The sequence below is a fragment of the Bos indicus x Bos taurus genome, chromosome 9 (genome assembly GCF_003369695.1).
Source record: "Bos indicus x Bos taurus breed Angus x Brahman F1 hybrid chromosome 9, Bos_hybrid_MaternalHap_v2.0, whole genome shotgun sequence".
In the NCBI taxonomy this organism is placed as follows: domain Eukaryota; kingdom Metazoa; phylum Chordata; class Mammalia; order Artiodactyla; family Bovidae; genus Bos; species Bos indicus x Bos taurus.
Genome location: NC_040084.1, coordinates 19,765,606 through 19,909,784, shown reverse-complemented (window position 1 = coordinate 19,909,784; position 144,179 = coordinate 19,765,606). Strand labels below are relative to the sequence as shown.

Sequence of the window (144,179 nt, the reverse complement as noted above, 5' to 3'; positions counted from 1 at the left end):
TTAGAACAAATTAAGAAATAAAACACACTCAGTCCAGTTGAGTTCAGTGGCTCAGTCGTGTGCGACTCTTTGCGACCCCATGGACCACAACACGCCAGGCCTCCCCGTCCATCACCAACTCCCAGAGTCTACTCAAACCCATGTCCATTGAGTCAGTGATGCCATCCCACCATCTCATCCTCTGTTGGTCCCTTCTCTTCCCTCCTTCAATCTTTCCCAATATCAGGGTCTTTTCCAATGAGTCGGCTCTTCACATCAGGTGGCCAAAGTATTGGAGTTTCAGTTTCAACATCAGTAAAACACATTAGAGAGAGACAAATGGTAACCAAGGGAAGGATGTACTTACTGATAATGCTGAGTTTGAAAATATAATCTGAACCCATGGCCACATGAATATGCTAACACTCTCCCTCCCAACACACAATTAAATTCAATTAAAGTCAAGGCTGAACTTCACCACCACAGTCCCACATCTCCTGCCCCGAACCCACAGCAGAGGAAAAATAAAAGAGAGAATGTGAGACTGAGCCACACAAGTTCATCTGTTCCTCAACCTACACAGAGGTAGGTGTATAAACCTAGTGGAAGTGCCGATATGTGAAGAGGAAGGAATAAGAAAGTCTCTCATGCTCCAATGGGGAGTTAATCCTCTCACTCTATCTCCAGCCACGTCTTGTTTCCTATCTCTTGATCACTGGCCTCGTTCAGGGTCCTTTCACCCTCATTAAGAAAATATTATCATCTCTAAATTGGTTTTCCCATCTCTGGCCTTCCCACTATCTTATCCATTCCAAGCATCACTCCCAGATTAGTCTTCCAAATCAGGCCATGATCATAGGGTAGCTACACAAAACCTGAGATGGAGGTCAGGAAACATGGACTTTAATCCTTGTTCTCTTACGAATGAGATATATGACCCTGTGCATGTCACTTAATCTTCTTGGGTGTGGAGCCATCTTCTCCACAGTGTGGCAAGGTTAGATTATCTCTTCCTACTGCATAATATTCATTCAAAGTTCAAAATGTTCAGTAAATTTGTCTAGATACTAGCTAATTAGCCCATTAGCATGGTATATATGGCTCTATACAATTCACTAATCATTTCCAGACTTTGTTCCTAGTTTTTTTTATATTTATTTATTCATCTTTTCATTACTATATTTAAATTTTTATTTTTATTTTAAAATTTATTTTTTAATTGGAGGAAAATTGCTTTACAATGTTGTGGTTGGTTTCTGCCATACAAAAGCACAAATCAGTCATAATTAGATACATAATTTATTTATTTACACTGGCCACATAATGCAAAGAGCCAACTTACTAAAAAAGACCCTGATGCTGGGAAAGACTGAGGGCAAGAGGAGAAGGGGGTGACAGAGGATGAGATGGTTGGATGACATCATCAAGTGTGAGCAAACTCCAGGAGATAGTAAAGGGCAGGGAAGCCTGGCTTGCTATAGCCCATGGGGTTGCAAAGAGTCAGACAATGACCTAGCAACTGAACAACATTTATTAGGCTGTGCCAGGTTTTCATTCCAACATGTGGGATCTAATTCCCTGACCAGGGATGAAACCCAGGCTCCCTGGATTGGGAGCACTGAATCTTGGCCACAGGGCCACCAGGAAATTCCCTATTCCCATACTTCTTAAGGGGCATGTATTTTCTAGCAAAATGTATCTCTAAAACATGTAATATTTTATTATTCTGTGCTGTTCCTTTATCTGCAAATCCCACTCAGCTTCTCCAGAGACTATATGATCTAGAAGATCCAGTGCTTCTTTCCCAAGCCTCTTTGTAAGCAGAAGGGCTTCCCCAATCTTCAGATCTAGGTTGGAGCTATGTTTGTCATATATCCACCTGTACCAGAGAAATGCACAGCCCCCTGAATGGCCACACCCCTCTCCCCCACTCTCTTTCCAGGTAGATGGAGCTTTGTAACTAGTTCTAGAACATGGACTGATATGTAAAAGGGCTAAATCCTATTTCTGGACCAACTGACCGTCCAGTCTTCTCTTTCTCAGCTATGGCAATCTGACAAAGATGTTTAGATGTCTGTTTCACAAGACCTTGTGACATGAGTGAGAAGGAGGATGATTGGATTAAGCAAGTGGGATTTGTTACCACAGCTTGTTCTAACTCACTGCCTGAAAGCTGTGGTCACATGGTCTCCTGCTATCTCCTCAGTTGTACACAGAGGTATCTAGAGCACTGTTGGGGTACCAATATCTATCATACACTTTTGCTTTTAATTAATCAGTATAATAATCTATGAAAATAATAATAGTTATTATAATACTGTGGGCTTCCCTAGTGGCACAGTGGTGAAGAATTCGTGTGCAATGCAGAAGATACAGGAGATACATACAGGTCCAATCCCTGGGTCAGAAACATCCCCTGAAGGAGAAAATGGCAACCCAATCCAGTATTCTTGCCTGGAAAATTCCATAGACAGAAGATTCTGGTGGGCTACAGTCCATGGGGTCGAAAAGAGTCAGACAGGATTGAAGCAACTGAGCATGCATGCATTGTAATACTATACTCAGTTCAGTTGGTCATTTGTGTCCAACTCTTTGCAACCCTATGGACTGCAGCTTGCCAGGCTTCCCTGTCCATCACCAACTCCCAGAGCTTGCTAAAACTCATGTCCATCGAGTCGGTGATGCCATCCAACCATCTCATCCTCTGTCATCCCCTTCTCCGCCTGCCTTCAATCTTTCCCAGCATCAGGGTCTTTTCCAATGAGTCAACTCTTCTCATGAGGTGGCCAAAGTACTGGAGCTTCAGCTTTAGTATCATTCCTTCCAAAGAAATCCCAGGGCTGATCTCCTTCAGAATGGACTGGTTGGATCTCCTTGCAGTCCAAGGGACTTTCAAGAGTCTTCTCCAACACCACAGTTCAAAAGCATCAGTTCTTCGGTGCTCAGCTTTCTTATGTTATCGTGTAAATTATGTATTGTATTGTACTACATACTGTCAATGTTAATACCTTGTTTAACATAAATATAAATGTTTCTTATATTTTACATTGTTTTTACCTGAAAATCAGCTTTTCATTTAATGCTTTAAAGATAGAATTGAATTTCTGCTCTAAGCAATATGGCAGAGACTCAAGCAGAGAGTGAGTACCAGTGTTTTAGAAATTGCACTCTTTTTCCTTATTTTTTGGATTTTATGACATTTTTTGCCACTTCCTAAAAATACAATGACTTTAAAACCAAGAGACTCAGATATGACTAAAACAAAGCCTCAGAGAGGTTAGGTGACCTACCTAAGCTCACACAGGTGCAGCAAGGTGCCACATGGTTTGAGTATAAAACAGCCTCCACGACTTGCCTGGTGGTCCAGTGGTTGAGACTCATTGCTTCCAATACAGGGGCACGGGTTCAATCCCTGGTCAGGGAACTAAGCTCCCACATCCACATACTGTGGCCAAAAAATGTTTTAATTTTCAAAAATTAAATACAATTAAAAAATAAGACAGCCTCCAAAGGAATCTGGGGAAGCTTGAAAATGATGTTTTTTGTTCTCCTTCTGTACACATCTTCAAGGATTATCCCTTTTCATTTTCTTTCAAACTGTTATTACAAAAAATTTAAAGAACACAATGAAAAGTAGAGCTAATGGCCCAATGAGGTTCCATTTATCCATGACCCAGATCCAAACAAATATCAAAATTTTGCCCACTTGCCTCATTTATTTCTAATTTTTAAAAATATTCATATTTTCTTACATAACCATGGTGCTACTGTCACACAACAACTTTTTAAATTCTTACAGTGATTTTTTTTTAAATTAAAATCAAGGGAAAAATTAATTTTGCTGAGGACAGTCTTTTGAAACACAACACAGTACTCGACTGTGAAATCTTGAGATGCCCTCAGATTCAGCAAAGGACAAAGAACAACTGTGGGCTGTCTCTGACAGTCTCCAGGGCTTGCAGGTGGCATCATCAGGTGACAGTGGACACAGGACAGTCAGCCTATGTTCTCCGTCCAAACGTAAACGCCCACTCCCAGGATGAAAGGTTATCTCTTCTCCTCTCCACCAAAAGCCACTTCCCTTAGCCATTTGGCAGGAGGCTTTTTGTTCCAAAGATGCCCTTAAGGTAAGTGAGGCTTGAATGGGAGAAGGTGTGTAGGAAGGGGGTGTGTTCCAAGGGGCTGCTGAGATTCAAGGGAAGATAGTCAACAAACCTAGGTACGGAGGAGCTGTGTTGGTGTCACTTACTGTTAATAAGTGTTTGATGTTGTAAGTGTCTGTTGAGATAGGGTGTGTGTTTGTGTATATGTATTGCTCTAAATTTTGATTTGTGTGGAAACTGACTCAGAAAATAGAATGGGGTGATCAGAAAGACTTTTGTCAGCCAATTAAAATTCTGAAGGTGGAGGACCTTGTTTGGTATCCATTACAAATGTCCTGGAGATGAATTCCCCAGGTCAGTAGGTGCCCAATATACTACTAGAGATCAGTGCAAAAATAACTCCAGAAAGAATGAAGAGACGCAGGCAAAGCAAAAACAACACCCAGCTGTGGATGTGACTGGTGCTGGAAGTAAAGTCCAATGCAGTAAAGAGCAATATTGCATAGGAACCTGGAATGTTAGATCCATGAATCAAAGTAAGTTAGAAGTGGTCAAACAGGAGATGGCAAGAGTGAATGTCAATAGTTTAGGAAGCAGTTAAGTAAAATGGACTGGAATGGGTGAATTTAATTCAGATGACCATTATATCTACTACTTTGGGCAAGAATCCCTTAGAAGCAATGGAGTAGCCATCATAGTCAACAAAAGAGTCTGAAATGCAGTACTTGGATGCAATCTCAAAACCGAAAGAATGATCTATGTTCGTTTCCAAGGCAAACCATTCAATATCACAGTAATCCAAGTCTATGCCCTGACCAGTAATGCTGAAGAAGCTGAAGTTGAATGGTTCTATGAAGACCTACAAGACCTTCTAGAACTAACACCCCCCAAAAATGTCATTTTCATTATAGGGGACTGGAATGCAAAAGTAGGAAGTCAAGAGATACCTGGAGTAGCAAATTTGGCCTTGGAGTACAAAACGAAGCAGGTCAAAAGCTAACAGAATTTTGCCAAGAGAATGCACTGGTCATAGCAAACACCCTCTTCCAATAACACAAGAGACAACTCTACACATGGACATCACCAGGTGGCCAATACCAAAATTGGCCTGGTTATATTCTTTGCAGGCAAAGATGGAGACTCTCTTTCTATACAGTCAGCAAAAACAAGACCGGGAGCTGACTGTGGCTTAGATCATGAAAGCCTTATTGCCAAATTCAGACTTAGATTGAAGAAACTAGGGAAAACTACCAGAACATTCAGGTATGACATAAATTAAATCAGTTACAATTATACACTGGAACTGACAAATAGATTCAAGGGATTCATTCTGATAGACAGAGTGCCCAAAGAACTATGGATGGAGGTTTGTGACATTGTACGGGAGGCAGGGATCAAGGCCATCCCCAAGAAAAAGAAATGCAAAAAGGCAAAGTGGTTGTCTGGGGAGGCCTTACAAATAGCTGAGAAAAGAAGAGAAGCGAAAAGCAAAGGAGAAAAGGAAAGATATAAGCATCTGAATGCAGAGTTCCAAAGAATAGCAAGAAGAGATAAGAAAGCCTTCCTCAGTGATCAATGCAAAAAAATAGAGGAAGGCAATAGAATGGGAAAGACTGGAGATCTCTTCAAGAAAATTAGAGATACCAAGGGAACATTTCATGCAAAGATGGGCACAATAAAGGACAGAAATGGTATGGACCTAATAAAAGAGGAAGATATTAAGAAGAGGTGGCAAGAATACATAGAAAAACTATACAAAAAAGATCTTCATGATCCAGATAACCACAATGGTGTGATCACTCACATAGAGCCAGATGTCCTGGAATGTGAAATAAAGTGGGCTTTAGGAAACATCACTACGAACAAAGCTAGTGGAAGTGATGGAATTCCAGTTGAGCTATTTCAAATCCTGAAAGATGATGCTGTGAAAGTGCTGCACTCAATATGGCAGCAATTTTGGAAAACTCAGCAGTGGCCACAGGACTGGAAAAGGTCAGTTTTCATTCCAATCCCAAAGAAAGGCAATGCCAAAGAATGCTCAAACTACCACACAATTGCACTCATCTCAGATGCTAGCAAAGTAATGCTCAAAATTCTTCAAGCCAGGCTTTAACAGTATGTGATCTGTGAAATTTCAGATGTTCAAGCTGGATTTAGAAAAGGCAGAGGAACCAGAGATCGAATTGCCAACATCTATTGGATCACTGAAAAAGCAAGAGAGTTCCAGGTAAACATCTACTTCTTTATTGACTACGCCAAAGCCTTAGACTGTGTGGATCACAACAAACTGTGGAAAATTGTTAAAGAGATGGGAATACCAGATCACCTGACCTGCCTCCTGAGAAATCTGTATGCAGGTCAAGAAGCAAAAGTTAGAACTGGACATGGGACAACAGACAGGTTCCAAATTGGGAAAGGAGTACATCAAGGCTGTATATTGTCACCCTGTTTATTAGGGTACATCATGTGAAATGCCAGGTTGGATGAAGCACAAGCTAGAATCAAGACTGTCTGGAGAAATATCAATAACCTCAAATACACAGATGACACCACCCTTATGGCATAAATCGAAGAAGAACTAAAGAGCCTCTTGATGAAAGTGAAAGAGGAGAGTGAAAAAGTTGGCTTAAAACTCAACATTCAGAAAACTAAGATCATGGCATCTGGGCCCATCACTTCATGGCAAATAGATGGGAAAACAATGGAAACAGTGAGAGACTTTATTTTGGGGGGCTCTAAAATCACTGCAGATGGTGACTGCAGCCATGAAATTAAAAGACGTTTCCTCATTTCAAGGAAAGCTATAATCAACCTAGACAGCATATTCAAAAGCAGAGACATTACTTTGCCAACAAATGTCCATCTAGTCAAAGCTATGAGTTTTCTAGTAGTTAGGTATGGATGTGAGAGTTGGACTATAAAGGAAGCTGAGTGCCAAAGAATTGGTGCTTTTTAACTGTGGTGTTGGAGAAGACTCTTGAGAGTCCCTTGGACTGCAAGGAGATTCAACCAGTCTGTTTTAAAGAGTTACTCCTGAAGATTCATTGGAAGGACTGATGTTGAAGCTGAAACTCCAATACTTTGGCCACCTGATGTGAAGAACTGACTCACTACAAAAGACCCTATTGCTGAGAAAGTTTGAAGGTGGGAGGAGAAGGGGATGACAGAAGATGAGATGGTTGGATGGCATCACTGACTAAATGGACTTGAGTTTGAGTAAACTCTGGGAGTTGGTGGTAAACAGGGAAGCCTGGTGTGCTGCAGTTGATGGGGTGGCAAAGAGTCAGACACAACTGAACAACTGAACTGAACTGAACAAATCTCCTAGCATGTGACCTATAACCTTTGATAAAAATAAACAAAAATAGAAAAAAATAGAGAGGGACATCCCTGCTCTTCCAGAGGTTAAGACTCTGCTTCCAGTGTTTGATTCCTGGTGTGGGAACTAGGATCCAGCATGCTGCGTGGCCACAATAAAGCAAAAAAGAAACAAACGAAAAGGAGCTAAAGATGAAAGAGCTATGATTTACAAGCCGTGTAGCCCTGGGCAAGTCCTTGATCCCTCAGCTTTGTTTTCCTGAGCTGTACATGAGGAGAGAAGCCTCCTCTCATTGGTGTCAGCATGGCAAAGACTTGAGAAAATGTATCCAAGGGGGACCTGCTAGAAGCCATCCTATAAAGATGAGGTCAGTTTGGGTGGAATGCACTTCGCCCGGTTCCCAGCATATCCCTGTGATCCAGTTTGGGAGAGGGCTGACTCTGGTTTACTTCTCCTCTTGTCTATGGCCTGTCATAACATTTCAGGAGGGCAGAAGTTTAGGCCTGGGTCACCCAGAAAGCACAATCAAGAGATGGGAGCAGGGGACCTCAGGCTGGGGGCCTCATCTTCACAGGCTGAGTGTTTCTCTGACCTCAGTGTCCAAGATGGCCCAAGAGCCTGGCCCTGAGACATCAGTGGCAAAAATCTCAAGGGCAAACTGAAAGTGAAAAGCTGTGAGACAAGCACCTGCAGGTCACCCTATTTCTAGAAAAAAATAAATATTTCATTATTTGTCAATTTATGTGAGATTAGAAATCATTGAAGCTGTTGGCTTAATATGGTTAAATCATTGAACTGTTTTGTTCCCAGAAAGAATCTGTGATGGCTTCACAAGGCTTGGGATAGGGAAGAAAGAAAATTGGAATGAATCCCTTTTTGCTATCTGTAGGGAGAGATGAGCTCCAGTACTCTTGCCTGGAAAATCCCATGGATGGAGGAGCTTGGTAGGCTGCAGTCCATGGGGTCGCTAAGAGTCGGACACGACTGAGCGACTTCACTTTCACTTTTCACTTTCATGCATTGGAGAAGGAAATGGCAACCCACTCCAGTGTTCTTGCCTGGAGAATCCCAGGGGTGGAGGAGCCTGGTAGGCTGCAGTCCATGGGGTCGCTAAGGGTCGGACACGACTGAGTGACATCACTTTCACTTTTCACTTTTATGCATTGGAGAAGGAAATGGCAATCCACTCCAGTGTTCTTGCCTGGAGAATCCCACGGACAGGGAAGCCTGGTGGGCTGCTGTCTATAGGGTCACACAGAGGCGGACACAACTGACGTGACTCAGCAGTAGCAGCAGCAGGGAGAGATGAGAGAGGAGCCCAGTCGTGTATAGCGAGGTACACAGGGAAAGGGGTGCCCTCCAAGCTGAAGACATTCCCTACCCCTGAACCTCTAGTCCCTGAGCTGGGCAAAGCCTGAGGTCTGTCCCAACAGCACCTCTTTGGGCCTTACAGAGACACCATGGGGCAGGCTGGGAATTTCATGGCAACAAAGTCAAGCACAGTAATAGTAACAACAATAATAAAGAAGATTGGGACTTCCCTGGTAGTCCAGGGGTTAAGAATCCGCCTGCCAATGTAGGGGACACAGGTTCAGTCTCTGGTCTGTGAAGATCCCACACGCGATGGAGCAACTACACTACTGGAAAAACCATAGCTTTGACAATATGGTCTTTTATCGGCAAAGCGATGTCTCTGCTTTTTAATATGCTGTCTAGGTTTGTCATAGCTTTTCTTCCAAGGAACAAGCATCTTTTTTTTTTTTTTTTCAAGCATCTTTTAATTACATGACTGCAGTCACCATCCGCAGTGATTTTGGAGCCCCAAAAAATAAAACCTGCCAGTTTCCACTTGTTCCCCATCTATTTGCCATTTAGTGATGGGACTGGATGCCCTGATCTGTTTTTTGAATGCTGAGTTTTAAAGTCAGCTTTTTCACTCTCCTCTTTAACCCTCTCCAAGAGGGTATTCAGTTCCTCTTCACTTTCTACCAAGATGTGCTCATGGGTAATTGCTCTCCCCTTTGCACCATTTCCACTTCTGGAAGGTGTCATAGGGATGCCCTACTTTTGGACAGTGGGGGCGAACTGTGTTACCACTTCACCTACTTAACCTAGATTCTATGCCAGAGGTTGGCAAATAAATGTGTTCTGAAAAGGGTCAGATAGTAACTATTCTCTGTTGTGCAGGCCAGATGGTTTCTATTAGAGCTATCAACCTGGGCAAAAGTAGCCATAGACAAGACATAAACAAGTGGGTGTGGCTGTATTCTAGTATAACTTTATAGAAAGGCAGCACCTGATTAGATTGATGGGTTATAGCTTGCTCATTCTGAACCAATGGGTCTCAACGTGGTCCCCAGACCATCAGCATGTATATCATGGGAAAAAACCGACATGCAAGTTTGGGGACCCTTTCCTAGACTTAGGAATCAGAAACTAAGGAAGCACCAATCTGTACCTTAGCAAGCCCTCCCACAGGGTTTATGATGTGTGCTAAAATTCTAGGACACTGATCTAGACAATGTACTCATCTTTGTCTTTTAAGACCTCAACACTTTTGAAGAATATAAGCCTATCATTTTGTAGGAAATCCTTCCATTTGGGTTTGATCAGTGCTTGTTCATGATTAAATTCAGGTTATACATTTTTGTGGGCAAGGACTTCACGGAAATGATATTGTGTCCTCCTCAAGGGAGAAGGCAATAGCACCCCACTCCAGTACTCCTGCCTGGAAAATCCCATGGACAGAGGCACCTGGTAGGCTGCAGTCCATGGGTCGCTACGAGTCGGACACGACTGAAGCAACTTAGCAGTGGTTGCAAATGAAACAGACCTAGATTTTTTTTCTATCTTGACATCTTTGGAATTAAACAATGTATGTGTTCTCCAAAACAAATAACAGAATGACTCAGAAGTTGGTGAAACTTGTATTCAGTAAAGAGAGACTGTGTTCTGTCCCTCTTCGTGACATTCCTCAGGGAAGAATTTCCAGCCAAAGTCTGCAGGTAGTAGGTGTAATACATACCTCAGGTACACAGTGATGCAACATGTTATTCCAGTTGCTTTTGATTGCTCCAGAAAGCTCAGACGGCCCCTCAAACACCTATTTCTGAATGGTTTGGGATATGATAGGGATTACAGGTCAGAAATCATGAATAACAAAGTGCAGCACTAAGAGGAAGGATTACACACCGAACTTTTTTTTATCACTCAGGTCATTGGAATGTTGGCAATAACACTGATTTAGTTACGCAGTTACTGTGTATCTACTGAGTACTTCCTGGGTTCAAGACCCTGAGCTAGGTAGGTCCTAGTGGGACACCAGGTTATATGACACACCTCATAAGGATCATGCCTATGGATGAAATAACTATTTTTATTAAAGAGAAAATGTGATGAAAAGGCTAAATAATGAAATACACACAGACAAATAGGAAATTGCTAAGGCAATTAAGAGGTGCCTCTCTAATCCCGTGAGCAAAAAATTCTTTAGAAATTTTTCAGGGAATAGCTCAAGCTACTAAGGATAAAATTACATTTTAAAATCAATTATTAATGACACACAGTATGATTTCATTTATGTTGTTTTTATCTAGTCACTAAGTCATGTCCAACTCTTTGCAACCCCATGGACTGTAGCTTGCCAGGATTCTCAGTCCATGGGATTTCCCAGGCAAGAATACTGGAGTGGGTTGCCATTTCCTTCTCCAGGGGGTCTTCCCCACCCAGGTTTTGAGCCCATGTCTCCTGCGTCTCCTGCATTGGCAGGCAGATTCTTTACCACTGTACCACCTGGGGAGCCCGATTCTATTTATATGAAGTTCTAAAATCAGCAAGATTATTAATAAGATAAAAAATCAAGAGATAGTGAGGGTATAGTAGTATCTACTGCTGTGTAACAAAGGACCCTAAATTTATCAGCGCAGAATAACAGACATTTATTATCAAACAGTTTCTATGGGTCAGAAATTTGAGAGTGCCATAGCCCAATGGTTCTCAGTCAGGGTCCCTCATGAGGCTGAAATTGGGACATTGACCAGGCATGCGGCCATCTGAAGCTTTGAGCAAGGTTGGCTGATTCACCTTCCCGATGGCTCACTCACATACACGGCAGCTGGCAGAAAGCTTCTCATCCCACTGACCATGGGCAGCAGGCCTTGGTCCCTTACCAATGGATCTTTCCATAGGTCTACTGGAGTGTCCTCACATCTTGGCAGTGGGCTTCTCCTGGAGCAGGCCATCCAAAAGAAAACAAGATGATATTTTCAACGTCTTTAAAAATATACTCATCATTTCCACAGTATCCTACAGTTACCTGAGATATCTTAACTCAGTGTGGGAGGAAACTGTGCGGGCGGATGGTAGAAGTCTCTGTGGCCCATCGTACAGGCTGGCTACCATAACGTGTTGGGGATTGATTAAGAAGGAACCTTCTGGTGAAATGGAAATGTTCTACAGTATGATAAATATGTGGGTTACACATGCATATACATTTGTCAAACTGTACAGCTAATATTTGTACATTTCAATCAAGGGTTTCCCAGGTGTCCAAGTGGTGAAGAATTTGCCAGCCAAGCAGGAGACTTGAGTTCAATCCCTGGATTAGAAAGATCCTCTTCTGGAGAAGGGAATGGAAACCCACTTCAGTATTCCTGCCTGGAGAATCCCATGGACACACAGGACTGGCAGGCTACAGTCCAGGGGATCTCAAAACAGTCAGACGTGAGTTAGCAACTAAACAACAACAACAATACACATTTTACATAAAACAAACTCTAATAATAATAATCAATAAGGGGTGGGGAGTCCTCATCTGTATGGAGGTGATACAGATGATAATAGAATGACTCAAATGTTGATAATTTTTTTGAAGTTGGATGGATTAGTACAGGTGACGTTTCTAGACCAAGACAGTATACATTATACTTTATAAAATTACAGTTCTAAAGGTCATTTAGAAAGAATCAGGGAGTTAAGAAATGCCACATATAGGTTATTTACACAAGGATGCATCTCATTTCAATTCATGGAAATGTTTTAAAGTGGGTCACACACATCTCTGCCTTATGAAGTTGTATATGTGAGTCATGTGTGTGGATTGAGGGGTTTCTCATTGAGTCAGGGTCATCATCATGCCTGGTTATTATTGGACTCTCCTGTGCATAAAGCTTTCCCGGACTAAAGTCAGCTGAGTGATAGTTTAGATTGACTGACTTAACAGAATTTCAAGCCTCTTCTCTTAGAAATGACTTTGTAAATCTGAAACAACACCCTCAATTTCCCAATGGGACTTAACTCTTTCTGCAAAAGCAACATTCACAAATGATCCCAGGGTACTTTGCTTTTGTGAAATCTGTTTTCTTTTTATTGCACTGTTTTTGCCTCTTCTCTTCCTGTTAAGCCACAAGTTCTCATGGAGTCAGCTCTAGAGCAAGCCTGTCTTCTAATGCTGCTCCTACTCCACTGAGAACAAAGGGACCAGAGTGCAGTTCTCCCCAGAGAGGTTCTCCCCAGTGCACCTCCATGTCTGAGAGCGGAGCACACACCGGAGACAAAAGGCCTGGGTTCAAATGCAGCCTCTGCCGTCATTTACACAGTGCTTCACCTTGTCTATGTTGCTTAACTTCTCTATGCCTCGTTTTCTTTTTTTTTAATTGGAGTATAATCGCTTTACAATGTTGTGCTATTTAATAGTACCAAATATTAAGCTATCATTTAATAGTTTCTACTAAATAGAAATTATTTAAGTTTCTACTGTACAACGAAGTGAATCAGCGATGTGTATACATATATACCCACCCACTTGGACTTCCCTCTCACCCCACCTCCCATCTCATCCATCTAGGTCAGCACAGAGCACCACACTAGCTCCCTGAACTTTATACCAAGTTCCCACTAGCTGTGTATTTAACATATGGTAGTTGCCTGGAAAATCCATGGACGGAGGAGCCTGGTAGGCTGCAGTCCGTGGGGTCGCTAAGAGTCGGACACGACTGAGTGACTTCACTTTTTTCACTTTCATGCATTGGAGAAGGAAATGGCAACCCACTCCAGTGTTCTTGCCTGGAGAATCCCAGGGATGGGGAAGCCTGGTAGGCTGCCATCTGTGGGGTCGCACAGAGTCGGACACAACTGAAGTGACTTAGCAGCAGCAGCAGCAGCAGCAGCAGCAGCAGTGTATATATGTCAGCCTGAATAATGGCCTTAATAACAGGACCTCAAAGGATTGTTGTCAGAATTCAATGAGCTAATACTTGTAAAATCTTCAAGACAATGTCCAGCATTACAGATACATGTGCTTAAAATTAATTCTGAGGAATCTCTGCCCTGCTGCTTCAAGTGGTGAACAAAGGGTCATGCTATAAAAATAAAAATTCACAGAGAGCACACACAAATAGAATTTACTGATTTAATCACAAGAAGCCACCAGGTTAACCTGTTACATACAGAAGATTATCAAGCTGCATAATCATATACCATTTTTGACTATAACTGGAAGCAACTCATGTAATTAAGATTAAAATTCCTTCAAGTACTGAACCTATTTTAGAGGTTTGCTCATTTAATTTCAATTATTTTCTGATAGCCCTTGTCATCATCTTCATTACGAACCTACATTTCAAACGCCAAGCCACCAGTACCCCAATAGCTAGAATTCACAAGCTCTTGATCCTTACCCAATCTTCCCTTAATTTTATTCCCCTGAACCCACTTCCACATCACTATCTGGTCAGTCTCTTTGGTTGTACTCTCTTAAGGATTCTGGAATATTTGTCCTGTACTTCTGCCTCTGCCTGAGAAATATCAGTTCTGAAAACAGGAGGGCAAGGAAGCAACTATAGCTCTAACAGAACACGCAGACAACACTAGGAACAAGAAAAGCCTTTGCCTACGTAAGAGACTCCTCGATTCTAGACCTTCAAGAGTAAATCAACATGTGTGCATTTAACTTCGTCTTGTTGCTTAAAAAATTAGGGGTCTTGGTGTCTCATGCTTTGTTTTCTTTTCTTTGGTTTGTTTTTGTTTTTAGCATTCACATGAAAAGTTATACTTTTGTTTCAAAACAATTCTTTAAAACTCTCATTGATTCTATCTCTTAAAGTAAGAGTGGCCTATTTTGGCCCATAATTAACCAACAAAGGCAGGTCAAACGCACAGTAAGCAGGAATCACTGCAGACAGTGACTGCAGCCAGGAAATTAAGACATTTGCTCCTTGGAAGAAAAGTTATGACAAACCTAGACACCGTCTTAAAAAACAGAGATATCACTTTGCTGACAAAGGTCCATATGGTCAAGGCTATGGTTTTCCATAGTCATGGACAGATGTGAGAGGTGGACCATAAAGAAGTTTGACAGCCAAAGAATTGATGCATTCAAACTGTGATGCTGGAGAAGACTCTTGAGAGTCCCTTGGACTGCAAGATCAAGCTAGTCAATCCTTAAGGAAACCAACCCTGAATATTCATTGGAAGGACTGATGCTGAAGCTCCAATCCTTTGGCCAACTGATGTAAAGAGCTGACTCATTGGAAAAGACCCTGAAGATGGGAAAGATTGAAGGCAGGAGGAGAAGGGGGCAACAGAGGATGAGATGGTTGGATGGCTTCAATGACTTGATGGACACGAGTTTGAGCAAACTCCAGGAGATAGTGAAGGACAGGGAAGCTTGGTGTGCAGACATCTGTGGGGTCACAGAGTTGGATACAACTGAACGACTGAACAACAACAACCAGCAGAAACGGGAATGTCCCCATTAAATAAATGAAAGGGAGGAGCCATGGAAAACAAGATGTGCATGCCTATCTGCCCTGATGATTCTGTAGTGCTACTACAGGGGCATGGCTACCCTCACTAAATGACCTGCCACACGCATCCTAATTCCCTGAAAGGTCTTTAAGAATTGAGACTAAAAAGTCAATGCCAAAACCTGGGAGAATGAACATGCTATTAGGAATGACTTTGGAGATATCAATGATGGTCTCAGACCTTTACATGCAGCGAGAGCCTCAGACTCTGGAAAGGATAAGCAAGCTTAGAGTAACTTGGCACTGAAAAAACTAAACTGAAAGCAAAGGCTCCAGGGAGAGATACACTTCCTGGCATTTCCCCAGGACTTGGCTCGTCTGGATGCTAAGGTCCGACCAAGCTATTGAGCAAGGGACCTCAACCGGCCAGGCTTGCTCAGGTCTGAACCATCAACCAGCACTGAGATGTCTCCCAGGCTGTGACGCTTCTAGTGACACAGCCAGGGAGGTCTTTGACAAACCACGACCTCTGGCCACCCTAATGATACTTCATGCCCAGTGTGGTTCCAAGGGAGGTCATGTGAGCCAAAAATCAGATTTCAGAGGAAGGGTCTGAGAGCACTTTTCATGATGCAAAGGCATGATTCATGGGTGTTCATTGTAGCTAATGGGAACTCCCCGCTATGACTTCTTCCTGGTCCCCAGCATGAGTGGCGAGAAAGCAACAGGTCTGTTGCAGGAAGAAGGACCCCTTTCCAGGACCAGAGGGGGGTTCTTGTCTAACACTTGGAGATGAATTGTCCAAGGAGACACACATGTTGACAAAGCAAGAGATGTTTTGGGAAGGGGCACCTGGGCAGAGAATAGCAGGGTAAGGGAACCCAGGAGAATTGCTCTGCCAAGAGGCTCGCAGTCTCGGGTTTTATGATGATGGGATTCGTTTCTGGGTTGTCTTTGGCCAATCATTCTGGCTCAGGGTCCTTCCTGGTATTGCTTACATTGCTCAGCCAAGATGGATGCAACAAGGATTCTGGGAGGTGGTGGGACACGTGATGTCTTCTTTTTGACCTTTCCCGAATTCTTCTGGTTAGTTCTGCATTCCTTATCAGGACCTCCTGTCTTGAAATAACTGACAAAAATGGTTACTATGGTTCCTGATCAGGATGTGCAGATTCAGTCCGTGTGTTTTGCCTAACAGGTCCACAACCTTTAAAATTAACACTTTAATCTTCAGTGACAGACAACTCTTCCCAAAGTGCACAAATATTAAGTAAACCGGTTGTAATGAAAGCAGTTTCTGTCAAGTTTTTTAATGCTGTGATTCAGTGATTTGAGAATTACAGAATGGATTTGAGAATTACAGAATGAATGTTGAATTCTTAAAAATGCTGTGCTGTGCTCAGACACTCAGTTGTGTCCAACTCTTTGCAATGCCATGGACTATAGACCATCAGACTCCTCTGTCCATGGATTCTCCAGGCAAGAATACTGGAGTGGGGTGCCATTTCCTCCTCCAGGGGATCTTCCTGACCCAGAGATCGAGTCCATGTCTCTTACAACTACTGTACTGGCAGATGGATTCTTTACTACTAGGGCCACTTGGGAAGCCCCTTTTTATAAATAATCTAGTTCTGTTTCTAATTGTGCTTAACATTTACTTGTGGCCCAACACATGTTGAGTTTTTCTTTCCCTGGGTTTTCCATAGTAAAATGACGAGCTACTGTCCACAAGAATAAAATTTTTATTATGGGGTCATATTTACTCCAGTGAGTGCAATGATTTAAGGATCTGGTTGTCAGGCCGTACTAGCTTGAATTACTTACTAATACATGGCCTTGGGTAAATCTTATGACTCCCTTCCCCCATCTACTAAGTGGTCAAATAATAGTTCTTACCTCCGTGAATTGTTGTGATGATTCACTGAGATTGTTTAGAATGAAGTGAAGCAAAAGTCACTCAGTTGTGTCCAACTTTTGCGACCCCCTGGACTATACATACAGTCCATGGAATTCTCCAGGCCAGAATACTGGAGTGGGTAACCTTTCCCTTCTCCAGGGGATCTTCCCAACCCAGGGAGTGAACCCAGGTCTCCCACACTGCAGGCAGATTCTTTACCAGCTGAGCCACAAGGGAAGTCCAAGAATACTGGAGTGGGTAGCCTATCCCTTCTCCAGCGGATCTTCCTGACCCAGGAATCGAACTGGGGTCTCCTCCATTGCAGGTGGATTCTTTACCAACTAAGCTATCAGGGAAGCCCTTTATTTAGAATAGTACCTGGCATAAATTACGTTACTACTAGTATTTTCTATATTGATTGTGCGTGCTTAGTTAATTTGAACTTTCTATGTGACATATATTTGCAAAACAGTTGATGAGGAACATGAGCCAGGGATTTAAAACATTAGACTTGGGGAGATAAATTTTATTGCACACAACTAACTAGTAATGTTTTCAGTAGTTTGATGTGTGACCAGCCTCAGATAGTCAGTGTATTGATGGGATCTAGCACAGACCCCCAGGTAGTACAGCACATTGAGATTCAGAGTAACTGGACCCAAGGCATTGGTCAGCCTTAGCTTACCACTCAAGCAGTGTAGTTGCGTCCGAGGATCTAGAGGGGAAGAACAGACTGACCAAAGAAACCTGATACCCTCTCCTGCAGTCCCCTTGGAAGTACAGTGTAAAGTGTTGCTTTCAGGATTTTGACCTTTAAAGAGTCATTCAAGTGACCTCACTTTCAAATGTAGCTATTTCTGAGAAGTAGTTATATACAGATTCTTAGTTTATTTTGGTCTTCTGTGTTCCTAATTCCCACAAATAGCAGCCCCACACTGCAAAAGCCAGAAAGCTACTATTGCCCTTGTTTGTCACCTTCCCCAATTAAAGTGACCAAATCTGCCTGCAGTGCAGGAGACCCTGGTTCGATCCCTGGGTTGGGAAGATCCCCTGGAGAAGGGAAAGGCTACCTACTCCAGTATTCTGACCTAGAGAATTCCAGGGACTGTATAGACTATGGGATCGCAAAGAGTTGGACACGACTGAGCGACTTTCACTTTATTGCTTTCAAAGAAAATATTTTATTTGGATGTGCAGGGTGTTAGTTGAGGTACATGAGACCTTTAATCTTTGCAGCATGTGAGATCTTCAATTGGGGCATGCAGACTCTTAGTTGGGGCATACGGGATCTAGTTCCCTGAGCAGGGATCGAACCCAGGTCCCCCTGCATTGGGAGAAGTGTCTTAGGCCCTGGACCACCAGGGAAGTCCCCCGTATTATTGCTTTTACCTCGTATTTACTGAATGCCTCTTCTTTCCACCCTAATCCACTGCCATAGTTGCAGCGCTCACTGTCTCACTGATGACTGCCATAGCCTTTAGCAATTATCTTATTTGCTTATGTTCCCACTACTCCATTTTTCTCAAAGAATGAGAAAAACATTTTAAAGTACAGGTAGAGACAGAACTGTGTCTCAGTCCTGCTTTAAAACTTTTAAGTGGTTCCCAGCAGGTGGCAGGAAAAGAAGTAACTCTTTCCTGTGGTCTACAGGTTCCTCACATTTGTCCCTTACTCCCCACTCCAGCTCCTGCTATGCCCCTACCAGCTTTTAGGGATAGAAACTCTGGGAGTTGGTGATGGACAGGGAGGCCTGGTGTGCTGCAGTCCATGGGGTCTCAAAGAGTCGGATACAACTGAGTGACTAAACTGAACTGAACTGATTGTCTTATTTACTTTATGTCCCCAGCCCTAGATTCAATAAATATCTGCAGAAGGGAGGAATGCCTGCATGCATAACAACAAGCACAAACTTAAAAAGCAAAAAAAAAAATGTTTTCAGCTCTAGGTTTTCTGTGAATGGTTCAAATTTGCTTTCAGACTGTAAAAGTGAAACTTCAAATTTCAGCTAGAAACTCAATTTGAACACAGAAACCGACTGTAGAAACCGTATTTAAAATATGTAAGTACATATACATAGGGCTTCCCAGGTAGTTCAGTGGTAAAGAATCTGCCTGCCAATGTAGGAGACTAGGGTTCAATCCTTGGGTCGGGAAGATCCCCTGGAGGAAGAAATGGCAACCCACCCCAGCATTCTTGCCTGGAAAATCCCATGGACAGAGGAGCCTGGCGGACTACAGTCCATGAGGTCATAAAGAGTCGGACATGATTGAGCATGCACGCATGCACATATATATGTGTTTATGTGTGTATATACTAATATATATGTATACACACCAGAGAAGGCAATGGCACCCCACTCCAGTACTCTTGCCTGGAAAATCCCATGGACGGAGGAGCCTGGTAGGCTTTCAGTCCATGGGGTCGCTAAGAGTCGGACACGACTGAGCGACTTCACTTTCACTTTTCACTTTCATGCATTGGAGAAGGAAATGGCAGCCCACTCCAGTGTTCTTGCCTGGAGAATCCCAGGGATGGGGGAGCCTGGTGGGCTGCCGTCTATGGGGTCACACAGAGTCAGACACGACTGAAGTGACTTAGCATAGCATAGCATGTATACACACAGAGATGTTTTTCATAGACTGTAAATATTCTTATTTCCTAAAAACCTACACATTTCTTAGCATGATAAACATATTGATATTTACATTTTTTTGCCAGATTAAAAAAATGAGATTTCAAAAAATTAAATCATGATAATTAAAAATTAACTTTTAAAGCAGGCATCTAGGCTTTTAAGATTAGCTTCATCATTAGGAAAATAGAGGGTAAAGAGGACCACAGTAAGACCACAAAGAAAGGCAAGGAGTTGCTGTGACTGGAGCCCAAGAATCAGGCCAAAGGAGTGCACACCTGACCATTTGCAGCTGTGACCTGGTAGAGTGTCTGGCTGCATGTTGCAGCTGCATGTGGCAACTCATTGGACACCATTTCAGCCACCTGTAAATCACATCATCAAGTACATTAACTGAGTACCTCCTATATAACAAGTGCTATGCTAGGTCAGAAGAAGGCGTGAAGGACATAAAACACGTCTTGACTGAAGGAGCTCAAAATCTAGCAGGAGAGACAAAGGTATGAATTAGCTACTAATTATGGCAGCATATTCAAAATGCTGACCCCAGGAAGAAGCTTCTGCCTGAGTGATGAGACCTGAGGAGCCTAAACCAGTTTCTCAAGGGAAGTGACATGAACTGGGCCTTGAAGGGAGATCCATCATAGGACCCAATGTGCGTACTGGCAAGGGAGATGGTGAATCCATGGCAATGTAGGTGCCAGATGGAACGTCAGGGGAAGGGATGGAAAGGAAGCTGGACAGGTTGGCTGAGGTCAGTGATCGGTGTGAAGGGCAATCTAAATAATAAATGGAAGGGACTTCCTTGGCAGTCCAGTGGTTAAGACGTCACCTTCTAATGCAGAGGGTGCGGGCTTAATCCCTGGTCAGGAGGCTAAGATCTCACATGCCTTGCAGCCCAAAAATCAAGACATAAAACAAACAATAGAGTAACAAATTTGACAAAGACTGTAAAAATGATCCACATCAAAAGCCTACAAGAGTTGTAAACCCAGCATACCAGTCTGATGCTCTAAAACCAGACCACTCCAGAGAGGGGGATTCCATGGAGGACTGTTCCTTATCCATGAAGCAACAGGGACTACTGAGCCAGGGTCATTTTGATTTGTTAAGTTTCAAAATCTACATCATGGTCTTAATTTAGTGTTAGAGAAGTTGCCCTCTTCTTTGCCATGGTTTTCAAAATGCTAATCAAACCATGTACAATCCAAGCATTTATGATTTTCTAAATGTGGTTTTCTAATATAGCCTTATTAGAGCTAGCTATTTGACCATCCTAGTAAAATGTGCTTTTTTATCTTCCCGCTGTGGAAACTTTTTACTTTTATGTAAAACTGTGGACCCCATATTTTTACTTTTATGCATTTATTTATATTCTTACCTCTTGTACAAATGAGTTCATGTAGTCTGTAGTGGCCACAGAATAAAATAAGGGTAAAACTTAAGTAGGAATAAAGAACTATGACCAGGAAAATAGGAAAAAAAAAAAAAAGTAAAGTTCAAGACCAAGGGAAAAAGAATAAATGTGCAGATGATAAGAACAGATACAGGACTTCCCTGGTGGTCCAGTAGCTAAGACAACACACTCCCAATGCAGGGGGCCCAGGGTCATTCCCTGGTCAGGCAACTGGGTCTCACATGCTGCAACTGAAGTTCACAGGCTGCAACGAAAGATCCTGCATGCTGCAATGAAGACTGAAGATCCTGTGGGCTGCCACTAACCCAGTACAGGCAAATAAACAAATAAATATTACCAAAAAAAAGCCCAGATATAATTCTTTCAGAAGAGCTTCCTGGGAACCAAAGCAAAAAGGGGTATGCCCCATTCAACTGACAGTTCTCACCAGGAGAAAGAGCAGAGCACAGCAGTTGCTCAGGAGACATGTCTTCTAGATCCAGGTCTTCTACTAGCTTGTGTGGCCTTGGAACAGTAGCTGAAGACACACTGTGTGTCAGAGTCCTCATCTGTGAACGTATGATAATATCTCATTTAACCTCTCTCGGGAGAATCAGATGAGTCTGATTCTTTTGTGTAAACACAAAAGTGCCTTGAATATTGTGAGATGTCATACACATGGAAGGTATTATTGTTTCTGCTGCTGCTGCTGCTGCTGCTAAGTCGTGTCAGTCGTGTCCAACTCTGTGTGACCCCATAGACAGCAGCCCACCAGGCTCCCCTGTCCCTGGGATTCTCCATGTAAGAACACTGGAGTGGGTTGTCATTTCCTTCTCCAATGCATGAAAGTGAAAAGTGAAAGGGAAGTCACTCAGTCATGTCCGACCCTTAGCAACCCGATGGACTGCAGCCCACCAGGCTCCTCCATCCATGGGATTTTGCAGGCAAGAGTACTGGAGTGGGTTGCTATATCCTACTCCAGGGAATTTTCCCAACTCAGGGGTCGAACCCACATCTCCTGTGTCTCCTGCATTGCAGGCAGATTCTTTACCCTCTGAGCCATCAGGGAATGCTCATGCTGCTCCTGCTGCTGCTAAGTCACTTCAGTCGTGTCCGACTCTGTGCGACCGCATAGACAGCAGTCCACCAGGCTCCCCCGTCTCTGGGATTCTCCAGGCAAGAACACTGGAGTGGGCTGCCATTTCCTTGTCCAATGCATGAAAGTGAAAAGTGAAAGTGAAGTCACTCAGTCGTGTCCGACCCTTAGCAACCCCATGGACTCCTCCGTCCATGGGATTTTCCAGGCAAGAGTTGCTTTCTCCGATTATCGTTTCTAATACTGAGAAAATGACCTTCAATGTTTCTGTGGTCTGTTGGCAACAAGACTGAGTCCATGGGTCTCAGCAGTCATTCCTGTCAGTAGGGTACTCACGTTGAGTCACATCAGCTCACCAGGTAAATCACACTCTAGCTATCCCACAGGTAGCGAACTATCATTCTCCTGGCCTTAAATGATACAATTCCTGGGACACATCAAGTCTGCCTCTATAGAAACAGCATTCAGAAACATCTCTCAGCTCTTCCACTATAGATAATCCCTTCTCTTCTGTTTACTTATAGATTTATTTGGACCCTCCAGTACACAGCTGAGTTAATCTACACTGATACTATTCTGTGCCATTTATGGCACATGCTCATTGCTAATACATGTAAATATCTTCTCTAAATTTTGCCATTAACTTTTTTTCCTCCTTCTCTAGCATTGCCTTTCCCCCAAATAAATACCTATTTTAATATTTGACATATACCATTTAACTTGGGGCTTCCCTTGTGGTTCAGTTGGTAAAGAATCTGCTTGCAGTATGGAAGACCTGAGTTCGATCCCTGGGTTGGGAAGATCCCCTGGAGAAGGGAATGGCTACCCACTCCAGTATCCATGGGGTTACGAAGAGTCGGACACGACTGAGCGACTTTCACTTCTTCACCATTTAAGTTATATATTTCTTTATAAAAATATTTTTCTGTGTGTACTTATTTTATTATTATATTTTAAATATTTATTTGGCTGCACCAGGTCTTAGTTGCAGCATGTTCTCTGCAACTAGGTTCTCAGGACCTAGTTCTCTGATCAGGGATTGAACCTGGGCTTCCTGTGTGAAAAGCATGAAGTCTTAATCCCTGGACCACTAGGGATGTCTCTGTGTGCACTTATTTAATTAAATGTTCTTGTTTCTGTTTCTCACTTTCTTAGCACTATTTTCGAGATCTATGCATGGTGGCTCATGGACAACTAGTGTACTGCTACTGGCATTTCCGCCATTGATTTCCCCATTTCTCCCAAGACAGATTGCCTCCAATTTCTTGCCCACCAATGTGTTGCCAGAAACATCCTTGAATGCTTCTCTGTGAATATTTGTTTAGTCTTACAAGCTTTAAAAATTCTAACAATTTAAATGAGAAACTGTCACTGCAATAAAATAGTTGAAGTGTGGTCTCTACTATCTTTGACAAGAATTAGGGAGTCAGAAAAAAAGTGAGAAATAAAAGAATTTAAATAAATGAATTTAAAATGAAAAAAATTACATTTTAAAGTAGGAAGACAACCAATGAATAATCAATATAAGTTTTATTCTTCTACAACCCAAGAGTATGGAACAATTGGCTGAATGGTACGTATCCATTTCCCTTTTAATATTTCTGCTGTGTTGTGGAAAGAAGAGAAAGATTGAAAGATCTGTGACTGACTTCGGAAATGGATTTCTTAAAGTATAAATACTTTATATTCATTATATTATGCTCTTGGCTCACTCATGTAATCATGTATCATGACTTACTCATGCAACAGCCATTGCCTTTTCCTTGTAACCAGGTGCATCAATAGCCAAGACTCCTCTGCTTCTGCTCTGAGAACCCAAGACCTACTTGGGCTTTCTTTCCCTTCCCTATCCTAGCAATGACTGGCCTCAGGACAGAATGTTTATGTCATGGCCTCTGAGTTTGGAAACACATTCAGACCCCTTGTCCAGGGCCATCTGTTGTTAAACATACAGGCCAAGAGCACAACCAAAATCTAAACATCACTTTTTCTACAAAGCCTTCTAACCCTGGATTGCAAAAGAGGCCTGAGTGTTCCTCTGAGCAAATGTCAAGAGTGTGAGAGTTTGAGCAACTCCTGTGGGCTGCTGGCATTTAATGACTGGGTGACTTCATGGGGACCAAGGTGTCAAGGTGTTCCATGTTCTTAATTTCCTTGCTCTCCACTCTCTTCCTCTCCCCTTTAATGTGATCTTTCAAATAACAAGGAGAGAATGTGCTTTAGAGAGCAAAAGCATCTATAGATGAGGGAAATAAAATTAATCAAATTGCTGCAGTTAAAACATCTCTTCTGGTGTCAAAATTGGAATAGAGATGATTCCCCTTACTACCTGCTCTTTCACTTCACATTACCAATTTTTATATCATGTCTCTCAGGAAGGATGCAATGATTCATTTTGTAGATCCCGTAGCAGTCTTTCTTACCCAGTTTCAATTAGCCTGGTCTTGAAAGTATTTCGTATTGACATCCTCTTCTTTGTCACCTGACCTGAGCCTCAATGCAAGAAGAAGAGACAAAGTTGAGGAGTAAATGTATCTTAATCTGGGGCAAGAAGCTCATTTGTGTACATTAAAATGCACCCAAGAGGACTTCCCTGGTGGCTCAGTGGTTAAGAATCTGCCTGCCTGTGCAGGGGACATGGGTTCGATTCCCAGTCAGGGAAGAATGCACATTCCTCGGAGCAACCAAGCGCCTGTGCCACAACTACTAAAACCAGCACTCCCTAGGGGCCGTGTTCTGCAGTGAGTCAATATGATGAGAAGCCTGAGCACTGCAACTAGAGTAGCCACTGCTGGCAGTAACCAGGGAAAGCCCACGTGCAGCAAAGAAGACCCAGTGCAGCCAAAGATTGAAAAAAAAAAAGCATCCAAGAGCAGTAAGACTTAAGTCTTAGAACAGTTCCGGGCCTGTTTCCTCATTCGTATATTCAGAATATTAGTGAACTTACATATATTAGTGAAATATCCAGTTCTTCACTCCAACCACTACTGACTGTCCTCTTTCCATGCGTTCTCTTCAGCAATCACAAATTTGGGAGAAGTTGCCTATCTAGTCACATAGACACAGCTATTGTACATGATGTCATCAAGTGTCCGGTATGTCCTTGGCATTTTATATTCCTTGCTCCACTTCATTCTCAAAATAATGCGGTAAGGTATTGTTAACCATATTGTACATAAGAGGGAAAAGGCATTGACAGAGGTTAAGGAAGTGGCATGAGAACCCACAGTTAGGAAGTGATGAAGCTGGGGCTCAAGTCCATCAACCCCTAAATCTACCCTCTTTCCGTTAAAACATACTGCTGACCATGCAAATGAGTGCCAACCAACATGCAGACGGTAAAGGCCAGAGTTGTTCTCTTTCCATCCTAAGTACCACTGGCAATTAAGTGTCTGTTTTTCAGGTGGTGTGCTGGACATTGGGAACCAAAAAGGTATATCAGGGTCTTACATTTACAGGAAGAGATAAAGATGGAGAGGCCATACTGAGTGGATAAAGGAGCTCAAAGGAGAGGCTTCTTATTCTGGGCTGGGATACTCACCGAGGCAGTAGAAGTGAAGAGGCCTAGAGAAAATGTCTGTGTCCAAGCAGAACAAGGGTATGTGTACTATTTAGGACACTTTCAACTACATATAACAGACGACATGCAGCTTAGCTTAATTATGACTATTTTTAAAACTATTTACTTACTCACTTATTTGGTTGTGCCAGGTCTTAGTGGCAGCACATGGGATCTTTAGTTATGGCAAGCAAACTCTGAATTGTGATCTAGTTCCCTGACCTGGGATAGAACCCAGGCCCCCTGCGTGGGAAGCATGGAGTCTTAGCCATTAGACCACCAGGGAAGTCCCCAACTTGGCTTAATCATTAAGGAAATGTTATTATCCCATAAAACAAGAACTTCCACAGTGAGATGGCTTCAGAGCTAACCTCATGCTCTGGCACATCCCCAAGGATCCATGCTTTTTTCCCACCCTTCTGGTCTGCCCTCCTCCTTCTAATCCGCTTCACAGTTGCAGGGGGGCGACTAGAGTTTAAGATCAATGCAGACATGACTACATCCAGACTAGGTACTGCTTCTTTCCATAAGTTTATTTTTACCACTAGGATATACTTCCAAGAGCTCCCTGACTTCCCTTCGTATTTCATTTGCCAGAATTAAGATCTGTGCCTAGGACTGAACTTGTCTTTGGAAGAACAATGAGACTACCAAGTCGAGCTTCGGCCAATCAATATCGACTCCTAGAGCCAGGGACAGAGCCAGTTTTCTCTGAGTCCCTTGGAGAGGGGTCTGGACACCTCTGTGGAACCTGAGCCCTGCTTCCAGGCAGAAAGAGGGAAGAGCTGTGAGCAGGCAGTTAGTGTGGTTGCCGTATGCACACAGGATAGGAGGTGACTACCCTCTAGAAGCCAACCAGCAAGGGTGTCACATGAAGTACTGGATGGGCACAAGATTGGACTGGCAGCTAGGCAGACCAGAATGAGAATTATCGGGCTACTTGTTGAAAATACAGAAAAAAGGAATGAATAAAAGAATGTGTCTTTGGGCAAACAGAAAGATGTATTATTTCCTTCACATGCCAACTAAATAGAAAGTAATCTAGCATAGTTTCTGGGAGAAGGCAGTGGCACCCCACTCCAGTACTCTTGCCTGGAAAATCCCATGGACGGAGGAGCCTGGTACGCTGCAGTCCATGGGGTCGCACAGAGTTGGACACAACTGATGTGACTTAGCAGCAGCAGCAGCAGCATAGTTTCTATTCTGTCTAGATCATTAATTTCCTTTTTAACATCCTCAAATTTTCCTTAGTTTTTTTTTTTTTGGAGAGGGGGTTATGCCCCATGGCATGTAGGATTATCCCAGTGCCCCCAGCAGTGAGAGCATGGAGTTTTAACCACTGGAACATCAGGTAAGTCCTCTAGTTTTTTAAAATTACTTTAAACCTCTAACATTATCAGCAGTCTTCTTGTTCCTTTACTGCTGACCATTTCTTTCATGCATAATTGGTTATTTTCTGATCATGGAGCAAAGGGTTCCTCCAACTCCAACAGGGAGAAAGGTAGGGAATAAAAGATATGGGAGGTGTAGGCCATCAGGTGCAAATACAGACATAGAATAGGAGAATGACAAGAAAAGTTTTTCAAGTTCAGTCTTGCCAAGAGGAAAGGATCTCTTCAAAGTCAGAAAACAAGCCAATTAAGTACTGAAAGAAATATATTAACCCTAATATTTACTGGGTACTTCTGCTGTGCCAAGCACTTATCTAAGCACTTTTCATGTACTGACTCATTCATTGCCCACTGCTGCTGCTGCTGCTGCTAAGTCGCTTCAGTCGTGTCTGACTCTATGCGACCCCATAGACGGGAGCCCACCAGGCTCCCTCATCCCTGGGATTCTCAAGGTCCACTGTGACCCTGCAAATTAGGAACAGGGTCTTAGTCTGTAAAATGGGGACAATAACTGAGGCCTGGAACAGTTAAGTAATGTTTCCAAGATCACACAAGTAGTAAGCAGTGGGGTCAAGATTCAACCTCAGGTAGTTGCCTCAAACCACACTCTTTCCATTACTGCCTCATAATGAGAAGGTATAGATTGGACTAAAGTTTAATTGCATATCAATAATAAAAAAATAGGCCGTATATATTAAGTACTTATTAAGTGTCTAGTATTGTGCTAAGTACTCTGAAGCATCACGACATTCACTCTTCAGAGTAATCATGTAAAGTACTGCTGTTGTTCAGTTGCTAAATCATGTCTGTGACCCCGTGAACTGTAGCAAGCCAAGCACCCTGTCCTTCACTATCTCCTGAAGTTTGCTCAGACTCATGTCCATTGAGTTGGTGATGCTATCTGACTATCCCAGCCTCTGCTGCTCCCTTCTTCTCCTGCACTCAATCTTTCCCAGCATCAGGGTTTTTTCCAGTGAGTTAGCTCTTTGAATCAGATAGCTAAAGTATTGGAGCTTCAGCATCAGTCCTTCCAATGAATATTTAGGGTTGATTTCCTTTAGCATTGACTGGTTTGATCTTCTTGCAGTCCATGAGACTCTCAACAGTCTTCTCTAGCACAATTTGAAAGCATCAGTTCTTTGGTGCTCAGACTTCTTTATAGTCCAGCTCTCACATCCATAGACGACTACTGGAAAAGCTTTCACTATATGAACCTTTGTCAGTAAAGTGATGTCTCTGCTTTTTAAATATGCTGTCCAGGTTTGTCACTGCTTTCCTTCCAAGGAGGGAGCATCTTTTAATTTCATGGCTGCAGTCACCATGTGAAGTGATTTTGGAGCCCAAGAAACTAAAATCTGTCACTGCTTCTGCTTTTTCACCTTATATTTGCCATGAAGTAATGGGACTGCATGCCATGATCTTAGTTTTTTGAATGTTACCTTTTTCACTCTCCTCTTTCACTTTCATCAAGAGGCTCTTTAGTTCCTCTTCACTTTCTGCCATTAGAGTGGTATCACCTGCATATTTGAGGTTGTTGATATTTCTCCCAGCAATCTTGATTCTAGCTTGTGAGTGATCCAGCCCAACATTTCCCATAATGTACCCTGCACATAAGTTAAATAAGCAGGGTGACAATATATAGCCTTCTCATTCTCCTTTCCCAATTTTGTGCCAGTCAGTTGTTCCATGTCTGATTTTGTTGCTTCTTGACCCACATAGATGTTTCTCAGAAGACAGATAAGGTAGTCTGGTATTCCCACATCTTTAAGAATTTTCCACAGTTTATTGTGATCCACACAAGGCTTTAGTGTGGTCAATGAAGCAGAAGTAGATATTTTTCTGGAATTTCCTTACTTTCTCTATGATCCAATGAATGCTGGCAATTTGACCTCTGGTTCCTCTACCTTTTCTAAAACCAGCTTGTACTTCTGGAATTTCTCAGTTCAAATACTGCTGAAGTCTAACTTGAAGGATTTTGAACATAACCTCACTACCATGTGAAATAAGTACAACTGTATGGTAGTTTGAACATTCTTTGGCATTGTCCTTCTTTGGGATTGAAATGAAAACTGACCTGTTCCACTGTGGCCACTGCTCAGTTTTCCAAATTTCCTGGCATACTGAGTGCAGCACTTTCACAGCATCATCTTTTAGGATTTGTAATTGCTCAGGTAGAATTCCATCACCTCCACTAGCTTTGTTTGTAGTGATGCTAAGGCCCACTTGAGGTGGCATGTCTTCACACATTAGGATATTTGGCTCTAGGTGAGTGACCTCACCATCGTGGTTATCCAGGTCATTAAGATTGTTTTTGTATAGTTAGTTCTGTGTATTCTTGTCACCTCTTCTTAAACTCTTCTGCTTCTGTTAGTTCCTTACTGTTTCTGTCCCTCATCATGCCCATCTTTGCATGAAACGTTACCATGGTATTTCCAGTTTTCTTGAAGAGATCTCTAGTCTTTTCCATTCTATTGTTTTTCTCTATTTCTTTGCATTTTTCATTTAAGAAGGCCTTCTTCTCTCTCCTTGCCTTTCTTTGGACTCTACATTTGGTTGGGTATGTCTTTGCCTTTCTTCCTTGCCTTTTGCATCTCTTCTCAGTTATTTGTAAAGTCTCCTCAGACAACCACTTTGCCTTCTTGCATTTCTTTTTCTTGGGGATGGCTTTGGTCACTGCCTCCTACACAGTGTTACCAACCTCTGTCCATGGTTCTTCAGGCACTTGAGATCTCTACCAGGTTTAATTCCTTATCCATTCATTGCCTCCACTGTATAATCATACAGGATTTGATTTAGGTCATACCTGAATGTCCTAGTGGTTTTGCCTACTTTCTTCAATTTAAGCCTGAATTCTGCAATAGGGAGCTCATGATCTGAGCCACAGTCAACTCCAGGTCTTGCTTTTGCTGACTGTATAGAGCTTCTTCATCTTTGGCTGCAGGAATAAATCAATCTGATTTCGGGATTGACCATCTGATGATGTCTATGTGTACAGTCGTTTCTTGTGTTGTTGGAATAGCATGTTTGCTATGACCACTGTGTTCTCTTGATAAAACTTGTAAGGTATTGTCAGTTTCATTTTATAGTGGAGAAAGCAAGGCTTGGAGAGATTAAGCAATTATGAAAAAATTACACAGAGCATGACAGAGCCAGGGTTCAAATTCATATCTGAATAACTCCAAAGACAATGCCCTAAATTATGCAAACAAAGGATGAGGAGAAAGTTTCAGGTGAGGACCTGAATTATAATTCAAAGATTAGAAAAACAGAGGCATTAAAGGCCAAGCCTATGTCAATCACTCTGACAGTTGCTTTTACCTCATAATTTAAGTTCATCTCAGTTATTAAACCTTTCTTAGAATTAGGTCTCACATCTGAAAATCTGGAATCAAGTTAGGTATTAATTATTCTCACCTAGATAAAGTTTCATAAGATATAGACTCTTAAAACTTAACATAGTTTTCTTTAAAAAAAAAAAAAAAAAGCTATAGAGATTTCAAGAAAAAATAAGAGGTCTAGGATGGTAAGTCAGAAGATCTGGATCCTAGTTTCTACTCTGAAAAGGAACAGCAGTGCATCCTTGGGTAACTTGCTAATTTTCATAGCTGTTTCTTCATCTACTGAGTGACATACTCTAAGAAGGCTGCCCTTTTAGGCATTTCTACAATTATAACTCAGGAAGGAAGCAGTTCCTTGGCTCCTGAGTGTCAAAATCACTCAGCTCACAAAATGAGGCAAGACAAAATTATCATCATCTCCCCTGATTTCTACTCGTGGGCTCACCTTACAACCTGAATTCCTAGTCACCAATTGGCATGAAGGTGACATGCTCCTCTCAGGAGAAATAGGGTGTTATTTAAATCAAACTGTTCACTTGCACTGGTTTCCTGTCACTCCTCTTTCCTCTTGCTGGTATATTCTGGTATCTGAGGCCCCCATTCACCTTCCTTGATGTCTTCTTAGCTCCCTTTTCAGACTCGGGCATTCAACAAGTATTTATCACGTGTTTACAGGGTGTGTCTAACAAAGAGTCCTTCCTTCCTGTTTGTTTCTTTCAATCAAAAAGCCATCTTGGGCTTCCCTGGTGGCTCAGTGGTAAAGAATCCACCTGCCAATGCAAGGGACTCTGCCAACCCTTGCCCCAATTCTATGCTGAATTCTCCTCTGCTCAAGCACTTTCATGAATATGCATATACCCTTAAATTAAAACTTCCCCAATTTTGCTATTCCAGGAGACACTGCTTTGGGAAAGATCCCTGGTATTCTTCTTACTGCAAATAATAAATCCTTCTCCTTTCTGGGTTGCATCTTTTGGCTCAACACCAACTAAGAGGAAAACCCAATCTTCAGGTAAACAACACTGATGCTGCTACTCGAGGAAGCACACTTTGGAAACCACCATTGTACAGGATGGAATGGAGGACACGGGAGTGTCAGGACAAGAAGGGGTTTACAGACGAGAGTGCAAGAATGGGAGGGAGTCATATACAAATTCGGTGTGTGGTTGGGATAGAAAAGAGAAAAGTGGGGGGAAAGGGAGACAAAATTGTTCAGAGTTCAAATCTGGAGACCGAAGTGGCAAGAAAAAAGACAGAGAATGTGGGGACTTCCCTGGTGGTCCAGTGGTTAAGACTCCTCACTTCCACTTCAGAGGGCATGGGTTTGATCCCTGGTTGGGGAACTAAGATCCTACATGCCCTATGGCACAGCAAAAAAAAAAAAAGGAGAATGTTGGCTATAGAGCCATCTTGATAATCAGAAGAACAAAATATCAATCTTTGTAAAAGAAAAAAAAAATCATTCTTCATCATAAGGAGTTGCTGCTTGAGCTGAACCCTTCTTGACTTGTTCCATGTTGCCCCCAGTCATAGAAGGTTAAGCACCAAGGACCAGTTGCTGAGGACAAAACAAATGCAATGATCTGCAAAAACGCAAGGAAAATTCTCTGGGCAGTGACCAGATTTGGGTAACTAGCAATCGTCAGTCTTTCAACCTGACCTGACCCACTTAGCAAGCCAGTCCCTGGCTAAGACCTACAGCAGAGTTTCAAGTCAGTCCTTGGTGCAGACTCACACCCAAACCAGAAATTCCTGCTGAGGACCAGAACCACAGATGTTGTTGCTGCTGCTCCACACCCAACCTGGGGGTTGTGAACGTTGACTCACTAAGCCACCGGCTTCCAAACTTCTGGGGTGAACGGCACCCTCAGTACCTCCCACCCTTACCACCAGGGGGCCCTCTCAGCCAGCCAAGCACGTGGAGCCAAGGGAGTCTCAGCCTGGGGTGGGAAGAACATGCAAACATGGCTCCTATTGTATCTCCACAAGAAATCTGTTCTAATTCTTCCTTTCCAGGAAAAAAAGCTTTTATTCATGCTTTCAACTAATATGTATCAAGTGGCAATTACTGGCCAGGCACTGCATTAAGCACTGGGGATACAGTAATGAAGAAAACTAATAAAAGAGGTTTGCTTTATTAGCCTGGTATTACAGTAGAGGGAGGTGAACAGTAAAAAGTTAAATCCATTATAGAGAATGTTAGGAGGATGTTAGAGAATGTTCACGTTAGAGAATGTTAGAACGGTGGCTCAGCTGGTAAAGAATCCACCTGCAATGCGGGAGACCTGGGTTCAATCCTTGGGACGGGAAGATCCCCTGCGGAAGGAAACCACTATCCACTACAGTATTCTGGCCTGGAGAATCCCCACAGAGGAGCCTGGCAGCCTACAGTCCATGGGGTCACAAAGAGTTGGATACGACTGAGAGACTATCACTCAGTTTTCAGTCAGGAGGATAAATAATATTTAAAGTAGTAAAGCAAGTAAAGGGATTACGTAGCACAGGGAGAAGGGGGGGCTGTGATTTTAAATATGCTGTTTAAGCAAGGCCTTATTAGGAAAATGACATTTGAACAAACATAAAGAAATGAGGGAATAAACAGAGTGACTACTGGGGGAAAAGCATTCTAGGGAAGAGAACAGCAAAGACAAAGGCCCTAAGGCCTTGGCCAGATATGACTGCATACAGAAAGCCCGCCTTTAAGACACTGGGCATTTAGCATTTATTTTAAATTAGATGTGACTCAGGTGGACGGTAGGGCTTCCCAGGTGTTGCAGTGGGGAAGAATCCACCTGCCAATAGAGGAGATGCAGAGACACAGTTTTGATCCCTGGGTCAGGAAGACTCCCTGCAGTAGGAAATGGCAACCCACTCTAGTACTCTTGTCTGGAGAATCCCCATGGACAGAGGAGCCTGGTAGGCTACAGTCCATGGGGTCGCAAAGTCAGACAAGACTGAGCATGCATACACAGGTGGAGGGTATTGAGCAGAGGAGCAATACCCTCGATACAGGAGGGTATCGAGCTGCATGTTCTGTGAAGAGCACAGTACAGAGCAACGCAAGTAGAAGCAGAGAGAACAGGTAGGAAGTTACTGCAATGATCCAAGGTGATACAGGTGGAGTAGGTAAGGACTTCGAGTTAGAGATATATCTTGAAAGTGGAACCAACAGGATTTTCTGGTTAGATAGCCTTTTCTTCTCCCTAAAATATTGTTAAATTGAATCTACTTACAAAGGTACTGGGTTGACCACTACACATCAGGAATGGTTTAAATGTAAAATCAAATCTCAGTTTCCAAATCTAATACCAAATTGCTGATAGATCCAAAAAAAAAAAAAATCCATGACAGTGTCACAGTCTTTATTTATGGATTTATGTTATTAGTTATGTTTTAGGACAAACGATTAACTTCCATTCCTTAAAAGCAAAACAGCTTTGTTGTAGTTTATTCTGAATTATGTAACACAAATTGTAGTTTATTCTGAATTATTTAACACAAAATTTAAAAAAAAAAAGAAATATTTTTTTTACATTCACATGATATTTCATAGGAATCAAAACTGTATTTATGAAAGGTTTAAATGATTTAGGAAAATGCTTATGAGAAAAGCAGGTGAAAAAACAGGAGTATAAAGTTATCAATATATTATCTCAATTGTGCAAATATGCCAACTGTTACCAGTAACTAACTCAGGGTGTTGGGATTAGGCATTCTTTGCCAACAAAGGTCCGTCTAGTCAAGGCTATGGTTTTTCCTGTGGTTATGTATGGATGTGAGAGTTGGACTGTGAAGAAGGCTGAGTGCCAAAGAATTGATGCTTTTGAACTGTGGTGTTGAAGACTCTTGAGAGTCCCTTGGACTGCAAGGGGATCCAACCAGTCCATTCTGAAGGAGATCAGCCCTGGGATTTCTTTGGAAGGAATGATGCTAAAGCTGAAACTCCAGTACTTTGGCCACCTCATGCGAAGAGTTGACTCATTGGAAAAGACTCTGATGCTGGGAGGGATTGGGGGCAGGAGGAGAAGGGGACGACAGAGGATGAGATGGCTGGATGGCATCACTGACTCGATGGACGTGAGTCTGAGTGAACTCCAGGAGTTGATGATGGACAGGGAGGCCTGGCGTGCTGTGATTCATGGGTCTCAAAGAGTCGGACATGACTGAGCGACTGAACTGAACTGATGATTCTATTTTACTTCTCAGGTAGATTAAGATGAGACTATTTTCCTTTTGTAATTAAAAAAACACTAAATGAATAAAATAAATAATCAACAAGGACTTATTGTATAGCATGGGGAACTACTTAATAATCTGTGATAACCTATATGGGAAGAGAATCTGAAAAAGAACAGATATATGTATGTATATAACTAAATCACTTTGCTGTACACCAGAAACTAAAATGCTGTAAACCAACTATACTCCAACAAAACAAACAAAAAGCACTAAATCACTATTTAGTGCTATTAAAATCACTATTTAAATCACTAAAGCACTATTTAAAAGGAAAAGCCTCCATTTTGCTTGGAGAATCCCATGGACAGAGGAGTCTGCGGGGCTACAGTTTATGAGGTCGCAAAGAGTCGGACATGACTGAGTGACTAACACAACACGTAAAAGATTAGTTTATATTTATTCCAAGAGATGATATGTAAGAGGCAATTTACCAGATGTAGTCAGCCGATCTGTCCCACCAAAGGGAAGAAAGGTAGCATGCTCAATCTCCCCTAGTATGCTTTCCCAGTGTGGTTCCTAACCCTTCCCCAATCCTTCTCCACTCCTCCGTTATCTGCCTTCAACACACCCCACCCTGACTCCACCACCACCACAAACTCCATTAGACTTTTCTCCTGGGTAGAGTTAGCTAGTCCACCATTGCTCCATGACTAGTTATCACGTTCTTCATTTGCAAATGCTTTTTTAAAAAGCATATTAAACCTTTATATATATATATATATATATATATATATATATACACACACACACACATACACATAATATGTATCTTATAAGGACATTATAATATCCCTGAACTAAGTGAAGACTTTATTACAGAGTTTGGGCTGGACCCTCTGCTCTACTTGCTTGAGTACAACTGTGTTCTTGCTTTACCTCACTGGTGAAGTTGTAGCCAGAATATAAAACAACCATCCACAATTACTTCCTCCTTACCCTATCTGTGGCTATGGGGACCTTTCTGATCTTATTCTCTCAAATGTCTAATTTAGTACATTTCTAATAATAGTATAAAAATTGGTTATATATATATATATAGGGTTGCCCAAAAAGTTCTTTATGGAAAAACTCAAATGTACTTTCTGACTAACTCAGTATCTATACATATATACACACATTTTACACACACACACACACACAATTATGGCTCTACAAACATTGTAACCCAATAAAAGTTATTTCTTACTTTAACTATTAAGCAATTAAGTAGTGTCGTTACAAATACATTTTCCTCTTCAGTACAATACACTTTCTCCCTGGAGGTAAAAGTGGAGAAGTAGAGCAGAGAGGAAGGAAGAAAGAAAAGAAGAAAGAGGAAGGAGAACACCATGGAGAGCACCCCAAAGTTGCTCTTTGGGAAAAAAACCCCACCAAAGTGACACAAAAGAGAATACTTCTATTCTGGGCTTCCCTGGTGGTTCGGTGGTAAAGAATCTGTCTGCCAATGCAGTAGACACAGGTGCAATCCCTGATCTGGGAAGATCCCACATACCATGGGACAATTAAGCCCGTGTGCCACAGCGACTGAGGCCCACATGCCCTATGGCCTGTGCTCCATGGAAGCCACCACAATGAGAAGCCTGAGCACTGCAACTAGAGAGCAATCTCCATTTGCAGCAAGTAGAGAAAAGCTGACCAGAAATGAAGACTCAACACAGCCAAAAAAAAAGAAAATACTTCTGCTCTCTTTGTGTTACTCCACACCCAGCAGTCCTGGGAAGCCCTGAACTACAGGGTAGGAACCCCTGTTTGAAGCAAAATAAGAAAGGGTATTGTTATATCTTCTGTTAAATTTTAATTAGTGTTGTTCATAGTATATTTTTAGCTTTTTCTATTTTGAACACACAGTTATTACATTAAGCCATGTAACTTCTTTAGCCAATGAATTGTGTATGGAAGTCAAGGATGTCACGTTCAAGGAGTAATTGTAAGAGACAGTGTAAAATTTATCACACTTTCCCTTTCTGTCTGTCATGGCAACCTGAAAGTCTGGGTCTGAGAGTGTAAGGACAACCCAGAGCAATGTCCTCCTTCCTCCCCCATAGATATTAGCAGGAAACAGAATTTTATTGCTTAAAGCTATTGATAACTTTTAGGGTTGCTTGTTACCATGACAATAACCTACTCTGATTGATACAAATACTGGTTTAACAGCAAACACCAGCTTCCTTAAGGACTTCCAACAATTGAGATCAAGCAAATACATCACAAACAAAGACAGACAAAACTCACAAGAAGGGAAGCGTACAGAAGAGTCAACATAGCAAGCCTGAGACTGCTGTCCTTTAAAAGGCTTTCTTATAAGGCTGGCCCTTGGCTGAAGTCTGGGAACTAGGATTTCGGAAGGGTTCCCAGCATTATCTAAGTAGTAAGAGTGGGTCCTTGTGCCTAAACTGTGACGAACAAGCAATCTGGTTTAAGCTAAACATCAGCTTTCCTTCTGGGAGCCTAAAACTTTGGCACATCCCAGACAAAGGGTGAGTATGTGACCAGCCCCCAACAAAAACCTAAGCTGCCAACTCTCTAATGCGCTTCTGTGGTATTGTCACAAATTGCTGCTAGGAAATTAAGTGCACCCTATGTGAACCACTGGGAGAGGACCCTCGGACCTAATGTCTTGTTTCCTGTGGACTTTGCTCCACACACCTTTTCCTTTGCTAATTATACCCTTTCACTAGAATAAGCCATAACCAAATGCTGAATCCTCTGAGTTCTCTGAGCAAATCATCAAACTTGGGAATGGTCTTAGAGATCTCCAATTCAGTAAAAAAAAAAAAATCACCATAAGAGTTAGAAAAAAAAAGATTTCAATGCAGAAATATCACTGGAATCGTAGGTATGAAATGTAAAATTGTTCCATGTAAAATGATTAAAGAATAATAATGTAAAATCATTAAAGAATCACAAATTTGAGGAAGAAGCAAGAAATCAGCAAGGAAAAATGGGCACATTCAAAAAATAACCAAATGGAATTTTTAAAAATGAAAAAGTTTGAAGACATAATAGCTAAGAAATTTTGAGTCAAGAAGATACGTGATTCCAAACACTTGGAAAGCATAATATGTACCAAACAATTAAAAGAAAAAAAAAAAAAAAAAGACTAGCCATATTTTAGTGAAATAGCAGATTACAAAAGGTAGAAAGATCTTAAAATCAGCTAAAGAGAAAGGCAGATCACTTATTTTGAAATAATAATGAGATGGACAGAAGAGTTTCTAATAGCAATAATGGAAACCAGGCGTACAATAATAACCTCAATGTGCAAAGAGAAAATAGGTATCAGTTTAGAAATCAGACCAGAAAAAAATGTTTATGTGAATCTTAAATAAATATTGTTTGTATAAAATGATAGTAGTCTATGGGGTTATAGTAGGATAAAACTGTTACACCACGATGCCACAGAAGTTGTGTTAATGTAGTTAAAATACATTAAAGTCATTGAATTCTCTGGCAGGAAGTCAAGATATTTGCTTAACTTAAATCTTTGTTAAGTTAAATAAGAACGGTAAAATTTAAGACTAACAACTGAAAAGAAAAAAAGTGAGATAAAATTCTAAGCTGTCAGTGGCGAAATTATGAAATAGAAAAAGAAACACAAAACTAGGAAAAAAGATGGGAAGGGTGACTAAAAACAAAGGAAGCACAGAACAAATAGATTAAATAGAAATATAAGCATATGATAGTAGGAACACATTTAATATAATCATAATGAATGTTAATAGATTAAAGTTGTCAGGTAAGAAAGAAATTGCCAGTGACAATAAAAGGTAAAATTCAGGTATGTTATTTATGGGATATTCCTAAAAGGACACAGAAATTAAAGAATATATGTGTGTACGAGGCAACTATTAACCAAAGAAACATAGAAAGGCCAAGATAAATATATATTTAGAAACAAAGAGAATCCCTATGAAATGGTGACCATTATATTATATCTAGTGAAATAGTCTCAAAATACACAGGGCAAAACTGGACATAATTTAACAATCAGAAGATGTTATTTTAAACACTGTAATCCTAACTTGATAGCTTGCCCCTTGTTTAAGGGTGTTTTACTATTTTATGATATGTTATTTTTACACAGAAGATCTGATTTTTCAAGAACAAATTAAGGAGATATCAGTATACTGATTAAGAATATACACATATGTAAAACAGTTACTTTTTTAAAAAAAGGAAAAGGTAATTTAGGCCAACACTCTTAAGGATAAGCTTTAAAATCTGTACGAAATAGGAAAAAAAATCATAAAGACAGCCAACATTTGCTGGTAGTGAGTCTCAAAGGTAGCCCATGATGATCTCTGCTTCCTAGTAGTCACACCCTGGAGAGAAATTTTAAGATATTTCAATTAACAGAAATGAAAATAGAATTTATTAAAATTTATGGGATGCAGTAAAAGCAGTGCATAAAATAAAATTTACAGCAAAATTAAACAAAAATACAAGTAAGATCTATAATCAATGATTTAAGTCTGTACTTTAGAAAACCAAAAAAGAAAAGCAAATTAAATCCAAAGTAAACAGAAGAAAAAAAATTAATAAAAACTAGAGGAGAAATCACTGAAATTGGAAACAGGAAATCAAAAGAGAAAAATCAACAAAACCAACAGCTGATTTTTTTTGAAAACGATCAATAAAAATTGATAGGTTAAGTTAATCATAGGGTGGGACTGGGCAGAAGCACTGACAGCTGCACTGTGCACTAGAGGGGCCACTGGGACAATTTCACAGCTAACTTAGGGCAGGGGCAGGGGCTTGAAAACAAGATACAGCACAGTCCTGCTTAAGGTCAGCAGGGGGACAGGAGAAACTAGAAGGGCCCAAGATGATGTCAGCTACACTAACAGCCAGTTATCCATTACATCAATAGGCTAAAAAAAGAAAAATCACATAATCATTATTAATATTGATACAGAAAAGCATTTGATAAAATCAAATACCCATTCATGATAAAAACCTTTAGCAATCTAGAAACAGAGATTTCTCAATTTGATAAAGAATAGCCATAAAAAATCATACAGCAAACAGCATACCTAATAGTGAGAAACTTTATCATGTATGCAGAAAATTCAAAATTAAAAAAAAAAATCAATAAAACACTCTTGAAACAAATAACCAACAACAGCAACACCGATATATAAATACTGATTGTTTTCCAATATAACCACAAAGAACAAGTGGAATCTGAAATTAAAAACACATTACCATTTACATCAGTGGTGGTTTACTTGCTCAGTAGTGTCCGACTCTTGAGACTCCATGGACTGTAGCCCGCCAGGCTCTATGGGATCCTATGTCCATGGGATTTCCTAGGCAAGAATACTGGAGTGGGTTGCCATTTCCTTCTCCAACCATTTACATTAGCCACCCCCCACCCAAAATGAAATGCTTATGTATAAATCTAACAATGTATGTACAAGGTCTATACAAGGAAAACTGAAAAACTCTGAATAATTAAACCAAGAGAAGAGCTAAATAGAGAATAAATGTTCTTGGAACAGGAAGACTCAATATTGTCAAGATGTCAGTTCTTCCCAATTTGATCTACAGATTCAATGCAATCCCAATCAAAATTCTAGCAAGTTTCCTTATGTATATTGACAAAGAGATTCTAAAGTTTACATGAATTGGCAGAAAACCCAGAACAGTCAAGACAATAGTAAAGGAGAAGAACAAAGTTGGAAGACTGACACTGCCTGACTTCAAGACTGACTATAAAGTGACAGTAATCAAGACAGCATTTATTGATGAAGGAAAAGCTAAACTGATTACTGGAACCGAATGGATAGCCCAGAAATAGACTACCCATAAATACAGTTAACAGATCTTTGAAAAAGGAGAAAAGATCTCTCTAAAGAAGCTATCAGATGGTTAAGTATATGAAAAGATTCTCTACACAATATATGTCAACAGGGAAATGCAAATAAAAAGAACAATGAGATATCACAACAAATCTACTAGAGGGGCCAAAATCTGGAACATGAACAACATCAAATGCTGACAAGGATATGGAGCAACAGAAACTCTCATTCACTGTTAGAGAAAATGCAAAATAGTACAGTTACTATGAAAGACAGTTTGGTAGTTTCTTACAAAACTGAACATACTTTAACCATATATCAATCATGCTCCTTGGTATTCAACTCTTTGAAGCTGAATATCACACAAAAACCTACTTACAGATGTTTAGAGCAGCTTTATTCATAATTGCCAAAATTTGAAAGCAATCAAGATGGCCTATAGTACGTGAATGGATAAATTGTGGTACATCCAGACAATGGAATACCATTAGGCACTAAAAAGAAATGAGCTCTCAAGCCATGAAAAGACAGGAAGGTGGATGTTACTAGGTTAAATGCATACTGCTAAGTGAAAGAAGCTAATCTGAAAGGCTAAACACTGTACAATCCCGAATATATGGGATTATTCTAGAAAGGGCAAAATTATAGAGGCAGTGAAAAGATCAGTGGTTGCCAGGGGTTAGAAGTAGGAGAGAGATAAACAGGTGGAGCGCAGAGGATTTTTCAGGCAGTGAAAACACTCTTAAAATAGCATAATGATGGATGTTATTATACATTTGTCTGAATCCCTAGAATGCGCAGCACTGAGAGGGAATTGTAATATACACTATGGGCTTTGGGTGATTATTAGTGTGTCAATATAGCTTCATTAAATGTAACAACAGTACCACTCTGGTGGTGGATGTTGATAGGGAGGCAGGCCATGCGGGAAATCTCTGCACCCTCCCTTCAATTTTGCTGTGAATCCAAAACTATTCTAAAAATAAAGTCTTAATAAAAAAAAAAAAGGTCTATCAAAATATAAAGAAAAAATTGGGGAAAAGAATACTGTATGATAATATCTTTAAGTAACCTGTTATACTTAGACTCAGAAATTCTGGGACCACATTTGTAATTGCTCATCATTAAGCAAGTCATACAATGAGGTCATGCTCTATACTGCCTACTTCTAGGAATCCAGCATGACACTCTGAACACCCAAAACAAAGATATTATGAAGAATCAAAGAGAATTAAAAGAGCCAAGTGCAGCTCTAAAATGATGAAGTATTACCAGTGCCATAAAACAACTGGAAATCTTTTTTTAGAATTTGAAACCTTTGGAATTTTTTCCCCCAAAGTTAATTTACTAAGGTCTACTCTCATGTTTTCCCTTAATCCATTTTTATTAAGAAATCTGTTGCTTCACCAACAGTATATTTGCTTGAAGAAAACAATTCTATAACTTTGAGAATTTAGTGTCATTTTATATTATACAAAGCCTATTTACATAGTTCTTCAGAATACATTTCCATTTTCCATCTACTATCCCAAGTGTGAAAATGATATCAAATAGATTAGACTTACAGGGAAGCATAAAAGGGAAAACAATTCTACAATTTAATACATACAGTGCCATTAGCGGATTTTTACAGTTTTCTTTTGAGGATAATCCACCAAATTTTTCTGTTCAGAGTGAAGCTGTCTTCAAGAGATTTCCACAGAGAACCAAGAGTTTAACAGTTCCGGTATTTTACAGGTGATACCTGACAGTTCGTGAGTAGCCACAAATCATTTTCTTTGCCATTTTTTTGCCAAAGTCTTGGATGATGAAGAGGAACCATGACTTTCACCACCACTGTATTGCTCATATAAAGTCTAAAATTAAAAACACACATCTGATTTGTAATATTTAAAATTCAATGTATATCAGATTAACAAAGGTTTAATTAACTTCACATCTTCTTATATGTAACATTTCTCTATTCTTATAATTACAAATTATTTTATACACTATTGGAGATAGTTAAAGGTTTTAAACACCTAGCTTGGCCTAAGAATCAGCTATCATGAGATGCAGCTCAATCTTTCTGGAAGAAAAATGTAACACAGTTATTTTTAAGTGTATGGATGCATCCTCAAGGTCGCCTTAATCTCCCTTACTTTTTCTTTTATAGCTGATGTACATAGTTTTACATAGCAAAACTTTTTAATTGAAGTATATAAAGTTGATTTATAATATTGTGTTAGTTTCTGGTGTATATCAAAGTGATTCAGATATATTTATATCTGTCTGTTCCTCTATATATTCTTTTTCATTGTGTTATTACAAGATACCTAACTTTTTCTTAAATAAAGCCAGTCTTAGATATAGTATACTTTACTATATAGTAAAGTCCTATACTATAAAATAAAATCAACAGAAAATATACTTTCAGTTGATATTTAAACTAAAGAATGGAAGACATTAAAAAATACAACTGCTATATAAATAAGTCTAATTAATATACTAAAATCTACAATATTTAATAAAGGATTTAAGGCTAAGCTAACATCTAATTTATGAAGATAGAAGATATCTTTGCCATCAAGGAACACATAATCTTAGTGATAAAGGTAATCCACCTAATTTTATTTATAAAAGGCTTTAAACAATACACTGGTAGAATTAGAGAAATGAAATATAGAGAAAAATTACATAACAAATTTTGGTCCAATTTCAATTCCTAAAGCCATTGATTTAGTTATTAGCACTCGAGAAAACTTAAGAAAAAATTTACCTTATATAAATGCAAATAATGGTAAATATGTAATAAATTCCTCCAGAAATGTATTCAAGTTCTTAACATCTTAGATTGGTGTTATCCCTATCCAGAGAGCTAAGAGTGTTTTTTAGTTTAAGTTACTGTAATTTTACAATAATGTTATAGCTGAAATATTAAACTAGTAACTAAAGTCAATTAAGTATACAGTGTTATATAAAAATGATTACATGTTTAATGTCAGTGAGATCCAAAAAATCATGGTGTAAACAGGCACTGGGAGACTAACAGGTTTGAGACATTTGCTTTGAGAAAAGTACTGACTGCTATATACAGCTACCCAGAAGTCATTATATGTGACAAATACTCTGATTTATCTAAGATGGTTTAAAAATAAAATTGGCTATAAGAAATAAATTCAAAAGCTGTGTTAAAAATGGGGTTGATTTAAAAGATTCTTTACTGAATTTAGTCTGGTTGAGACCTACTTGACAGCAATCTTTTCAATATACCTTATATGACAATCCATTTTCAATTGTGCTGTCTGCCCATTACAAGAGTGCAAATCAAATAAATCTGTATTTGTTAAAAAGCACATATTCAGTATCTAAATACAGAAACACACTTCATAGCTGATCTAATGACTGGGCCAATTTTCCTTTGGTTTACTTGTTTAAGTGCCTATTAACTCACTAAACTATACAAAACAATTAAAATTAGTGTAGACAGAGCATAGACATACTCACTTTAGCAGCTTTCAAAATGGAATTAGGAGAATTCAGGCCAACAAGTTGGCCCAGAACATATTTCATTTCTTCAGCGGTTTCCTTAGCCGTCTGGTTACCTATAAAATAATTTGGTTTTGTTGTTTAGTTGCTAAGTTGTGTCTGACTCACGTCCGACCTCATGGACTACAGCCCGCCAGGCTCCTCTTCCATGGGATCTCCTACACAAGAATACTGGAGTGGGTTGCCATTTCCTCCTCCAGAGGATTTTTCCAACCTAGGGATTGAACCCACATCTCCTGCTTGGCAGGCAGATTCTTTACCACTGAGACACCTATGAAGCCTAGGTGTAAAATAAATATAGAATTAATAGCACACTGGTATCAAGTAAGAAAAATAGAAGTTCATATATAAATGTGTATTCTGCTTAAAAGCACAATAACTACATTCTTATAATTTATCACTGTTCATAGTCCCTTTCCTAGGATAAGTAAAAATGAATGCCAGCAAGTAAAGGAAGGCGATCTCATTTATTTTCGTATTTAGCATTAAGGAACTTCCTTAAGGGAGGAGGCATGCAGGAAAAGAGTAGTCAGAAGGTTGTTGATATTACCAATTGGATAATGAATTTATTTTTAAAGAAGTACCTGGATGAGTTTGAAGCTGAACATACGGATGTGCCAGAAGCTCAGGAATGGATATCCTCTTTTTAGGATCCCTTATTAAACAACACTATAAACATAAAGGTTAAGTTTTTAAAACAAAAACAAAGCAAGTTTCCTTATGCAATATTGATAAAGTATTTTTCCAGGTTGCATCATATTACAGAAGCTGCTTTCTAGAGTGCCTACTCAGAAATGACAAGATGATTTTACACATCATTTCTTCAAAATCTCCAAGTATTCATATGTTTTAAAAACCTTCAAAATGAACTTTCAGTGGAAAAGCTTTATCTACTCCAGAAATTCCAATCATTTCATCTATTTCTCTTTCATTTTCTGGCCATGCCATGCGGCTTGCAGGATCTTAGTTCCCTGGCCATCGAATGAAGCTAGGCCACAGCAGTGAAAGTGCTGAGTCTTAACCACTGGACCACTAGAGAATTCCCTCAGCTATTTCTTTAAGTAAACAATTAAGTACTATATGAAATATAATTCTTCTATATTTATATACTATTAATATTACCTTTAATACATCTTGAAGATCTTTCTCTGGAATATCAGGAAATTCAATTTCATGATTAGGGTCAATTATGGCATGTAATTTAGAAATCTGATTAATTATATGCTGAAACGGTGTTTTCCCATAAGTCATATAGTACAAAATGCAACCTAACGACCAAACATCACTTTTGGGGCTTATCTAAGTTAAAAAAAAAAAAAAAGAAGAAGTTACTGTTATTTTGGCATAAAATTAAAATATTATACACACACACATATTTACCCTCATATTTAAAATCATAATTAAACATCATTACATGTGTCAAGTATTAAATTATGTTCGTTACAAAACATCCTTTTCTAGTTTTTATTACATTAGGCAATTTTATCAAAAGAAATGAGCTCCATTCAACAAACTCATAATTAAAATAGATTGACTGAAACAAAATATTACATTCTTGTCAGTCTGTGAAAACACAAAGCTAAAAATCATAACTGCAAGCATGAAATTTACTTGTTTTCCCCAAAATTACTGGATTAAAATATGGTTTTAAATAAATTCATAATATGTAACTAGGTATAGATTTTAAAAAAGGTTAAGCTGAGCTACCCTAAAACTAAGAACATAAACTATAGAGCCAGACTGGGCTGGGCTGGGCTGGGCTGGGCTTGAGTCCCTGCCTTAGTACTAGCTGGTAGTTCTCCTTATCTGTTTCCTCACTTCCAAAACAGAAATAATAAAAGGACACTGTCATGGACATTAAATAATCATGAGATATGGGTAAACATAGAGAATAGTTTCTGGTTCTCAGTAAATATTAATTATTAAATGTTCTTTGTATTAAATTACCTCATTAGAAGTAATGCAATATTACAACATAATTCTACTTTTGACTTTAAAAAAACATGATTAAGACCAAGCACAGCAGTGAGTATAGTAAATGAGAATGGCTAAACTCCTCTTTTAAAAGATACATACTCAATATACAGTATAACAAAAGTAACCATATGTTCTATACAAAGGATTAATCTAAACCAAATGACACAGAAAGCTGGAGGGGGAAAAAAATGGACACATATAACCAAATACAAAAAAGAAAAAGAAGAGACAACAATATTAATATTTAGAAAAAGAGAACACAGCAAAATGCTCCTAACAGAAGAAGGTCATTTCACTGTGATAAAAGGTATAATCAACTAAGATGTTATGAATTTTTATGCACTGAAACCACATTTAATAGAACTATATTAAGCAACTATATTAAATTCTTTGAAGTGGGGGCAAATTTTAACATGCCCTTCAGAACATGAGCAAGAAAATAGATTCCGTTATCTGAACACAAAGACAACTGATAATAATAATAAATAATCTTTTCCTCTAATTTAATCACTTGGAAATTTAAGTCCATTTCTAAACCTAAATCACAAACTAAAAATAATTTCAGATTCAAGGAAAATAGCAGTGTTATGGCAGCATAGTTTTTCAAACTCTCCAAATCCCCAGATAAGTTAGACAGAGCTGCCTGGTAGCAAAACCATAAACATAAGGAAAATATTTACAATAAAACCAGAATGTAAATGGAGACAAATCACCAACAGCCACAAGTCCTGCATGGTAGAGGCATTTGACGCAGAGAGAAGTAATCAATGTGCCCGACAGACCTCAGAACAGAAGCCCCAAGTGGCCATTAGCTGCTCACTGGAAAGCAATTTCAGAATAGAGCTAGACTGGGAGGGGCCCTGAGCTCTTCTTTAGCAACAATGAGCTTACATGTTGGGATAAAAATTTATCTTCTATTCAGAATCCCTAAGGCCACTGCAGAGCAGGTGATACAATGGAATTGATATTTCCCATTATTACATATTAAAGTACTGAGTTGACAACTGAAAAAGATCTGAACATTACATGCAGCTCAAACCCAATTTTATTTTAAAGAAAAAAAAATAAAGAAAGAAAAATTTAAACCTGAAATCGGGAATTTTGGAAATCTGTGAAAATAAGAAACGCTACAGTAACAGTAGCAGCAACAGTAAAACTCAAAGTTTTACTTGAGTAAAACTTTATACAGAAGACTACTAAAATTAAAATAGCAATTATTTAAATGCAGAAGCAAAGGGAAAAAAACCTAAAGGGAATACAAATGACAAAGACAAAAGCAGAAATTAATTAGCAAATGAAAATATAATAAGTGAAATCTAGACCTGGTTCTTTATTTTTTTAATTTATTTTTAATTGGAAGATAATTACTTTACAATGCTGTGTTAGTTTCTGCTGTACAACAATATGAATCAGCTATAAGTATACACAGATGCTCTCCCTCTAGGGCCTCCCTCCCACCTCTACCCAAGACCTAGCTCTTGAAAATTAACAAAACTATGGCAAGTCTAATCAAGAAAAGACAGCAGACAAATCTATGTGTTAAAAGAAAAGGAGAAGCTAAAGAGATTTAAGAAGAATTTTTATAAGAGAAGCTGTTACGCATAATTATATGTCAGTTATTTGCAAAGATATGTAGAAGCCACAATTTTCTAGGGAGGAAAATATAATTTAGCAAGTGAAAGCATATTTATTAAGCAACTGTTTTCAGCTGGACAATGTACTAAATGCTTTATATTCTTTCTCATTTAATCCTCAATTACTTTTAAAATAGGTACTATTCGGAAGCCTAACTGACAGACCAAGAAACAGGCAAGTCAGGTCACAAAGACAGTTGATAATGAGGTAGATCTGTAACTTGAACACAGGGACTGCACAGCGATGTATGCTTGCATCCGTTAGACTGCACTGCTATAGGGGAAAAAGGATGAGTCTGGAGCCAGAGGCACCACGGCAGGCAAAGCTGACTCAACAAAGGGCACCAGTGAAACTAGCATGAGCGCTCACAGTGGTAGTAAAATAAGGCAAGTGGGAAAGTACATGGAAAAATTACCTGCTAGAGTTGTACTTGGAAATGTAAAATTTACAAATGAAGAAACGGTAAGAAATAAAACGTTAAGAGTCAGAGAGGAAACAAAAAAGACTTCTAAGGTTATAAGTTCAGTGTTAATTAAGATGTCCATATCAGAATTTAGTCTTATTTTTAAAACTAAAAACATATCCAATATGCATTTCTTATAGGAGCACATTGTAAGGCATCACCACATTAAAAGCACAATATTAAAAGAGCAATCTCAAATCAATAAAGAAGGGTAAAATTGAATCCCAGGACAGTCTGCTTAATAAGGCAAGGTCTCTATAATGGCTTAATTTTAGAACTTAAAGAAATAAAATTTCAGTTATCTGTTAATTTAATCAGAGACTAGCCCATTTCCTGTTTGTGCAAAATAAATGGGATATAAATAATCTTAAAGTACCTTCGATTTGGACTTCCCATTTTCTCTTGAAGACATATCTTTGATTGCTTCTGGTGGCATATAATTAACCGTCCCAACCTACTTGCCAAATCACAGAAAACACGGAAATCAATGAAAATACTTCAGTCTGCTATTTTTAAAAACATGAATGCCAAATTCTTGACAACTTGAATAATTACAGATTTCAGTAATATATTTGTGAAACTCAAATAACTGACAAAAATATTAAAACAAATTTCTTCACATTTCCAGCAAAATAAATTAGATTCATAATCAAAAAATTAACTCCTTTCAGAATGCTGAGCTATTTCTATGATTATGGTAGGCAGAGACCATAACATTTCACAGGATAAAATTTATTAATGGCCATAAACTTTGAAGGAATTGATTCGTCACTCATTTCTGTGCTGGAATAGACCCAGAACACTTTTCAATATAAACCACCAACCAATCAACCAAAAATCCAGTTTGTCTCTAAGTATTCCCTAGGCCCCCGTCCAAATAGAGACAGGATGGGTGTCTACATCATGCAAGAGTTTCCGCAGCAGGATTATGCCAACCTTACACTGTATTTGTTTTATTCTAAAATGATTCTGCTTTCAAATAATGAATGCCTATACTTTAGAGTCTTGCCATAGAAGTTATCATCAAACTGATTTACAACTAAATTTCAGCTGTATTTTTGATATAAAAAGAAGTAACTGTCAAACAGAACTGTTTGAAGGGCATGCTGCCCAGCTACTCCTAAAAAAAAAAAAATCCAGTTTTATTCCTAGGATTAAGGCAGATCCACATCAGAGATCTGCATACATGGAGCACACTGTCCTGGCTGTAAGCAGGATTATTTTTAGTCATTCTTTGATTGTCATCACCTTGGTTTTTATGGGAACAAGCTTATTAAGATTGCTGTTGCATATCTTATTATAAAAATGTGGTTGAGTACAATATTTGTTATGTTGTTTCCAATATCATGGCCCACTTAATAATTTTTTTCAAATGTAAATGATAGGGAAAGCTTTACTTCTCTGGAAGGATGAAATAATCTTACCTCATAAAGGACAATGAAAAACATAAAACTGCAATTCTCTTTGGCTGCTACCAGGAAACTGAGACAAAGTTTTAGGTGAATTTTAGATAACCAAAATGATTTCAAGGCAGGTATTACTGCTTCTCTACCTCAGCTATATGAAAATCATTCAAAATTGCTGGATATATGTCTACTGGGACTTGACTTTCTATACTAAATTGTATTAACTGTGTGACTGATTTATTTTTTATGGTTATAATATTTATTCTTATAAAAAAAGTTTTCAAATCCTTTGAAAAATGAAGTAGGGAAAAATAAAATCCTCATTAGCAAATTAATACTTCAAAGATGAAAAGGAATTGAACTCTACTGTGTAGTAACCAGCCATTCATTACCTGAGAGTCTTTAACAATACTTGTTGTATCTGGTTGCATTTGGTTTGCGATTCCAAAATCGATTAGCTTTAGCATTCCATCAACTATCAGAAAGTTAGCAGGTTTCAGATCACTGTGAACAATACCTTCAAATTAAATACAGTATAATATCAGACAATGTCAAACATTCTAAGTACAAAGATATTGCACAGTCTACTCATGAGTTGGTTTCTTTAGTCAAATTAAATATTCATTTTTAATATGCTCTGTGAACATACAACAAATTGCTACACGCTAGGCACTATTTTAAGTTTGCAGCTTGTATTGAACCATTCAACCCTCATACCAATGCTGAGGCAAGTACTATTACTATCCTCTTTTTAGTTGCAGAAGCTAAGGTAGAGTTTAAGCAATCTGTTCAAGGCTACACAGCCTAAGGAACAGAGTCATGAGTTGAACCAGGCAGTCTGACTTCAGAGTTTATGCTCTTAACAACCACTGTGCTTCTCTGACCACAAGACAGTACTGTAAATGATGCTGCCATGTGGTAGGACTCTATTGCCCCTCACATACCCACCCCTAAGCCTGATCTTGATCACTGGTGAATTATCTTCTAATTTATAGGAAGAGAGACATAAGGAGATAGTTTACAATTACCTATATTATCAGTTATTTAAAATAAGGAAAAGGCAAAGAACCACTAAAAAGAACCAAGTCCAAACTGTGGAAAAGTTGGAAGGAAATTCAGGATTCTATGAGGAAGGAGAAATAGATTAGGGGTTGCAGGGAGAGGCTGGGATGCAAAAACAAGAGACAATTGCTCTGTACAGTATATAAGGCCATGATAGAATTAAAGAGTTTTAAATAAAACAAAAAAGCAAAATAAACAAACAAAAAAGAACCAAGACCAAGTAAAAAGCCAACCCAGAATGTAGAGCTAGTAGTTAAAAAAAAAAAAACTCTCATACAAGGTGCATAATACAAAACAACTAGAATGAGTAAAATAAACATTTAACATTTTTAGAATGCCTGAACCTTAGTCTCAGATCTGCTGCGATTCAAATATTTGGAGACCCAGGACTAGGGACTATGTTATTACTGATAATGAAACATTTTGTGTTATGGATGCTTCATGAACGTGGGGATTTGAGTTCATGCCCTGTATTCTTTTGTTAACAGTATTTTAAAGAAATGGTTTTGTCTCTTCATCTTCATTAAACTGCCAAATATTTAGTTTATTTAGCCTAAAGCTGCCAATAACCAATACCTTAAAATTATAAGTGTCTTTCTCTAAGATGGCACTACTAATGAATATTTTAACATTATAATGAAGAGATTTTAAAATACCATGTTGATGAATTGTGTAAACTGCCTCCAACATATTTTTCCAGTAACTCTTCCGTTCCCATGGACTGATGGATTTTTTCTTTTTAAGCCAAGTATTCAGATCAATATTTCCACACTCCATTACCATGTAGATGTACTGATCTGTGATTTCACTGCCATTAAAATAAACGAAAACAAAACAATAAATGGTTAGATTATACTACCAAGATTTAAGTGTTTATCATAAGAATTAAAGCAAAAAAAAAAAAAAAGTTTTCTTTTAAACTGAAAAATTCTTACTAATCATAAAGTCGGATGATCTTATCACTATGTTGTTGTAGTTTATTCAGGTAAGCAATTTCATTCCGGTAACTCTCAACTGTTTGGCTATCTGCTTCTTCTAAGTTCACATACTTTATAGCATGTATTTGTTTCTTTTCATTCAATACCTGAAATACCTATACAGTAAAACAAAGGAAAAAGTTTAGAATACATTATTTATATATTCTCACAATACTTCTACATTTATTAGACAGACACATAAGGATTATTGATGTAAATAATTTAAAATGTTTGGCCTTCAATATTACTGATGAACATAGATGCAAAAATCCTTAATAAAATTCTAGCAATCAGAATCCAACAACACATTAAAAAGATCATACACCATGACCAAGTGGGCTTTATCCCAGGGATGCAAGGATTCTTCAATATCCGCAAATCAATCAATGTAATACACCATATTAACAAATTGAAAACTAAAAACCATATGATTATCTCAATAGATGCAGAGAAAGCCTTTGACAAAATTCAACATCTATTTATGAAAAAAACTCTCCAGAAAGCAGGAATAGAAGGAACATACCTCAACATAATAAAAGCTATTTATGACAAACCCACAGCAAACATTATCCTCAATGGTGAAAAATTGAAAGCATTCCCTCTAAAGTCAGGAACAAGACAAGGGTGCCCACTTTCACCATTACTATTCAACATAGTTTTGGAAGTTTTGGCCACAGCAATCAGAGCAGAAAAAGAAATAAAAGGAATCCAAATTGGAAAAGAAGAAGTAAAACTCTGTTTGCAGATGACATGATCTTCTACATAGAAAACCCTAAAGACTCCACCAGAAAATTACTAGAACTAATCAATGATTATAGTAAAGTTGCAGGATATAAAATCAACACACAGAAATCCCTTGCATTCCTATACACTAATAATGAGAAAACAGAAAGAGAAATTAAGGAAACAATTCCATTCACCATTGCAACGGAAAGAATAAAATACTTAGGAATATATCTACCTAGAGAAACTAAAGACCTATACATAGAAAACTATAAAACACTGGTGAAAGAAATCAAAGAGGACACTAATTGATGGAGAAATATACCACGTTCATGGATTGGAAGCATCAATACAGTGAAAATGAGTATACTACCCAAAGCAATTTATAGATTCAATGCTATCCCTATCAAGCTACCAACGGTATTCTTCACAGGGCTAGAACAAATAATTTCACAATTTGTATGGAAATACAAAAAACCTCGAATAGCCAAAGTGATCTTGAGAAAGAAGAATGGAACTGGAGGAATCAACCTACCTGACTTCAGGCTCTACTACAAAGCCACAGTCATCAAGACAGTATGGTACTGGCACAAAGACAGAAATATAGATCAATGGAACAAAATAGAAAGCCCAGAGATAAATCCACGCACATATGGACACCTTATCTTTGACAAAGGAGGCAAGAATATACAATGGATTAAAGACAATCTCTTTAACAAGTGGTGCTGGGAAATCTGGTCAACCACTTGTAAAAGAATGAAACTAGAACACTTTCTAACACCATACGCAAAAATAAACTCAAAATGGATTAAAGATCTAAATGTAAGACCAGAAACTATAAAACTCCTAGAGGAGAACATAGGCAAAACACTCTCCGACATACATCACAGCAGGATCCTCTATGACCCACCTCCCAGAATATTGGAAATAAAAGCAAAAATAAACAAATGGGACCTAATTAAACTTAAAAGCTTCTGCACACCAAAGGAAACTATTAGCAAGGTGAAAAGGCAGCCTTCAGAATGGGAGAAAATAATAGCCAATGAAGCAACTGACAAACAACTAATCTCAAAAATATACAAGCAACTCCTACAGCTCAACTCCAGAAAAATAAATGACCCAATCAAAAAATGGGCCAAAGAACTAAATAGACATTTCTCCAAAGAAGACATACAGATGGCTAACAAACACATGAAAAGATGCTCAACATCACTCATTATCAGAGAAATGCAAATCAAAACCACTATGAGGTACCATTTCACACCAGTCAGAATGGCTGCGATCCAAAAGTCTACAAGCAATAAATGTTGGAGAGGGTGTGGAAAAAAGGGAACCCTCTCACACTGTTGGTGGGAATGCAAACTAGTACAGCCACTATGGAGAACAGTGTGGAGATTCCTTAAAAAACTGGAACTAGAACTGCCTTATGATCCAGCAATCCCACTGCTGGGCATACACACTGAGGAAACCAGAAGGGAAAGAGATACGTGTACCCCAATGTTCATCGCAGCACTGTTTATAATAGCTAGGACATGGAAGCAACCTAGATGTCCATCAGCAGATGAATGGATAAGAAAGCTGTGGTACATATACACAATGAAGTATTACTCAGCCATTAAAAAGAATACATTTGAATCAGTTCTAATGAGGTAGATGAAAATGGAGCCTATTATACAGAGTGAAGTAAGCCAGAAAGAAAAACACCAATACAGTATACTAATGCATATATATGGAATTTAGAAAGATGCTAACAATAACCCTGTGTACGAGACAGCAAAAGAGACACTGATGTATAGAACAGTCTTATGGACTCTGTTGCAGAGGGAGAGGGTGGGAAGATTTGGGAGAATGGCATTGAAACATGTATAATATCATGTATGAAACGAGTTGCCAGTCCAGGTTCGATGCACGATACTGGATGCCTGGGACTAGTGCACTGGGATGACCCAGAGGGATGGTATGGGGAGGGAGGAGGGAGGAGGGTTCAGGATGGGGAACACATGTATACCTGTGGCGGATTCATTTTGATATTTGGCAAAACTAATACAATTTGTAAAGTTTAAAAATAAAATTAAAAAAAAAAGGAAAAAAAAAATGTTTGGCCTTATTCTGAGTATAGAAGGGAAAAAAAATGTTAGGAGAGTAACAGTACATTTTCATCTACCTATGACAATGGGTATTCAATGACTTCAATGCATAAATCTAATAAAACATCTATCAACATATAAGGTAATTTAAATTTCATATACATTCATAACACTGTTAGATATCATAACCAGGGAAATAATCTGAAGGAAAAGACATTAAAAAATGCCAAGGAACACTAAGGGCTGAATAAGGGGATCAAAAGTAATTCATTTCACAGATGGTGTTGATTCCACTATGACTGGAGTTGACAATTTCATCCATGTGGTAAACAATATTAAAAATAAGTGCTAATTGTAAGCTATCAGTGTATTTGGTTGTGAAAAGTAGATTGAGTTTCAATTTTTAAAATCAAGTTGACAGTAACAAGATGTTGCTATGGTGAGGTCCAGGCCAAACTGTTCTGGCTATAATGACAGTCAATTTCTAATCAATGCTTATTAGGCAGATAATATTAATACATTTGGAAAAATACTGGTAATGTGTCTAACTTTCAGCAAATGTGCAATGGGATGGGGCTTCTAAAATGTATAAACTCAGATAGAGAATGCCAGTGTAAGCAAGAAATATTAACTTACCTCTTTTAACATTAAAGAAAACATCATTTATTTAAAAGCCAAGTAACCTTGACTATCTGCAACAGTTAGAACTGGACATGGAACAAAAGACTGGTTCCAAAATCAGGAAAGGAGTACGTCAAGGCTGTATATTGTCACCCTGCTTATTTAACTTATATGCAGAGTACATCATGAGAAATGCTTAGCTGGATAAAGCACAAGCTGGAATCAAGATTGCTGGGAGAAATATCAATAACCTCAGATATGCAGATGCTGCTGCTGCTAAGTCGCTTCAGTCATGTCCAACTCTGTGAGACCCCATAGACGGCAGCCAACCAGGCTGCTCTGTCCCTCGGATTCTCCAGGCAAGAATACTGGAGTGGGTTGCCACTTCCTTCTCCAATGCATGCCTGCATACTAAGTCACTTCAGCCGTGTCTGAGTCTGTGCAACCCCATGGACAGCAGCCCACCAGGCTCCTCTGTCCACGGTATTCTCTAGGCAAAAATACTGGAGTGGGTTGCCATTTCCTTCTCCAATGCATGCCTGCATACTAAGTCACTTCAGCCGTGTCCAACTCTGTGCAACCCCATGGACATCAGCCCATCAGGCTCCCCTGTCCACAGTATTCTCTAGGCAAGAATACTGGGGTGGGTTGCCATTTCTGTCTCCTGATATGCGGGTGACACCACCCTTATGGCAGAAAGCAAAGAAGAACTAAGAGCCTCTTGATGAAAGTGAAAGAGGAGAGTGAAAAAGTTGGCTTAAAACTCAACATTCAGAAAACTAACCTCATGGCATCTGGTCCCATCACTTCATGCCAAATAGATGGGGAAACAGTGACAGACTATATTTTGGGGCTCCAAAATCACTGCAGATGGTGACTGCAGCCATGAAATTAAAAGACGCTTGCTTGGAAGAAAAGTTATGACCAACCTAGACAGCATATTAAAAAGCAGAGACGTTACTTTGCCAACAAAGGTCCATCTAGTCAAAGCTATGGTTTTTCCAGTAGTCATGTATAGATGTGAGAATTGAACTATAAAGAAAGCTGAGCGCCAAAGAATTGATGCTTTTGAACTGTGGTGTTGGAGAAGACTCTTGTGAGTCCCTTGAACTGCCAGGAGATCCAACCAGTCTATCCTAAAGGAGATCAGTCCTGGGTGTTCATTGGAAGGACTGACACTGAAGCTGAAACTCCAATACTTTGGCCACCTAATGCGAAGAACTGACTCACTGGAAAAGACCCTGATGCTGGGAAAGATTGAAGGCAGGAGGAGAAGGGGACGACAGAGGATGAGATAGTTGGATAGCATCACCAACTCAATGGACATGAGTTTGAGTAAAGTCCAGGAATTGGTGATGGACAGGGAGGCCTGGCATGCTGCAGTCCACGGGGTTGCAAAGTCGGACACAACTGAGTGACTGAACTGAACTGATCCAGCAAATAGTGGCAAGAAATAAGAAAAGAGCCCAAGAGTAAATGAGATTCATGCATTGAAACCGCACTGAAAGCAGAGCCTATCAGGTCGTCGGCTACATCCAATTACCTGTACTTTAAATACAAAACTCTAACAAAGTATTGTTGGTTTACTTGCTCAGAAAGCAAATTAGAGGGGGAGGAACATAAAACAGTGATAGGGCAAGAGGCAGCAGACAACAGCAAGGAATGAAAGAAAAGCAATTTTAAACAGCACAAAGCTATTTGGCATGAGGTAAACACACAGAGTCGGACACGACTGAAGCGACTTAGCAGCAGCAGCAGCAAACAGCCTTACGGGCTTCCCTGGTGGCTCAGTTGTAAAGAATCTGCTTGCTAATGCAGGAAATGCAAGTTCGATCCCTGTGCTGGAAAGAGCCCCTGAAGAAGGAGATGGCAACCCACTCCAGTATTCTGGCCCTGGAAATCTCATGGATAGAGGAGCCTGCGGGGCTACAGTCCATGAGGTCCAAGAGTCAGACACAACTTAGCAACTAAACAACAACAAACAGCCTTACACCTCTCAGAGAATTTAGAGTATCTACTATTCTGTTTCAATACAATTAGAATGTTAGGAGCAGCTTCTGCCCAGGGCTGGAAGGATGCTGAGATGACATGTTTGTGTGTAGCAAACATTAGCTACCATTATTAAAGACAATTAGGACAGAATAAAGTGGACATTCAAAACATATTACCATTGTCAGGTATATCAGAAAAAAAGATTTGCAGGATATTAAAACAGAGATCTCAAAAATTTTGAGCAAGTGCAACTTCTAAATCAGCTTTTTCCATGTATGTGCTTGTCCTCCCCTAATGTCCCTGCTCTGGCAATAACTCATGAAAAGGATTAGGGAGCGTTTACTTCCAGTTAGAGATAGTGTCAGTTATAATTTTTCAGTTTCATGCAAAGTTAATGAAAGAACTAGAATGGTCAATGTCTTGACCATTTCTACTAGCCCCATGAATCTTCTAAAATGTTCTTAATACAGTCTAAGTTGGTCACTGTCTAAACTCTAGCAGACAGAGCATGAACAGTGTTAGGTTCATAAAGCATGTTACCCTCTTTTCCCTGAGGCATACTGAATTTGGCAAGGCCATCATGATAATTAAATAATTTAATTGCACGAAGAAAATACAGGCTGGTCATAACTTTATCGTTTGGCCCTTGACTTAAGTAAGCTTACATCATCATTATCTTCCAAGGAAAATAATGTTCAAAACACTGTTAAGATGAAAATGAACCCAATATGGTTTGGACTTCCCTGGTGGCTTAGATAGTAAAGCGTCTGCCTACAACATGAGAGACTCGGGTTCAACCCCTGGGTTGGGAAGATCTCCTGGAGAAGGAAATGGCAATCCACTCCAGTATTCTTGCCTGGAAAATCCCATGAATGGAGGAGCCTGTTAGGCTACAGTCCATGGGGTCGCAAAGAATCGGACACAACTGAGCAACTTCACTTCAATATGGTTTATGGCATATGTATTATCCATAACAACTTAGAACAGCAAAACAGCTGAGGAGGGTCAGCTTATTCATTTAACAAACACCTCAGTCACTGTTCTGTTCCAGGCACCGTTCTAGATAATGGAGCAAACATCCCTATGTTGATGGAACTCACATTCAAGTGCAAGGGGACACAAAAACCAAAACCAAGTAAGTAACTTACAGAACATATTAGACGAGCTAAGGAGAAAAATACAGCAGGAGAGAATACAGTGTGCTGGGGACTGGAAGGCAAGAGCGATGGTTTTAGAATGTAGTCAAGGGAAGGCCTGATCTAGAAGATACCCGAGCAAAGATGTGAGGGTATCTGGAGGAAAACTAAACCCTTACGCTAAAGCAGACAAGAAGAGCAAGAATCCGTGAGACAAGTTAGGAGGCAATTTTAAGAATTCAGGTGAAAAGATGAAGCTACTTTGGCCAAAGGGACAACAGTGGAGGTGGTGAGGAAGAGTCAGATTCTGGATGGACTTTGAGGTGGAACCTGCTGATCAGCTGGATGAATGTGTAAGTGTAAGCGGAATCAGTGATGACCCAGGGTGTTAGGCCTGGTGATTGGAAGAAAGAAGCTGCCATTTACTGAAATGGGAGACTATGAAACAAGAGTTATGCTTGGGGCATATTAAGTTTTAAATATCTAGAGACACCCAAGAAGAGATGCTGAGCAGTCAAACTGGATACACAACGCTGGAATTCAAGGGAGAAGTTTGAGCTGGAAATATAAATTTGGGAACTGTCAGCATATACCTGGTGTGTAAAACCACAAGACTGGATGAGAGCACCAAGAGAGTGAGTTTAGAGACAGAAGAAAAGAGGCAACTGAGCTCAGGGGCCTTGCTCTTCTGAGGTCAGCGCTATGAGAAAAACAGAACAGCCACTGGAGAAGAGAAACACGGAGAGGCCAAGAAGGAAAAAGAGCTTTGGTGAGGAAAGTGATCAACTGTCCCATTTGCTATGTAGCCCAGAATCAAAGGCAAGAATTAGTTTTGGTAAAAATATGGAGGTCATTGGTGATTTTTTTTTTTTTTTTTTGGCCACACTGTGTGGCATGCAGGATCTTAGTTCCCCAACCAATGATCAAAACCAAGCCTCCCAAAGTAGAAGCATGCACTTTTTGTCTTTTTTAAATTTATTTTTTAATTGAAGGATTTACAGAATTTTGTTGTTTTCTGTCAAACGAAACATGCACTCTTAACCACTGGAATCTCAGGGAAGTCCTAGTGATTTTGATAACAACTGTTTTGAAGAGCAAAGAAGGTAAAAATAAAAATCTGTTTTAAGTGGATTGAACAGAACAGAATGAGAAGTACTGAAGTTGGAAACTCTTTTGAGATGCCTTTTATCCAGAGAACTAGCACCATATGGATTTAGAACTCAGATAAATTTCAGAAATGATCTAGTCCAATTCTAGAGAATCATTTGCTACTAAATTCTGTTTTTTGAAAAGAAAAACTCAAAACAAGACCCATTAATCAGAAACCTTGCTGAATCATACTCAGCTCACTTACTACTTAATCACCATCAGCCTCACTTTCAGAAAGATTCTTTGGGGATGTCACAAAGCTGTCGTTTGCCATCCCCCAGTCAATGTTAAGAAATACAGAATCATAGGCCACTGGAGGGGAAGAACACAGAATTGAGATTGAAAGAAAGGGGAGGGGAGAAAGGGATAAGGATTTTTTGGCTCAAGGGAAATATGGGCCCCTAGAAATTAAGAAAAAAGGCCCCAAAAGGTACACAGACAAACAGAGGAAAGTTTAAAATATTTTTATTCATTCCTTAAAAATTTAAGAAACTTACCTTACTTGAACCTCCACTTCCTATCTGCTTCAATATGGAATATATTTTTCCTTTAACTGAAATGCATTCATTTGTTGAAGAGGATGCTGAAATCTAAATAATTAAAACAAGATAAAGCTTCAAACATTCATAGAACATGGCTGAGAAACTAACTTGCATTTAATATAGTGAAACATTTCCAATTTTGAAGTTATCTGAAATCTTAAGCAATCAGATATGTCACAACATTTCAATATTTTACAGAAGCAATTTACATACTTTAGTCAAAGAAATAAATTTATTAATATATAAGCAATGGTTCAAAGTCTCCTCGTCTAACTTATCTCAACTTTACATACATAAACAGAAAATTTAAGGGGGAAAAAACCCCACTTAATGTCCAACAGACAAATTCACAAGCTGTCACTTTTCATCTTTCTCATCTATTCTCTTATACAAACCTCTTTACTTACATACATAAACAAACACACAACTTTATCATATTCGTTTTTCTCATTTAGCCTAACATTATAAAGGAAGCAGCATGCTAAGGTGCTAAGTGTTCCAGAGTCAATCAAAGGCAGATTTCAGCAATGTCCCCTTTATGCTGGATAATATTCAATGAATTGCTTAGTTTGAACTTGAGCATCTTCTTCAGCAAACTCTCAACTGGTGAACCATATTCAACTTGCATGCCTTCCCTTCCCTGACGTGAGAGCCCTCTGTGGACCAATAAATGCTCTGAATAGATGGAGAGCATAAGGACTTACTCTGAGCTGAGCAGGAAGCTGGACACAGACACCACCCAATCAGCTGACTAACCAAGTTGAAACAAGGTCTAAATGAACCTCAGTTCAACTAAGTCCTGCTTTAGATCCCAAACGGTAGAATCTTTCTCGGGTGCTCTCCTACATAATGTAACTGGTACACCGTGCTCGTTCTCGGTCATATCCAACTCTTTGCAACCTTTGGACTGTAGCCCACCAGGATCGTCTGTCCATGGGACTTCTCAGGTGGAATACTGAATGGGTTGCCATTTCCTCCTCCAGGGGATCTTCCCAACCCAGGGATCGAACCTGGGTCTCCTGTGTCTCCTGCATTGCAGGCAGATTCTTTACCTGCTAAGCCATCAGCAGGGAAGCCCCGATATAAAAGAGGACTGTAACTTCTTTAACTTTTAGGGTTGAAAAGACACTGTTGAGCCATGAAGTATGTTTTCTATAAGAAAGTGTTAGGCTTTGACATATGGACACCTTATTTTCCACTGAGTTGCCCTTCACTGCCCTTCCCTACTCTTCCTTCTGGAGCTTCCTCTCCTGCGAAAATTTCTGAGAGCAAAGGAAGCGGTCCAATATCCTTTCCTCCTAGCTGCTGACTGTTTTTAGAACACAGTAACTCTGACCTATATCTGATTCAACACCAGTGTGAAGTTCAGTGTCCTACCCAGAACATCCCACAACCTGCTCAGTCCACCCTCCTCACCCATGATCAAAGTAGATTTCTCCAAAATACAAGTAAGACTGCTTCACTCCCCAACTCCAGCTTGTTCCACAGCTTCCTAATTCCCTCGGAGCAAAGCCTAAAGAGCCCAGCAAAACCCTGAGGATCGCCCTGCCCCTTGGTGAACTCTAGTCACACTCTGGCTTTTCAGTTTCCTCCTGACACCAAGCTCCTCTAGAAGGATCCTCTGGCTTGCCTTTCAGAGTTCAGCTCAAACAAGGCCTGACATGAGTAATTCCTCAATGAATTTTCTTTGAATTAACATGATGGGCAAACCAGGCTATCTTTCTCTTTTTCTTTTTTGTAGTTTACTATACTGTTGAGTCAACCCTCAAAACACTATTACCTCTTTTAGCATAATCTACTGTCAGCTAAACTTGTTCCATTGGTTTTTAAATTGTAGTAAAATTTACATACCATAAAATGTACCATCTTAACCGTTTTAAGTGTCCTATCTGTGGCATTGAGTACAGTCACATTGCTGTTCCAACATTACTACCATTCATCTCCAGGCCTTCTCCTCATCTCATACTGAAACCCTACACCCTTTAGAGATAACCCTCCATTCCTCTTCCTATAGCCCCTGGTTACCACTGGTTTATTTTCTGTCAGCTAATTTTTTAATCTCTTGATTTATTGAGTTCATTAATTTTTTTTTTTTGCTGTTTTTCTTAAACAATTGCTACCAACTTTTATTCTTTACCAAGCACCAGTTTCTGATCTAAGAGTTACATATATATTAACTAAGTTAATCTTCACAGTCATCCTATGGGATAGAGAGCTTTATTATCCCTATTTTATAGATGAGGAAATAGAGAATTTAATTAACTTACAAAAGGTCACATAGTTGGTAAGTAGTGAGGCCAAGAGTCAAGGCCAAGCAAACTCTCACCAAAGCCTATTCTTTCTACCAATATTAAGCTGCTTCTCAGATAGTTATTAAAAATTAATTTTAGTGTTGATATCAAGAGTATCTAAATAGTTATCTTTCCAGATGCCAATACAATCGCCTCACCAGCAAAAAAGGTTTTTTTATAATATATTCTAGTAGCATCTCATATTGCTATTCTGATATTCTTAAAAACTTATATATTACTTGTATATATATTAATATATATACTTGTATATTAATCAGCTGATGAAATGAAGCTTCCCAATAACAACTGGTTTAAATAGCTGTGTGGAATGAAAAATCACCTAGATTACAAAAGAAATTTTATCTAGCTATTCAGACTAGATACTTTGGACAAGTTAATGAAAAATACTTCAGTTTCTTCAGTAACTCACCTATCAAAGTCACGAGGCACCCTTATCAGAAAATCAGTTTGGCCTAATGGGACTAAGATTGAATAAGTTTTTAACACTGTTCTTAACAAATAAATCCTGCAAAAATAAAATCTTTGATCATGCCGTATCATGTACCATCATAAAAAAGCTTATCAAACCTGTAAATTCTGAAGTGGAGTAACAGGTATTTGCTGCTGTTGCTGCTGGAAATAGGCAAGTTGGCTATATGGTGTTGACAACTGACAAGCAGGTGGAAAGTCATTCTTTACCACTGGAGTTCTAAAACTGGGGAAAGATATATTTTTTAAAATTTAAAACATTTAAGCTTTAAAAACAAGATTCTTTCTGGCTTACTTCACTCTGTGGGAGAGGGAGAGGGTGGGAAGATTTGGGAGAATGGCATTGAAACATGTATAAAATCATTTATGAAACGAGTCACCAGTCCAGGTTCAATGCACGATACTGGATGATTGGGGCTGGTGCACTGGGACGTGCCAGAGGGATGGTATGGGGAGGGAGGAGGGAGGAGGGTTCAGGATGGGGAACACGTGTATACCTGTGGCAGATTCATCTTGATATATGGCAAAACCAATACAATATTGTAAAGTTAAAAAATAAAATTAAATTAAAAATAAAATAAAAACAAGATTCTGACTCAGACTTTGTGTGGTGAGTATAATTGTGTTATATCAAATAGAACCCAAGTCAGTTTTCCTAATACATCTGAAATATTTATTTTAGATTCACCATCACCAGAAATTTCACTTTGGGGGTATTCTTTCTGAAAGTAATTTTTGTTCCCAGATGAGAAGTCCTTATTAAAATAAATATGATGTCATTTAAAAATACAGTTAAGAGTTATTTTACAAAATTTAGCCAAGACAAAGCTCAGTCTATCATTGATTTTATGAGTGCTTTTTAATAATAATGTTCTATGGCAACCTACTAGAAATATCTGAAAGCCAATTACATGAGAGTTTGACCTTGGAACACAAAGCTGTTCAGCTCGCATTTGTGCTTTGCTTCTCTTATTCACTATTGTATCTTCAACACCAAGAATAGTGCTTGGCACAAAGGAATTCTACAAATATTTGTTGACAATAAATAACTTGATAAGAAATAACGATATCCTATTTTAGTTAGCAGTCATTCTTTAAAGTATTCTAAGTATAATAAAATGAGGTAATAAATAGCAAAATTGTATTAAACAGCTTACTTATTTAATAGAATCAGTTCTAAAACTCCAAGGCCAGTTCTAATTAGTATTCAAGATCACATTGTGAAAATGAAAAGCTGAAGACATGAACTTCAGTTATCCTCTAAGACATTAAAACTATATTAAAAATATAGCCACTAGTTGAAGGATATCACATGCCATATCCCCTCTTTGCTTTCTTAGAAATGCCATTGATTTGCTTTTCAACATGCCTTATGTCTTCTGTCAATCAGCACTGATCAGCTTCTTCACTCATTCCTCACTAGCAGCCACTCCAATCTTGAACAAACCCAGAACTATGTGAGATATGCTACCAACCTCTCTCACACTCCAATTAACACCTCCTTCGCTATAATATGCACCCACCCTTTATCTACTGTAAGAATGCTAATCTTTAAAGTCTCTCAACTACAGAGATATACAAGTGGCAGTGCTTGATTAACAAGAATTTTTGCATACTCAAACTATTTAAAGGTACTGCCTAGAGACCTATAGATATAAAAAGCATATACACAGAGTAGGTACAGATTACAATGACAGAGACTTTCATAACAATCCTTAAAAATATATTGTGGCTACCTTCCCTTCCTTTACAGATGAAAAAACTGATGATGAGAAAAATAACATGAATTTAGAAAGTCTTTCAGGTAATAGAGCAGGATTCACCTCCAGATCTGTTTGCCCCAAAGCACATGTTGTACCAAGCTAAGAACTAAAAGGAATTACCAGCTCATGTAATCATCTAAGGCACTGTTGCTGGGTGTCTTACAAATAGATTTTGGATCAATCCATTTAGGTGTTGATATTGGTGGTGACTGCTTTGAAACGGAAAAGGCAGGTTGCTCAAAAGTGGTTTGTTTCTGCTAAACCAAAATAAAAAACATCATGATTTCGGGTTTTTTAATTAGTCACTTGTTCAACAATTTCACAAATATTAAACTTCTAAAATAAAATTAAAATATGAAATACAAAAATATGCTAAAATAAGTAGATGTATTATAGGCTTTCAATAACTTTTCAGTTAAAGCTCTTTCACTCTAAATTTTGAAGCTTGTTATACTTTCCTCAAAGAGATTGCAATTAGAGGGAAGGCACACAGCAGTGTTGAACAAACAGGATCTAAATATTTACTGTCACTAGCATTGGACTTGTATAATCTAGATATTAATAAGTGTTCTGTGCTTCAGAAAACCAGTCTTTACAAATAGAATCATCCCCTACTTTTATGTTTGGAGAGAAAATGATCAAATACTAATTATTTAGCAACGTTTGAAATGGCAAACACCTATCTAGTGTTCTTCTCCCTTGTAAAAGACATATAGCTTACAAAATTTATCTCATACAAATTCCAAAGCAATGATGAATGAACATCCGCTACAGCGGAGACTGACAAAGTACAACCTGTAGGTTGAATTCGGGCTGTTGTTTGTTTTTATAAATAAAGTTTTATTGGAACACAGCAAAGCCCATTTGTTTACATATTGCCTGTGGTTGTTTTCATGCAATAATGGCAGAGTTCAAAAGCTACAACAGTGACCATCTGCCTCACAAAGGTTTTACAGAAAATCTTGCCAACTCCTGCAAATCACATTTTGTTTGAACACTATTAGTAACTGATTGCTCACTATCTCTACTTTAATTTGGGGACAGCTTTAGTTATTAGTAAGTATTCACTGATATCTAGATTAAATCAGCTTCTATAATTTCAATCCACTGGGTCCACATTATACTCTGGAGATCCACAATGGATAAATCTAAACTATTTTCTACTTTTCAGTCTTCTGTGTTTTTGGCCACTATACCTCTTTTCCCAGATAAATTTTCCATTTAAGATTTCCTTATATACATATACACATCAGATCAGATCAGTTGCTCAGTCGTGTCTGACCCTTTGCGACCCCATGAATCACAGCACGCCAGGCCTCCCTGTCCATCACCAACTCCCAGAGTTCACTGAGACTCACGTCCATCGAGTCAGTGATGCCATCCAGCCATCTCATCCTCTGGCGTCCCCTTCTCCTCCTGCCCCCAATCCCATATACACACACACATATATATGTATATATATGTGTGTATATATATATATATATATATGCATACGTGTGTGTGTGTGTGTGTATACACACACACACATATTTGGATTAGTAGCCAGAATGGTATTGAGAAAATGTGGTAGCAAGATTATTTAGTAACGAAAGTGGAAAGGTTATACTCACAGACCATAGATTTAGATGTTTGCATTTGAGATTTTGGAGATCAGAATTGAGGGCACAGGAATGGGTAGCTAAGGTGAAATTAACAAAGTAGGCATGAAAGAGGAAGAAGTTATGAATTTAGAGGCCAGGTGTAGGACTAGTGATACATAGGGGTACAGAAGCTAACAAAAAACAATGACAGTTGTTGGGTTGAAGTTGAAAGAAGTGATCCAGAGCCTAATATTTTCAGAGAATGATGGGGAGTCACGAGGATGTTCAGAGATAATGACAATGAGCAATTGCAGGACAGCACATCCCAAAAGAAGGCACCTCAGAAGGGTAGGGTTTGGGGACTTCCCCGGGTGGCCCAGTGGCTAAGACTCCACGCTTCCACTGCACAGGGCACAGGCTTGATCCCAGGTCAGGGAATTAAAATCTTGCATGCAGCACACACCACCAAAAGAAAAGTACAGGGTTTTTACAAGGGAAGAAATGGTCTGGACATAGCTAGGGGGAGCTTATAGCTATAAGGTAAGTGAAGCAAAGAGAAAGTAGCTCAGTCGTGTCCTACTCTGCGACCCCATGGAATTCTCCAGGCCAGAATACTGGAGTGGGTAACCATTTCCTTCTCCAGGGGATCTTCCCAACCCAGGGATTGAACCAAAGTCTACCGCGTTGTAGGCAGATTCTTTGTCAGTTGAGCCACCACGGAAGCTCAAGAATACTGGAGTGGGTAACCTATCTCTTCTCCAGGGGATCTTCCCAACCCAGGATTGAACTGGGGTCTCCTGCATTGCAGGCAGATTCTTTACAAAAAACTGCCTAGTCTTTTCTTTTTCACCTAAGTGTACACTTCTGTGGTTTTTAATATATTCATGAGTATGCAATCGTCACCACGATTTAAATTATAGAACGTTTTCATTATTCTAAGAAGAAATTCTGTATTAGCCATTACCCCCAATCTCTACTCCTCCTGGACTCTGGCATCCACCTGCCTACTTTTTGTCTCTGTGGATTTACCAATCCCAGGCATTTCTTATAAAGGAGATCACAAAATATGTGGCCTTTTGTGACAGGTTTCTATCACTTACCATGTAGTAGCATTTATCAACACTTCACTACTTTTTAAAAAATGTTTTTCTTTTAAGACCAAAAACATTTTTGCATTGGGGTATAGCCGATTAGCAATGTTGTGGTAGTTTCAGGTGAACAGCAAAAGGACTCAGTCATATACATACATGTATCCGTTCTCCCCCAAACTCCCATTCCATCCAGGATGACACATAACACTGAGCAGAGTTCTATGTGCTATACAATAGGTCTTTGTTGGTTATCCATTTTACATATAGCAGTTCTTACATGACCTTCCCAAAGTTCACTAGTTTTTACTGTTGAATAATAAAATGAAATAAAATCAGAATACCACATTTTGTTTATTCACTCACCAGTTGATGGCTATTTGGGTTAACAATTATGAATAATGCTGCTATGAACATTCACATACAAGCTTTTTTGCAGATATATATTTTCTTGAGTATATATCTAGGAATAGAATTGTTGAATTATACAGTAACTGTTTGCTACACATTCTGAGGAACTGCCATACCATTTTTCAAGAGACTGCATCAGTTTAGCTCCTCAGCAACAGTGTATGAGGGTTCCAATTTATCCACATTTTCAACAACACTTACTATTGTCTCTTTTTAATTACAGCCATCTTGGTGTGGGTGAAATAGCACCTCATTGTGGTTTTAGTTTGAATCTCCCTAATGACAAATAGTTTTAAGTCCTTTCACCATTCTATTAGTTTTTAACTTTTAAAAAGAAAAATACAGGAGATGCTGATTGTCCATAATTCAACCTCTCAGGATTCTTCTCATTTAACATTTATTATCCACTCCATTATTTAGATAAACAGTTCTCAACGAGTGACCCAGAAATAGCAGAAAGTTTGCCAGTTTCCCCAAGATACTTGCAGGGAGTCTGAGAGGTTAAAACTATTTTCATAATCATACTAAGACATTATTTGCCTTTTTCACTTTCATTCTTTCATTAATATAAAGTTTTCCCAAGGCATGTGATAGTGAAACAGACTGGATACAAAAGCATATACAAGAAATCTAGCCCTCTAATGCCAACCATTAAAAAAAATTGTAAAGACTATAAAACAAATATCACTCTCCTCACTGTAATTAGTTTGTTTTGAAAAATATTTATTTTTCAGAAGAAACATATCTCAACATAACAAAGCCACGTATGACAAGCACACAGCTGACATCATACTCAACAGTGAAAAGATGAAAGCTTTCCCTCTGAAATCAGGAACGAGACAAGGATGCCCACTCCTGCCACTGTTACTTAAAATGGTATTGGAAATTCTAGCCACAGCAAGTAGACAAGAAGCTGAAATAAAAGGTATCAGAATTGAAAAGGAAAGAGTAAAACTGTCACTATCTGCAGATGACATATTATATGCAGAAATCCCTAAAGATGCCACACACACACACACACGAAAAGAACCTGTTAGAAAAAATTAACAAATTCAGTAAAGTTGCAGGAAACAAAATCAATATACAAAAATCTGTTACATTTCTATACCTTGATAATAAACTATCAGAAAGGGAAATTAAGAAAACAATCCCATCAAAAATAATAAAGTACCAAGGAACAAATTTAACCAAGTAAGTGAAACACTAGTATACTGAAAACTAAGACACTGATGTCTTCTTCTTAAACTGAAGACACAAATAAATGGAAAGATATTTTGTGCTCACTGATTGGAAGAATATTGCTAAAATGACCATATTACCCAAAGCAATCTATAGATACAATGCAATCCCTATCAAAATTCCTATGGCATTTTTCACAGAAATAGAACAATCTTAAAATTTGTATAGAATCACAAAAGTTTGGAATACCCAAAGCAATCTTGAAAAAGAACAAAGCTGGAAGAACCACACTCCCTAATTTCAAACCGTATTACAAAGTTACAGTATTTAAGACAATCTGATATTTGCAAGAAACAGACATAGATCAATGGTCTTCAGAAAACTGGATAGCCACTTGGAAAACAATGAAACTGGACTACTTTCTCACACTACACACAAAAATTAACTCAAAATGAATTAAAGACTTGAATGTAAGACCTTAAAACATTAAAACTTCTAGAAGAAAATTTGGGTATTGGTAATGAATTTTTGGATCAGACACCAAATGTAAAGACAAAAACAAAGATAAATAAATAGGACTACATCAAACTAGAAAGCTGCACAGCAAAGGAAACCATCAATGAAATAAAAAAGACAATCTATGAAATGGGAGAAAATATTTGCAAACCACATATCCATTAAGAGGTTAATATCCAAAATACACAAGGAACTCATTATCAAAAAATCAAATAAAAATTAAAAACAAAAACAACTTAAAAATGGAAAAAGGACTTGATTAGATATTTTTTCCATATAAGACATATAAATAAATATCCAGTGGATATGAAAAGAAGTTCAACATCACCAATCATCAGGGAAATGTAAATCAAAACCACAATGATGTATCACCCCATACCTGTCAGAATGCCTATTATCATAAAGATAAGAAATAACAAGTGTTGCCAAGGATGTGGAAAAAAATGGAAGTCTTGTGCAGGGTTGGTGAAAATGTATATTAGTGTAGCCACTGTGGAAACTAGTATGGAAGATCTTCAAAAAATTAAAAACAGAACTACCATATGACCTAGCACTTCTAGGTATTTATCCAAAGAAAAGGAAAACACTAACTTGAAAGATGTCTGTACTCTCATGTTCATAGCAGCAGTATTTATGAGAGCCAAGAAACAGAAACAATCTAAATATTCATTGATGGCTGAGGGGATAAAGAAAATATGGTACAGATATACAATGGACTATTATTCAGCCATAAAAGGTATGAAATCTTGCCATTTGTGACAACACAGATGGATCTTGAGGACATCATACTAAGTGAAATAGCCAGAGAAAGACAAATACTGCATTATATCACTTAGATGTAAAATCTGGAGGGGAGAAAAAGCAAAAGACCAAGCTCACAGATAGTTTGGGGCTTGCCAAGGGGTGTGGGTGGGAGGAGTGGAGATGGATAAAGAGGATCAAAGGTACAAGCTTCCAGTTACAAAATAAATCAGTCATTGGAACGTAATGGACAATGTGGTGACTATAATTAATAATACTGTATTGCACATTTGAAAGTTGCTAAGTGAGTAGATCTTTAAAATTCTCATCTGAAGAAAAAAATGTGTAATTAGGTATGGTGATGAATGCTAACTAGACTTATTGTGGTGATCATTTTGCAATATAGTTGATTCTTGAACAGCTCAGAGGTTAGGGGCACTGACTACCCACAAAGTCAAAAATTCACATATTACTTTACAGTTGGAGTTCTGTATCCACTGTTCCACATCCTCAGAGTCAACCAACAGAAAATCATATAGTACTATATGTACATATGTACTGAAAAAAAATCCATGCATAAGTTCCCACACAGTTCAAACCCATATCGTGCAAGGGTCAACTGTATATACAAATATCAAATCATAATGTCATATACCTAAAACTAATATATATTATACCTCAATAAAACAAAATACTTTTTTCATAACAGTATTATTTACATGTAATCTGCTTATTATTGATATTTTTAATAAATTAGCAAATACTTTAAAAATTTATTGGTTTTACTTTCTAATATAGCAAAAAGAGATCAACATAGCCTACATAAACCAAAGTTCTCTAGGGGCTTCAATAATTAAGAATATAAAAGAGGATTCCCAAGACGGAAATATTTGAGAACTGCTGAGTGAGACTACAATTAAAAATTAATTGTAAGGAGAGTATGACCAAGGACTATATTCAGATGTATCTCTCTAACAGATCCTTTCTTCTGAAATAGACCCCAGCCATGGGGAATGATCATTCAACTTGTTATGAATTCACATTATCTAGTCTGTATTTTTCTATTTTATCCATGAGGTTTCTGTTGCAATTACTTAGTTCTGCTTTTATAGTTCAAAAACAGGCAAAGACAGTAAGTAAATAAATGGACATAGCTGTGTTCCCAAAAAGTGTTGTTTACATTCAGGCTGGGAACGAGATTTGGCTCCTAGGCTGTAGTTTGCTGACCTCTGCACCAGTCTACCAGCAATCTAGAAATACTATTGAAAGCAGAAAAGAATTCAGCTTGATATATACTGTTACTAAACTAAACCTATTGTTTAGTTTGTTACTGATCATTGTTTTGTGAATTTAAAACACACACACACATACTTCTGAGCAAACTACTCCACTAAAGAATACAAGAAGAAAACACTTAACATGATCATCACATTATAAAAAATGCTACACTTGATGTGGAAAAGAAAGTTACCTCTGTATCAATTTTGGGGATTACCTCTGGAATCTGCCACTGACTGGAAAATGCAGCAGCATTCTGGTTTGCACATTCAGACTTTCTCTTTGATTGCCGTTGTTTCAGTTCACTTTCTGGAACCTTTAGTTCTTGATGTTCTTTAGTTTCTGCAATTGAATTTATTGTTGTCATTAATGGGCAAGAATATTGGATAATAACAAAATTAAACCTAAACAACAGAACATGTTACAAATTCTATTAGCGTTTTGCTCTTAAAAACAGAAATTATAAGCTTTACCCAGCTACTGACAATTTGCTTTTAGCAAATCAGTTTTACAAAGCTGCAACAGCCATCTTCCTAGGTTGTTATCTAGAGCTTTATCAGAGACTATTCTCAGTTTAAATACTTCTGTTTTTTACCAGAAAACAAAGAAATAAATATGCAAAAGTCCAAAAACATATATCATAAAGTCTCACTAATAAAAGCCAGTTCACCACTTTTCATAGATCTAGTTTTTTTAACAAAAATTTTACCTTAAGTTAGCCTGTAATTTACTATCTTAAGGGTCTCTGAACAAGACAGACTCAACAATATTGACTGTTTTATGAGTGTCACTATTCCATCCCTATCATTACAAATGCAAAAATTCTAAATAAAATATTTGCAAGTGATATACAAAAGGTACAATAAATTATGACCAAGCTGTGTTTATTCCTAAATGTAAAGTTTGCCTAACACTGAAAATTAATTTGGCATAATAATAAAAAAAGTACGTGACCGACTCAATAAACACAGAAAAGGTATCTCATAAAATTCAACATCCAGTCACAAAAAAACTGTTAACCTCAATCTGTTTTGATGTATGATAAAAAAACAGCTTTAAGACTCTAAGCTAGTTATTATACAAGGGTAAAACAGTGAAAGTGTCTCTCTAAGGAATGAACAAAAATGCTACTTATCAATTCTTTCTATTCACCATTATTCTAGAGGTTGTAAGTGCAACACAGCAAAGAAATTAAAGTAAAAGGATTGGAAGAAAGAAAATGTTATATATTTTCAAACAACATGAAAGAACTCATAGGCAAATATTAGATGTAAACAGTGATTTTAGCAATGTCTCTATAAACGAGAACAATAGTTAAAAATCAGTTGTAGTTTTATATACTAGCAACAAAGAAGCAAAGGATAATTTTTTTTAAAGATCTCATCATTGTATTATCAAAAATATCAAATATCTAGGTATATTTCTAGCAAAAGAAATGCAAAATCTCTATACAGAAAATAGTTTTTTCAATAATGTTTTAAAGACTACTTAAATGAATGAAGGGGTATGCTAGGTTAGAGGACTAGAAAATTTATTTGTTAAGATGTCAACTTGTCCCACTAGGACTCAAACAAAATACCATTAAAAAAAAAAGAAAAAAGGAATCTGACAGATTCTAACATTTATATGGAAATCCAAAAGGCTTAGAATAACTAAAATAGTCTGTAACAAAGAAACAAGTTGGAAGATTTGCACTGACAGATATGAAGACTGACTTCAGTAATTAAGACAGAGTTAGCACAAAGTCATAAAAGGACTATGGAACAGAGAACTATCCAAAAACCAGACATCACAAACAGACTCATCTAACTTATAACAATTCACTGAGGGGAAAAAAGGGTCTTTTCAATAAATGCTGTTGGAGTCTACTAGATATCCACATGGAGAAGAAAAACATGAATCCTGCCACTTCATCTTAACCATACATAAATATTAAATTCAAGTAGAATAGAAGTCTAAATGTTAAAGGTAAAATGATACCTTCCAAAACATATAGAAATATCTTTATGATCTTGGAGTAGGAAGATTTGTTAAAAGACAAAGAAAACACTCACCACAAAGGAAAAGACTGATAAATTAAAATGCATGATAATTTAAAATTTAATCAAGTCTCCACCACATTATGGGAGAAGTTATTTGTAACACATGTACCCAACAAAAGAACTGTATATAGACCAAAAAAATCATTGAGGAAAATAAAGGACACTCAATAGAAAAATTGGTGATACTTGAACAAACACTTGAGAAGATACCCAAATGGCCAATAAACACAAAGAGGCATTCAACATCATTAGACAACAGGAAAATGCAAATTAAAACCACAATGAACTATTACTTAGCAGAATCAGAATGTGTAACATTAAAAACCAACAATAAAATGATTGGGAAGAATATGGAGTAAAAGCCAATATAAGTGCTGGTTAAACACAACACTTTGGAAAACTGCTTGGTACTATCGATGAGCTGAATGTATACAATTGCTGTGAACCTGACCACCCCACCCTGAATATACTTGACAGAAATGCACGTGAAAGAAATGATATGTCATTTGGCTGTATTCTTATGCTTTGGGTAGTTTTCTGATTGCAAATTTTACTACATAATAAAATACCATTAACATAGTGTGGGTACTCAGTAAGCATTCACTTATTTGGAGAAGGCAATAGCACCCCACTCCAGTACTCTTGCCTGGAAAATCCCATGGACGGAGGAACCTGATAGGCTGCAGTCCATGGGGTCGCGAAGAGTCGGACATGACTGAGCGACTTCACTTTCACTTTCACTTAGCATTAAATTAGGTGCCAGATCAGTACTATAAACAAGTATTTTTGGTAAAGATGCTTTTTCAGTCATATCAGTTTGTAATAGATGCCATGAAAACATAAAATAAAATCATTTCCTCCAAATATCAGGAAAAGAAATCTATAGTTGGTCCTTTATATCCACAGGTTCCACAGAACTGACTATACTACATCATTTTATATAAAGGACTTGAGCATTCTAGGATCTGAGCATCTGGGGGGGACCCTGGAAACAATTCCCTGCAGGTATCAGGGAACGCTGATGGTCCCAATCAAAATAATGGCATCCCAGTTTTCAGGGTTTCCTGAGACATGGGACTTTCAGGGCTAAAACCTGTCTCATTCATTTATATGCTCTTAGAATATCCACCATAGTACACATATAGTGGAAAAGCAAATGTTTGACAAAAGAGGAAAGAAAAGACTTGTCATATAAATACAACTTTCCCAAATACTTCTCAAGCCAACTGAGAAAATTAACTCAATGCCATTGAATTTTCCCTCTATTCTCTTACACACCTTTTAGGCAAATCCTCTGCTATAGAATTGAATACTTTTCATATACTTTATACAATTTAACTGAAACACAAGATAAAGGGACCTACTCTTCCATGTCAATTTTTAGGGGGCTGGTCAACTTTCACAAGTAACAAAGTGGTTCTTAATTAAAGAGGTAGTCTATTTTGTCACTCTTACCTTCTAATTTTGTTAGAAAACTTGATTCACTTTTATTCTTCAGGGTTACTGAATCAGTAATAAGTTCAGAACTCTTCTCATCTGACATCACAGGTTCCTTGGAACGAACATTTTGAACAGACTACATAGAGTAAGATTTTATTTTGATGTAATATAAGACAAAGGCTTAAAAACAGAAGTAGTACTAATCTTAGTGTTCAATATACTAGAGTCTCATCTATATGAAAAGACTGCTAGGAAAATAATTATATGTAGACTCACAAGCAAAAATAACTTCTTGAATTATTGACTAGAGCAATGGGAATGGCCATAATGATAGATTTGGCCAATTTGCTTTCAGTAGACATATTATCAAATGATAAGGCATATTCACTTAAAAAGAGAGGTTAGAAAGCTTAAATTCAACATTGTAAAACATGCTTCACTATTTTGTTACTATATCATTTTATCACCAAAAATAACAACATTGGTCAAAATTAAGATTTATAGAAGTCTAAGACAGTGCTTATTCTAAATCCCAAAAGTAAACTCCTGACACAACTATGTGCTATTCCCTAAGATAGCTGTAAATTAGTTAAACTCATTTAAAAGGATACATCACGAAAGAGAGAGAGAAATTACAAAAAATGTAAAACTGAAAAGACCCACATTATGATGCCAAGGGTCTAAATGAACTTCAATAAGAACAGTATAACCCCTAAAAATCAGTGCATCAGGGACTAAAGCTACTTCCTGTCTTGGAAGTTCACATGTCTGCCATATCAGGATGTCAGGATTGAGTATCTTAAAGCCCTCACCTCTGCCCCACCACAAAGACACCCTCTCATTTTTGTCTAATTTGCTGTCAGATCATATGATTCAACACACCAAGAAACAAAAGCTTGCCCCATTATTCCCAAACCCAGGCCAACTAACCTGCTTAAACACTATATAATAAATAGTACTTCAACAGAAGACGGTCATTCCTTGCCCTCCCACTTCCACTGAGGAGAAACAGTTTAGGACTTCTGTATCACTTCCCATTAGTGGCCCGACCTCTCCTGGGGTTTTAGGAACACTGTTGGAGATACATAAACCATGGATCCCTTCCCCAGAAAAAGCTCCATGAACCCTGGTCAGGAACCCTTGCTCCAGATAAAGATTTGAAAATGGAAAAACCTTTAAATGTCTCAATTCGCTGGAATCATTTCCACTTGATTTACATCCAGGTGTGATTGTATCTCGGCACTCTGACCCAGAGATATGTCTGTTACCATGAAACAAAACAATTGTTTAATTTGAAATCAATCATTTCAGGGTATTCAGGGTATTATCTTTTTCATTTTATTACTATTATTTTTTAGAATTAGCAAAGTCATTTAATCTTTTTCATTTTAAAGTTAGGTTAAAGCTGGAATCAAGGCATGAATATGGGAAAGAATAAGGAAACAGCAGTGTGTAGATTAAACTACATTTCAGGTTGTAAATAGCTTTAAGGATAAGAACTAGTGTGTAGACCCTCCTATGGGCCTCCACAGTGCCTAGCTCAGTGTATCAATACAAGCACCAAGAAAATGGCTGTTTTTGTTCTTTTTTTTTTTTTGGAGTGGAGAAAGTTTCCTTTAATCTTGAGCTAGTACTTGAAGATAACCAGAAAATAGCCACCTCATAAGATTTTTAGAGCTTAACCTTGACATCCAAAATGCTCTTTAATATCAATATTCAGTCAAACCTTAAGTATAATAAGCATTTAAGTAAAGAAGACACCAGCTAAAAACAATGTTTTATCTCTATAAGTTTACTGGCAAAATGATTCTGTGGAATCCAGGAGTCTTTTCCATTAGAAATAATGTTATGAACAGTGGTTAGAGTTAAAAATACACCAGAAAAATGAAGACCCTTAGCTAAGCTGGATTATGAGATTCTCATTTTTCAAACTGAAGGAAGGAGAACACTTCAGATGTGGTGGACAACATTTCATCTCTACCTACCCTGCCCCACTTCTTAAAGCCCTAGGCTCAGAAGCAAATGAGTGAGTTAATCATTTTTCCTACCAATAGCTGCTTTTTCCTTGAACTAGCTGCAAAGAAAATTGTTTTCAGACTTCCCACCCTCAGTGGACACTTACACACACACTAGAGTGTCTTACCATAGAGGCTACCATAAGCGATTCAAACGTCATGAGTTTTTACTGCTGGGCTAGTCTGTGCATAGTCCTGTAAGCTTCATATTAACAATACTTTTTCTTCTATGTCTCCTAACTTTTAAACAGTTGCTCTAATGAATATTTTTAATGAGAAAAAAAGCAAAATAAAGTCGTATTTCCCACTCGTTCCTCATTCTAAATAAAAATGTACTCGTAACCACTTTTATGTAGTAAGAGACTTTATAATCATTTTGCCATCAGTCTTCAAGTTTTGAAAACGAAAGTTAAAACTCAAACATACCTTTTAGTAAAATGTGGTGCAACTGAAACATCCATCTTCTCATGGGAATCTGGGCTACTTAGAAGGTTAACTGGGACTCTTCCAAATGGGCATGACTAAAAATGTTTTGGAAGATTAAGTAACTAACAAGGAAATAAGCATAGACCTCACCACTTCTGCTTTAATCAAAGTAAAAAATAACTTACCCGTTTAGCCTTGCTTGTTTGTTTCAAGGGATTTCGATAGCCTATCTCTGTGTCTTGAGGGGGGATGTTCTCTCTAAAGAAAAAAAAGAAAAACCGATTTTTAAAAGAATAATATTGATACAAGCATTTTCATCAACTGCTAAACACTATTATAACATGAAAACATATATGCAGATGATATATAATATAAATTTATGATGAATATTTAAAAAATGAATTCAGTTTCCTTACCCATATAAGAACCGGGCTTTAGTAGTCTGTCCTTTAGAATCACAACTAATGTTCCTATTCTGTAAATGTCCAAGTGTACTGGGAAATGGTTCTTGCGCACTTGATACTGTAGATGCTGTAAACATTTTGAAACTGTAATTAAATTTGTAAAGACATAAGGAATACACACACAAAACAAACTCATAAATAATACTTTAAAAGTCAATTCATAGTAAATAGTTGTCCCTAAATAAGATATTCAGATATGAAGATGCTGTGATGCTAATTCTCCAACGATACTTCATAATTGTTTCATAATTACATAACTGTTTACCACCCTTATGGCAGAAAGTGAAGAGGAACTAAAAAGCCTCTTGATGAAAGTGACAGTGGAGAGTGAAAAAGTTGGCTTAAAGCTCAACATTCAGAAAACTAAGATCATGGCATCTGGTCCCATCACTTCATGGCAAATAGATGGGGAAACAGTGTCAGACTTTATTTTTGGGGGCTCCAAAATCACTGCAGATGGTGATTGCAGCTATGAAATTAAAAGACGCTTACTCCTTGGAAGGAAGGTTATGACCAATCTAGATAGCATATTCAAAAGCAGAGACATTACTTTGCTAACAAAGGTTCGTCTAGTCAAGGCTATGGTTTTTCCTGTGGTCATGTATGGATGTGAGAGTTGGACTGTGAAGAAGGCTGAGCACTGAAGAATTGACGCTTTTGAACTGTGGTGTTAGAGAAGACTCTTGAGAGTCCCTTGGACTGCAAGGAGATCCAACCAGTCCATTCTGAAGGAGATCAGCCCTGGGATTTCTTTGGAAGGTATGATGCTAAAGCTGAAACTCCAGTACTTTGGCCACCTCATGCGAAGAGTTGACTCATTGGAAAAGACTCTGATGCTGGGAGGGATTGGGGGCAGGAGAAGGGGACGACAGTGGATGAGATGGCTGGATGGCATCACTGACTCGATGGACATGAGTGGGTGAACTCCGGGAGTTAGTGATGGACAGGGAGGCCTGGCGTGCTGCGATTCATGGGGTCGCAAAGAGTCGGACTGAGCGACTGAACTGAACTGAACTTACCCAGAGTAAAGGCATGTGCCTTATTTCTAACAGCAAAAGGTGATTCGCTTGCTTAGATCAAGTTTGTTTGGTTTGTTAGTTATTTGGCTGCCTTGGGTCTTCCTTACGACATGCGGGATCCTCACTACGTCATGCAGGATCTTCCCTTGCGGTGTGCGGGCTCCAGAGCGCCCAGGGCTCAGTACCTGAAGCTCACAGGCTTAAAAGCCCCACAGTATGTGGGATCTTAACTCCCTAACCAGGGATGGAACCTGGGTGCCCTGCATTACAGGGCAGATTCTTAACCACTGGACCACCAGGGGAGTCCCTGTTTGTTTTCTTAATTGAAATACAGTTGATTTACAATGTTGTGTCAGTTTCTGGTGTACAGCAAAGTAATTAAATTACACATACATACATATATATATATATATATCTTTTCATGTTCTTTTCCATTACTATTTATTACATATATCGAATATAGTTCCCTGTGCTATACATTGGGACCTTATTGCTTTATTTTAAAGTGTATTTTTTTTTTTGTAGATGAAAATTTTAATTTACTTATTTTTTGCCATGCTTTGTGGCATATGGGATCCTAGTTCCCCTACCAGGGATTGAACCTGTATCCCTGCAGTGGAAGCAGAAGTCTCAATCTCCAGACCACCAGGGGAGTCCGGGACCTTACTGTTTTTACTGAGTTGTTTTAATGTGTTACTAATTAGTTTGAGTAGGGGAAAAAAAAATGCCAGTAAGAGAGTAATGACTTTGTTACTTCTGCAAGTCTCACCACCTTTACATCTAAAACTTAATCTTAGACTTTGATCATTCTAAATAAACAATATTTTTCTATAGAATATTATCCTGAATCCTTTTTTGGCAGGACTAAACACCACAGAAAAGTATTAGCACACACAAACATATTTACCAGATAAACTCTTCCTTTCCTCCTCTGAAAGCAGCTGCTTTTTCTGAAGGTTCAAATTCTGAATGGCAATTTCCAGCATTTCAAGTGGCGCTGCTCCACATTCCACAGCTTTATGAAGAAGTTGCTTACTTTTTTTGAAATTACCTAACAAAGTAAAAAATAACAGTCATTTTAATGCAGCAACCTTTACTCCTCAGATACATATTCTGTGAACCTAGGAAAAAAATTTTAAAGTCTCAGGCAAAAATATTTATTCCAAGGCTCACACATTTTATTTATAAGCAAACAAGCAATTTCTCACTTCTGGTAACAATTCATGTCAAACAGTTTAACTTGTGTAATGTGCAAGTGAAACTGGTATAACAAATATTTCGTACACTTACATTCAGGTAGCATCCTTCCCTGAATTTTCATCTGATCAACTTTCATGCCTTTTGCCTCATTATTTCTATTTCACACACATGATTTAAATTACAATAGGAAGTTATCTTTTACTTAAAATCTGGACTTGACATTTTCAGATTACCTTGTGATAGTTCAAACTGTGCAAAAGATATATGCACGAAAGCAAATTTCTTGCAGTTTGCTCTGGCCATTTGGAAGTAGTCACGTGCATCGTCTGGCTCTTGAATACTGAAATAAAGATTTCAGAGTTAAGTTTTAAGAAAAAGAACACAGTTGCCTGTTTGATAACTCCTCATCCTATTTTCCAGAAGACACAGAATATTGTTTTCTGTCTGTAAAATTAAATAAGTTAATTTTTAAATTTTTTTAGGTGGAGTCTAGAGTATGTAATTTTTGTGGAAATATGTACATTGTAAAGAAAGTTTACAAGTTCACTTGTTAATTATAAACAAAAAGACTTGGTAAAAAAAATATTAAACTTACAAGTAGTTCTGACAACATGTTTTCATTTTACCTTTTGGTGATGTAGTTTTGTATTATGTAATGTAGTTAGCTGAATACAGTTAAAATGCTAATACTTACGCTTTTAGTTCAGCAAATCTCACTTGAATCCTAGCAAAACTCTCATTTTGGCCATATTTATCTGGAGGAAGTGCTTCAATTGCTTGGTTGTAACGACCAATCAATTTATTTAAAAGGGCATCATTTAAAGGGACACTGTTTTTCTCCAGTTTGAGCAACAAATTCAACCAATCCTCTGGGTTGTTGGCCATCATCATTATTTGGTTAACAGTTCCTGAGTTATCTGAATAAGGGACAAAATATAGCAAAAAATGAAAGTCAAAAAACAAATACCAAATTGCACTTTTCTTTCAAATTACAGGTAATCATTTATACTCTCAGTACAAATGCACACAAACTCGTTAAAATATTTTTTAAACTTTAACAATTCATGTAAATATAAACATTTACTGAGTATATATCTTTTAAGAGGGTATGTTTTACTGTAAAAAGCTGCATATTTTGAAGAAAAGAGAATTTGGAAATGTTTATGAGTAGCTTTAAAATACCATATGCAGTCTAAGAAAGCTATCCTGTAGCAGCCTAATTTTATTTTAGCATCCTAACAAGTCAAAGAAAACCTAAGCCTCTCCTACCACCACCAGTACCAACTTTCCTGGAAAATTCTTCATCAATGACTTATTAAAAATTTAGAAACATATCGTCCTAGCCCTAACATAACCTTCTTTACAACCTTATCCATCCAATATTATCTCCATATTCCTCAATTTACTTTTCAATCAATCAAAACCAGTTTACAGAAGATAAGCAACTCATATGGTCATTGTCTTCTCCTTGCAAGTTACCCACGTTTCTCCATAATTTTCACATTGTAATTTATTTTTAATTTTCTTTGGTGTTAACAGATTTTAAAAGACAACATGATTTAATGTCAGTGTCCTTGTCAGGTTACTTTAGTCATTACTAAACATTATTAAATTTAGAGAAACTTATCATCCCTTCTATTAGTTTCAGTTACCTTCAACGAGGGCTAAATATTTGCTTTTACAAACAAAATTACTGCTTTTGCTTTTTACTAAAACAGATTCAGAACTTTGTTTTTACCCATAATCTATTCTGATCTTAACTTCACTTTCCAGTTTCATTTCCCATCACTTCCCTAACAAATTTGTCTTCAAGTTTTCTTAAAAAGTCTTTAAAAATGCAGATGTATTTCTCATGCACTGTGCTCTCTCTGTTCAGAACTTCCTGTCTCTATTATGTCAGCAGTCATTTGAGCTAAACATGCATTACAATGCAGCATGGTAAATAGGTAAATTCTTCTCATCTAGAAACCAGGTTTAACCTTACTCGGTATTATAATGTCTTACATCCCACTTATCAACATGTTACATATTCACAGTTTTGAGCAAGCTAAGGGTTTTAAATAAAGACTCATCTACCCTGTTGTAAATAAGCTTTATTGTTAAGTCATGTCCGACTCTTTTGTGACCCCATGGACTGTAGCCCACCAGGCTCCTCTGTCCATGGGATTTCCCAGGCAAGAATACTGGAGTACGTTGCCATTTCCTTCTCCAGGGGATCTTTCTGACCCGGGGATCGAATTCACATCTCCTGCATTGGCAGGCAGATTCTTTACCACTGAGTCACCAGGGAAGCCATAATCTTCAATGGTGCTACTTAAATACACAAAATAAAGTATGTGTTTATTCTATCACCATTAAAAAATTTGCTTAACACCAAAATGATAAGTTCCTAAGTTGTTTCAAGGAATATGACCTGCCATTTTGACTATTTATATGGATAGGTTTTTGCCTTTGCTTTCCAATCCTTCATCCATTGAATGGTTACTATAAATAAAACAAAACTTATCTAAAGGTGACTTTTTCAACAACCTAATATAAAGAGTTCAGCTTCTGAGCTAATACTTTTCATAAAACTAGGACATTAAACTTTGGGTATTTTCACTCATTCATCATTCAAAAAATATTTTAAGTACCCACTACTTGCCAGGAACCATTCTTAGTTCTGTAGATAGAGCACCACTGATAAAAACCATGCCCTCATGGAGCTCACATCCTAGTGGAGTAGACAGACAACAAATGAGTAAAGGAGATATGACATGAACTTGGGCAAACTCAGTGAGATGGTGAGGGACAGGGAAGCAGTCCACGGGGTAGCGAAGAATTGAACATGACTTGGTGACTGAACAACAACAAAGGAGATATGAGGCGACTACTGCAGTGGAGAAAAATAATACAGTAGGTTGCTATTTTAAATAGGTGGGTTAGGACCTACCTTATAGCAAGCAGAATTCTGCTCAATATTATGCTGCAGCCTGGACGGGAGGGGAGTTTGAGAGAAAAAGGATACATGTGTATGTGTGGCTAAGCCCTTTTGCTGTCCACCTGAAACTATCACAACATTGTTAATCAGCTATACCCCAATTCAAAATAAAAAAGTTTAATTAAATAAATAAATGGATTAGAGAGGGCCTTGCTGAGAAGACATTTGAGCAAAAACCTGAAGAAGGTTTAAGAGTGGGCAGAAAGCAAGAACAAAGGTACTGGGGTAGGGGTTGGTCCGGCACACAGGAGACACAGTAGGGAAGCTGCTCCCGCTGAAACAGAACGAGCAAAGGAGAACAGGCAAGAAAGGCTGGGAGAGTGCTGGGAGAGTAACAGAAAGGTTCTTCAAATCATATACTGTGTGGTTAGCCTTACATTTATACACCGTTTTATTAAGGTGTAATTAGTGAGGCTTTCTCAGATTGCAGCAAAATGTGCGGGGGGGGGGGGGGGGAAGGAGTACCTATTGATGGCAAGCATATGAGCAGAAATGACAGCTGCCAACAATGGAAAAGGAAGAAAACCACCTTTGAGCACACTGTAATAAATAGTGTTGTTTCCTTTTTTAAGAAAGTGGAAAATTGTGGAACTATTTTCACACAAAAGGATTAAAACATAAAATGTTTGTGCTGTCATTGGTGAGCATCAATCAGTTAACAGTTCCTTCCTCTACCTCAGAGGGCACTCAAAACAACGCAACTCACCTGTAGTATCAGTGGAGGCTTTAGTCAAGCTTAGCTCGTCAGTAAGATCTTCATTTTTAAATTTATTTTTAATATCTCTCACTTTGTTCATTATGGAATCAATTGTCAACTCTTTGCCACTTAACTCCTCAGCCTCCATTTCTAAGGAAAAAAAAAAAATCGAACTATTCATAATTCCTACTTTGACTAGAATTTAAAAAAAAGATGTTGCAACTAGCCTTTCAGAACCCAGGAGACTAAAACATTAGTTAAACGAACACATTTCAACACAGATATTATCAGGGTGGTATTTGGGAAGCTATGTGCACAAAAACAATTGCATGTCTTTGTAATCTGTCCAGCAAGGTTTCCAACAGGTAAGTATTCAGTACACTCCTTCTTTCCACCAGAACTTCAAAAAGGCATTGCACAACAGGGAAGTTGCTGCCCCCTTTCAAACTTTTTTCTATGCCTTCCTTTCACTCTTTTTCCATAATTATTTTCTCTGGGCCATCTGCAAATTCAGTCTTTTTTTTAAAAAATGTGATAGTATATTTGCTTGGATTCTGGTAGAAACATATAGGCATAAAAAATCCTCTCGACAATGATAAAAACCATTCCTTTATTCACCTGCTTTATGTCAGTAAACTTGCACGTTGCAAGTGGTTACAAAGCAGAATACATACAACATCACAGCCCTTTATTCACAAATGGGATATCAGCAGGCTTATTCTTCTGTATATCTGGCAGAAAGGTGATGTGCTACCTTAATCATTCCCATACCGAGAATCTACAGTATTTGTACAGTACTGATTACTTATTCCATCTCCACGGTGTTGATGTTTGTTTAGTCCACAAAGAGTCCGCAGCCTTTCTTCCCGTCAATGTCATCTTTGTGATGATTCTCACACCCATCAATCCAGTAACCCAGGGTCACTGATATCAACGCCGCCCCCGACCTCGAGTATAGTTAATGAAAAGAAGCGACAAAGCGGGTGCCTGGTATCACCCCCTGAAGCCAGGCCCCAAAGGTAACTGTCAGAACCACGGCCACCGGCTCCTCTCCCGGTTCTAAAACACCACACAAGAAGAGGAGTCTCCCGCAGAGGCCCTAGCAGGCCCCTTCTCCCAGCCAAGTCCATACATCTACCTCTCGCCTCCTGAGTCCTCGACAAATAAACCGCCGGCACTAACAGGAGGACCGGCGGGGGACAGCGGGCCCGTCCCTCCCCCTCCGGCCTGTGAGCCGCACCCCACGTCCTCTGCCAGGCTCGGGGACCTCCCGCCTCGTCACCACAGCTCACCGGCCCGCGCGGCTCGGCTCAAGCGCCCACAGACCCCGGCCGCCTCCGCCCCTCCGTTCGCCGCCAAGGTAGGCCTCTCCGCGGAAAAGCGGAGCTGAGAAGAAAAGATGGAAACTCCAGCCCCTCTCCACACACACGTTTGAATTTCCCCGCCGCTACCGACGCGGTCGCCTATTGGCCAGTGCTGGCCACGTGAAAGCATCTGCTGTGATTGGTTGGTGCGCGCAGGCACCGCCCCTTTTTTTGCGACCGGAACGTCCCTCGCGGCGGGGGTCTTCCGCTCTGACTCCACCGGCTCCGCGCCCCGGAAGTTCGAGGAGCGGATAGACCAGCTTTCCGGCACCTTCCGGTTTAAAAACCAGGCCAGGGTTTTGCCCCAGAAGGAACCACTCCCGAGCCGAGTTAGCCGGTGAGAGGGAGATAGGCGCTGGCTGACGCTGCTCTCAGCATCAGGACCTTAAAGGTGCCTGGTGAGTCGGCCTTTTTCCGCCCCCTCCGCCTCCTCACTTATTGGTCCTTCAGGGTCCTTGGTGCCGGAGGATGTGGTAGGGGAGGGTCGTTCGCAGTGCCTTCAGCCCTGCCGCCAGCTCAAAAGTCTCAGTGCTTTTTGTCCTTGAGTTTCCACTAACTTTAGTCCTTCCACTGTCTTTAAATGACGCTTTGCCTTGTCTTTAAGCCAGGGTTCTTCCATTCTGTCAGAATTCAGCGCAGAACACACATGCCCATCGAGATTCTACGCCTGAACTCGCCTTAGCAGCCTCCCTTCTCCCCTCCGAGCCTGTCCCACTTTAGAGCTCAAGTGCCCTCCGCGAGGGCTGGCTTGGCTGCTAAGTGCCTTTGCGGTAGGAGGCAATGCTTTCTCTCCTTCTTGGAAACGAGATGCCTGTTGTACCAGCAGAATGACATGCTCTATGGTAGGAGAAATTGGTCGGTTTTGTGTACGTGAAAGAAACTTAACTGCAGCTGTCCGTTGTTAACGCCAAAGCTTGTGTTTTGAACCCTCGCGTTCTCAGCTCTTGACTAGCCACCCGGCCAGCCTGAAAGCCCTTCCTTACTGACTGCATTTTTTTTAATACCTTCTGGCTCTGTATTTTTGTTTCATCAGAGCAAAATGATTTACTGTATCTGGTTGGCTCATCCCTGCCTTTGCATTGTTGAGTCCAGCACCTGCTTTTGCTGCTGCTGCTATTGCAGGGAAAAGCCAATCTGTTGGAACTGTCTTTGACTTGCTTTTCCTTGCTTTTGTTATTATAATCATACATAATGGCTTACCTCAGAGAATCATGCCCTTCTGCCTGTTAAAATGCCTTTGTTCAGAGACCTGTCCACCTCTAGATGGCAGGAAGGAGGAACATATACCCTGCCTGAGGCCTCCCATTCTAGGAGACAGCTGCAAGATTAATGGCTTTTTTATTTTGTTTCCTCACCTCCCCCCATCTCTGATCAATAAAAGAACCTGGTATCCAAACCCCAAGATGGTTATTTTGAGATATTAGTCTGCCATCTTCTCTGTCCGTCAGCTCTCAGAATAAAGTTGTATTCCTTGTCTCATCCCCCTCCTCTGCAATTCATTGGCCTGTTGTAAAGCGAGCAGAGTGAGCTTAGACAAGATAACTTGTTTAGTCCCTAAGTCGTGTCTTATTCTTTTGTGACCCCACAGACTGTAGCCCGCAAGGCTCCTCTGTCCATGGGATTTCCCAGGCAAGAATACTGGAGTGGGTTGCTGTTTCCTTCTCCAGGGGAATCTTCCCAACCCAGAGATCCTGTCTCCTGCCTGGCAGGTGGATTCTTTACCAATGAGCCACCAGTTTTTGTGGAGCTCTTGGACCCAATCCCCAAACTTGCATTTTTCTGAAAATACTACTGCTAACACTTTACAGTGATAGATAGCCTCCACTCTTACATTTTAAAATACCATCTACACATTAATGACTCCCAAATATATTACTCCAGCAGACCTCTCTCCCCTGAACCCCAGATTCATATCCACTGCCTAGTTAGCATGTCAATGTAAGGTAGATATTATAGATATTTTAAACTCAAATGTTCAAAATAGCCCCTAATCTCCCCACTCTCAATCTACTTCTTACAAAATCTTCTCTGTACAAGACATTCATAATTTTTTTTTAAGCCCAAAACTTTGGTGTCATTCCCAATCCCACATCTAATCCATAGGCAGATTGTGTCAAGTCTAACAAGGTAATGTTGGAATCCTACCACTTTTCTCCACCTCCACTACTACTGCCCTAGTCTGAGACACCTTCACCACTCACCTGGTTATAGTAGTAGCCTCCTGGCTGGTTTCCTTGCTTCTGCCCTCACTTCAGTTTGTTCTCCAGGAGAGCAGAGTCAACTTCAGTGAGGTCATGTCACTCCTTTGCTGGGCTTCCCTGGTGGTTCAGACGGTGAAGAATCTGTCTGCAATGCAGACACCGGGATTTGATCTGTGGGTCAGGAAGATCTGGAGGAGAGCATGGCTACCAACTCCATTATTCTTGCTTGGAGAATTCCATGAACAGAGGAGCCTGGTGGGCTATAGTCCATGGGATTGCAAAGAGTCAGACACAACTGGGCAACTAACACTTCCACTTCAGAGCTCAGAATAAATGTCAAAAGTCCTTACAATGATCTGGAGCTGTACTATTTACTATGGTAGCCATTAGCCACATAGGGCAATTGAGCCCTTGAAATATGGCTATTGCAACTGAGGAACTAAGTTCCTTAAGTAATTAATTTTAATTTAAAAACTGATAGTGCAATTATTGGAAGAATTTTAAGTGTATTGGAACCACCAGAGGATGTTAGTCTACTTTTTCAACTGTAAATTTTGTGAGCTCTCAATTCAGATAAAGTACTTCCAAAGAGTTTAATTTGTGCTGTGAGTATACACACTAGATTTTGAAGATTTGTATGAAAAAAATAATGTAAAATAATAGATAATTTTAAAAATATTGATTACAGTTTGAAATGATAGTTTGATATATTGTCTTAAAATATATTGTTAAAATTAATATCCCCAGTCACAGACCAGAGGACACTAAGAAGATTTGCCAAATAAAAACAAGGAGGTATTATGGATTGGATCCTGGAACAAAAAGTGGACATGAATGGAAAAACTGATGGAATTCAAGTAATAAGTAACTAAGGCTTAGTTAATAGTAATGTGCCAGTGTTGGTTTCTTAATTTTGACAAAGGTATAACAGTATAGAAGATCTTAATAGAGAAATGGAGAGAGGCATGTATGTCAATTCTCTGCACTACCTTTACAACTTCTGTGTAATCAAAAATTATTCCAAAATAAAAAAATTCTTAAAATTAAGAATTCTTTTCAAAGGAAAGGAGGGAGAACTTAAGAATATATTTGAAGGGAGTATGGCCTCAAATTGTTCAAATATGGTAAAGGCTATAAACCAGCAGATCAAAGAAGCTCAACAAATCCCAAGCACAAGAAACTTAATAAAAGTTACATGTAGGCACATGATTAGATTGCTCAAGACTAGTGACAAAGTCTTAAAAAACAACCAGAGAGAAAAAACACATATAGAAGAAGAATCATAAAGTTAATAGAAGACTTCTTATCAAAAACAACATAAGCCCAGAGACAATGGAGCAATATCTTTAAGATCAAACAAACCTGAGATACATGGCAGATTTGACTCCACACTGCTGCCATAAAGCAAATACTGCAATAAAGTAAGTCACATAATTTTTTGATTCTCAGTGCATACAAAACACATACAAACTATTAAATGTGGAATAGCATTATGTCTAAAATATGTACAAAGTAATTAAAATACTTTATTGCTAAAAGTAATAACAATCAGTCATCTGAGCCTTCAAAAAATCATAACCTTTTTGCTGCTTGAGGGTCTGGGCTTAATGTTGAGGCTGCTGGCTGTTCAGGGTGGTTTGCTGAAGATTGGGATGACTATGGCAATTTATTAAAATAAGACAGGGAAGTTTGCTAAATCAATTGACTCTCGCTTGAGTGAATGGTTTCTCTGTTCTCTGCATTATCTGCATGCAATGCTGTTTGTTAACATTTTACCCACAGAACTTCTTTGAAAATTGAAGTGGGTCTTCTCAAGTCCTGCAACTGCTATTTCAAATAAGCTGATGTAACACTCTCTGTTGTCAGACTTCCCTGGTGGTCCAGTGGCTAAGACTCCATGCTCCCAATGCAGGGGCCCAGGTTCAATCCCTGATTAGGGAACCTGATCCCACATGCTGCAGCTAAAGAGCCTGCATGCCACAACTACAATCCAGTGCAGCTAGATAAACAAACAAACAAATAGGGTGCTAATGAGTGTGGGGCTTCTTTTAAAAATAAACAAACACTCTTGTCATTTCAACCATCTTTAATAACATCTCAACCAGAAGTAGATTTCATCGCAAGAAACCACTTTATTTGCTCATCCTTATGAAGCTAGTTTTATCCAAGTTTTATCTTGAAGTTGCAGCAATTCTGCCACATCTTCATACTCCACTTCTAATTCTTGCTCTCTTATTATTTCTACCACTTCCGTAGTTATATCTTCCACTGAAGTTGTGAGTCTGTCAAAGTCATCCATGTGAGTTGGAATCACTTCCAAACTCCTGTTAATGTTCATATTCTGACCTCTTTGCTGAATCATGAATATTCTTCTTGACATCTACAATGATGAGTCCTTTTCAGAAGGTTTTCAATTCACTTTACCCAGATCCATCAGAGGAGTCATTCTCTATGGCAACTACAGCCTTATGAAGTGTATTTCTTACCCACAGACCTGCGCCTAAGACTTCTGAAAATAAGACTCGAAAGTCAAAATAACTCCTTGATTCACAGGCTGCAGAATGGATGTTGTGTTAGCAGGCATGAAAACAACAGTAAGTTAATTTCACATCTCTATCAGCTCTTGGGTGACCAAGTGCATTGTCAATGAGCAGTAAAATTTTGAAAATCTTTTTTTTCTGAGCAGTAGATCTCAACAGTAAGTTACAGATATTTTAGTAAACCTTGTTGTAAATAGATGTGCTATCATCCAGGCTTTGCTGTTCCATATATAGAACACAGGCAGAGTAGATTTAGCACTATTCTTAACAGCCCTAGGATTTTCAGAATGGCAAGTAAGCACTGGCTTCAACTTAAAGTCACCAGCTGCATCAGCCCCTAACAAGAGAGTCAGCCTTTGCTTTGAAGCATTGAAGAGACATTGACTTTTCCTTTCTAGCTATGAAATTCCTAAATGGCATCTTTTTCCAATAGAATGCTGTTTCATTTACGTAGAACATCTGTTTTTTAATGTAGCCACCTTTATTCATCATCTTAGCTAGATCTTCTGGATAACTTGCTGCAGCTTCTAAATCAGCATTTGCTGCTTCACTTTGTACTGTGATATTATGGAGACAAGTGTCTTTCCTTAAACCTCATGAACCCACCTCTGCTAGCTTTAATTTTTTGTTCTACAGGTTCCTAACTTCTCTCAACCTTCACAGAATTGAAATAATTAGGGCCTTGTTCTGGATTAGGCTTTGACTTAAAGGAATGTTGAGGCTGGTTTGATATTCTATCCAGACCACTTTCTCTTTAGAGAAAAAGCAGTGAGACTGTTTAAAGCAATAAGACTGTTTTTCTTATCATTCATGTTCACTAGAGCAGCACACTTAATTTCCTTCAAGAACTTTTCCTTTGCATTCATACTTGGCTAACTCTTGGTGCCAGAGGCCTAGGTTTGGTTGCCTCTCTCTGCTTTTGACATGCCCTTCTCACTAAGTTTAACCATTTCTCACTTTTGATTTAAAGTGAGAGACAAGAAATTCATCCTTTCACTTGACTACTCAGAGGCCACTGTAGAGTTACTAATTGCCCTAATTTCAATATCGTTGTGTCTCAGGGAATATGGAGATCCCACAAGAGAGATAGGGGAACTGCTGGTTGGGAGAGTGGCCAGAACACAGATTTATCAATTAATTTTACTATCTTATATAGATGTGGTTCATGGCACCCCAAAACTAGTACAATAGTAACATCAAAGATCACTGATCACAGATTATCATAACACACAGTAATGAAAAAGTTTAAAATATTGCAAGAATTATCAAAATGTGACAGACAAATTTGAAGCAAGCAAATTCTATTGGAAAAATAGTGTCAATACACTTTCTCGATACAGGATTGCCACATACCTTCAATTTACTTAAAAAAAGCAATATCTGTGAAGCACTATAAAATGATGTATGCCTATACTGAAGAGAGACAATTATCAACCTACAGTTGTATAGGCTATGAATATATTTTTCACTATGAAGGAAAAATAAAGATGTTTTCAGACATCCAAAAGTTGAAAGCATTAATCACCAGTAGATTTGTATAATGACACTCCACTCCAGTACTCTTGCCTGGAAAATCCCATGGACGGAGGAGCCTGGTGGGCTGCAGTCCATGGGGTCGCGACTGAACGACTTCACTTTCACTTTTCACTTTCATGCATTGGAGAAGGAAATGGCAACCCACTCCAGTATTCTTGCCTGGAGAATCCCAGGGATGGGGGAGCCTGGTGGGCTGCCGTCTATGGGGTCGCACAGAGTCAGACTCTATTGAAGCGACTTAGCAGCAGATTTGTATAAGAGCTATTAAAAGAAGTCCTTCAGACCAAAAAAATTCTGAATCTACGTAAAAACCAAAAAACACTGAAGATGGTAAATATGAGTACATATAAAAGACATTTTTCTTACTTTAAAAATCTTTTTAAAATATACAAAGCAAAAAAATAATAACAATAATAACATGTTGTTAGGTTTATACAAAAGAAAAACAAATGACACTAAATGCTCTAAGGCCGGGGGGAGGGAAGGTGTTTTGCTTAAAGTTTTTCTACTTTATGTCAAATGGTATACTATCACTTGTGATAAGTTAAGAATGCATTCTATAAACCTCCACAGTCTACCTCTGTAGCTATTAGCTACAAATAGTTCTTTACCACTTGAAATGTGAATAATCTGAAAGGAAATAGCCTACAAGTGTAAAATGCACATCAGATTTCAAAAGCATAGTGGAAAAAATAATTTAAAATTTCTCATTAATAGTTTAATACTATTATGGGTTGAAATGATAATTTGAATATATTGAATCAGGTTTTTAAAGTATTAAAATTTCACCTGTTCCTTTTAACTTTGCTTAATACAGCTATTAGAAAAATTATAAATTATATATGTGGCTCACATCTCATATCAGATAGTGTTTTTAAAAACTCTAAAGCAGTAAAAACAGTATGAAAAAAACCCTCTAAATTCAGTATAACACTGAAAACCAAGTAAAACTAAATAAGCAGACAAGTAAAATTTATGGCTAATCAGTGAACAAAAGAGGAAAAATCAAAATGTTCAATTAATAAAAAATGAAGCAGAAGTCAGGGAGAAAAGACTAAAAAAAGAGAAAATAGAATTAAATCCACTCTATCAATAATTATATTAGGTATACATGATGCATTAGATATACATGATTAGGTATAATCATTATTATAGGTTATAATAGATTATTATAGATTAGGTACATATTAGGTATACATGATTTATTAGTTATACATGATTAAGTATACATGATGCTGAAGCTGAAACTCCAATACTTTGGCCACCTGATGTGAAGAACTGACTCATTGGGAAATGCCCTGATGCTAGGAAAGACTGAAGGCAGGAGGAGAAGGGGATGATAGAGGATGAGACGGTTGGATGGCATCACCGACTCAATGGACATGAGGTTGAGTAAACTCCGGGAGTTGGTGAAGGACAGCGAAGCCTGGCGTGCTGCAGTCCATGGGGTTGCAAAGACTCGTACATAACTGAGCGACTGAACTGAACTGATACATGACCCAAACTCCCCCTGGAAAGGATAGAGATTTTCATACTGAATAAGGAAGCAAAGCCCAATTATCTGATGCCTACAATAAACCCACTTTAAATATGAAGAAACAAGTAGGATAAAAATAAAAAGTGTAAAATTATATACCATGGCAACACTGCTAAGTGCAGAACTAGAAACACCTAACTTTGTAGAGGTCTATGAAAACAGACGTAAGGGTTTTCAATTATTGAGCTCTCTGATCATTTTGGTCTTTGACCACTGATTTAAGATATATTTTGAAAATGTTCTCAGATATGGATCCAGAGCGGGAACTTGTCAGAAGTGAGTACCCCTGTCCTGTGGAAGTCTGCCAGTCTTCATTCTATCCCATTTTCTCTGTCTCTCCTTCAGTTGGCAGCACTTCTGCTGGTATAATCTCATTCTTATTACTGGCTTCAACTGAGATGGCTGATTAAATCTGTTAGTAATCTTCATATGGAGATCCTGTCTAGATACAGGACAGGAACTGGCACTCCTTCAGGACACACTTTCTCATTTTTGCAGTATGGAATTTCTTAACAATTCCCTCAGGAAAGTAAAAATAGAGTATAAAAGAATTTAAAATATATTTTTAAAAAATATTTTCAAAGAAAGAAAAGAAAATGAAAAGCAGCAGATGAATTAAAAAAAAAATCCCCAAAGGTTAAATAAAAAATAATTTTTAAAAAACCCAAGCAATTCCTTCAAAGTATCTCTCTCCTCTTGCATTCTACTATAAGCAATAAGGAGAACCCCTGCTGCATCTTCACCTTCAAAATTTGTGTAGAAATAACGTCTGCTTAGTATCCAAGGTCATCCCTTGCAAATTCTACCTCTCACAAGGCACTAGAACACAATTCAGCCAAGTTCCTCCTCATTTTATAACACGTGAAGGAAAGTTGCATGGCTCGAGGTAGCCTGGAGTTAAAACTCCCCTTCAGGTCCTCCCCAACATTCTATGCAAAACAAAGAACTCTCTCACCCGAAGAAAAAATGGACTTTAGGATGATTATGCCCAGCTCCCAGCCAGTCCAGCCTCTGGCCGATCTCCAGAACTCCTTGCCCCAGCCGTTTAAGGGATAACTACTCTGAACACCCTTGGAGAAGAACAGGCCCCATTAAGACAGTAGCTTTCCACATACATGCCTATATATACTTACTCTTTTCTTGGATAAGCACAGCAGCTCACTAATCTGACTGCTGCCCCTTCTCACCTCATTAAAGTTGATCTGTTCCTGTAAAGTGCTGGTCTCCTTCTTTTTCTGAACCTCACCTTCTAACTCCCTTACCCTACATTTTTGGTGCCGAAACCTGGGAGGTTGAGGTTCCTTCTTGTTCTCCATGGCCAGCATTTTGGAGTGTGGAAGCCTGCCAAGCTCACTTTGCCACCCAGGCTTTCAAGATCTCCTCGAGAGGACGCCCTGTGCCTTCGTGAGCGGTACAAGTCTTGGGTAAGGGCTTTTGGTTTTCCACCTAACCCGAAAAATATTGGCCTCTCTCTCTCTCTGTCTTTCTCTCTCTTCCTCTTTTCTCTACACTTTCTTTTCCATGAGACTGACCAACTCCAGGACAGGGGTCTTTTGCCATTCGAGTGCTTTACATGCAACACTCCACTCAAGCCAGGCCCTAGGTTAAGATAAGATCTGGATGGTGTTCTAGAGGAGCCCTAGAACTCAGTCCTCTCTGGGTCCAGGGGACCCCCTGCCTAGGGCCACTCTGTAGTTGATGGGGGACCCTCCATCTTGACACAGAGCTCTCTTCTCATAACTCCTATTGCAACTACAGGTACGACTCAAGCTCCCAATAGAAGCCTCTGCTTGCCTTTCAATTATGGGGTCTGGCCAACCTGTCCCAAAAGATTCCTCTCTGGCCTGTGTTCTCAAAACTCTCAAACCACTCTTACTCACTGAACTCAAAGCTAACCGCTTAAAACAACTCTATACAGATCACTGGCCTGAGTTCGGGACTTTTGATTTCAATATTTTATCAGATCTCAGGAACTTCCTCAAACGGAATGGCAAACGGTCAGAGGTCCCCTATATTCAAGCCTTCTGAGACCTTAAAAGGTGTCCTTCTCTCTACAAAGACTGTTCTGCCTATCAAATCCTCCTCTGCTCTTTCTCCGCCTCCATTACAAAAGAATCCAAATCAAAAGCCCCTAAAAGGCCCCCTAAACCCTTAGCCCCCAATTTTGACCCAACAAATGAGCCTCCTCCCTACCACCCCAGAAAAAAAGCTTCCAAAGACAAGATTGTATCCTCTAGCCCTTCCTCCTCCAAAACAGAAAGCGATGACTCCAAAACCCCAAAAGAGATTTCCACCCGCCCTCTATCAGCCAGGACCTGAAACAAACACATTTCCTCTCAGAGAGGTAGCAGGACCGGAGGGCCCTACATGGGTTCATGTGCCTTTCTCAATTTCTGATATGAGCGAATTGAAGAAAAATTGAGATCCTTTTCAGAGAATCCTACTCAATTAAAAAAAAAAAATTCCTCTGCCTTACACAAACATATCATTTAACCTAAAATGATCTTTCAGTTCAGTTCAGTTCAGTCGCTCAGTCGTGTCCGACTCTTTGTGACCCCATGAACCGCAGCACGCCAGGCCTCCCTTTTCATCACCAACTCCCAGAGTCCACCCAAACCCATGTCCATTGAGTCAGTGATGCCACCCAACCGTCTCATCCTCTGTCATCCCTTTCTCCTCCCTCCCTCAATCTTTCCCAGCATCAGGATCTTTTCAAATGAGTCAGCTCTTCACATCAGGTGGCCAAAGTAGTGGAATTTCAGCTTCAACATGAGTCCTTCCAATGAACACCCAGAACTGATCTCCTTAGGATGGACTGGTTGGATCTCCTTGCAGTCCAAGGGACTCTCAAGAGTCTTCTCCAACACCACAGTTCAAAAGCATCAATTCTTTGGTGCTCAGCTTTCTTTATAGTCCAACTCTCACAGAAAAACCATAGCCTTGACTAGACGGACCTTTGTGGGCAAAGTAATGTCTCTGCTTTTTAATATGTTGTCTAGGTTGGTCATAACTTTCCTTCTAAGGAGTAAGCATCTTTTAATTTCATGGCTGCAATCACCATCTGCAGTGATTTTGGAGCCCCCAAAAAATAAAGTCTGACACTGTTTCCACTGTTTCCCCATCTATTTACCATGAAGTGATGGGACCGGATGCCATGATCTTCGTTTTCTGAATGTTGAGCTTTAAGCCAACTTTTTCACTCTCCTCTTTCACTTTCATCAAGAAGCTCTTTAATTCCTCTTCACTTTCTGCCATAAGGGTGGTGTCATCTGCATATCTGAGGTTACTGATATCATCCTAAATGCCACTTTAACCCCTGATTTAAAAAAAGACGGATATGACAGGCAGCCCAGACTCATGCTGATCAGCTCCATAACCAAGATAAGACTAATCCGGTGACTGATGATACAATCTCTTTAACTGAGCCACGGTGGACATATCCAGCAGGTGATGCCAACATCCAGAACCTGCATCATATGATCACCTGTTTGCTAGAAAGAATGTTAAAAAGCTCACACATTCATATTAACTAAGATAAGATTAGGGAAATGACTCAATAAAAAGATAAAAATCCTGCCGTTTTTCTTTCACAGCTTACTGAGGCAGTCCGAAAATACACTAATCTAGATATTTCCACCCCTGCCGGACTTCTGTACCTACATGTCCAGTTCATAAGCCAGTCAGCCCCGGATATTCACTGAAAACTATGCCAGTTAGAGAAGGGCCCTAAGACCACCCCCCCCTCACCCAAAGAGACCTTCTAGAAATAGCCTTCAAGGTATTCAATAATAGAGAGGAAGAGGCTAAGAGAAAAAGACCATGAGAGAAAAGCTAAATACGCCTTTTTGGCGGCAGCAATTAAGATCAGCCTGGCCCAAGTCATCCCAGACTGAAACTTAAGAGCCCCCCATCCCCGGGCCCTGCTTCTGATGCAACCAGTCAGGACACTGGACAAAGACATGTCCTAACCCGTGGCCCCCCACAAAAGCATGCCCAGCCTGGGGTCAGCAGGGCCACTGGAAGGTGGACTGTCCCCAGAGATGCCCTGACATGCCCAGGGAGGTCTCCACCTCCCAGACCTGGAGAGTGGAGTGTCCACAGGGACAACCTGGCGCCCTGGAGAGATCCCCACTTCACCCCAAACCCCAACCCAACGCTGTGAGTTATTCCAACAACGGGGCCAGGTTCCAGCCCCCCGGACTGTGTTCCAGACACAAGCTCGGAACTTAGGGTAGACGGGGTAGTAGCCGGAAAAAAGACCTCCTTTATAGTAGACACTGGAGCGGCTTTCTCTCTCTTAACTTCCTACTCTGGCCCAACTCAGGACTCAGAACTCACTATCAGGGGGTCTCTGGAGTTCCCTTAAGGCCAAAAATCAGGCCTCCATTACTCTGTCAATTTGGAAAATTGGCCCTCATACACTCATTCCTCATAATGCCGAAGTGCCCAATGGCATTCCTAGAGAGAGAGATCTGTTATCCAAATTGGGGGTCTTTATTACCATAAACCGTCCTCTCCTTTGTTCCTTTGATAAGACAACATTAACACATTCTTTTATAATAGTTCCTCAATGCCCAATGATATTGATAGGACATGATCTTCTGACTAAGCTACAAATTTCTATAAACCTCCCATATCAATTCTTTACATCCAAATGGCACCCAAACCCTTGGCCAGCCCTCACTCCCAAAACCTACCCCCTGAACTTCCCCAGATAGATCCTCAGGTCTGGGACACCGAAGCCCCATCAAAGGCCAGACACCATTCCCCCATTCAGGTCTTTCTTAAAAATCCCTCTCAAATAATAACCCAAACTCAATATACCCTGACCACAGAATCCCAACAAGGACTTAAACCAATAATCTCCCAACTGCTCAAAGCAGGCCTTTTGCGGCCTATCTGTTCTCCTCATAATACTCCCATACTGGCAGTCAAAAAGAGACCCCACTCCTGACATTTAGTCCAAGATCTTCACAAGGTCAATGAGGCCATAATACCCGTACATGCCGTGGTCACTAATCCCTTCACCCTTCTCTCACATATTCCCTCTGACACACCCTATTTCATGGTATTGGACCCCAAAGATGCTTTCTTTACTATACCTCTATACCAATCCTCACAGCCCCTATTTGCCTTCACCTTGACAGGACTGGAAAAGGTCAGTTTTCATTCCAATCCCAAAGAAAGGCAATGCCAAAGAATGCTCAAACTACCACACAATTGCACTCATCTCACACGCTAGTAAAGTAGTGCTCAAAATTCTCCAAGCCAGGCTTCAGCAATGCATGAACCATGAACTTCCAGATGTTCAATCTGGTTTTAGAAAAGGCAGAGAAACCAGGGATCAAATTGCCAACATCCGCTGGATCATGGAAAAAGCAAGAGAGTTCCAGAAAAACATCTATTTCTGCTTTATTGACTATGCCAAAGCCTTTGACTGTGTGGATCACAAGAAACTGTGGAAAATTCTTCAAGAGATGGGAATACCAGACCACCTGACCTGCCTCTTGAGAAACCTGTATGCAGCTCAGGAAGCAACAGTTAGAACTGGACATGGAACAACAGACTGGTTCCAAATAGCAAAAGGAGTACATCAAGGCTGTATATTGTCACCCTGCTTATTTAACTGATATGCAGAGTACATCATGAGAAACACGGGGCTGGAAGAAGCACAAGCTGGAATCAAGATTGCTGGGAGGAATATCAATAACCTCAGATATGCAGATGACACCACCCTTATGGCAGAAAGTGAAGAGGAAAGCCTCTTGATGAGAGTGAAAGAGGAGAGTGAAAAAGTTGGCTTAAAGCTCAACATTCAGAAAACTAAGATCATGGCATCTGGTCCCATCACTTCATGGCAAATAGATGGGGAAACAGTGAAAACAGTGTCAGACTTTATTTTTGGGGGGCTCCAAAATCACTGCAGATGGTGATTGCAGCCATGAAATTAAAAGACACTTACTCCTTGGAAGAAAAGTTATGACCAACATAGATAGCATATTCAAAAGCAGAGACATTACTTTGCCAACAAAGGTCTGTCTAGTCAAAGCTATGGTTTTTCCAGTGGTCATGAATGGATGTGAGAGTTGGACTGTGAAGAAAGCTGAGCGCCGAAGGATTGATGCTTTTGAACTGTGGTGTTGGAGAAGACTCTTGAGAGTCCCTTGGACTGCAAGGAGATCCAACCAGTTCATTCTAAAGGAGATCAGTCCTGAGTGTTCCTTGGAAGGAATGATGCTAAAGCTGAAACTGCAGTACTTTGGCCACCTCATGTGAAGAGTTGACTCATTGGAAAAGACTCTGATGCTGGGAGGGATGGGGGCAGGAGGAGAAGGGGACGACAGAGGATGAGATGGCTGGATGGCATCACTGACTCGATGGACATGAGTTTGAGTAAACTCCGGGAGTTGGTGATGGATAGGGAGGCCTGGCGTGCTGGAATTCATGGGGTCGCAAAGAGTCGGACACAACTGAGCAGCTGAACTGACCTGAACTGGATAGATCCAGACACATATCAATCTCAACAATTAACCTTGACTGTTTAACCACAGGCGTTTAGAGATAGCCCTCATTTTTTTCAGTCAAGCCCTCCAAAGAGACCTACAAACTTTAGACCTAGGCTCTACTACCTTAGTCCAGTATGTAGACGATTTATTTTCCTCTCACCATAACTGCCTAGTCCATACTGCAACAGTATTAAATGCCCTAGACAACTGGGGCTACAGAGTCTCATTCTCCAAAACACAAACTGCTTCCACCACTGTCAATTACATAAAATTACTTCTCATTCCCACATCCAAAATAATCCCAACTCAGAGATTTCGAGCCTTGAAACAGACCCTCAGGCCCCAAACCAAGAGAGAACTTCTTTCTCTATTAGGTCTATTAAACTTCTTCCAAATATAGGTCCCAAATTTTGCCCTCCATGCAAAACGTCTCTACCAAGCTACTTGAAAAAACTCAGATGAACCCTTATTGGCCCCCACCTCTCTCCACACCCCTATACAGACTCTTATCAAACATTTACTACAGGCCCCTTCTCTTTACCTACCTGATTACACCAAGCCTTTTTCCCTTTTTGTACATTTTCAACAAGGACATGCTTTAAAGTTTCTGTGCCAAAAAAGGGGAGACATATGGGGCCTGTAGCTTACTTATCAAAACAACTCGATCTGATCACGCTCAGATGGCCACCTTGTCTCCAGGCCTTAGTTGCAACCACCCTCTTAATACCTGAAGCCCAAAAACTAACCCAAAATGCTCCTCTAAATATACGCTCACATCATTCCTACAAAGATTTACTCTCTCATCGGGCTTTCCCTTCTCTGCCCCCTGCTCAACTACAGATCTTCCACACACAACTCCTCGACCCATCCCTTTCTTTTATGCCTTGTAAACCTCTTAATCCTGCTAGCTTACTCCCTACTCCAGATCCAGAAACAGAACACTTATTTCATGACTGTGTTCAGACCTTAGATATGACACTTAATCCCTTTGAACATATAACTGATCAGCCCCTTAATGACCCCAAAGTCCCATCCTGGTTCATAGATGGCAATGCCCAAAAACAAGCCCCATTTGGGGCTGGATATGCTATAGTTCAGGGACAGCCCAACAAAGTTATCCCCCCTCGCCTCATCAAGCCAGCCACACTCCCAGCTCACACATCCTCACAACAGGCTAAACTGATAACTCTTACATAAGCTTTGACCCTAGCTAAAGACCAAAAGATAAACATTTACACTGACTCCAAATATGCCTATAACATATTACATTCTAACATTATAATCTGGAAAGAGAGGAGATTGCTCACTCAGAAGGGCATGCCTATTCTCAATGCTTCTTTTATTTCTGAACTCCTCCATGCGGCTCAGTTCCCAAAACAAGCTGCTGTAATACATTGCCGGAGACATCAGCTACATAGTCCTACCTCCTTTTATAACAGTGTAACAGATCACGACACAAAATGGCAGACCACCTCTGTTAGTCCTGTCTTTCAGTTCAGTTCAGTTCAGTCGCTCAGTGTGTCCGACTCTTTGCGACCCCATGAATCGCAGCACACCAGGCCTCCCTGTCCATCACCAACTCCCAGAGTTTCACTCAGACTCATGTCCATCGAGTCAGTGATGCCATCCAGCCATCTCATCCTCTGTCGTCCCCTTCTCCTCCTGCCCCCAATCCCTCCCAGCATCAGAGTCTTTTCCAATGAGTCAACTCTTCGCATCAGGTGGCCAAAGTACTGCAGTTTCAGCTTTAGCATCATTCCTTCCAAAGAAATCCCAGGGCTGATCTCCTTCAGAATGGACTGGCTGGATCTCCTTGCAGTCCAAGGGACTCTCAAGAGTCTTCAACACCACAGTTCAAAAGCATCAATTCTTCGGTGCTCAGCCTTCTTCACAGTCCAACTCTCACATCCATACATGACAACAGGAAAAAGCATAGCCTTGACTAGACAGACCTTTGTTGGCAAAGTGATGTCTCTGCTTTTGAATATGCTATCTAGGTTGGACATAACTTTCCTTCCAAGGAGTAAGCGTCTAGCCCAAACTAATGAGCCTAACATCCACACATTACTTTCATATTTACTTTCCCTTTTCCACCCCTCTGCAAAAGTACTTAAGGCTTTCCTTCAGAACTTTATTAAACTGATTAAGGACGATGTGACTTATTTAAATAATCTGACCCAAACTTATACCATTTGTCAATGGACAAATCCTAATTCTAACATTCGCCCCCCTCTTTCCCCACCCGCCAAATTCACAGACATCTTCCCACACAAGACTGGCAGATAGATTTCACCCACATGCCACCTATAAAAAGGGTTAAACTTCTCCTAGTCTTTGTAGATACATTTTCTAGATAGATTGAAGCTTTCTCGACTACTAACAAACGAGTCCCTACTGTGGCTCAGCTTATTCTTACTGAAATCCTCCCAAGGTTTGGAATGCCTGCCTCCCTCCAGTCTGACAACTGTCCTGAACTCACATCCCAAATCACCCAAACTATTGCACGAGCCCTTCAAGTTACTTGGAGGTTTCACATTCCTTATCATCCCCGGTCTTCCAGTAAGGTTGAGAGAGCCAACCGAGTCCTAAAAGAAACTCTGACCAAATTAACAGTCGAACTTCATCAAGACTGGACTAAACTCCTCCCTTTAGCCCTCTTAAAGGTCCTGCCGCTGCTGCTGCTAAGTCGCTTCAGTCGTGTCCAACTCTGTGCAACCCCATAGACAGCAGCCCATCAGGCTCTACCGTCCCTGGGATTCTCCAGGCAAGAACACTGGAGTGGGTTGCCATTTCCTTCTCCAAAGCATGAAAGTGAAAAGTGAAAGTGAAGTCGCTCAGTTGTGTCCAACTCCTCGAAACCCCATGGACTGTAGCCTACCAGGCTTCTCCATCCATGGGATTTTCCAAGCAAGAGTACTGGAGTGGGGTGCCATTGCCTTCTCCGCTTAAAGTTCCAGGCCTTACCAAAAAATACCCTTAAATATCAGTCCATTTGAGGCCATGTATGGGAGGCCCATAATACCTTTGGGTCTTCCCCCCTCCCAAGACAGTCCCAAACTGCCTTCCCACCTTCCTTTGCCTTTACTTGCCCAGATACGAGATGCCCTTTGACAACATATGGATAACTTACTCCCTCGACCACACCCCAATCTTCCATACCCATCCCTTCAAATAGGAGACAAAGTCAATATGACAGTTCAGTCCCACTCAGATCTAACCCTCAAATGACAAGGACCCTACACAGTAATTCTGCTGACCCCTACCACTACAAAATTAAATCACCCCTTGGGTATACATCACCCGGTAAAAAAAAGAAATAAAGGTTATACAGCCCAACGATGAAAATGCTTGCCAGATTAATACTTATCAAGTTTCTCACACAGGCCCTATAACTCTAAAGTTCTCACAGCTTCTACCAGCCCCAACTGGCAACAGATGAGCCTGTCGGTTTCATGGCTGCAGTTATTCCTGGAACAACTTCTGGCAGATATCTGGGTCTCAAGTCCTCAAGGATCCACGCTCAAACACATTGACGATTACATCTCCATCCTGTGGCTACAGAAAACATTTTATAACTTTTACTCTTTCTCAGACCATTCATTTTTATCATCCTCCTACTCACCTTTGGGCCTTGTTTGTTTAATCTTTTCCAGAGAGTCCTCCAAGACTGAATCTGAGCCATTTCCTGAGACCAAGTCAAGATTGTTCTTTTGCTTGAGACCCTGATGGCTAAAATAGAAAATCAACACTACAGGCCTTCGACTTCCTTCCTCCCAGACCACAAACCCCTGACCATCATTTATCAGCATGAAGAAGCCCTGAACATTAACAGCGCCCACCTCTCTTTCTCTTTTTGTATATATTCCTTAGGGTCTGGAATGAAGGAAAGTTGCATGGCTCGAGGTAGCCTGGAGTTAAAACTCCCTTCCAGGTCCTCCCCAACATTCTATGCAAAACAAAGAACTCTCTCACCTGAAGAAAAAAATGGACATTAGGATGATTATGCCCAGCTCCCAGCCAGTCCAGCCTCTGGCCGATCTCCAGAACTCCTTGCCCCAGCCGTTTAAGGGATAACTACTCTGAACACCCTTGGAGAAGAACAGGCCCCATTAAGACAGTAGCTTTCCACATACATGCCTATATATACTTACTCTTTTCTTGGATAAGCACAGCAGCTCACTAATCTGACTGCTGCCCCTTCTCACCTCATTAAAGGTGATCTGTTCCTGTAAAGTGCCAGCCTCCTTCTTTTTCTGAACCTCGCCTTCTCTAACTCCCTTACCCTACGACAAGGATCATCTACTCTTTAATTTCCAATCATATGTTCCTCATTTCTGTCTGAGATTTCACCAGAAACACCTCTAATGTTCTTTTTTCTACCAACATTCTGTTCCTTGTGATAATAAAAGCTTCTTCTAGCCATTACAGTTGCTTCAGTTTATATCTCCTCTTACATTTAACTGTAAGCAATAAGGAAAATAAAAAACAGACCAAGGTACACCTTCACCTCTTTCAGTCTCTGTCTGTTTCTTTGCTTTTTGAGCTCTCTCTACAATCACCTTTAACATCCATATTTCTTTTTTAAATTTTTTATTTTTTGTCAGGGCGCACAGCCTGTGGGATCCCAGTTTCCTGACCAGGGACTGAATCCCGGCCCTTGGCAATGAAAGCGTGGAACCCTAACCACCAGACCATCAATGAATTCCCATAACATCCATATTTCTGTTGTCGTTTAGTCGCTTAGTTGTGTCTGACTCTTTGTGGCCCCATGGACTGTAGCCCACCAGGTTCCTCTGTCCATGGGATTTCCCAGGCAAGAATACTGGAGTAGGTTGCCATTTCTTTCTCCAGGGGATCGTTTCAACCTAGAGATTGAACCCTTGTCTCCTGCATTGGGAGGTGGATTTTTTTTTTTTTACCACTGAACCAACAGGGAAGCCCCATCCATATTCTACCAACAGGCAATTTGGGATTTTTCTAGCATGCACCTCAAAACTCTTCTAGCCTTGACCCATCAAAGCCATTTCTGCGTTTTTAGGTATTTGCTTCATCAGCATCCTACTTCATGGTACTAAAATCTGAATTAATCTTCTTGGGCTGTCATAACAAAATACCATCAACTGAGTGGCTTAAACAACAGAAATATATTTTCCTGAAGTTCTGGAGGCTGGAAGTCAGAGATCAAGGTGTCAGCAGGGTTGTTTTCTGGGGAGGCCTCTCTCCTGGGCTTCCAGATGGCACTTTTTCATTTTCTCAGTGAGTCCTCAGATGGTCCTTCCTCTGTGCACAAGAGGGGAAAATGAGAGAAAGATCTCTGGATGCCTCTTCTCTTCTTATAAGAGCACATCATATTGGGGGGACATATGAATTTTGGGGAGACACAAATATTCAGTCCATAATAATTGTAATATATATTTGTGACTCACACATAAATGCCAGTATACATAGTAACTAATATGGTTATACATAGATATTACAATTATTTATAACTTATATTACTCTATATGCTGCTGCTGCTAACTCGCTTCAGTCTTGTCCAACTCTGTGCGACCCCATAGACGGCAGCCCACCAGGCTCCGCCGTCCCTGGGATTCTCCAGGCAAGAACACTGGAGTGGGTTGCCATTTCCTTCTCCAATGCATGAAACTGAAAAGTGAAAGTGAAGTCGCTCAGTCGTGTCCGACTCTTCTCGACCCCAAGGACTGTAGCCTACCAGGCTCCTCTGTCCATGGGATTTTCCAGGCAAGAGTACTGGAGTGGGGTGCCATTATAAAACAATGTAAGTCCATATATATGTGTGTATATATGTGGATGATGATGAAAGTAACTTTAATGGTGGTGAATGGATGAAAACAAAATAAACCCAAATGATTCATCTTATCCAGAAGCCCCAAATATTTTGAAAATATTTGAGTCTCTTTTGAAGATGGATATGCTATTCCATGTTGTAGCCTGTTGGTGACTCATTCTTCCCTAACTGCCTAGTGCAACCTACCATTTCTTTGAAAAATGCACATTCCTCCAACATTTCTCAGAGAAGGAAATGGCAACCCACTCCAGGACTCTTGTCTGGAAAATTCCATGGATGGAGGAGCCTTGTAGGCTACAGTCCATGGGGTCCTGAAGAGTCGGACACAACTGAGTGACTTCACTTTCACTTTTCACTTTCATGCATTGGAGAAGGAAATGGCAACACACTCCAGTATTCTTGCCTGGAGAATCCCAGGGAAAGAGGAGCCTGGTGGGCTGCCATCTATGGGGTCGCACAGGGTGGACATGACTGAAGCGACTTAGCAGCAGCAGAAGCCAACATTTCTGAGAGTCCCTTGAGTTTTGCAGATATGTTCATGTACAAGAACACGTAGCTACTATATAGGATGTAATTGCCTTCCTTTATGTGTTTAAACCACCCTTCTCACAATCCTATTTGGTTTGCAGACGTCTCTGTCATTTTCCCCTGATGCATGACTATTACTGAGACTCTATTAAACTAGGGGTTGTATGTGTATGTGTGTCAAATTCCTCAATATAGGGCTGTTCTCATGTGAAAGGCTAGTAGAAATCTTAATACTCATGAATCTCCTGGGAGAGGTGGTTGCTGGATAGTGTTGACATGGAAATCTCCAGCAAAGAAGAGAAAACCAAAGCCCCCCACCACCAGTGTCTTACGGGGTATCCCATCTTATGGTCCCTGGAATGGATAGGAACTGAGATAAGAGTCAATGCAGAGGCATCATATATTAGGATAAAGAGTGAGCCTTCTGGTGGGATTAGGGTTACTTAGTGACCCACTAGAATCAGCTCTGAAGAATTTAAGTTCCTTGTGGAATTCCCTGTTGGTCCAGTGGTTAGGACTCTTTGCAGTGCTTGTCATGCAGGAAGCACAGGTTTAATCCCTGGTTGGAAAACTAAGATCCCACATGACACGAGTTGTGGCCAAAGAATAAACATAAAGAAAAGAGTTTAAGTTTCTTAGATACTGGGGGAGAGTGCTGTTAGAAAGTAGAAATGAAATATCTCACACATGTTATTGCAACTTCTCAGATCACAGCAATCCCCTACTTATAACATCTCTGGCCTTTATAGGATCTTTGGGAAGTTGTGCTCCTTCCCAAAACCTCTAAGGTCCTGATGGGTTGGCCCTTTCTGATTTTCTGAGAGCATCTCATCTCACTCTTTCTTCTCTCCCACTAAGCTCTAGCATACTTTCTTCTCAGTTCTTGAACACACCAAAATATTTCTTGTGTAAGGGCTCTATTTTGTATTGTTGCTTTTGCCTAGAACACACACTTACAGATCTTCAGTGGTTGGCTCCTGTCCACCTTGCAGGTTCCTGTACAAATAGTTATCTCTTCAGTGAGGCCTTTGGTTTTTCTCCATCACATCACCATGCTTTATCTTTTTATAGTACTTATCACTATCTGTAGTTATCTTGTTTAGTTATTTATCTTTGTGTTTATCGTCTGTCTCCTCCTACCAAGTAAGCACCATGAGATTAAGATCCTTCCTTGTTTTCTCATTCAGTGTTGTGCCAAAACCATTGAGCAGTATCTAGCATATTGTAGGTAGTTATTAAAAATTGTTGAATGAATAAATGAATAAACTTGTTTATGCCTCTTGCTTGCCAGGCTATGAGGTCTTTAAGAATTTACCAAAATAAGTCTTACTCTACCGTATGGCACAGGGAACTCTACTCAATGCGCTGTGGTGACCTAAGTGGGAAGGAAATCCAAAAATGAGTATGCTGCTGCTGCTAAGTTGCTTCAGTCATGTCTGACTCTGTGCAACCCCATAGACGGCAGCCCACCAGGCTCCCCCATCTCTGGGATTCTCCAGGCAAGAACACTGGAGTGGGTTGCCATTTCCTTCTCCAATGCATGAAAGTGAAAAGTGAAAGTGAAGTTCCTCAGTCGTGTCTGACTCTCAGCAACCCAATGGACTACAGCCTACCAAGCTCCTCCGTCCATGGGATTTTCCAGACAAGAGTCCTGGAGTGGGGTGCCATTGCCTTCTCCGAAAAATGAGTATATATGTATACATATAACTGATTCACTTTGCTGTACAGAGTACACTAATACAATGTTGTAAAGCAACTATCAGTACAGTTCAGTTCAGTTCAGTTCAGTCGCTCAGTCGTGTCCAACTCTGCAACCCCATGAATCACAGCACGCAGGCCTCCCTGTCCATCACCAACTCCCGGAGTTCACTCAAACTCATGTCCATCGAGTTGGTGATGCCATCCAGCCATCTCATCCTCTGTCGTCCCCTTCTCCTCCTGCCCCCAATCCCTCCCAGCATCAGAGTCTTTTCCAATGAGTCTACTCTTCACATGAGGTGGCCAAAGTACTGGAGTTTCAGCTTCAGCATCATTCCTTCCAAAGAACACCCAGGGCTGATCTCCTCTAGAATGGACTGGTTGAATCTCCTTGCAGTCCAAGGGACTCTCAAGAGTCTTCTCCAACACCACAGTTCAAAAGCATCAATTCTTCAGTGCTCAGCCTTCTTCACAGTCCAACTCTTGCATCCATACATGACTACTGGAAAAACCATACCCTTGACTAGACGGACCTTTGTTAGCAAAGTAATTTCTCTACTTTTCAATATGCTGTCTAGGTTGGCCATAACTTTTCTTCCAAGGAGTAAGCGTCTTTTAATTTCATGACTGCAGTCACCATCTGCAGTGATTTTGGAGCCCAAAAAAACAAAGTCTGACACTGTTTCCACTCTTTCCCCATCTATTTCCCATGAAGTGGTGGGACTAGATGCCATGATCTTCGTTTTCTAAAGGTTGAGCTTTAAGCCAACTTTTTCACTCTCCTCTTTCACTTTCATCAAGAGGCTCTTTAGTTCTTCACTTTCTGCCATAAGGGTGGTGTCATCTGCATATCTGAGGTTCTTGATATTTCTCCTGGCAATCTTGATTCCAGCTTGTGCTTCTTCCAGCCCAGCATTTCTCATGATGTACTCTGCATATAAGTTAAATAAGCAGGGTGACAATATACAGCCTTGACGTACTTCTTTTCCTATTTGGAACCAGTCTGTTGTTCCATGTCCAGTTCTAATTGTTGCTTCCTGACCTGCATATAGGTTTCTCAAGAGGCAGGTCAGGTGGTCTGGTATTCCCATCTCTAGAAGAATTTTCTACAGTTTCTTGGGATCCACCCAGTCAAAGGCTTTGGCATAGTCAATAAAGCAGAAATAGATGTTTTTCTGGAACTCTCTTGTTTTTTCCATGATCCAGCAGATGTTGGCAATTGTTCTCTGGTTCCTCTGCCTTTTCTAAAACCAGATTGAACATTTGGAAGTTCATGGTTCACGCATTGCTGAAGCCTGGCTTGGAGAATTTTGAGCACTACTTTACTAGCATGTGAGATGAGTGCAATTGTGTGGTAGTTTGAGCATTCTTTGGCATTGCCTTCCTTTGGGATTGGAATGAAAACTGACCTTTTCCAGTCCTGTGGCCACTGCTGAGTTTTCCAAATTTGCTGGCATATTGAGTCAGCACTTTCACAGTATCATCTTTCAGGATTTGAAATAAGTCAGCGGAATTCCATCACCTCCACTAGCTTTGTTTGTAGTGGTGCTTTCTAAGGCCCACTTGACTATACTCCAATAAAAATTAATAAAAAATATGTCTTGCTTACTACTATAACTTCACACATAGAGGATGTACTTATTACGTACACATAAAAAATATGTGCTGAATAAAAATGAAAGAGGATAACAAGTCCAGGGGCACCATTACAAACCAAAGAGACTAAACCATTCGGAACAGACAGTAGTTCTCTATAGCAGCATCTGCCATCTGTGGCTATGTGAGCCTGTGTCTAGCTCTCAAAGGAACTCATCAGCGGGTAGCTGCATTCTAGATCATCTTTCTTTTACTGTCTCAAGTGTTTTCCCAAAGATACCCCAGAACATGCCCTCTGCTGTAGTAAATTGAAGGCTGAGCGGTACTGGGAGAGATCCCTGGCCTTCAGTACTCACCCTTCGCTGACAGCTTTCACCTTGTGCACTGTGTCCCAGTGGCTGCTGGCCCTGGGATCCCGTGAGTGCCCTGATAAATGAGTTGTATCACATACCCCACCAGCAGAGACTTGGTGCTTCCTGTGTTTTCTAAGGACTGGGTCATCTTGTCCATGTAGCTAACTTATTTAGAGACATTTACTTCTGCAGGTGGTGCCTTCATCCCACCTGGTTTCCAGGGAAGTGCTGGGCCCGTTTCTGAGAACGATTGGAATCCACAGCTGTACATTTCAAATCCGCCTAAAAGTGCTTTCCTTTTGGTGTGGGTGTGGCTTTATTATTAACTTTGAGATATACTTTTGAACGCTGGGATCTCTGAAACTACCAGCTCCATAGAACCGTAACTGTGAAAGTAGCTTGCTTGCAACTTCTACAATTAGAAACGCTTTCCAAAAAAACTTGTCTTGGGGGAAAAAAACAAGACTCAGATTTCAGGACTTATCACCCCTAACTGTATAATGCTGGTCCTCAGGCCCTGAGGTGTTCCCTTTGTTGTTTTTGAAAGTCACAGGGGTTGCCTTCTTTGTGATAGGGAGCAAATCTAGCCTCACTGGGAACTGCTTTTCTCCATCAGGGGTCCCCGTTGCTCTCCAAGATTCTGTGCCTCCAAACTCCTCGTTCTTTAGCAAATTTGTAGTTACTTTACTGAGCACAAAGGACTTTGCCATGCTCTGTTTGCAGTACTAAAGCTTGGAGATTGGTGGCAAATTAGGGTTACCTGTCTGTCCTTTGTAACTTTCAATATGAAGGGTCAAGAACAATGCAGTATGAGTGTGTGCACCTCATGTTTTATGAAGTGTTCAGTAAATGATCTTTCAGCTTTTACTTATAACCTTCACTTGGACCCAGATATAAATTATGGGACTGGGCTGGGAACAGCTGTAACAGTCACAAAGCTGTACATACTAGCGATCTTTCTCCTCTGATGATTAAGCTTCCCTCCTTCTGCACTTTTAATGACTTCTCTCCCTGAAGACTCTATAGCTCTACTTCAGTTTGATTTGTGGCTGACTATCTCATAATTTTTGAGAAGGCAATGGCACCCCACTCCAGTACTCCTGCCTGGAAAATCCCATGGACTGAGGAGCCTGGTAGGCTGCAGACTATAGGGTCGAGAAGAGTTGGACACGACTGAGCAACTTCACTTTCACTTTTCCCTTTCATGCATTGGAGAAGGAAATGGCAACCCACTCCAGTGTTCTTGCCTGGAGAATCCCAGGGACGGGGGAGCCTGGTGGGCCGCCGTCTATGGGGTCCCACAGAGTCGGACACGACTGAAGCGACTTAGCAGCAGCATCTCATAATTCACCCCAAATGCTTACAGTCCAAGGGCTTCCCAGATGGCACAGTGATGAAGAATCCATCTGCCAGTGCAGGAGATGCAGGTTCAATCCTTGGGTTGGGAAGATCCCCTGGAGGAGGAAATGGCAATCCACTCCAGTATTCTTGCCTGGGAAAATCCCATGGACAGAGAAGCCTGGCGGGCTACAGTGCATGGGATCACCAAGAATTGGACACTCTTGCCTGGAAAATCCCATGGATGGAGGAGCCTGGTAGGCTGCAGTCCATGGGGTTGCTAAGAGTCAGACATGATTGATCGACTTCATTTTCACTTTTCACTTTCATACATTGGAGAAGGAAATGGCAACCCACTCCAGTGTTCTTGCCTGGGGAATCCCAGGGACAGCGGAGCCTGCTGGGCTGCCATCTATGGAGTCTCACAGAGTCAGACACGACTGAAGTGACTTAGCAGCAGTGCGACTAGCATGTACACAGCATGCCTACAGTCCAAGCAGGAGATCAAGCTCACACTCTTTCCCATAGTCTCTTCAGGTCCCAGGAAAATAGACTTGCAATTCCCAGACGTGCTCTCACAGGCCTGAGCCTGCTTCTATTGCCCACCAGGTTTTCTACACTGATGCAGAAGAAAATCTTCAAATCAACTTAGCAGTGACAAATCTTCCAGTCACATAAGGCCATCTCCCACATCCTTGCCAATAAAGGCAGCCAGCAACAGAAGCCACGAAATGTCAACAAGAGCAATTTAAAGGCCACCAGAGGGAACACAGAGGGCTTCCCTGGTGGCTCAGATGGTAAAGAATCCCTGCCATTGCAGGAGATGCAGGTTCAATCCCTGGGTTGGGAAGATCCCCTGGAGGAGGAAATGGCAACCCACTCCAGTATTCTTGCGTTAAGAATTCTATGGACAGAGGAGCCTAGTGAGCTACAGTCCATGGGTTTGCAAAGAGTCAGATACGACTGACTGACTAACACTTTCACTTTCAGAGGGAACACAGAAGCCAGTCACTGCACAGGGGCCTCTACCAAGAGCAGGAAGGAATTCAGCTTTAAACAATTTTGCTGAAATTCTTCCATGTTATTCCTCAAACTGGGGACACGGGTTTGTTGTTAATTATATTGGCTGGAAGGATATACATACACAGCATTAAAATAGTTGACTTGTGGTTGCCAAAGGGGGCAGGGTAGGATTGGGAGTTTGAGATTAGCAGATACAAACCATTATACATGGGATGGATAAACAACACGGTCCTACTGTAAAGCCCAGGGAAGGATAATCAATAGCCTGTGATAAACCATAATGGGAAAGAATATGAAAAAGAATATATATATGTATAACTGAGTCACTTGCTATACAGTAAAAATTAACACAGCATTGTAAATCAACTATACTTCAGTACAATTTTTAAAAAATGAAAAAAAAGATCTATTTCAATGAAATTGTGGTGACTTTTCTAAATAAAATGTAGCTTTTTTACTTTATTTTCACAATGAAAAGACAATGAATAAAATTGAAGATTGCTGTTATATATCTGTGAGCCTAACTAATCTAAGATCATCAGCACAATACTCTCTTGTTCAAACCAGGAAGTCATAGCTAATTCTCTTCAATTCCTGGTTCAGTTTGTGAATGTGTATGTTAAAAGTCAAAACAAAGGACTAGCAGAAGCCCAGGTCACAAAGTTATTTGTTTGTAATCTCTAAATCACTTGAAATCCAAATCCACACCCCTTTTCTCATGGTTTATATATATATATTTTTTTTTTTTTTAAATTGAAGGATAATTGCTTTACACTGTTTCATTGGTTTCTGCCTTACAACATCGTGAATCAGCCATAAATATACATATGTCCCCTCCCTCCTGCATGCCCCTTTCTTAACGCCTGGAAAGAAATTAGTAATAGTTGGGGCCCCACCCACAACGAGACTGAACCTTGTGTCTGGATTATCACTACGGTTCTGGAGGGCACCTCTCATCAGTCATTTGCTCACAGTGGTTACTGTTCAAGGGCCAGGACAGTTCCAGAAGATCTGCTGCTTTTGTCCATGTGTGGAGCCCTGGAATCTTCAGCAGGTCTGATAGTAACTGTGCAGAAAAGACAGGCTTCTAAGAGACCTCAGAAAGAGGCCAGCTCCTCTCAGAGTCTTGCCACATCTTGCCTCTGAAGCAAGGAGACACTAAGGGACCAGTCACCTATTTAGGATGAATAATTTCAAAAAAGCCATCAACATGAATCCTAGAAGACATTTAACTAAAACACGGGCAATTAACTTCATAACACTGTGCCATGATAATAAGCATAATAAACCATACTCTGTTTCACTTTTCTGTATACCTGAAAACTAACACAACATTGTAAACCAACTATACTCCAATATAAAAATTTAAATATTTTTTAAAAGTCAATATTATCGAAAGTGAAAATGAAAGAAACTAAACATGAACAGTTTGTTTTCTCCTGTATAAATATGCAAAATATATCAATATGTCTTAAATAAAAATAAGAATAAAGACAAAATTCAACACTTAAAAGAGAGCAATATTCTGAAATCCTAAAATAATTTCTGAGGATTAAGTATAAGTCATGCATTGGAAAAGAAAAGTCTTTTCCAATTTATTTATTTATTTTATTTAAAAGTATCTTCTAATTATATCCCCTATGAAGGGCTTGAATTAACTTATCTGAATACATAAAGTAGCTCAAGACTTTTGGTCAGTAAGTTAAGAAAAAACTTTAATACAGTATTTTATTCTCATTAAACATATTTATTCTATTTTATTCTAATATGTATTTCTATTATAGTTCTTCTTAAACAATTGAATGCATATCTTTTCATTAGGAACAACGTCCTAACGTTTTCATATTGTTGGTTTTTATTTCAAAGCTTCAGAAGGACTGGACTCACTTGGAACACGCAGAGGTGGCAAAGTGCTCTTCTGGGGCAAGGATAAAGTTTCCCGCCTACAGCCTCTTGCACAACCGTGTGTCCCCACTGGTCTGATTCAAGTGCCACTTGCGCCACAGTCATCCAGGACGGTGACAGCAGTGCCTGTCAGAGGCTCGCTCCCTTCTTTACCTGGTAGGGTAAGGTTGCACGACTGGTCCTGCCACGGATGCCTCGGGGCGAAGAATGGAGGAGCAAGGGCCCTTTTCTCTAAACAAGAGTCAGGCTAAGAATCCTAAGTGGTGCCTTTTGCATCAGCTCTGCAGGAGAGACAGGAAGAAGAAAAAGCAGGCATTGGTTGAATGACAATGTTGGTTTTGATGACATAGGTATCTTACAGAAAATACATCATCTTGAACTGTGGTGTTGGAGAAGACTCTTGAGAGTCCCTTGGACTGCAAGGAGATCCAACCAGTCCATCCTAAAGGAAATCAGTCCTGAATATTCATTGGAAGGACTGATCTTGAAGCTGAAACTCCAATACTTTGGCCACCTGATGCAAAGAACCGACTCATTGGAAAAGACCCTGATGCTGGGAAAGATTGAAGGCGGGAGAAGGGGAAGACAAAGGATGAGATGGTTGGATGGCATCACCAACTCAATGGACATGAGTTTGAGCAAGCTCTGGGAGTTGACGATGGACAGGGAGGCCTGGCGTGCTGCAGTCCGTGGGGTCGCAAAGAGATGGACATGACTGAAGAACTGAACTTAATGAACTGAGCTGAACTGATTTTTAAAGATGGAAGGAGATGGAAAGAGAAATAGTAATTCAAAGGGGAAATAGAACATAGTACATTGATATTAGTGAGTGAAATTGATGACAGTTTCTCTGAAATAGGAATTTAAAAGTTTAGATATTCAATAGCTGGTAATTTAGCATTCTGAAAGGTAGTCATTTGGGAAAGAAATACATCTTATTATATGATCACATCAATAACCTATACCAAAATGTAATAATGGTAATAATTGCAATCAGTCCTAACTTCCTGAAGGAAATAGCAAGAGAAACAAAAGATGATCATATTTTATATTTGTAAATAATGTTACAAGTTCCAAGGGATTTCACTTAAACGGTCTCATTTAATCCTCACACCAGTTTAAAAAATAGGCTGCACAATTTTTTTTTTTCATTTTGCAGGTGGAGGATTGAAGCCTAGACCAGCTTGGTGATTTGCCGTGGGTTAAAATCTGGGAAATAACAAAACTAGGACTAGAACTCTTGGCTTTTGCTTCCTAGTTCTTTTTAATTCTGAAGGAGTGATCATTCCTGATTCCACAGTCTCGGTCACTGAAAACAGCCATTAATTTCCAGGGTTGAGTAACGCTTCTTCATGCTTTGGTATCATTCACAGTACTTATCCCTAGTGAATGGATACTGTGTGTGGTTGTCCCTTTCCATGTACTGTTAACACAACATGGGAATCAACCTAAACAATTCAGCTCACAGCTTTCCTTTGGGTTTGTCAAGGGCCTCAGTTCTCAGTCATGGTTCAGCTGGCAGATGACTGAACCATCTGTACCAACTGAAAAGCATCACTTCCACCTACTCCACCCTCTGACCCAGTTTCTACCAACAGCTGGCACCACAGCAGGCAATTGCATATATTGCAGTTTGCTTTCAACCTGTCACCCCCCCAATCTCTCTTTCACACACACACATACATCCCTCACCACACACAGATGTACACACACACACACACACATACACACACAAACATTCTAGGGGAAAAATTTTGTATTGCTTTTATTACTTTGTTTAAATAAATAAATAAAATGAACCATAAGTAAAAGTTTGTTATGGGGATAAGATTGGCTTCCCAGGTGGCACTAGTGGCAAAGAACCTGCCTGCCAATGCAGCAGATATGAGACCTGGGTTCAGTCCCTGGGTTGGGAATATCCTCTGGAGGAGGGCACGGCAGCCCACTCCAGTATTATTGCTCGGAGAGTCCCTTAGACAGAGGAACCTGGCGAGCTACATAGAGTTGCAAAGAGCTGGACACGACTGAAGCAACTTAGTATACATGTGTGGGGATAACACAGAATGCTCAGATTATAGGAAATTCACAAACTTTTGACAATACAGCTGTTAACCCAGTTTCTGGGTCACACGTTATACACAACTGAAACAGAAACATGTGATTCTAGAGAACTTCTTTGGTGGTCCTGTGGCTAAGACTCAGAGCTCCCAGTGCAGGGGGCCTGGGTTCAGTCTCTGGTCAGGAAACTAGATCCCACAGTAAAAGATTCTGTAGAAAGAAAGTGAAGGCGTTCAGTTGTGTCCAACTCTTTGTGACCCCGTGGACTGTAGCCTACCAGGCTCCTCCATCCATGGTGTTCTCCAGTCAAGAATACTGGAGTGGGTTGCCATTTCCTTCTCTAAGGGATCTTCCTGACCCAGGGATCAAACCTGGGTTGCCCGTATTGCAGGCAGACACGTTACCCTCTGAGCCACCAGGGAAGCCCGTATGATCAACTAAAAGATCCTGCATGCTGCAACTAAGATCTGATACAGCCAAATAAATAACTATTAAAAAAAAGAAAGAAACCCATGATTCCAGGTTGAGGAGAAATCAGAGCTAACCAAGGTCTTTGCTTTTATGACTCTCTCACTTCCTTTAACTCTTTCTTCAGTGGTCCTTTTCTTGGTACTGCGTTTTCCAAGCATTGTATTTTAAATGGGTCACCAAGTACCCAAGCCTCACCCCAACTCCTGCACTGCTTATTTGCCAGCCCTGCTTCATTTTTCTCCACAGTATCACTACCTGAAATACTGTAGATTCTACTTGTTTAGTTTTTGCCTCTAAAATTCTCCACAACAATAGGAATAATTGCCCAACTTGTTCACTACTATATTCCTAGAACCTAGAACAGGGCCTAATGTAACAGTAGCTACTGAATATTTATCAAATGAACAAATGAAGGTTATCGTTTTGGCACTAGGTAGAATTCATCCTTCATTTTTTTTCATCTAAAATTGAAACCCTAAACTCCTGTGAAAATAGCATAAAGCTCTAAAATACTCAGGAACACAAAAAAAGAAGATAGCAGACTGGTAAAATGGAAAGACTGTATTAGACCAGTGAGTAGAAAATTTAGCTTTCATCTTATTTAAGCCCCTGAAGTGAAATCACTCAGTCGTGTCCAACTCTGTGACCCCCATGACAGTAGCCTGTACCAGGCTCCTCTATCCATGGTGTTTTCTAGGCAAGAGTTCTGGAGTGGGTTGCCATTTCCTTCTCCAGGGAATCTTCCCGACCCAGGGGTCGAACCCAGGTCTCCTGTATTGATAGACAGACGCTTTACCATCTGAGCCAGCTACTCAGTTCAGTTCAGTTCAGTCGCTCAGTCGTGTCTGACTCTTTGTCACCCCATGAATCGCAGCACACCAGGCCTCCCTGTCCATCACCAACTCCCGGAGTTCACTCAGACTCACATCCATCGAGTCAGTGATGCCATCCAGCCATCTCATCCTCTGTCGTCCCCTTCTCCTCCTGCCCCCAATCCCTCCCAGCATCAGAGTCTTTTCCAATGAGTCAACTCTTAGCATGAGGTGGCCAAAGTACTGGAGTTTCAGCTTTAGCATCATTCCTTCCAAAGAAATCCCAGGGCTGATCTCCTTCAGAATGGACTGGTTGAATCTCCTTGCAGTCCAAAGGACTCTCAAGAGTCTTCTCCAACACCACGGTTCAAGAGCATCAATTCTTCCGCAATCAGCCTTCTTCACAGTCCAACTCTCACATCCATATATGACCACAGGAAAAACCATAGCCTTGCCTAGACGAATCTTTGTTGGCAAAGTAATGTCTCTGCTTTTGAATATGCTATCTAGGTTGGTCATAACTTTCCTTCCAAGGAGTAAGCGTCTTTTAATTTCATGGCTGCAGTCACCCAACTGCAATTTTGGGCAAGTCAGTTTATTTCTCTAACATTTGACCTCAGCCTGTTCTCTAAGAGAATGTCTTTTAAGAAAACCAAAAGCAAAGTATCAATATATGATATTTTATGAAGTTGATATTTTCCAAATCTGCAGAAAGATATTGTTTGTATTTATAGTGGCAGAATCTTTTACCTGCAAAATATATATATGTTTTATCTAACCAAAATAATGTTTGTAGATGTTTGTTTCCATTTTGTAAAATCTGTCAGAAACTATAAATCTAGAAAATCTGAAAGAAATTAATTTTAAGTTAAAAAAGAAAGAACATGTATAGTCATCTTCATATATCTCTTTTTTAGGTTCCAGCTTTCATACTCTGTGTTCTTAATCTATTAAAATACCCTGCAATTTGAAAATTCCTTTTATTATGAATCATCACTTTTTAGCTCCTTGATTAAAAAAATTCTTGGAAGTAATAGACTACATTTTGGCTTTAGGATTATTCATTTATTTTACCCTTACTCTCCACACTCTCTGGACATTCAAACAATTTTAATACATATAATCACAGAATACAGAATCCAGCAATGTTTTGTTTAACATGAATATTTTAATTTATAGGTTTGTTCCATGTAAGTTTATTAAGAATGCTTTAATTTGCAGGTTTGTTTCATATATGTAACTTAGTTAACTTACAAATGAGAGAGAACAAGGAGATAGAAGAAATATTTTGGTTTCTGGGTTCACACATGCAGTCTGTGAGTCCACAGGGCTCAGAGGCTGAGATGGCTGGCTTCTCTTTACATGTGGTCTTTCACCTTAAAGGAAACTAAATGGGACCCTTCAAGTGACCATGTCAGCAGTCTATGAATGCTGAGTGGCAAGGCCAGGTCTAAGAGCATGAATGCCTGGGTATGGTTGGTCAACTACATTAACTTGGAACACACATACTCCATTAAGTTTTGCTAAACTTCTAATTTTCCTTATAGTCAAACATCCAGATACAAAGATGTGAGTTCTCTTAGTGATTATTATTATTATCCTGACTTGGCAGTTAGAGATATTTGTGGCATTTCAAGGTAATTGGGCTATTTGGTGATCAAAAGCCTCAATATACAAACACTTACATAAGCATCTGTTTCTGTCTTCTTTACTGGTGTCTCCATGGGCCAGTGCTGACACATGGCCAAATCCAGAGTGGATTTCAAAGGGGAGCCACAAGGATCCCCAAGGGATTCAAGGGGGCATTAATATGGCAATCTACCACAAGATCATAGAAAATATTAATGTATTATTCTCTTAAATAGTTACTAAAATGGGAGTATATTTTGTCAATTAATGATGTCATCAGTCTCAACGCATGGATTTCATTTTACATATTTAGTATTTGTATTTATTTATTTCTTTTAAGTATTTTTTGCAAAGCTTAAACTTCTTATTTGGTATTGGGTGGGGTATAGCCGATCAACAATGTCATAGTAGTTTTAGGTGAACAGGAAAGGAACTCAGCCACACATAAACATGTATCCATTATCCCCAAACTCCACTCCCATCCAAGCTGACACATAACATTGGTAGAGTTCCATGAAAGTATTTTCTTTTACTATCAATTTCATTTTGTGTTTCACTGAGTTCATAGATTTTTTAAAAACAGCATTGCTCTTTCTTTTCTCACATTATTCTGCTCTGGATTTCATTGAATAATCAATTAACAATATAGCAACAAATATGGAAAGTCAAATGTGTCAGTGCTTTTAAATTTTTTGTTTGGTAGAGAAAGTTAAGCATGTCAGTAGCTCAAGGAAGGTTAATATTTTTAAACTATTTTTATGGATAAAGTCCTAATTGTAAAATACTGCAACGTACAAACAAACAACTTCATATGCCACACAAAACACATCTATAGGTTGAATTGGGTCCAAGAGCTCAGTTTGTAAACCTTGCTCAAACTAAAAATAACTGTTAAAATTAATAATTTAGCATCAGTTCAGTCGCTCAGTCATGTCCGACTCTTTGTGACCCCATGAATCACAGCACGCCAGGCCTCCCTGTCCATCACCAACTTCCGGAGTTCACCCAAACTCACATGCATCGAGTTGGGGATGCCATCCAGCCATCTCACCCTCTGTCGTCCCCTTCTCCTGCCCCTAATCCCTCCCAGCATCAGGGTCTTTTCCAGTGAGTCAACTCTTCACATCAGGTGGCCAAGGATTGGAGTTTCAGCTTTAGCATCAGTCCTTCCAATGAATACCCAGGACTGATCTCCTTTAGGATGGACTGGTTGGATCTCCTTGCAGGCCAAGGGACTCTCAAGAGTCTTCTCCAACACCACAGTTCAAAAGCATCAATCCTTCGGCGCTCAGCTTTCTTTACAGTCCAACTCTCACATCCATACATGACCACTGGAAAAACCATAGCCTTGACTAGACGGACCTTTGTTGGAAAAGTAATGTTTCTGCTTTTGAATATGCTATCAAGGTTGGTCATAACTTTTCTTCCAAGGAGTATGCGTCTTTTAATTTCATGGCTGCAGTCAACATCTCCAGTGATTTTGGAGCCCAAAAAAATAAAGTCTGATGCTGTTTTCACTGTTTCCCCATCTATTTCCCATGAAGTGATGGGACCAGATGCCATGATCTTCGTTTTCTGAATGTTGAGCTTTAAGCCAACTTTTCACTCTTCTCTTTCACTTTCATCAAGAGGCTCTTTAGTTCTTCTTCACTTTCTGCCATAAGGGTGGTGTCATCTGTATATCTGAGGTTATTGATATTTCTCAAGCTATTTCAAATCCTGAAAGATGATGCTGTGAAAGTGCTGCATGCAATATGCCAGCAAATTTGGAAAACTCAGCAGTGGCCACAGGACTGGAAAAGGTCAGTTTTCATTCCAATCCCAAAGAAAGGCAATGCCAAAGAATGCTCAAACTACCACACAATTGCACTCATCTCACACACTAATAAAGTAATGCCCAAAATTCTCCAAGCCAGGCTTCAGCAATACGTGAACTGTGAAATTCCAGATGTTCAAGCTGGTTTTAGAAAAGGCAGAGGAACCAGAGATCAAATTGCCAACATCCGTTGGATCATGGAAAAAACAAGAGAGTTCCAGAAAAACATCTATTTCTGCTTTATTGACTATGCCAAAGCCTTTGACTGTGTGGATCACAAGAAACTGTGGAAAATTCTTCAAGAGATGGGAATCCACCTGACCTGCCTCTTGAGAAACCTATATGCAGGTCAGGAAACAACAGTTAGAACAGGACATGGAACAATAGACTGTTCCAAATAGGAAAAGGAGTACATCAAGGCTGTATATTGTCACCCTGCTTATTTAACTTATATGCAGAGTACATCATGAGAAACACGGGGCTGGAAGAAGCACAAGCTGGAATCAAGATTGCCAAGAGAAATATCAATAGTTTAGCATAACAAGCCTCAAATTTGCTCCATGCTAATTGGTCCAAATAGCTCTTAAGAGAATTTAGAAAGTTAATGTTTTCCACTATCTGCCATTTTCAAGATGAAGTCCCCAAACTAATCTAGAGAAAAAAAGTCAACCATATAGTAGACTATTACAGAATTATATACACATTTTTTAGTGATTAAAAATCAGTTTGATTTATACAATTGAAACACTATTCAAGAAAACTCAAATGCAAGTCTTTTAGTCAGAACAATTATAATTTTATGGCAACTGATAGAATTGGTTAAATCAGGCCTGTTTCAGCAGTAATCACTGGTAATCACTTTGTTTGTGAAGGCAGAAATGAGATGGGTGGTACCCTCAGAAGTGTGGTCTGCCAACCAACATCAGCATCACCTAGGAATTTGTTAGAAATGCAAACTCTTGAATACCATGCCAGAGTATGTATCAAAATCTATAATTTAACAAGACCCCCCCCCCCCAGGGGCCTGTGTACATATTAAAGCTTAAGAGGCATCAGCCCAGGATACGTTTCTTGGTTAAATGATGTCATGTTCAAAGTCAACGGGAAGGACCTCATCAGTGAGCTTTTGATGGGAGATGTGAGCATTTGGGGGGATGTGTGTGTGGCTTCCCAGGTGGCACTAGTGGTAAAGAACACACCTGCCAATGCAGGAGACATAAGAGACGCAGTTTTGATCCCTGGGTCGGCAAGATCCCCTAGAGCAGGACCACCCACTCCAGTATTGTTACCTGGAGAATCCCATGGACAGAGGAGTCTGGTGGGCTACAGTCCATAGCGTCACAACAAGTTGCACACGACTGAGTGACTTAGCATGCATGTGAGCACTTGAAGCAGGGTACTGGCTCTTGTCATCCTGCTACAGAGATATGTGAATTGGCCCCAGAGCCCACGGAAATTTTTGCTGTGAGTGTCATGCAAAAATGTTATGCTACCGCTCCTCAGGCAGCTGAGGAGTGTTTCCAGATGAACGCCAGCTTTCTGAGGGGACACACAATTTCCTGAAATACTTGCTGTTAATACATTTTGCTCAGACTGACTCCTACAACTTACTCTCACATTTCATGACTCAATCTAATAGTTCCCCTGAGGACCTTGTGAAGAGGAAATATGGAGCCCCTTGCCCTTCCAGAGACGTGGGGCCACATCGTGTTACATACTCGTTGGTCTTTCAGTGCTTTATGTCAGAAGGTACATGGCATCAGTCAGTCCCAAGATTGGTCATCATTTGTTAAGATTATCTGCAGTTTTCCATTGTAAAACTTACTTTTCTGCTTTGTAATTAATCTGATTGTGATTGGTGAAGTGATATTTCAGATTATGTGACTAACCTGTTCCTTAACAGTTCTTCTGCACTTCTTTATTTTTTTGGCCATGCTGCATAGCACGTGGCATCCTAGTTCTTAACTACCAGACTGTCAGAAAGTTAAACAGTTCTTCAACTAATAATTTTAATATCCATGTATAACAAGTTAGAATCAATTATTACTAGGGTGGTTGGAAAATCTTGATTTTTCTACTCCTCTCATCCCTTCTACATTCATTGGTGAGCATTTATGTCAAAAGGTACAAAACTGTCACTTACTTACATTATATTTTTTTAAAAAATTTACTTATTTATTTGGCTTCCTCAGGTCTTTCTTGTGTCATGGTCTTCTGCTGTGTCTTCTAGACACGTGAATTCCTTAGCTGTGGTGCTTAGCTCCCCAAGCAGGGATCAAACCCAAGTCCTCTGCATCACAAGGTGGATTCTTAACCACGGGACCACCAGCTGCTGCTGCTGCTGCTAAGTCGATTCAGTCGTGTCCGACTCTGTGCGACCCCATAGACGGCAGCCCACTAGGCTCCTCTGTCCCTGGGATTCTCCAGGCAAGAACACTGGAGTGGGTTGCCATTTCTTTCTCCAAAGCATGAAAGTGAAAAGTGAAAGTGAAGTCTCTCAGTTGTATCCGATTCTTCACAACCCCATGGACTGCAGCCTACCAGGCTCCTCCGTCCATGGGATTTTCGAGGCAAGAGTACTGGAATGGGGTGCTGTTGCCTTCTCCGGAACCACCAGAAAGTCTCTTATTTACATTACTTTGATGGAAGTTGTAGGAACTTTGTTTTGCTACCTCTGATGTAAGCTATGTGTGCGTGCTCAGTCGTGTCCAACTCTGTGCAGCCCCATGGACTGTAGCCTGCCAGGCTCTTTTGTCCATAGAATTTTCCAGGCAAGAATACTAGAGTGGGTTGCCATTTCCTACTCCACTAATGTAAGCTACTTCCATTCATATCTTATATGTAATAATTTAATTAAAGCCTGTAAAATAGGAAGCGCCAATTAGGAATATCAAAATAGTGGGTATGTGAGCATTAGCATCTCTTTTTTTTTCTTTTTACTACTCAACTGCAGTTTATAAGATATCTCTTATTTCTGCTGCATACTATCCAGGAGAACAGATACTGTAACACTGATATCCAGTCAGGGCATATAAAGCATATTTCAGAATTTACACATTTCAATCAATTATTGTTTGGTTCTAGTTGTTTTGTTGTCATAATATTTTTCCTTCTCATTCTTACTGACTTTATTTCTATTCAGCTTTACTCTTTAGTCCCCTTTATATTGGCCAAATGATCATCAAGAGAGTGGAGACTGGCAGGGGTAATTAGACAAGAGATGGATAGGTGTTCACATGTTCAAGTGCCTAGCTGTTATTCCTGCCTCATCTTCAATCCTGCCTAATTAACAGGTCTGAAAGAGATTGTGATACCTTGTTTTAGTTTATATTTTCTAAGTAAATCTATTATATCTACTATCCATCTATCCATACATCAATCCATTCATCCACCCATCCATTCAATATTTGCTATCTATATCAAACACGTCCTCATTGTCAGGCACTGTCCATGCTACCACACATACAAGAATAAGATACATACAAGATGAATAGGATACTGTCCCTACTCTTAAATCAATGGTCTCCAATAATTTTTGCACCAGGGTCCAGTTTTGTGGAAGACAATTTTTCCACAGACTGGCTGTGGGCTTGGTTTTGGGTTGATTCAAGCATATTGCACTTATTGCACACTTCATTTCTATTATAATTACATCAGCTTCACCTCAGGTCATCAGGCATTAGATCCCAGAGGCTGGGGACCCCTGCCTTAAAAACCTATTACCAAATAGGAATCAATCCTCCTCTAAGGCCCTCTCTCTTTTCTTTCCCAGTTATTTCCTCTAAAATATGAGCATTTTCTTGTGTTTTTAACCCCTCAATGAAACTGCAGGTCAAGTCTTCTTTTTTCTCCCCAATGTTATTTTTAATAGATTTGTTATATTCATCTTGGGACCAGTAACAGCATTCTTTGATTGTTGCTTTCTTTAAGACAATGTATTGTAAATATGTAAATTAAGCAACTGCTTCTTATGATATTCATATGCTATCCATATGAACAGGCCTGGGATTGTCCAGAGATTCCCTTACACAGTTCACCAGTTCATCAGTTCCAATCAAGGCTTCTTTTGAGGACTGTTACTCACATCTGCCCCTTCATGATCACAGCCTTGGGGTAGTGAAAGGGGTTGTGTAACTCAATGAAGCTGTGAACCATGCTGTGCAGGGCCACCCAAGACAGACAGTGAAGAGTTCTGAGAAAATGTGGTCCACTGGAGGAGGAAATGGTAACCCACCTCAGTATTCTTGTCTTGACAATTTCATGGACAGTATGAAAAAGCGAAAAGATATGACACCAGAAGATGAGCACCCCCAGACTGGAAGGTGTCCAATACACTCCTGGGGAAGAGCAGAAGGCAATCACTAATAGCTTCAGAAAGAATGAAGCAGCTGGGTCAAAGCAGGAACAGTGTTCAGTTGTAGATGTGTCTGGTGGTGAAAGTAAAGTCAAATGTAAAGAACAATACTGCATAGAAACCTAAAATGCAAAGATGTCCATTATCCACACATCTTTGCAGCTTAAGATGACACTGTTAAAATAGAATTCTCTTCTAATGATGCCTGGAGCCTTGCCACTCAATGGGAGAATCAGCAGAACCTAGAGTATCTTATTTGCAATTGACGTTCTCTAAAACAAAATTGTAATTTTGTTCCTGTTTTAAATTTTTTCTTGTTTCACTGGAAAGATGTTTCTCAGTTTTCAGCTTTAAAACTGTACAAGTAACTTTGTTACAATAAAAATAAATGTGTTTTTTAAAAAAGAAAAAAAAAAAAAGAAACCTGAAATGCTAGGTCCATGAGTCAAGGTAAATTGGACATAGTCAAGAAGAAGATAGCAAGATTGAACATTGACATTTTAACAATCAGTGAACTAAAATGGATGGGAATGAGCAAATTTAATTCAGATAACCATTATATCTACTACTGTGGGCAAGAATCCCTTAGAAGAAATGGAGTAACTCTCATAGTCAATGAAAGAGTCCAAAACGCAGTCCTTGAGTGCAGTCTTACAAATGAAAGGATGATCTCAGTTTATTTCCAATGCAAATTTATGCCCCAACCACTAGTGCCGAAGAAGCTGAAGTTGACCAGTTCTATGAAGACCTACAATACCTTCTAGAACCAACACCAAAAAGAAAAAAAAAAAACCCAAGATGTTCTTTTCATCACAGGAGATTGGAATGAGGAAGTCAAATGAGGAAGTATCTCTTTCCCTTTGAGGGAAATGAGGAAGTCAAGAGATACCTAGAATAACAGGCAAGTTTGGCCTTGGAGTTCAGAATGAAGCAGGACAAAGGTTAGCAGAGTTTTGTCAAGAGAACAGGATGATCATAACAAACACCCTTTTTCAACAACACAAGAGAAGACTGTACACATAGGCATCACCAGATGGTCAATACCACTATGTTCCTATAGCCACAGATGGAGAAGCTCTAGACAGTAAAAAACAAGACCTGGAGCTGACTGTGGCTCAGATCATGAACTCCTTATTGCAAAATTCAAGCTTAAACTGAAGAAAGTAGGGAAAACCACTAAGCCATCCAGGTAGGACCTAAATCAAATCCCTTATGATTATACAGTAGAGATGATGGATAGATTCAAGGATAAGATCTGATAGAGTGCCTGAAGAACTATGGACAGAGGTTCGTAACACTGTACAGGAGGCAGTGACCAAAACCATTCCAAAGAAAAAGAAATGCAAGAAGGCAAAGTGTTTGTCTGAGGAGGCCTTACAAATAGCTGAAAAAATAAGAGAAGCAAAAGGCAACGGGGAAAGGGAAAGATATACTCAACTGAATGCAGAGTTTCAGAGAATAGCAAGGAGAGATAAGAAAGCCTTCATACGAAAACAATGCCAAAAAAATAGAGGAAAATAATAGAATGGGAAAGACTAGAGATCTCTCAAAGAAAATTAGGAATACCAATGGAACATTTAATGCAAAGATGTTCACAATAAAGGACAGAAATGGTAAGGACCTAACAGAAGCAGAAGAAATTAAGAAGAAGTGGCAAGAGAACTGTACAAAGATGGTCTTAATGACCCAGTTAACCATGATTGTGTAGTTACTCACCTAGAGCCAGACATCCTGGAGTGTGAAGTCAAGGCTGTGATAGGAAACATTAATAGAACAAACCTAGATGGAATTCCAGCTGAGCTATTTAAAATCAGAAAATATGATGCTGTTAAAATGCTGCACTCAATATGCTAGCAAATTTGGAAAGCTCAGCAGTGGCCACAGGACTGGAAAAGATCAGTGTTCAATCCAATCCCAAAGAAGGACAATGCCAAAGAAGATTCAAATGTACAATTGCACTCATTTTACCCTTTAGGAAGGTAATGCTCAAAATCCTTCAAGCTAGACTTCAGCAGTATGTGAACCAAGAACTTCCATGTGTACAAGCTGGGGATAGAAAAGGCAGAAGAATCAGAAATCAAATTGCCAACATTCATTGGATCTCAGATAAAGCAAGGGAATTCCAAAAAAAATCTACTTCTGTTTCATTGATTACATTAAAGCCTTTGACTGTAGTGTGGATCACAACAAACTGGAAAATTCAGAAATGGGAGTACCAGAACATCTTACCTGTTTCCTGAGAAACCTGTTTGTGAGTCAAGAAGCGACAGTTAGGACCAGACATGAAACAACCGACTGGTTCAAAATTGAGGAAAGAGTAGGACAAGACTGCGTATTGTCACCCTACTTATTTGACTTATATGCAGAGTACCTCATGGGAAATGCTGGGCTGGATGAATCACACGATGGAATCAAGATTGTTAGGAGAAATATCAACAACCTCAGATATGCAGATAATGGAAGTCTAAGGGCAGAAAGTAAAGAGGAACTAAAGAGCCTCTTGATGAAGGTGAAAGGGGAGAGTGAGAAAGCTGGCTTAAAACTCAACATTCAAAAGATGAAGATCATGGCATCCAGTCCCATCATTTCATGGCAAATAGAAGGGGAAAAAGTGGAAACTGAGACAGATTTTATTTTCTTAGGTTCCAAAGTCACTGCAACCATGAAATTAAAAGATGCTTGCTCCTTGGAAGCAAAGTGTGACAAACCTAGACAGTATGTTAAAAAGCAGAGACATCACTTTGCCTAAAAAGTCTAATCAAAGCTATGATTTTTCCAGTAGTCATGTATGGATGTGACAGTTGGACCATAAAGAAGACCGAGTGCTGAAGAAGTGATGCTTTTGAAATGTGGTTCTGGAGACGACTCTTGAGAGTCCCTTGGACAGAGAGGAGATCAAACCAGTCAATCCTAAAGGAAATCAGGCTATCAGGTCCTAAGATAGTGGAGGAATAGGACGGGGAGACCACTTTCTCCCCCAACAAATTCATTGAAAGAACATTGAACGCACCCAGAAAGGCAGCCCATTGTCTTTGAAAGGAGGTAGGACCCAATCAAAAAATGGGTCAAAGAACTAAACAGACATTTCTCCAAAGAAGACATACAGATGGCTAACAAACACATGAAAAGATGCTCAACATCACTCATTATTAGAGAAATGCAAATCAAAACCACAATGAGGTACCATTTCACGCCAGTCAGAATGGCTGCTATCCAAAAGTCTACAAGCAATAAATGCTGGAGAGGGTGTGGAGAAAAGGGAACCCTCTTACACTGTTGGTGCGAATGCAAACTAGTACAGCCATTATGGAGAACAGTGTGGAGAATCCCTAAAAAACTGGAAATAGAACTGCCATACAACCCAGCAATCCCACTGCTGGGCATACACACCAAGGAAACCAGAACTGAAAGAGACACATGTACCCCAGTGTTCATCGAAGCACTGTTTACAATAGCCAGGACATGGAAGCAACCTAGATGTCCATCAGCAGACGAATGGATAAGAAAGCTGTGGTACATATACACAACGGAGTATTACTCAGCCATTAAAAAGAATGCATTTGAATCAGTTCTAATGAGGTGGATGAAACTGAAGCCTATTATACAGAGTGAAGTAAGCTAGAAAGAAAAATACCAATACAGTATGCTGCTGCTAAGTCACTTCAGTCGTGTCCGACTCTGTGCAACCCCATAGATGGCAGCCCACCAGGCTCCCCCGTCCCTGGGATTCTCCAGGCAAGAACACTGGAGAGGGTTGCCATTTCCTTCTCCAATGCATGAAAGGGAAAAGTGAAAGTGAAGTCACTCAGTCGTATCCGACTCTCAGCGACCCCATGGACTGCAGCCTACCAGGCTCCTCAGTCCATAGGATTTTCCAGGCAAGAGTACTGGAGTGGGGTGCCACTGCCTTTTCTGACCAATACAGTATCCTAATGCATATATATGGAATTTAGAAAGATGGTAATGATAACCCTGTATGAAAGACAGCAAAAGAGACACAGATGTATAGAACAGTCTTTTGGACCCTGTGGGCGAGGGCGAGGGTGGGATGGTTTGGAAGAATGGCATTGAAACATGTATATTATCATATGTGAAATGGATCACCAGTCCAGGTTCAATGCATGATACAGGGTGATTGGGACTGGTGCACTGAGATGACCCAGGGGGATGGGATGGGGAGGGAGGTGGGAGAGGGGTTCAGGATGGGGAACACATGTACATCCGTGGTGGATTCATGTCAATGTATGGCAAAACCACTACAATATTGTAAAGTAATTAGCCTCCAAAAAATAAATAAATAAATAAATTTAAATTAAAAAAAATAAATAAAGGAAATCAGTCCTGAATATTCATTGGAAGGTTTGTTGCTGAAGCTGAAGCTCCAATACTTTGGCCACCTGATGCAAAGAGCCAACTCACTGGACAAGACCCTGATGCAAGGAAAGATTGAAGGCAGGAGGAGAAGGGGGCAGCAGAGGATGAGACAGTTGGATGGTGTCACTGACTCAATGGACATGAGTTTGAGCAAACTCCGGGACATAGTGAAGAACAGAGGAGCTTGGCTTGCTAGAGTCCATGGGGTCACGAAGAGTTGAACACTACTTAGTGACTGAACTACAGTGACATCTTTGTCTACTATCTTCCCTGGTGGCTCAGATGGTAAAGCATCTGCCTACAATGCGGGAGACCTAGACTGGATCCCTGGGCTGGGAAGATCTCCTGGAGAAGGAAATGGCAACCCACTCCGGTACTCTTGCCTGGAAAATCCCATGGACGGAGCGTTGTAGGCTACAGTCCATGGGGTCGCAAACAGTCAGATGGGACTGAGCGACTCTACTTTCACTTTCACTTTCTAGGAAGCTGAGAACTGATAAGTAGCATTTCTTGGCCTCTCCTTTTTAGATGACTTCTTAGAGGAATTGTATATTTCTCTCACCTGCAGTGAAATGACATGGATATGCTATGCTAAGTCACTTCAGTCATGTCCGATTCTGTGTGACCCCATAGATGGCAGCCCAGGAGGCTCCCCCGTCCCTGGGATTCCCCAAGCAAGAACACTGGAGTGGGTTGCCATTTCCTTCTCCAATGCATGAAAGTGAAAAGTGAAAGTGAAGTCGCTCAGTCGTGTCCGACTCGTATCGGCCCCATGAACTGCAGCCTACCGGTCTCCTCCGTCCATGGGATTTTCCAAGCAAAAGTACTGGAGTGGGGTGCCATTGCCTTCTTCGAATGACATGGAGAGAAAGCATGATATAAAGGCAAGGGAGAAAGGTATTTGCTGTAAGGAGACAGATACAATTCCAAAGAAAATTTATAATTTCTTTTCCCAATATAATCCCTTGATAATTCTGTATGAGAGAAAATAATGTTAATACAGTATTTCATCAAATTTTAGAGAATGTAGCTCATATTATTCTTTTTAGGAACTGTACTAACCATTAACATTGCTAATCTACCTAAAATTACATTTGTGGTGGTCAATCTATATAATTGTTTTTAATTGTCTTTGTTTTGGGTGTGGTTTTCTCAACATGAGAATATACTATAGAGTATTCAGAGGGCTATAATTTTTCCCCCACAGGAAGAAATAGTTAGCAATGGTTAACTATTGCTAACTAGCTATTGCAATGGTCATTTCTATTTTGTACCTACAAAGTAAAATTTAGAACATTTTCTGAGGTTACTTAATTCAATTGTTAATGAAGAGAGGTATATCACAATAGCTTTTTAAAACATTTTTCAATATCTGTTGATGAATTTATTCTCTTTAAAGTATATTCATTGATAACAATTTCACTGGTAAAATGTCATAATTTAACTCTAATGATCTTTATCTCGTTCGACCCACACAACAACTATTTGAAGAAGATAAGGAATGTATTATCATCATTTATCAGATAAGAAGAGCCTTAAGGAGACTCTTGTCCAGGCCTTGGGCCTTGTCCACGCCCACACATCTTAGGGCCAGAGATAAAAAGAGAACTGAGGCCTCCTAATTCCGGGACCAGGATGCTTTCCATTATAACATACTCTCTATCTTCCTGGTTGCTCTTTTTTTAAAAAAAAAATTATTTACTTATGTATTTGTTGGCTGTGCTGGGTCTTCATTGCTGCGGGCTTTTCTCTAGTGGCAGCAAGTGGGGGCTTCCGTCTAGCTGTGGTGCTCGGGCTTCTTATTTCTGTGGCTTCCCTGCTGCAGACCCCGGGCTCTAGGGCACAGGCTCAGTAGTTGTGGTGCGCTAGCTAAGTTGCTCCGTGGCATGTGCAATCTTTCCAGACCAGAAATCAAACCCATGTCGCCTGCATTGGTAGGTGGATAGAGTTTCTTGACCACTGAGCCACCAGAGAAGTCCCCTAGTTGCTCCTAAAATCTGTGATCTGTTGCATACAAAGGAAGTGCCAAAGAAAAATTCTATCAGTAAAATGAGCACTGTCTTAGTTAGGAATCTAACAAAACATGATCAAACTATGTTGTTTTCCTTTGGTCTTGTTCTTACTTATTCTAGATCAAAAAGGAATAAATAAATTCATACTACCAGAAATTTACCAAGAAACTGGTTATTTCACAGCTTTGAGGATTTTGTGCCCAATACTAATTCATGTATCATCCTTTATTTGGAAATCTTTTGTATTATTCTGGACCAAAATAGATAGGTAATATTAGAAATGTTGCTGAATCTGATTCATTTTTGATAATTAAAATTTGTGACATTGCAGATCAATTAAATTAGCTCCACCCAATAGACCTTATGACTCACAGACAGTTTAGTTTCTTGGTAAAAATGATCTCAGTAGAGCATGAGAAAATAATGTTTCTTTCAATTTCTAGTTTGAGTTTAAAACTAGGAATAATTTTATGATTGTTTAGGCCCTATTCACTGCTAAACCCTTGCAATTTTATTCTATACATGCTCTGGCTAGGGAGAACACTGTCCAATTTACAAAGACATTTTTTCTTTAAAGAATGCCTGTTGATTCTAGATATAAAATTGACTGATGTCAAACATTTAAAAGAAAAGTAAAAGTTATAGAAGGCAGAGATGTGATGGGCAGTAATGTGAAATTACTCTTGATTTGAGTTCCAAAAAATTAAGTAGAGCTTAATATATGTAGTAGAAACTCACTGAATGTTTGTATATAAATTAGTTTAACATGTATTCATGACATATATCTTAGCTTCTATCTTTTCTAGAAAAACCAGTGATATCCACAGTCTAGGTTAGGAGATCCTGTTGTTTCTATTACCCCTCAGCATACATCTGTAGCAATTTGTCATCAATGGTGTCATTGAGATTAATGTTTTTATTACTACATTTACTGGGGCTGCCAGAGACTGAAGCGGTGAGATTAACTCATCTTCCAATGTTACACAGTTGGCAAAGGAAGAGTCGTTAGTCATCACTTACTACCCTTTATTATACTTGTTTTACTTGTCTTTCTGCTGCATTATTGATTCTTTGTGGATTACACCTGAGTAATCAGCTTCTACAATAGCAAGAGCAACCAATATTCTTTGAGTGGTCATACTGTTTTCCATGTCTGATCTCATTTAAATCTCACAACGTATGTATGCTTAGGTACCAAATTCAACTGATTATACCGTAAGATACATTTGGTAGTTATTTCTTTTAAGATAAACCACATAATTGAAATGATTTCAAAAGGCTATAATTATTTTTCACATTTTATTTATTGATGATTTTAAAATAATCTTTATTCTTCAGAATAGATTGAATATAAATGAAAATTGCAAAGTACAGTGTTCTCATATACACCCCCCAGAGTTTCCCTTATTATTAACATCTCATTTTCATATTGCATATTTGTCACAGTTACTAAGCCAATATTGAGTCAGTACTTTATTCAAACTTTCTCAGTGTTTCTTTTTCCTTTCCAGGATCCCATCCAAAATACTATGTTACTTTTAGTTTTCAGGTCTCCTTAAATGCCTCTTGTCTATTACAGTTTCTCAAACTTTCCTTGCTTTTGATGAACTTAGTTTTGTGGAGAACTAAGATATTTTGACTTCCCTGGTGGCTCAGATGGTAAAGCATCTGCCTACAATGCGGGAGACCTGGGTTCAATCCCTGGGTTGGGAAGATCTCCTGGAGAAGGAAATGGCGACCCACTCCAGTATTCTTGCCTGGAAAACTCCATGGATGGAGGAGCCTGGTAGGCTACAGTCCATGGGTCACAAAGAGTCGGACACGACTGAGCGACTTCACTTTTTCAAGCTATTTTTTTGTAGAATACTCCTCAACTGGAATTCACCTAATGTTTTTCACATGATTAGACTGGGGTTATAGGCTTGGGGGAATAAGACCACAGAGGTAAAGTGTTATTTTTATCACATCAAAGCAAGGGTACATATTATCAATCTTTCTTATCACTGTCACTGTTGACCTTGATCACCTAGCTTAGGTAGTATTTGTCAGATTTATCTAACAAAAAGTTACTTTTTTTTTCTTCCCTTTCCACATTGTGCTCTTTGGAAAGAAGTTACTACAAGCAGCCCTCACTTAGGGAGTGGGGTGTTATACCCCATCCCATCGAGTGGGGAATAGCTACCTAATTTTTTAGAATTCTTCTGCAAGGGATTTCTCTCTTCTTCCCCCTATATTTATTTGTTCAATCACTTCTATCTGTTTGGACTCATGGATCTTATTTTACACTTTGGGTTACAAGGCAATACTACTTTCTCTATTTTTTCACTCAAAGTGTTCCAGCTCTGGGCACTGGGAGCTCTTCCAGTTGTTTCCTGTGTCCCTTTGTCAAAACTCACACCAATTTGTATTTCTTTTCTTGAGGATTTCATGACTTCCTGGTACTAAAAGATGTTCGGGGGTCATCTTATACATTCCTACCCCAGTCCTAGAATCGGTCATTTTATCTTTGTTTACTTTGATAGGAGAATAGTGTTAGGAACCAAAATCTGGGTACTAAGTGTGCTTGTTGCCAGAAGGGTGTCAGTGCCTCTAAGCCCTCGCAGCTGACAGAGCAAAGATACATGTGTATATACACATCTCTATCAATAAATTAAGCTAATAATGATTTTATATGGATTTCTCCAACTCTATCACCCCATGGCTAATTTATAATAATCTTTTCCTTGCTTATTTATAAACTTCCACTTCAACAATGAGAAACCTGGCTCATGCTATTCTCCATCCAGTTACTTAATTGTTCAGTTCCAGTGGACTCATATAGCAGCATCAGAACTGTGGACTTGTACTCCTGTGGGAAACAACCTTAGCAACTCGAGTACATTGCCTATGAGCATTTCCTTTTGCCTTTAGTCTTATAGACTATGCTGCTGCTGCTGCTAAGTCGCTTCAGTCGTGTCCGACTCTGTGCGACCCTATACATGGCAGCCTACCAGGCTCCCCTATCCCTGGGATTCTCCAGGCAAGAACACTGGAGTGGGTTGCCATTTCCTTCTCCAATGCATGAAAGTGAAAAAATAAAGTGAAGTCACTTGGTTGTGTCCGACTCCTAGCGACCCCATGGACTGCAGCCCACCAGGCCCCTCTGTCCATGGGATTTTCCAGGCAAGAGTACTGGAGTAGGGTACCATTGCCTTCTCCACTTATAGACTCTACTCACTTCCAAATCTACTAGGGCAGCAAATTTTACCCTGACCCTCTTCAATGTGGTTGTTCCATACATTCTGTAATACAGTTACATTCTTTTGTCACAGCCTGTATTCCATCCTGCTATTCCCCAACCTTCTAAATGAATAATATATTAAGGCTCAACTCTTTGCTCTAAAGCTCTATGGATTGTGAGAAATGCATAGTGCTATTTATCTACCATCACAGTATCATATACAAGAGTATATCACCCACACAATTCCTTGTAGTAGACATATTTAGCCTCTTCCTATCTCCCTGAGCCCTTCGGAAACCACAGATCTTTTTACTTTCTCCATAGTTTTGCCTTTTCAGAAATGTCAAATAATTGGAATTGTACAGTGTGTAGCCCTCTTCACACTAGTTTCTTTCACTTAGCAATATACATTTAAGTTTCATCCATGTCTTTCATGTCTTATTTCTTTGTTTTGCTGAATAATATTCCACTGTATGGATGTACCACAATTTCTGTATCCATTCATCTATGGGAGAGCAGGTTGGTTACCTTCTGTTTTTGGTGGTTATGAAGAAGCTGCTATACATATCTATGTGCAGCTTTTTGTGTAGACATAAATTGTCAGATTAGTTGGGGAAATACTCATGAGTACAGTTTCTAGATTGCATGGTAAGACTATGTTTAGCATTGTAAAAAACCGCCAAACTGCCTTCCAGAGTGGCTGTACGACTTTGCATTTCTGCTACCAGTGAATGAGAGTTTCGTCTAATGTGTACCTTAACCAGCGATTGGTGTTACCAAGGTTTTCTTTTCCTTGTTTTTTTTTTTTTTTTAATTTAGTCATTCTAATAGGCATTTAGTAGTATCTCATTGTTTTAATTTGCTGTTCTCTAATGACACATGATACTGAGCCTCCGACATGTTTCTTTACCATCTGTATATTTTCTTTGGTGAAGTGTCTGATTCTTTTGCTTAATTTTAAACTGAATTGTTTTATTATTGTTGAATACTAAGGATTTGTTGAATGCTAAGAATTCTTTTTATATTTTGGATACAAGTCCTTTATCAGAAAAATGTTTTGCAAGTATTTTCTCCAAGTCTGTGGCTTGTTTTTTCATTTTCTAAACAGTCTCTAACAGAGCAGAAGTTTTTAATTTTAATGACTTATCAGTTTGTTTGTTTTTGGCTGTGCCATGTGGCATGTGGGATCTTAGTTCCCTGACCAAGGATTGAATCCATGCTCCGTGCAGTGGAAGTGTAGAGTCTTAACCACTGAACTGACAGGGCAGCCTCTTAATTTTTTTTTCATGAATTGTGACTTTGGTGTTGTATCTAAAAACTCATCATTGCAACCAAGGTCACCTAGATTATATCCTATGTTTTCATCTAGAAGTTTTATTATTTTACATTTTACACTTAGATCTGTGATCCAGTTTGAGTTAATTCTGGTGAAAGATGTATGGTTTTTGTTTTATTTTGTATATGGACACAATTTTTTCCAGAACAACTTGTTGAAAAGACTATTCCTTTTCCATTGAATTGCCTTTGTACTTTTGTCAAAGATCAGTTGAGGATATCTGTGTGTCTCTTTCTGGGGTGCTTTTTCTATTGTTCTGTGTATACATCCTTTTCTCAGTGTTGCACTGTCTTGATTACTGTAGCTTTACAGTGACTCCTGAAATCAAGCAGTGTAAGTTCTCCAATTTTGTTCTTTTTCAGTATTGTGTTAGCTAGTGTAGGTCTCCTTTTTTTTTTTTTTTTTATTGAAGTATAATTGACCTACTGCTGCTGCTGCTAAGTCATGTCAGTAGCATCCGACTCTGTGCGACCCCATAGACGGCAGCCCACGAGGCTCCTCTGTCCCTGGGATTCTCCAGGCAAGGACACTGGAGTGGGTTGCTATTGCCTTTTCCGAATTGACCTACAAGACTATGTTATTTCCAGGTGCATAACATAGGTGAGTCAATATATCTATACATTACAAAATTATGACCATGATGTGATTACCATGTCAGCCAACAAAGTTGTTACAATATTATTAATTGTATTTCCCCATCTTTACATTTAATCCCTGTCGCTCTTTTTTTTTTTTTTTTGGTAACTGGAAGTTTATCTCCCTCAGCTATTTCACTCATCCCTTATGCCCTTCCCCTCTGGTAACCACATTTGTTTTCTGTATCTATGACTGTTCTATTACATTTTTTCTTTCGTTTTGCTTTTAGATTCACATATAAGTGAAATCATACAGAACTTGTCTTTCTAAATTTGATTTATTTTTCTTAGCATAATACCCTCTAGGTCCATCCATGTGGTCACAAATATAAAGATTTCATTCTTTTTTTTATGGCTGAATAATAAATCTACTGTGTGTGTGGATATATCTCTATCCGTGTGTGCATATATGCTAAGTCACTTCACTTGTGTCTGACTCTGTGATCCTATGGATTGCAGTTACCAGACTACCCTGTCCATGGGATTCCCCAGGGAAGAATACTGGAGTAGATTCCTATGCCCTCTTCCAGAGGATCTTCCCAACCCAGGGACTGAACCCTGGACTCCTGCATTGTAGGCAGGCTCTTTACCATTAGCACCACCTGGGAAGCCCATCTATATCTATAGCTATATCATCTGTCTAGCCATACACATCTTCTTTATCCAGTCATCTATTGATGGGTGTGACAGACTTTATTTTCTTGGGCTCCAAAATCACTGCAGATGGTGACTGCAGCCATGAAATTAAAAGACGCTTGCTCCTTGGAAGAAAAGCTATGACCAACCTAGACAGCATATTCAAAAGCAGAGACATTACTTTGCCAATAAAGGTTCATCTAGTCATGTATGGATGTTACAGTTGGATTATAAAGAAAGCTGAGAGCCGAAAAATAATGCTTTTGAACTGAGGTGTTGGAGAAGACTCTTGAGAATCCCTTGGACTGTGAGGAGATCCAACCAGTCAATCCTAAAGGAAATCAGTCCTGAATATTCATTGGAAGGACTGATGCTGAAGCTGAAACTCCAATACTTTGGCCACCTGATGCGAAGAACTGATTCATTGGACAAGACCCTGATGCTGGGAAAGATTGAAGGCAGGAGGAAAAGGGGACGACAGAGGATGAGACAGTTGGATGGCATCACTGACTCTATGGACATGAGTTTGAGCAAGCTGTGGGAGTTGGTGATGGACAGGGAAGCCTGACGTGCTGCAGTCTATGGGGTCACAAAGAGTCGGACATGACTGAGCGACTGAACTGAACTGGACTGATTGATGTGTACTTAGATTGCTTCAATATCTTGGCTATTGTAAATAATGCTGCAATAAAACTAGTGTTTTTATTTTCTTTGGAAAAATACCTGGAAATGGGATTGCTGGGTCACATGGCAGTTCTATTTTTAATTTTTTGAGGAACCTTCATATGTTTTCCATAGTGACTGAATTAACTTACATTCCCACCAACAGTGTGCAAAGGTTCCCTTTTCTCCACATCCTTGCCAGCCCTTGCATTTCTTGTCTTTTTGATAACAATTCTCACAGGTGCAAGGTGCTATCTCATTGTGGTTTTCATTTGCATTTTTCTGATGATAGAGATGTTGAGCATCTTTTCATGTGCCTGTCAGCCATCTGTATGTCGTCTTCAGAAAAAACGTCTATTCAGATCCTCTGCTCACTTTTATTTTTTTACTGACTTATGAATTTTATTTTTCTTTCAATTACATTATTTTAAAAATTTATTTATTTTTTAATTAAGAGATAATTGCTTAACAGAATTTTGTTTTCTGTCAAATTTCAGCACTTTTTAATCAGCTTGTTTCTTTGATATTGAATTCTTTGTGTATTTTGGTTATTGACTCCTTATCAGATACATCATTTTCCATGATCTGATGGGCAATTTTAAAAGAGTATTTAAACTGCTGTCTGAGAAGGAGGAAAGAAATGCATGCAGAGAGAGCAGATAAGGGGTGGATGAAGTGATTAAGGTGAGGAGGAGATGATGGAAGCTTAGGTTAAAGTGTATGCAGTGGAGCTGAGTGAAGTGGAAGGAGTCAAGATACGTTTTGCAGTAGCAGTGATCGGACTTGGTCATGGATTGCATATGGATGGTAAGGGAGGGTAAAGTGTCGGTGATGGGTTGGGGCATGTGTAGTAATGAAAGAAGATGAAGCAAGAACAGACGTGGGGGAAATGTGTTCTAACATCTCAGATTCAGACGCCTGAAGCCCATCAAAGACAAAGTACCACACAAGCTGTGAGATTTATGAACTTGAAAGAAGGCTGTACACTGGAAATACACATTTGGGAGTTATACAAAGATGGCAACCAATGCCATGAGAATGGATCAAAAGGCAGGAGGTGTAATATAAGAATTCTGATATTCAAAGATCAGAAAGAAGAGGAGGAGCTAGTGAAAAAGAATGAGAAAGGGGAGCAGATATAAATGACAGTAGAGAAGCCAAGACTTTCCTTCAGCTTTGCCTTTTAATTTTGTCCATGGATTCTTCAGGGTCACAGCTGTTTCTCCAAGGTCTAAGGGAGGTCATTCACTTTTCTGCAGTTCTTCTTCTCCTGCGAATGTCCTACTGAATAGCTGCTGGGCCCCAAACACTTTAGCTCATCACTAGCAACTTTCTTTAAATTCAGTCACATATGGCCATTTTCCTGAAGGCATCCCCAGAATAAATATCAAGATGGCTGGTGAAAGATGGCTTCTCCAGTCAGCTAAATGCTGGCCTGCAATCAAGAGTCAGATTTTCAATACTAAGTCCTTGAAATTCAGCCAGTCTCTTTATCACGTGAATTGGTTTTTTCTCAGGGGTCTCTTTTGTCTTCTGCTATGATGAAACCAGACTGACTGTCAGTAATGGGAAGGTGAGAGCAAGGTGAAGAAGTGTTCTCCTTAACACTTTCCATTTATCATCAGATTTCATGGTCAAGGTCTATATCATTGGGGAAGATGGTGATATTATAGGATGTAGTAAATGAAAGAACCGTAAACCTAGAAATACTCAGTTGAGTGTGATAGAATCTTTCTGGATTATAACCAAGCCAGAAGAACTGGGAGCAATACTGTGCTTTGGCACTCATCACTATGTCCCTGAATGCACAATATGGCCTTGAAGTATAGCTATGTGAAGAGAGATAGGACCAAGAGCACTGATCTATAAAAGAGTCTAGACTGGGTGTATGTACTGGGGATCTCAAAATAATGAATATTCAGTGCAAGATGTTTGGAGCTGAGATTCTTGGGAAGGGAGTAGTGTTTGCTCCTAGAAGTGTAGATCGGAATTTCCAGAAGTTACACAGTTTGAAAAACCATTCTGATTCATAATTCTGGTGGAGGTGGTGATGAGTGAGCCTCAGTTCAGTTCAGTTCAGTCGCTCAGTCGTGTCCAACTTTTTGCAAGCCCACGAACCGTAGCATGCCAGGCCTCCCTGTCCATCACCAACTCCCAGAGTCCACCCAAACTCATTTCCATTGAGTCGGTGATGCCATCCAACCATCTCATCCTCTGTTGTCCCCTTCTCCTGCTGCCCTCAATCTTTCGCAGCATCAGGTCTTTTCAAATGAGTCAGTTCTTTGCATCAGGTAGCCAAAGTACTGGAGTTTCAGCTTCAACATCAGTCCTTCCCATGAACACCCAGGACTGATCTCCTTTAGGATGGACTGGTTGGATCTTCTTGCAGTCCAAGGGACTCCCAAGAATCTTCTCCAACACCACAGTTCAAAGGCACCAATTCTTTGGCACTCAGCTTTCTTTATAGTCCAACTCTCACATCCATACATGACTACTGGAAAAACCATAGCCTTGACTAGATGGATCTTTGTTGGCAAAGTAATGTCTCTGCTTTTTAATATGCTGTCTGTGTTGGTCACAACTTTCCTTCCAAGGAGTAAGTGTCTTAAAAATTTCTTGGCTGCAATCATCATCTGCAGTGATTTTGGAGCCCCCCAAAATAAAGTCAGCCACTGTTTCCACTGTTTCCCCATCTATTTGCCATGAAGTGATGGGACTGGATGCCATGATCTTAGTTTTCTGAATGTTGAGCTTTAAGCCAACATTTTCACTCTCCTCTTTCACTTTCATCAAAATGAAAGCTCTTTAGTTTTTCACTTTCTGCCATAAGGGTGGTGTCATCTGCATATCTGAGGTTATTGGTATTTCTCCCGGCAATTTTGATTCCAACATGCACTTCTTCTAGCCCAGCGTTTCTCATGATGTACTCTGCATATAAGTTAAATAAACAGGGTGACAATATACAGCCTTGAGTGAGCCTAACGTATGCTTTATCCCCAGCCTCCAATATGCACAGTTAAAAATTATTATAGGGACTTCCCTGGTGGTCCAGTTGTTAAAGACTCCAAGCTTCTACTGCAGGGCGTGTGGGTTTGATCCCCGGTTGGGAAACTAGATCCTGCGTGCCACAACTAAAAGATTCCCCATGATCAACAAAAAGATCCTGCATGCTGCAACCAAGACCTGGTGTAGCCAAATAAATAAATAAGCAGTACAAACATGTGATTCTAGATTGAGGAGAAATCAGAGCTAACCAAGGCCTTTGCATTTATGACTCTCTCATTTAATTTAACTCTTTCTTCAAAGATTCTGTTCTTGGTACTTATTTTTTTGAGCATTGTATTTTAAATGGAACTAAGATCCCACAGGCTGAGTGGTCTGGCCGCCAAAAAAAAGATAAAAAATACAAACAGAAAAAATTATTATAATAAATCCAGTGAAATATAAATAAACTGGGAAAATACATTAGCAACATATATAGCAAACTGTTAGGGCTATAGTCCATGGGGTCACAAAGAGGAGGACATGACTGAAGCAACTTAGCACACACACACAGAGCAATAACTTTATTACATAAAATCTCTTATAAATCAGTAAGAAAAATAGATGTAACTAATAAAGTGTGCAACAAATACAAGTAGACAGTTCTCAAAAGAAAGAAGCTTAAATGCCAATAAACATGATTAACTGTTAAGCAACAGTAAGTATCATTATCAGCCCATCTGATTAGTAATGACTATAGGACATAATTAAATTCAGCAAGAATAATGGGGTGTATAGAAATGAGCACACTTTCATAATTTTGGTGGAATTATGAACTGATGTAATTCTGGAGGTTAATCAGTCATCAGATCAGATCAGATCAGTCGCTCAGTCGTGTCCGACTCTTTGTGACCCCATGAATTACAGCACGCCAGGCCTCCCTGTCCATCACCAACTCCTGGAGTTCACTGAGACTCACGTCCATCGAGTCAGTGATGCCATCCAGCCATCTCATCCTCTGTCGTCCCCTTCTCCTCCTGCCCCTAATCCCTCCCAGCATCAGAGTCTTTTCCAATGAGTCAACTCTTCACATGAGGTGGCCAAAGTACTGGGGTTTCAGCTTTAGCATCATTCCTTCCAAAGAAATCCCAGGGCTGATGTCCTTCAGAATGGACTGGTTGGATCTCCTTGCAGTCCAAGGGACTCTCAAGAGTCTTCTCCAACACTACAGTTCAAAAGCATCAATTCTTTGGCACTCAGCCTTCTTCACAGTCCAACTCTTGCATCAATACATGACTACTGGAAAAACCATAGCCTTGACTAGATGAACCTTTGTTGGCAAAGTAATGTCTCTGCTTTTGAATATACTATCTAGGTTGGTCATAACTTTCCTTCCAAGGAGTAAGCATCTTTTAATTTCATGGCTGCAGTCACCATCTGTAGTGATTTTGGAGCCCAGAAAAATAAAGTCTGACACTGTTTCCACTGTTTCCCCATCTATTTGCCATGAAGTGATGGGATCTTCATTTTCTGAATGTTGAGCTTTAAGCCAACTTTTTCACTCTCCACCTTCACTTTCATCAAGAGGCTTTTTAGTTCCTCTTCACTTTCTGCCATAAGGGTGGTGTCATCTGCATATCTGAGGTTATTGAGATTTCTCCTGGCAATCTTGATTCCAGCTTGTGTTTCTTCCAGTCCAGCGTTTCTCATGATGTACTCTGCATATAAGTTAAATAAACAGGGTGACAATATACAGCCTTGACGAATTCCTTTTCCTATTTGGAACCAGTCTGTTGTTCCATGTCCAGTTCTAACTGTTGCTTCCCGACCTGCATACAAATTTCTCACGAGGCAGATCAGGTGGTCTGGTATTCCCATCTCTTTCAGAATTTTCCACAGTTTATTCATCAGATACCCAAAATTTTAAATTAAAGCTCCTTGACCTAGAAATTTCCCTTGTAGAAATTTATGCTAAGAATATAGTTAGACAAGTTCACAAAATTGTGCATACTGGGGTACTAACAGTTAAATTGCTATAATAGCTCAAGTTGTAAACAATCTAAATTGCAGAGACTAAATAAATTGTGGTATATCCATATAATGGAACATTATGTAGTCAGTATTTTTACATTGAAAAGTGCTCTAATCTATTGTTAAGAAATAGATTTCTATTTTTAGAAAGCAGATTATAGAATAGCATTAAAATAAACATTTCTGTAAAGAGAAAAGAGCTTATATAGACATGTAATGCATGCATGCTAAGTCACTTTAGTTGTGTCCAACTCTGTGCGACCCTATGGACAGCAGCCCACCAGGCTCCTCTGTCCATGGGATTCTCTAGGCAAGAATACTGCAGTGGGTTGCCATTTTCTTCTCCAATAGATGTGTAAAAATTGGAAAAAGAAGAGAGATGAGATTGTGAGGGATTTTCACTTCACTGTTTTATTTGTAATTTTTTCAATATACAAGAATTATCAGGAGAATCAATACCCACTTCATATAATAAAAATAATTATATACAAGGTAACAAAAAAGTAAACATCCTAACAAATTTTTAATGAAAGGTGCCTTAAGGAAAAGATTGTAATTCCAAACTAGCTAAGAATATATGTGGCTCAGCCATCTATGGGGTCACACAGAGTCGGACATAACTGAAGCGACTTAGCAGCAGCAGCTGGTAAAGAATTTGCCTACAATATGGGAGACCTGAGTTCGATCCCTGGGTTGGGAAGATCCCCTGGAGAAGGGAAAGGCTACCCACTCCAGTATTCTGGCCTGGAGAATTTCATGGACTGAATAGCCCTTGCGGTCACAAAGAGTCGGACACAACTGAGCAACTTTCACTTTCACTTTCTTTCATGGTGTAATGGATACCACATACTTTTTTACCTTTATGGAGTAGGGGGTGGAATGGCCAGTGGAATTAACAGAAAACTAGAACTAATAGACAGCAATTACTATCGATTTTCTTCATTTTCTGTGAGTATGATCCACTTGGCAACATTTACTTCTGTAAGATTCAGGGTCTCTCTACTGCTCTTTATCAGACTTCCTTTCACTCCTGACTCAACAGATTTTTAAGTTCTGCTTTCTTTGAAAGCATAGGTTGCTGACAATATTGACAACATGGAAATACAGAAACACCAGGGGAAAAAAGTGGATAGCTTGATTTATGTTCTTAACTCTGTATGGGCTGGAAGACATTTAAAATATATTTTGCTATTTTATGTAAAATGATCTTTTTATAATCATATCCTCTCCTTTAGTTTTTGTAGGTAACTGTGTTGTATTTATATTCATTCCCCAAGAAAGAACTCCATTCTCAAAATTTTGCAGATACCAACCATGGATGCTTGTATTTGATTTTGTTCTGACATAATGCCACCAAGATCTTGGTTAGATGTCTGCCACTCTAGCTGAGTGGACATGCAAGTCTTCTGTTGCACAAATAGGGTAGGTAGACTGGGTTTGGTCAGCCAGTGGTGTTTGTACACACCTTGTGAGTTGAGGACTGGCCTGTCAGTCTCCATGCTGGGTGATAGGTCAGGGCAGGTAAGTTCTAGGGCTCTGGTTCTTGGTGTATGTTTGGACAGCCCATAAATGCAAACAAACATACTACTCTACCAGGTAGGTCATGGAAGCCCTGCGTGCAAGTGCCCTGCCTGACATCTGTCATCACTTGTCTAGGATTTTTGTATATGTGACAGGCGCCCCCTAGTGAATAGAGGCACTTAAGTTGGCCTCACTATAAAAAAGAGGCTGGGGAAATACCATCTGAAATGGTTTTAAGAATTTGACACTGTATTAAACAAGCAGAGATGCTGAGATTTTGCAA

The 144,179-nt window shown here is 39.6% G+C and overlaps 1 protein-coding gene across 7 annotated transcripts; it reads right to left on the bottom strand.

The window, feature by feature from the left end:
* Positions 1–38,557: 38,557 nt before the first annotated feature.
* On the bottom strand, positions 38,558–84,874 carry TTK (TTK protein kinase). Of its 7 annotated transcripts, none has more exons than XR_003512533.1 (23): positions 84,705–84,874; positions 83,422–83,562; positions 80,430–80,652; positions 79,969–80,075; positions 79,443–79,586; positions 77,469–77,583; positions 77,238–77,310; positions 77,053–77,147; positions 75,785–75,872; positions 74,627–74,747; positions 71,323–71,471; positions 64,457–64,593; positions 62,673–62,799; positions 59,749–59,841; positions 51,502–51,659; positions 51,223–51,374; positions 49,897–50,021; positions 48,475–48,552; positions 45,146–45,322; positions 44,608–44,692; positions 43,982–44,079; positions 39,900–42,351; positions 38,558–39,016 (listed from the first exon to the last, which is right to left on the bottom strand). XR_003512533.1 is itself a non-coding variant. In XM_027550995.1 (23 exons), the coding sequence occupies exons 2-22, from the start codon at positions 83,558–83,560 to the stop codon at positions 42,265–42,267; spliced, it is 2,571 nt and encodes an 856-aa protein (XP_027406796.1). In that variant the 5' UTR covers positions 83,561–83,562; positions 84,705–84,874; the 3' UTR covers positions 38,558–39,016; positions 42,240–42,264. The 7 variants fall into 7 exon arrangements, 2 of the variants coding, with proteins under 2 accessions (XP_027406796.1, XP_027406795.1); XR_003512534.1 differs by having other exon boundaries at positions 64,457–64,590; XR_003512535.1 differs by having other exon boundaries at positions 71,347–71,471.
* Between the last annotated feature and the right edge of the window lie 59,305 nt (positions 84,875–144,179).

Coding starts and splice junctions, on each gene's coding strand:
- TTK (XM_027550995.1), bottom strand. CDS start 83,560: ATGGAGGCTGAGGAGTTAAGTGGCAAAGAGTTGACAATTGATTCCATA. Junction 79,587..79,968: donor ACAGTTTGAACTATCACAAG/GTAATCTGAAAA, acceptor TTACTTTGTTAG/GTAATTTCAAAAAAAGTAAG. Junction 75,873..77,052: donor GCACCACATTTTACTAAAAG/GTATGTTTGAGT, acceptor TCATGGTAACAG/ACATATCTCTGGGTCAGAGT.